The sequence below is a fragment of the Amia ocellicauda genome, unplaced genomic scaffold, assembly GCF_036373705.1.
Source record: "Amia ocellicauda isolate fAmiCal2 unplaced genomic scaffold, fAmiCal2.hap1 HAP1_SCAFFOLD_30, whole genome shotgun sequence".
NCBI lineage: Eukaryota > Metazoa > Chordata > Actinopteri > Amiiformes > Amiidae > Amia > Amia ocellicauda.
Window position 1 is genome coordinate 98,205 of NW_027102865.1, and position 137,556 is coordinate 235,760.

At 42.2% G+C, this 137,556-nt stretch overlaps 40 non-coding genes and 63 pseudogenes across 40 annotated transcripts; 101 read left to right on the top strand and 2 right to left on the bottom strand.

Annotated features, from left to right (window-relative positions):
- Positions 1–29,397: 29,397 nt before the first annotated feature.
- LOC136729253 (U5 spliceosomal RNA) lies at positions 29,398–29,512 on the bottom strand. The gene has a single exon (XR_010808867.1). It is a non-coding gene; the product is annotated as a U5 spliceosomal RNA (small nuclear RNA).
- Positions 29,513–59,749: 30,237 nt separating this feature from the next.
- On the top strand, positions 59,750–59,868 carry LOC136729497 (uncharacterized; annotated as a pseudogene).
- A 224-nt stretch (positions 59,869–60,092) lies between these two features.
- Positions 60,093–60,211, top strand: LOC136729339 (5S ribosomal RNA). Its single transcript, XR_010808945.1, has one exon. It is a non-coding gene; the product is annotated as a 5S ribosomal RNA (ribosomal RNA).
- A 218-nt stretch (positions 60,212–60,429) lies between these two features.
- On the top strand, positions 60,430–60,548 carry LOC136729131 (uncharacterized; annotated as a pseudogene).
- Positions 60,549–60,772: 224 nt separating this feature from the next.
- Positions 60,773–60,891, top strand: LOC136729312 (5S ribosomal RNA). The gene has a single exon (XR_010808921.1). It is a non-coding gene; the product is annotated as a 5S ribosomal RNA (ribosomal RNA).
- A 209-nt stretch (positions 60,892–61,100) lies between these two features.
- LOC136729533 (uncharacterized) lies at positions 61,101–61,219 on the top strand (annotated as a pseudogene).
- A 210-nt stretch (positions 61,220–61,429) lies between these two features.
- On the top strand, positions 61,430–61,548 carry LOC136729225 (uncharacterized; annotated as a pseudogene).
- Positions 61,549–61,771: 223 nt separating this feature from the next.
- LOC136729329 (5S ribosomal RNA) lies at positions 61,772–61,890 on the top strand. Its single transcript, XR_010808936.1, has one exon. It is a non-coding gene; the product is annotated as a 5S ribosomal RNA (ribosomal RNA).
- Positions 61,891–62,099: 209 nt separating this feature from the next.
- Positions 62,100–62,218, top strand: LOC136729557 (uncharacterized; annotated as a pseudogene).
- A 210-nt stretch (positions 62,219–62,428) lies between these two features.
- On the top strand, positions 62,429–62,547 carry LOC136729136 (uncharacterized; annotated as a pseudogene).
- Positions 62,548–62,770: 223 nt separating this feature from the next.
- On the top strand, positions 62,771–62,889 carry LOC136729350 (5S ribosomal RNA). The gene has a single exon (XR_010808955.1). It is a non-coding gene; the product is annotated as a 5S ribosomal RNA (ribosomal RNA).
- Positions 62,890–63,113: 224 nt separating this feature from the next.
- On the top strand, positions 63,114–63,232 carry LOC136728979 (5S ribosomal RNA). The gene has a single exon (XR_010808834.1). It is a non-coding gene; the product is annotated as a 5S ribosomal RNA (ribosomal RNA).
- A 209-nt stretch (positions 63,233–63,441) lies between these two features.
- Positions 63,442–63,561, top strand: LOC136728981 (uncharacterized; annotated as a pseudogene).
- A 210-nt stretch (positions 63,562–63,771) lies between these two features.
- On the top strand, positions 63,772–63,890 carry LOC136729018 (uncharacterized; annotated as a pseudogene).
- Positions 63,891–64,114: 224 nt separating this feature from the next.
- Positions 64,115–64,233, top strand: LOC136729351 (5S ribosomal RNA). The gene has a single exon (XR_010808956.1). It is a non-coding gene; the product is annotated as a 5S ribosomal RNA (ribosomal RNA).
- Positions 64,234–64,447: 214 nt separating this feature from the next.
- Positions 64,448–64,566, top strand: LOC136729031 (uncharacterized; annotated as a pseudogene).
- Positions 64,567–64,776: 210 nt separating this feature from the next.
- LOC136729444 (5S ribosomal RNA) lies at positions 64,777–64,895 on the top strand. Its single transcript, XR_010809028.1, has one exon. It is a non-coding gene; the product is annotated as a 5S ribosomal RNA (ribosomal RNA).
- A 219-nt stretch (positions 64,896–65,114) lies between these two features.
- Positions 65,115–65,233, top strand: LOC136728822 (uncharacterized; annotated as a pseudogene).
- A 555-nt stretch (positions 65,234–65,788) lies between these two features.
- LOC136729754 (uncharacterized) lies at positions 65,789–65,907 on the top strand (annotated as a pseudogene).
- Positions 65,908–66,125: 218 nt separating this feature from the next.
- LOC136729726 (uncharacterized) lies at positions 66,126–66,243 on the top strand (annotated as a pseudogene).
- Positions 66,244–66,797: 554 nt separating this feature from the next.
- Positions 66,798–66,916, top strand: LOC136729456 (5S ribosomal RNA). The gene has a single exon (XR_010809029.1). It is a non-coding gene; the product is annotated as a 5S ribosomal RNA (ribosomal RNA).
- Positions 66,917–67,126: 210 nt separating this feature from the next.
- On the top strand, positions 67,127–67,245 carry LOC136728882 (uncharacterized; annotated as a pseudogene).
- Positions 67,246–67,469: 224 nt separating this feature from the next.
- LOC136729594 (uncharacterized) lies at positions 67,470–67,588 on the top strand (annotated as a pseudogene).
- A 210-nt stretch (positions 67,589–67,798) lies between these two features.
- LOC136728908 (uncharacterized) lies at positions 67,799–67,917 on the top strand (annotated as a pseudogene).
- A 210-nt stretch (positions 67,918–68,127) lies between these two features.
- Positions 68,128–68,246, top strand: LOC136729539 (5S ribosomal RNA). The gene has a single exon (XR_010809037.1). It is a non-coding gene; the product is annotated as a 5S ribosomal RNA (ribosomal RNA).
- Positions 68,247–68,469: 223 nt separating this feature from the next.
- Positions 68,470–68,588, top strand: LOC136729740 (uncharacterized; annotated as a pseudogene).
- A 210-nt stretch (positions 68,589–68,798) lies between these two features.
- LOC136729659 (uncharacterized) lies at positions 68,799–68,917 on the top strand (annotated as a pseudogene).
- A 225-nt stretch (positions 68,918–69,142) lies between these two features.
- LOC136729468 (5S ribosomal RNA) lies at positions 69,143–69,261 on the top strand. Its single transcript, XR_010809030.1, has one exon. It is a non-coding gene; the product is annotated as a 5S ribosomal RNA (ribosomal RNA).
- Positions 69,262–69,477: 216 nt separating this feature from the next.
- Positions 69,478–69,596, top strand: LOC136729741 (uncharacterized; annotated as a pseudogene).
- Positions 69,597–69,806: 210 nt separating this feature from the next.
- Positions 69,807–69,925, top strand: LOC136729660 (uncharacterized; annotated as a pseudogene).
- Positions 69,926–70,150: 225 nt separating this feature from the next.
- Positions 70,151–70,269, top strand: LOC136729314 (5S ribosomal RNA). Its single transcript, XR_010808923.1, has one exon. It is a non-coding gene; the product is annotated as a 5S ribosomal RNA (ribosomal RNA).
- Positions 70,270–70,479: 210 nt separating this feature from the next.
- On the top strand, positions 70,480–70,598 carry LOC136728883 (uncharacterized; annotated as a pseudogene).
- A 209-nt stretch (positions 70,599–70,807) lies between these two features.
- On the top strand, positions 70,808–70,926 carry LOC136729550 (5S ribosomal RNA). The gene has a single exon (XR_010809038.1). It is a non-coding gene; the product is annotated as a 5S ribosomal RNA (ribosomal RNA).
- A 210-nt stretch (positions 70,927–71,136) lies between these two features.
- On the top strand, positions 71,137–71,255 carry LOC136728886 (uncharacterized; annotated as a pseudogene).
- A 209-nt stretch (positions 71,256–71,464) lies between these two features.
- On the top strand, positions 71,465–71,583 carry LOC136729561 (5S ribosomal RNA). Its single transcript, XR_010809039.1, has one exon. It is a non-coding gene; the product is annotated as a 5S ribosomal RNA (ribosomal RNA).
- Positions 71,584–71,794: 211 nt separating this feature from the next.
- On the top strand, positions 71,795–71,913 carry LOC136729742 (uncharacterized; annotated as a pseudogene).
- Positions 71,914–72,123: 210 nt separating this feature from the next.
- LOC136729661 (uncharacterized) lies at positions 72,124–72,242 on the top strand (annotated as a pseudogene).
- Positions 72,243–72,467: 225 nt separating this feature from the next.
- LOC136729316 (5S ribosomal RNA) lies at positions 72,468–72,586 on the top strand. Its single transcript, XR_010808924.1, has one exon. It is a non-coding gene; the product is annotated as a 5S ribosomal RNA (ribosomal RNA).
- Positions 72,587–72,796: 210 nt separating this feature from the next.
- On the top strand, positions 72,797–72,915 carry LOC136728909 (uncharacterized; annotated as a pseudogene).
- A 210-nt stretch (positions 72,916–73,125) lies between these two features.
- LOC136729432 (5S ribosomal RNA) lies at positions 73,126–73,244 on the top strand. Its single transcript, XR_010809027.1, has one exon. It is a non-coding gene; the product is annotated as a 5S ribosomal RNA (ribosomal RNA).
- A 226-nt stretch (positions 73,245–73,470) lies between these two features.
- Positions 73,471–73,589, top strand: LOC136729482 (5S ribosomal RNA). Its single transcript, XR_010809032.1, has one exon. It is a non-coding gene; the product is annotated as a 5S ribosomal RNA (ribosomal RNA).
- A 216-nt stretch (positions 73,590–73,805) lies between these two features.
- LOC136728897 (uncharacterized) lies at positions 73,806–73,924 on the top strand (annotated as a pseudogene).
- Positions 73,925–74,134: 210 nt separating this feature from the next.
- LOC136729662 (uncharacterized) lies at positions 74,135–74,253 on the top strand (annotated as a pseudogene).
- A 226-nt stretch (positions 74,254–74,479) lies between these two features.
- On the top strand, positions 74,480–74,598 carry LOC136729494 (5S ribosomal RNA). Its single transcript, XR_010809033.1, has one exon. It is a non-coding gene; the product is annotated as a 5S ribosomal RNA (ribosomal RNA).
- Positions 74,599–74,808: 210 nt separating this feature from the next.
- Positions 74,809–74,927, top strand: LOC136728887 (uncharacterized; annotated as a pseudogene).
- Positions 74,928–75,151: 224 nt separating this feature from the next.
- On the top strand, positions 75,152–75,270 carry LOC136729595 (uncharacterized; annotated as a pseudogene).
- A 210-nt stretch (positions 75,271–75,480) lies between these two features.
- Positions 75,481–75,599, top strand: LOC136729024 (uncharacterized; annotated as a pseudogene).
- A 210-nt stretch (positions 75,600–75,809) lies between these two features.
- LOC136729385 (5S ribosomal RNA) lies at positions 75,810–75,928 on the top strand. Its single transcript, XR_010808986.1, has one exon. It is a non-coding gene; the product is annotated as a 5S ribosomal RNA (ribosomal RNA).
- A 216-nt stretch (positions 75,929–76,144) lies between these two features.
- Positions 76,145–76,263, top strand: LOC136729309 (5S ribosomal RNA). Its single transcript, XR_010808918.1, has one exon. It is a non-coding gene; the product is annotated as a 5S ribosomal RNA (ribosomal RNA).
- Positions 76,264–76,484: 221 nt separating this feature from the next.
- On the top strand, positions 76,485–76,603 carry LOC136729362 (5S ribosomal RNA). The gene has a single exon (XR_010808966.1). It is a non-coding gene; the product is annotated as a 5S ribosomal RNA (ribosomal RNA).
- Positions 76,604–76,830: 227 nt separating this feature from the next.
- LOC136729327 (5S ribosomal RNA) lies at positions 76,831–76,949 on the top strand. The gene has a single exon (XR_010808934.1). It is a non-coding gene; the product is annotated as a 5S ribosomal RNA (ribosomal RNA).
- A 210-nt stretch (positions 76,950–77,159) lies between these two features.
- On the top strand, positions 77,160–77,278 carry LOC136728945 (uncharacterized; annotated as a pseudogene).
- Positions 77,279–77,487: 209 nt separating this feature from the next.
- LOC136728991 (5S ribosomal RNA) lies at positions 77,488–77,606 on the top strand. The gene has a single exon (XR_010808835.1). It is a non-coding gene; the product is annotated as a 5S ribosomal RNA (ribosomal RNA).
- A 218-nt stretch (positions 77,607–77,824) lies between these two features.
- On the top strand, positions 77,825–77,943 carry LOC136729593 (uncharacterized; annotated as a pseudogene).
- A 215-nt stretch (positions 77,944–78,158) lies between these two features.
- Positions 78,159–78,277, top strand: LOC136729505 (5S ribosomal RNA). The gene has a single exon (XR_010809034.1). It is a non-coding gene; the product is annotated as a 5S ribosomal RNA (ribosomal RNA).
- Positions 78,278–78,493: 216 nt separating this feature from the next.
- LOC136729142 (uncharacterized) lies at positions 78,494–78,612 on the top strand (annotated as a pseudogene).
- Positions 78,613–78,836: 224 nt separating this feature from the next.
- LOC136729751 (uncharacterized) lies at positions 78,837–78,955 on the top strand (annotated as a pseudogene).
- A 210-nt stretch (positions 78,956–79,165) lies between these two features.
- On the top strand, positions 79,166–79,284 carry LOC136728968 (uncharacterized; annotated as a pseudogene).
- A 210-nt stretch (positions 79,285–79,494) lies between these two features.
- Positions 79,495–79,613, top strand: LOC136729573 (5S ribosomal RNA). Its single transcript, XR_010809040.1, has one exon. It is a non-coding gene; the product is annotated as a 5S ribosomal RNA (ribosomal RNA).
- A 221-nt stretch (positions 79,614–79,834) lies between these two features.
- On the top strand, positions 79,835–79,953 carry LOC136728831 (5S ribosomal RNA). The gene has a single exon (XR_010808820.1). It is a non-coding gene; the product is annotated as a 5S ribosomal RNA (ribosomal RNA).
- A 221-nt stretch (positions 79,954–80,174) lies between these two features.
- LOC136729753 (uncharacterized) lies at positions 80,175–80,293 on the top strand (annotated as a pseudogene).
- A 215-nt stretch (positions 80,294–80,508) lies between these two features.
- On the top strand, positions 80,509–80,627 carry LOC136729401 (5S ribosomal RNA). Its single transcript, XR_010809001.1, has one exon. It is a non-coding gene; the product is annotated as a 5S ribosomal RNA (ribosomal RNA).
- Positions 80,628–80,837: 210 nt separating this feature from the next.
- Positions 80,838–80,956, top strand: LOC136729026 (uncharacterized; annotated as a pseudogene).
- Positions 80,957–81,183: 227 nt separating this feature from the next.
- LOC136729363 (5S ribosomal RNA) lies at positions 81,184–81,302 on the top strand. The gene has a single exon (XR_010808967.1). It is a non-coding gene; the product is annotated as a 5S ribosomal RNA (ribosomal RNA).
- A 225-nt stretch (positions 81,303–81,527) lies between these two features.
- On the top strand, positions 81,528–81,646 carry LOC136729596 (uncharacterized; annotated as a pseudogene).
- A 216-nt stretch (positions 81,647–81,862) lies between these two features.
- Positions 81,863–81,981, top strand: LOC136729321 (5S ribosomal RNA). Its single transcript, XR_010808929.1, has one exon. It is a non-coding gene; the product is annotated as a 5S ribosomal RNA (ribosomal RNA).
- Positions 81,982–82,191: 210 nt separating this feature from the next.
- LOC136729364 (5S ribosomal RNA) lies at positions 82,192–82,310 on the top strand. The gene has a single exon (XR_010808968.1). It is a non-coding gene; the product is annotated as a 5S ribosomal RNA (ribosomal RNA).
- A 225-nt stretch (positions 82,311–82,535) lies between these two features.
- On the top strand, positions 82,536–82,654 carry LOC136729598 (uncharacterized; annotated as a pseudogene).
- Positions 82,655–82,864: 210 nt separating this feature from the next.
- Positions 82,865–82,983, top strand: LOC136728910 (uncharacterized; annotated as a pseudogene).
- A 210-nt stretch (positions 82,984–83,193) lies between these two features.
- LOC136729310 (5S ribosomal RNA) lies at positions 83,194–83,312 on the top strand. The gene has a single exon (XR_010808919.1). It is a non-coding gene; the product is annotated as a 5S ribosomal RNA (ribosomal RNA).
- Positions 83,313–83,533: 221 nt separating this feature from the next.
- LOC136729058 (uncharacterized) lies at positions 83,534–83,652 on the top strand (annotated as a pseudogene).
- A 217-nt stretch (positions 83,653–83,869) lies between these two features.
- LOC136729333 (5S ribosomal RNA) lies at positions 83,870–83,988 on the top strand. The gene has a single exon (XR_010808940.1). It is a non-coding gene; the product is annotated as a 5S ribosomal RNA (ribosomal RNA).
- Positions 83,989–84,209: 221 nt separating this feature from the next.
- Positions 84,210–84,328, top strand: LOC136728867 (uncharacterized; annotated as a pseudogene).
- Positions 84,329–84,547: 219 nt separating this feature from the next.
- Positions 84,548–84,666, top strand: LOC136729134 (uncharacterized; annotated as a pseudogene).
- A 215-nt stretch (positions 84,667–84,881) lies between these two features.
- Positions 84,882–85,000, top strand: LOC136728806 (5S ribosomal RNA). Its single transcript, XR_010808818.1, has one exon. It is a non-coding gene; the product is annotated as a 5S ribosomal RNA (ribosomal RNA).
- Positions 85,001–85,216: 216 nt separating this feature from the next.
- LOC136729743 (uncharacterized) lies at positions 85,217–85,335 on the top strand (annotated as a pseudogene).
- Positions 85,336–85,873: 538 nt separating this feature from the next.
- Positions 85,874–85,992, top strand: LOC136728958 (uncharacterized; annotated as a pseudogene).
- A 209-nt stretch (positions 85,993–86,201) lies between these two features.
- LOC136728967 (uncharacterized) lies at positions 86,202–86,320 on the top strand (annotated as a pseudogene).
- A 214-nt stretch (positions 86,321–86,534) lies between these two features.
- On the top strand, positions 86,535–86,653 carry LOC136729414 (5S ribosomal RNA). Its single transcript, XR_010809013.1, has one exon. It is a non-coding gene; the product is annotated as a 5S ribosomal RNA (ribosomal RNA).
- A 215-nt stretch (positions 86,654–86,868) lies between these two features.
- On the top strand, positions 86,869–86,987 carry LOC136729234 (uncharacterized; annotated as a pseudogene).
- Positions 86,988–87,208: 221 nt separating this feature from the next.
- On the top strand, positions 87,209–87,327 carry LOC136729223 (uncharacterized; annotated as a pseudogene).
- A 219-nt stretch (positions 87,328–87,546) lies between these two features.
- On the top strand, positions 87,547–87,665 carry LOC136729085 (uncharacterized; annotated as a pseudogene).
- A 215-nt stretch (positions 87,666–87,880) lies between these two features.
- LOC136729402 (5S ribosomal RNA) lies at positions 87,881–87,999 on the top strand. The gene has a single exon (XR_010809002.1). It is a non-coding gene; the product is annotated as a 5S ribosomal RNA (ribosomal RNA).
- Positions 88,000–88,215: 216 nt separating this feature from the next.
- On the top strand, positions 88,216–88,334 carry LOC136729744 (uncharacterized; annotated as a pseudogene).
- Positions 88,335–88,544: 210 nt separating this feature from the next.
- On the top strand, positions 88,545–88,663 carry LOC136729663 (uncharacterized; annotated as a pseudogene).
- A 218-nt stretch (positions 88,664–88,881) lies between these two features.
- LOC136729471 (uncharacterized) lies at positions 88,882–89,000 on the top strand (annotated as a pseudogene).
- Positions 89,001–89,210: 210 nt separating this feature from the next.
- LOC136729317 (5S ribosomal RNA) lies at positions 89,211–89,329 on the top strand. Its single transcript, XR_010808925.1, has one exon. It is a non-coding gene; the product is annotated as a 5S ribosomal RNA (ribosomal RNA).
- A 216-nt stretch (positions 89,330–89,545) lies between these two features.
- Positions 89,546–89,664, top strand: LOC136728833 (uncharacterized; annotated as a pseudogene).
- A 210-nt stretch (positions 89,665–89,874) lies between these two features.
- Positions 89,875–89,993, top strand: LOC136729664 (uncharacterized; annotated as a pseudogene).
- A 219-nt stretch (positions 89,994–90,212) lies between these two features.
- LOC136729472 (uncharacterized) lies at positions 90,213–90,331 on the top strand (annotated as a pseudogene).
- Positions 90,332–90,541: 210 nt separating this feature from the next.
- On the top strand, positions 90,542–90,660 carry LOC136729299 (5S ribosomal RNA). Its single transcript, XR_010808909.1, has one exon. It is a non-coding gene; the product is annotated as a 5S ribosomal RNA (ribosomal RNA).
- Positions 90,661–90,876: 216 nt separating this feature from the next.
- On the top strand, positions 90,877–90,995 carry LOC136729065 (uncharacterized; annotated as a pseudogene).
- Positions 90,996–91,205: 210 nt separating this feature from the next.
- On the top strand, positions 91,206–91,324 carry LOC136728864 (uncharacterized; annotated as a pseudogene).
- A 215-nt stretch (positions 91,325–91,539) lies between these two features.
- Positions 91,540–91,658, top strand: LOC136729054 (uncharacterized; annotated as a pseudogene).
- A 216-nt stretch (positions 91,659–91,874) lies between these two features.
- Positions 91,875–91,993, top strand: LOC136729575 (uncharacterized; annotated as a pseudogene).
- Positions 91,994–92,208: 215 nt separating this feature from the next.
- LOC136729081 (uncharacterized) lies at positions 92,209–92,327 on the top strand (annotated as a pseudogene).
- A 216-nt stretch (positions 92,328–92,543) lies between these two features.
- LOC136729524 (uncharacterized) lies at positions 92,544–92,662 on the top strand (annotated as a pseudogene).
- Positions 92,663–92,877: 215 nt separating this feature from the next.
- LOC136729511 (uncharacterized) lies at positions 92,878–92,996 on the top strand (annotated as a pseudogene).
- Positions 92,997–93,211: 215 nt separating this feature from the next.
- LOC136729419 (5S ribosomal RNA) lies at positions 93,212–93,330 on the top strand. The gene has a single exon (XR_010809017.1). It is a non-coding gene; the product is annotated as a 5S ribosomal RNA (ribosomal RNA).
- A 209-nt stretch (positions 93,331–93,539) lies between these two features.
- LOC136729077 (uncharacterized) lies at positions 93,540–93,658 on the top strand (annotated as a pseudogene).
- Positions 93,659–93,879: 221 nt separating this feature from the next.
- Positions 93,880–93,998, top strand: LOC136729729 (uncharacterized; annotated as a pseudogene).
- Positions 93,999–100,513: 6,515 nt separating this feature from the next.
- On the top strand, positions 100,514–100,628 carry LOC136729283 (U5 spliceosomal RNA). The gene has a single exon (XR_010808894.1). It is a non-coding gene; the product is annotated as a U5 spliceosomal RNA (small nuclear RNA).
- Positions 100,629–134,578: 33,950 nt separating this feature from the next.
- Positions 134,579–134,693, bottom strand: LOC136729254 (U5 spliceosomal RNA). Its single transcript, XR_010808868.1, has one exon. It is a non-coding gene; the product is annotated as a U5 spliceosomal RNA (small nuclear RNA).
- Between the last annotated feature and the right edge of the window lie 2,863 nt (positions 134,694–137,556).

A 137,556-nucleotide genomic window follows, 5' to 3' on the forward strand; every position in this document is an offset into this window, starting at 1 on the left:
GCAGCACGAATACGTCATATGCAAGAACCCTGACGGTTGCTGTCTTTGACTTTCCAACATTATTAAAGAGCAATCTTCGTGGTGGTGGCAGCAAGAGAGATCCAACTTCGGAGACATTAAGATCCTCATTGATGTTATTGAGGATCATATACAGCTGCCTTCGGAAGGACACGACGTGTTTCAGTTGCGGGGCTTTGCAGCCCAGCGGGACCCTCTTAATGCCGGACATCAGCTGCCCGAGCCGGTGCGGATGAACGGAGGGACGTTAGACAGCGTTACCTTCCGGGCAGGAGCAGCGAGCGGCAACACCGGGGTGAAAGTGTCGTCTAACACTGTGCCATTAGCCACTAGCTGATTGAGCAGATCAGTGGTTTTTAAGAAGATAACAATGGCAGCAGACTTGATATTTTCACACCCTGCTACCTCCCCAACCGCTAACACACACTGCTCTAGGGGGCAGAACTGCACCGGAGCGATCTTGACTCCATGGCGTCGGGTCAGTTTTTCAAAAGACGCATTCAGGGGGTCCGACCCCCCGACCCGGGAAGAACTACCGGTACTCCCCCCTCCCCTCCCCTGTTCCCCCACAATAAGAAAAGCACTGAAAACAGAAGACAAAATAAACAAACTGAAAAAAGTAAAGCAACAAAAAAACGCAGCCAAAGGACAGAGCTCTCAGCAGCACTCCCGCTCACTGCAGACCCCTCCCACACACTCCCAGCTGAGAGAGAGAGAGAGAGAGAGAGAGAGAGAGAGAGAGAGAGAGAGAGAGAGTTAGTGTCTGTCTGTCTCTCTCTCTCTGTAGATGCATCATAGGGAACATATGTAACAATCTCTCTTTTTGTTTACCAAAAATGAGAATGAACGTATTTCAAGTGGGTGTTGCCTTGGTTGGAAACGTTTTAAGATTATTTATGAAGTGTAAAGTGGATTTGTCTCAGTTCTCCGTAGTTTTCAATGTATGTGCCATTCAGTAGCGTTCATGTTACAGATGTGCCCTATGCAGTGGTAGGGTCAATAAAATGTCAGTAAAACTTTATTTTAGCAATTATGGAGGGGAAGAACTGCAAATAGCGGGTCCCCACTAATTATCTAACTTACCAACAACGTTTAAAATTAGGTCTTGCGAAGCTGCCAAATAATGCTGTATAATCGTATGTGTCTTCATACACCGGCTGCTATAGTCTGATAGCTTTGATTATATATATATATTTTCTCGTGAACCACAAATGCTATTTGCTTGATTTTTACAGAGTATGTTATAAATACCATTCTTATGAAGCCTGACAAATTGTATGCTGTAATTATGAATATTTTCAAATCATTTGTTTGTTTTTCCTAACATGTTACAAATGTTCCCTATGTGAAAGATGCATTATATCTTAATAACGTCTAAACAATTAAAGATATACAGATTATTATTTTCGGTAAAGTTATAACACATTGCTATTAACTATGTGTGTCAGTAAAAGTTTAAAAAATCCTAATAATTTTTTATTGATCCTGCAAAATAGGTGTTTAGGGAACATTTGTAACATTAGGGTTACGATTTGCCATAGACGCGGAATGAGTTTGATTGTGATGTTAAATGGGGTTTAAAGACGCAGTCGCCTCGGTGCTGATTACTATTGCTGTGTTTCTCCACTTCTACTCCATGCTTGGGAACGCCCACATCCAGTGACGTCAAAACCGGTGGAAAAGCGGGCCGGTTCAAAAAAGATCAGCTGGATCCCAGGCCGAGCAGCAGCTCCGGCTCCAGCACCGGCACCATGTCGCTGGAAAAGCGCTAAGTGAGCTCACAGTGAGCTCAGTGTAATGTCTGCTCTGGTGAGCTCACAGTGTGACCTAGTCGTTAGTTCACGTCTTCACTGGGTAGTCCATGACAACTTAATTGACTCAATTCTTGGGCTTAATTGGTCAAAATGACCATTGGTTGAAGGTACTCAGGGACTGATGTGTAGAGAGACTTATTAAACCTGCAGGATTGTGGTTTTCCCAGAACAGAATTAACCAGTGTAGCGTTATGTTGGGTGTATTCTGATAAGAGCATTTTAGCTCTGAGCTGAAGCACTGATCTAAAGAAGACCTCTCCCCCCCAAATTGATCAGATTTCCTTAACGCATCAGCATGTGAACTGGTTTACATCAAAGTGACAGTCTTGGGAGGATGGCACCAAGAATGGGCCAAATAGCTTGGAATCCCTGCTGTGAGATGTCTGGGGAAGGGGGCCTGTAGGAAATAAAAACTCTTTGAAATGGACGAGAGCCGAAATCCCGACACAGAGCTACGAACCCGTGCCAACCGGCATTTCCAAAAGATGGCATGGATTGACATCAGTCATACATCAAGCCCCCCTCCAATAGGACACTGGGGGCTGAAGCCGAAATCCAATCTCACAAACTAAAGAACCAATCACCTATTGATCTGACAGGCGTATAAAGGGTAACGCACGGCATCTCTCTCTCTCTCTCACCTAAACCAGTAACTCGCTGCCACAGCTCAACTTGTATCTCTGTTGCCAGAACCGGAACCAGAAACCAACTAAGTCTTTACCAGCAACAGAAGGGTTAAACTGGGAGAAGGAGATTGAGCCGTACGAAGAATTCTTTTAAAGGACTTTATTAAATAAAGAACTTTACAGACTGCGCTGCCCGCCTGTGCCCAGCCATCCAGCTGGACAATTGACTAAGTCGACTGAATACGAAAGTCATTTAAATAGCTATTTGAGTCTTAAGAAACTTGACCCTTGGAACGAACAGGGCCCTGCTTTCCTCAAAGACTTTGTCTTCAAGTAACTACGGTGGAACCCTGCTTACAAAGAAGATTTTGTGCACAACCTTGGAGCCTTCAAACCAATGGAAAATCTGTTTGGAAAAGACTCTACATTCGCGAAACCCCAACTTCCAGGTGCATCGACTGAGTTGAAGTTCTTGGACAAAGCCGAACCGGACTGCCTTTGTTCCAAACCACACGGACCTCGTGCCGTGTGCTGTTATCTGAGCCCGAAGCCAGAGAGGCCTCTCTGCGACGAAGTTCACATAAGTTTAACAGTTTGGAGTTTGTGATTCATGACATTTGAGAAATCAATTAGAAATGTTAATCTGTGATTCATAACTCTAGAATGTGTAATATCATTTAGTTTTCTTAAATATAAATGTGTGTTGCATTCAACTGTTTTGTTGATAATTTTAGAAATAAAATCTGTCAACGCCGAGAAATATCTTCTCATTCCTGTTTAACTGTTTAGTCTGAAATTGACACAAGTTAATAGACACCAGATTATAGGTGGCCCTGCCTATCCTTAATCATTGAATAATAATCAGTTAAGGGAAATTGTGGTAACAAGTAATGATAGGATCTTTCTCTCCACCTAAACGTTAATGAGACTGATATATATATAACGAGAAGTTACCTGACATAAATACTAACCTGCATAGTTATTGAATGTCTGACTAACAATACTAATGAGAGACTCACCTTCGTCTTACTAACCGGTATTGTAGTCAATGTGTTTATAACCTTTTTTGTTTAATGATTTGTGTGTTATCATATGCGATCCCATGGTCTTTGATTTGGTCACGGAAGTGATTTGTCTTTGATTTGTTGATCTAGAGTTGAATTTTAATTAGTTTTTCCCTTTTGTATAATTAGTGTAGTGCTACATTTAGTCTTTGTTTTTGAATAAATTTGACAATTTATATCTTTGGAATTGGTGTCTGCGTCCAATTATTACAGAAATTGAGTTCTACAAGATTCCAGGATTCGTGATAAGGTGATACTATAAATTCACTTCTTTAATTGAATTTTATAAGTGTACCTTACGCTACACCTTTGACCACCACGTCTTCCTCCTCCCACTGCTTGACCTCTATTGTGACCTGGATCACCTGCCGGCTCCATGTTATCGCTGTGTTGTTGAGGTGGATAGCACTCATTTCACTCGATACTCGTACCACAATGTGAAATCAATCATCAATAACCAGTTGGCAGTATTGGAAAAGCAATTACAAGGGCCTGCATACATACAGTAATGTCAAATCTGATGTGGAAGAACAATTCCTTTATCCCTCTGTTCTCCACCAGGGTTGTGCTGTTCGCCTCGATTGGCAAGTTTGCAGTGTGAGGAGTGGATCCATGTCGTCGTTCCTAGGCACTTCACAGCTGTGTGGGTGGTCAGGAGCACCTGGTAGGGCCCTGTCCACCTGGGCTGTTGGGAGGACTTTCTCTTGTGTGCTTTGATATACACAGTCATCTTGCTGGAAGGGGTGGTAAACCTGCTGGGATGGTTCAGTCTGGGCGGCTTTCATCTGTGAATGGACAGCTTCGAAAGCACGTGTTAGTCCCATACAAAAAGACAACAGAGCATCATCCATCAAGTGGATGTCCATTTCCCTTACAGACAATGGAGGAGTGATGGAGAGTCTCATAAGTCATCCCATAATAATCTCACACAGAGAAAGACCTGTTTTTCTCAATTTGCTGACGATTTCATTGTCATTAGGACTATAGGAAGGGGATCTGGACGTTTGAGTCCTGTTTGTTTGCATATATTAGACAGCTTATTCTTTAATATCCCATTTTGTTTCTCCACTGCTCCAGCTGACTGAGCCTGATGGGGCAGTGAAAATGTTGTTTACCTCGCAGGGCTTTGCATAGTTCCTGCACTATTGTCCCAGTGAAGTGAGTGTTCCTATCACTGGAAATTTCCCTGGAATGCGAAATCTACATATAACATCCCTTAACTGTATTTTTGCTACTTTTACTACTTCAGCCTTCCTACGGGATAGGCTTCAACCCATTTAGAACACCTATATATTATTACAAGTATATATTCATATCCACAACATTTAAGCTTTTGAACACAATCTATTTGCATATTGCAGGATTATGAGCTTGACAAATGTGGCAAGTTCTACAATATTGCTAAGCTGTTACTATAAAACCTGGGGCAAACCAATTTAAAAGACTGATGCACACATCCCCCCTTTGCCCGTGTGGCCAACACCATGCGCCACATGGGCAAACCAGGGAAAGAGTGCCTGTGAGGCAACCAATGCATTAGCAAATGTTTGAGCTCTCTTATGGAAGGTGCAGTGGCCAGTTGCAATTTCCTGGAGCTTTTACAGTGCATCTCAAATTAAATTTCATCCAGCCCCAGGTCATAAAAGTCAAACCCTAGTTACGACATACATAACACATACATTTTGTTGCTTCAAAGAGAATACAAAAGTCAGCAAAACATTCTTTTTTACAAATTCAGTTTGTAAACTGTATTGTACATATATTTGTTGCGTTTTGATTTATAAACATTATACATTGTACAAATCTTAAGTGAAGGGCAATGGACTGATTCTGACTTCATGGCTGTCATTCTATTCATTTGAATAATGTGACATCTCCACTAAAAGTACATTATAAATTAAACTATCAATAGAAGAATATGTGCTACTGCGGACGTCATCTGAGCAGTTTCACAATATATTGTAGATTCCTATAATCTGGAAAACCTTTAATTATAGTATTTTAACTTATTTCTCCACTGAGTCAAGCATCACTTCAGCGTAGTGGACCTCAGCATTGGTCTGTTCAAGTTGCTGTGAGGCTGTCTTTAAAGCCGCGCCCTCGGCCTACTGTGTCTCAACAAGAACACCAGCATCTTCTCCATATGGGTCAGACATCGGTTCCTTCAGGACACGATTCATAATATGCATATCTGCCATGTGGAATAAATCAGTCTGAAGACACAATGTGTGGTTCACACAACATCAGAGATCGTCCTTATAAAAGGCATCTCTATCACATTAGTTGACATTCGCACAATCTATAAGGTTTCTAGTAAAGGGACAATTCAAAATAATAATAATCTTGATTCCAATTTATCTCATTTATCAAATTATTTCAGTACAGCACTCAGCTGTCGTCAGCAGCATCATATCTCCTGTGTTTATTGAATCAGCTTTACTTCCTAGTGTAGATACTCTTTTTGTGTGGAGTTGTCAAAGTTTCAAAACAATGTGCTTATCTTTGTCCTTTTATCTAACTTAAATACCTGAGAACATTACAATAATTATTACAGCAGCTCCTTCAACACCATAGTTAATAGTAGTTGGGTAAATGATGGCAGTTATTAATCTTTGTTTCTCAATTCATTTTTTACCAATAAACCATAATTTGAAATTATTTCCATACTCCTATTATTCCTATTTTCATTATTATTAGTTTTATGCGGTTGTCATCTAGTATGTGATGTATTCGTCTGTATCAACATCAATATTATTATCATTATTAATACAAGCAGTGTAAATTACCATTCATTACACTCTTGCTCTGTTTGTAATAAGTTATGAACCCTTACACGTACTTACAGTCTCTGCCTTGTCTCTGACTTCTCTCTCTCTCTCTCTCTCTCTCTCTCTCTCTCTCTCTCTCTCTCTCTCTCTCTCTCTCTCTCATCTCAGGCTGCTTGTCTGCTCAGGCGAACAGGGGGAGCAGAGGAGCACATACGGCCCTTGCCCCCTGCCCCCCTCTTCCTAATTGATAGGGTATTTCTGTTTGTGAAAGGACTATTTCCAAACAGTTTTATAACTTGCCATGACTATGTTTCATTAAATTAGTTATGTTACACCTTTAGTTATACCTGTAGTAACTTCATTATTTTCCCTCATATTCCAGTCAATCACCATCAGAGTCTCTCGTGGCAGTACATTTGTCTCACACAGAACAAACTCTCCTTTCTCAACCGCTTTCAATTTTGGATAACATCGCACTGCATCCCAACAGCTGTTCTTTCTCCTATTCCTAATTTCTTACAAGAAAATGCAAGTTATATTTGATCGATTTGTATTATTACTATTTATATACATTTCACTACATTATTGTAGTTAATGAATGTATTTAATCTTTGGAAAATAAGCCTTTTCATTGATCTCAATAATGATGTCCAGGTACTTCAGGAAAGCACATTTTCAAAAAATGTGTCCAGTCAATGATTTCCCCAACTAAGAACCTGCGTGGGCACTAAGACTGTCCTCCTGCGCGGCTCATGTCTTTATTGTGTCACTTCCTCCTATTGAAGTCCAATCTACACCAGTACAGGTTCAGAAGAACTGTTCCCGAATCCAGATTGAACTGATCAATAGTTAATTTCTTACCTACACATTGTATTTAGGGATCTATTTCTAGGGATTTAAAAACTCTTCATTGTGGAACTCATAGCTTCCAAATGAGCACATCGTTAATTTCCTGGAGTATCTGGTTATCTATTTATCAATATGTAAGAAACCTTCACCGAATGTTTGTGGTTGCCTCGGATTCCTATTTCTAAATTTGGCTCTAATTCCATTTCTAACATGTTACTTTTAACTTCTGTATTCGTAAGACCTATTTAAATAACTTAATTTTGTATTATTATTTCTGTTTGCAATAGCATTCTGTGTACAGTTAAATGCTGACTTTCTTGTAGGTCTGTTATTACAACATATTTAACTGGCGTTTTTTAGCTATCATTCTGTAACTATTTGTGACTTATGACTCTCTTAGTCATATTCTGGACTATACAGTACATGAAAAAGTCAAAATATGGACATTTACCTTGCGCAAACTGAAAACGTACAAACATACAAAGAGACACATATTAATTTATATCCATAGTAAATTCAGATACCATGGTTTTGGTTGGCATGTTATATTGACCTGCAGTGTCTCAAACTACCCTTATTTATTACTTATCTAGTAATTTTCCTTCAGTATCTTGAGGACTGTCATTTATACTGAAAAACATATATATATATTTTTAATTTGTCTTCGGGGCATTCAGATTGAATTATGCCTGTTGTCTTTTCTTTCTTTTCTCTAACAAATGTTTTAAGATAGCTAGCTTTGGTTTCTCATTTCTTAATGCTTTGTATTCCTATTTTGCAAAACCGTTTTTAGGTGCTCAAGTCTATCTGAATCAAAAGTCCCATCTTCTGGAAACCTTAATTTTCTGTCACCTATTGTCCAGTCAAACGCACCGCTTCACTCCATAGTTATCATACATGTACCTTACATGTGTACCTTTAAGTGGCGGGTCGCCCGTCTTACTAGAGCTGTTCCCACACAGTAACACGTTTTCCCATTTTCTATGTATCGTTTTGTACACAACAACCAAGGCGTGCAAGCCCGCAAAATAACAATAAACGACAGGGGAGAAAACATAGCAAAAAACAAGAAAACACAAATAATACTAAATCCTATATAGGAATAACAACAAACATGCTTTTCAATGTTTGCATTTATAGAACTTGTATATAACTTAATGACTTTTCTTCATTTACCATAAACACTATAAACTTCTATAAACTATAAACACGTTATTTTATATTATCACCGGCGTATCAGATATTGAACAATTAATTAGCGCTCCTTTTTTTTTTTTTTTCTAATAGTAGGTCAAACCTACGCTGCAGTTTACAAACACACTTAAGCCTGCGGGAACCCAGACAGGAAAACACAGTCCTGTTCCTTCACAAACAAGAAGACACAGTCAAGTCTATGGTAACCCTAAGAAACCATGCTCCTCGGTTATTGGTGTCAATGGATCTCATTATCCTGAAACTTTCATGATCGAAACATGGAATACTGTTTGTCAGTTTCCATAAAACTATGCATTAAGAGTAATGCAACAGTCACTTATCATTTTGAGCAGCTGTATCAATTGATAGTTAGATCTTTGTAATGAAATGAATAGACAGTGATCTCAGATGTAATGTGTGAATTGCATTTTGAAATGGTAATACTTTGATGTTAAGTTGTGTCATTTTAGTTCAATGAACAAATGATCTGAGGTTGATGTGTATTGTATCCAAGCAATTGTAAAAAAGTGTTAGAGTTTTGAAAAATGTGCATTTTGATCATCGGGTGTGAGTTTAGTGTCTAGAGTTTTGAAAAATGACATCAAGGTTCTGAAATGAGTGCCAAAGTGATTGTAAAAAAGTGTAATATCAGGGGACAGTGGCTATTAGTGATCTGGCCTTCCGTGGCCTCTGTATTAATGTAACAGGTCACATTGTATGTGTACACTGATACTTGATAGTATAATATAGTACAAGTAAAAAACATACATAGGTATCATAGAAGTATTTTGCAGAAATGATTATGGATAGTTATCAAAATGGAGAGGAAATGCTAAATCCAGTCTCCCCAGGCTGAGCTTCTATTGCTGCACCTGCTAAGTGGCTGCTGGCCCCACTATATGGATAGAGCCACACCAAGTACAAGAGTCTCCCCATTGCTATTTATATCTCCCTATCCAGTCTTCTATAGGTGTCAGGGTGGGGTGCCTATTCCCCTGCATGCTTTGAAACCTATAGCACCTGGGACGCACACTTGGGATCCGGTTCCTCTGCCCCTCACATACACATGAGGAATCCCAGGTGCTCAACACGTCATACTGTCTCTTTCATCTAATGTGTAAACTATGGACAAATACATGACTAAACGTGTTTAGTTGCTTTTCCCAGAATGCTTTGCACCACGATATGCAAATAACGAGGACTATGATTGGCTCCCTGACATTACCCACACTGCGACTGATGCTACCCATTTCACTACCCAACAAAGACCCATAATATGCATGTGTCTGTCTGTCTGTCTGTCTGTCAAAGTATGTGTGTGTGTGTGTCTGTGTGTGTCTGTGTCTGTCTGTCTGTGTGTGAAAGTGTGTGTGTGTCTGTCTGTCTGTCTGTCTGTCATGTAACTTGCACATCTGTGAGGGCACCACTAATGCCGAAAGAGATGTACACATATTGTTTATTTTCCATATATATGTATGTATGTATGTATGCATGTCCAATTGCTTTGACAATACAAATGAATTGAATTGAGAGGGAGAGAGAGAGAGAGAGAGAGAGACAGACAGACAGACAGAGAGACACACATACACACACACACACACACAGAGAGCCAGCCAGCCAGCCAGCTCAGTGATGACATGACGAGCCTCTCTCAGCTTACTGCTATGACAGCACAGAGCACGTACATTCCGTTTAACTAATCGTTAAACAAAAAAGGTTATAAACACATTGACTACAATACCGGTTAGTAAGACGAAGGTGAGTCTCTCGTTAGTATTATTAGTCAGACATTAAATAACTACGCAGGTTAGTATTTATGTCAGGTAACTTCTCGTTATATATATATCAGTCTCATTTACGTTTAGGTGCCGAGAAAGATCCTATTTGTTACCACAATTTCCCTTAACTGATTATTATTCAATGATTAAGGATAGGCAGGGCCACCAATAATCTAATGTCTATTAACTTGTGTCAATTTCAGACTAAACAGTTAAACAGGAATGAGAAGATATTTCTCGGCGTTGACAGATTTTATTTCTAAAATTATCAACAAAACAGTTTAATGCAACACACATTTATATTTAAGAAAACTAAATGATATTACACATTCTAGAGTTATGAATCACAGATTAACATTTCTAATTGATTTCTCAAATGTCATGAATCACAAACTCCAAACTGTTAAACTTATCTGAACTTCGTCGCAGAGAGGCCTCTCTGGCTTCGGGCTCAGATAACAGCACACGGCACGAGGTCTGTGTGGTTTGGAACAAAGGCAGTCTGGTTCGGCTTTGTCCAAGAACTTCCACTCAGTCGATGCACCTGGAAGTTGGGGTTTCGGGAATGTAGAGTCTTTTCCAAACAGATTTTCCACTGGTTTGAATGCTCCAAGACTGTGCACAAAATCTTCTTTGTAAGCAGGGTTCCACCGTAGTTACTTGAAGACGAAGTCTTTGAGGAAAGCAGGGCCCTGTTTGTTCCAAGGGTCAAGTTTCTTAAGACTCAAATAGCTATTTAAGTGACTGACACTTTCGTATTCAGTCGACTTAGTCAATTGTCCAGCTGTAAAACTCCACTGATCAGGTGGGTCTGTAAAGTTATTTATTTAATAAAGTCCTTTAAAAGAATTCTTCGTACGGCTCAATCTCCTTCTCCCAGTTTAACTCTTCTGTTGCCGGCAAAGACTTGGTTGGTTTCTGATTCCGGTTCTGGCAACAGAGCTACAGGTTGAGCTGTGGCAGCGAGTTTCTGGTTCAGGTGAGAGAAAGAGAGAGAGAAAGACTGTCCGCTGTTCCTTAAAGTCTGTCAGATCAGTAGGTGATTGGTCCCTGAGTTCTTGAGATTGGATTTCGGTTTCAGCCCCCAGTGTCCTATTGGAGGGGGGCTTGATTTATGACTGATGTCAATCCATGCCATCTTTTGGAAATGCCGGTTGGCCCGGGTTCGTAGCTCTATGTCGGGATTTCGGCTCTCATCCACTTCAAAGAGTTTTTATCACCTACAGGCCCCTTTCTCCAGACATCTCATAGCAGAATTCCAAACTATTTGGCCTCTTCTCGGTGCCATCCTCCCCAAAACTGTCACTTTGATGCAAACCAGTTCCAAGCTGATGAGCTAAGGAAATCTGATAACTTTGGGGGGGGAGAGGTCTTCTTTAGATCCGTGCTTCAGCTCAGAGCCCAAATGCTCTTATCCAAATACACCCAACATAACGCTACATATGTATGTATGTATGTATATATGTGTAGAAGGAAAATTAGAAATTATTTTCTTACACCTGTTTTTCTCTCTTGTATACTTAAGAAAGATACGGTCAAACTAGAAGGTCAGCCCAGAAGATAGTTTGATTTCTGTTTGTTATTTACGATGAGAACCTTGGAGACAATGTCAAACGGTTTGACCTATGTGCCTGTTCCCTAAAACCATGTGTTGACCTATGAACTCTGTTCTATAATGATATATGTTCTGCTTAGTTAGCCTTTAAGATAACATAGTAATGACTTTCTAGCATGTATGGATGTATGTATGTATGTATATATATATATATATATACACTCACCTAAAGGATTATTAGGAACACCTGTTCAATTTCTCATTAATGCAATTATCTAACCAACCAATCACATGGCAGTTGCTTCAATGCATTTAGGGGTGTGGTCCTGGTCAAGACAATCTCCTGAACTCCAAACTGAATGTCTGAATGGGAAAGAAAGGTGATTTAAGCAATTTTGAGCGTGGCATGGTTGTTGGTGCCAGACGGGCCGGTCTGAGTATTTCACAATCTGCTCAGTTACTGGGATTTTCACGCACAACCATTTCTAGGGTTTACAAAGAATGGTGTGAAAAGGGAAAAACATCCAGTATGCGGCAGTCCTGTGGGCGAAAATGCCTTGTTGATGCTAGAGGTCACAGGAGAATGGGCCGACTGATTCAAGCTGATAGAAGAGCAACTTTGATTGAAATAACCACTCGTTACAACCGAAGTATGCAGCAAAGCATTTGTGAAGCCACAACACGTACAACCTTGAGGCAGATGGGCTACAACAGCAGAAGACCCCACCGGGTACCACTCATCTCCACTACAAATAGGAAAAAGAGGCTACAATTTGCACAAGCTCACCAAAATTGGACAGTTGAAGACTGGAAAAATGTTGCCTGGTCTGATGAGTCTCGATTTCTGTTGAGACATTCAGATGGTAGAGTCAGAATTTGGCGTAAACAGAATGAGAACATGGATCCATCATGCCTTGTTACCACTGTGCAGGCTGGTGGTGGTGGTGTAATGGTGTGGGGGATGTTTTCTTGGCACACTTTAGGCCCCTTAGTGCTAATTGTCATCGTTTAAATGCCACGGCCTACCTGAGCATTGTTTCTGACCATGTCCATCCCTTTATGACCACCATGTACCCATCCTCTGATGGCTACTTCCAGCAGGATAATGCACCATGTCACAAAGGTCGAATAATTTCAAATTGGTTTCTTGAACATGACAATGAGTTCACTGTACTAAACTGGCCCCCACAGTCACCAGATCTCAACCCAATAGAGCATCTTTGGGATGTGGTGGAACGGGAGCTTCGTGCCCTGGATGTGCATCCCACAAATCTCCATCAACTGCAAGATGCTATCCTATCAATATGGGCCAACATTTCTAAAGAATGCTTTCAGCACCTTGTTGAATCAATGCCACGTAGAATTAAGGCAGTTCTGAAGGCGAAAGGGGGTCAAACACAGTATTAGTATGGTGTTCCTAATAATCCTTTAGGTGAGTGTATATATGTATGTATGTATGTATGTATGTCCAATTGCTTTGACAATACAAATGAATTGAATTGAGAGGAAGAGAGAGAGAGAGAGAGAGAGAGAGACAGACAGACAGACAGACAGCTCAGCGATGACATCACGAGCCTCTCTCAGCTGACTGCTATGACATCACAGAGCACGTACATTCCGTTGCTTGCCGTCTGTCAACCACTCAGTCACTGCTAGCCAGACTGGCTGGCTGGCTGGATGGGGGGGCTGCTTGCTGCTGCTGCGTACCTTAGCAAGCTTATTTGCTTGACCGGCCTTCCTACTCCTCTGCCCACATGCCCACCTATGCCCGATCTGCTGTTCACCTGGATCACAGCTCCGCCCCAACAAGGCAGATCTTCCCAAAAATGGTACAAACTGATCCACGTTCCCCTCCACGGAAAGCTTTAGCCCAAAATAAGGGACACATTCTGTAACAACATAATGGATGCCCACCCAACCTGTGACAAAACTTAGAAAAAAGAAAAACGGTCAGTCCTCCTGGGGGAGGGACACACAGCCACCCTGGCTGCCCAATATGTCAGCGCCTACCACAGCCTGAGGGACACAGTGACACACGAGCACCGGCTGTAAATATAATGTAAATACTCATTTGTAATGCATGTCATTGTATTTCAAAAAAGGAATCTGGAAATAGTAAACCAATTTTCTTTATTTGTATGTATTTAAGATCACATTTTATTACATTTTCTTTTTCTGTACTTGATAACATCTTATTGTGATTCAAAATTCTATTATTTATTTTCCGTATGTATGTATGTATGTATGTATGTATGTATGTATGTATGTATGTATGTGTGGAAGGAAAGTTAGAAATTCTTTTCTCACACCTGTTAATCTCTCTTGTATACTTAAGAAAGATAAGGTCAAGCTAGAAGGTCAGGCCAGAAGGTAGTTTGATTTCTGTTTGTTATTTACGATGAGAACCTTGGAGACTGTCATGGTCTCCCCTGCTTCTACCTTAGTTCACCACCAGAGGTCTCCCTCTCCCAAATACTAGTTTAGTGCTTCTCTTGTCCTTTGTCCAGTCAAACCAGTCTTTCCACATTCTTCCCTACCAGGTGCACCTGTTCTGTCCTCCTCTCCTATCATTGGTCAATCCTTCATTCACCTCGTTCAATCCCTCTCTCCTTCACAGTACACAGTACCCCTCTGTTTCCTAGATTCATCGCGAAGTCTTGCATTCTCTCCTGAATCAATTCTAAGCCTTGTTTCTTGATTGCCTTCCCGTGTATTTTTGACCTCTTGCTTCCTTCTCTCGTTTACCCCTTTCGGATCTCTCTACTAGCCTGTTCGCTTGATCGTTTGACCTGGACTGTCCCTGTTTATGCTCTCTCGTTTTGCCCTTATTGGATTATCTGCTTCAACTCTAAAGCCTGCACTTGGATCCTTTCCTTTTCCTAAAAAAACCTGTGATTCTTATATGTTCAAACCGAATATTGTAAGGGACATATATGCTGCAAAAAACACATATATAAATTGCATAATATTAATGTATTTTTAATCATATATGTCCTACATACAACTAAAGGCATATAGTTTTTGATGAAGTAAAAACATAGGAAAATAGTGCAAATTTAATATGAATGTCCAGCATATGAAGACATGTATAAAACACAGTGCAGTTTAGCAGTATAAGGCTGTACTTAACTCATGCTCTTGCCTTGTCCTAAGTGGAGCCCTATGCCTATAATCAAACATGGTCATATACTGTATAATCAACCTTAGATCAACTGCTCTTTCAAATCCTGTAGGAAAATGAACAGTCCGCATAAAGGTCAGTGATATTTTGACAGCAGATCCTCGAACCAGTTTCTGCACTGTACAATTTCCAAATTTGCCAACTGCATATAAGTGATATTGGTCATCACTGACACAGAGAAAGTGTGAAACCGTGAAAATACTGCCATCTTTCAATATCACAACCGAGTTGTTCCTTTTCTTTGTCTTTGTGTATGTTTGGCTTTGAATGACCTCTCCGTTGATAACTATTCTGTTGTAGTACCTGCCAATAGAGGTCCCAGGTACATCTAGCAATGCATGCAATGCATTCATATTATTTTCAGACACTGGCCTAATCTTTGGCACTCCAAGTGCAAGTCATATCTAGTATAATTCTTTACATGACGTTTACCAGAGGTCATTTCTGTGTAGAATGATTTAATTTCAGGTGAAACATCATTGGATGAGCAGGCCTTAGCTATGCGTGGCAATGCCCGAGACCATGCTACTCTTTTGCAAAGCTGCTGAGGCACTGCATTACTGCTTTTGACTTGCTTGAGCAAGTAGCCATTATAGCTCTCAAACATGAAAGCAGACTGGGCCCAGAGAGGACCCAAATTCTCAACACTCTTAGTCAAATGCAGAAGTGAATGCATATTGTAGGTCACCTGATCTTCGCCATACAAAGACTGAACTGATTTAACATAAAGCTCAAGAGCCTCATGAGCATGGTCAATATCCTCTTGGCTAATGTCTGAACCTAGCAAAATGCTCACACCCTCCACAAGTAGAGCCCAGTGGCAAAGATACCTGTTTGGAAGTATCCCCTCCAGGACTGGCAAACTGTAATATAAAAGCCAGTTCTGTCATTCGTGAGCTTTCCAAAACCTTAGCTCAACAATAGACCGTGGGATTCTGGAAAAAATGCTTAGAGGCTTGATTGCTAAAAGATTTACATCCACTGTTACAGTGTTCAAACCAACATACCATGGTTTACTATAGCTTTTGGAATCAAACCATAAAGTGGCTATTTGCCGGCAAACCCCCAGCAACACACAATGCATGTAATCAGGGACCATGCCATTGATCAGGTCAAAATCTGGCAAGTCCACAATTGGAGATGGCCCTTTTATGCCCAAAATGCTCTGTTCATTATTTTTGGCAATCTCACCTATTTGCACAGTTGTGTCATGATCTCTAAGGAACACCTGGATGAAGACAGTGCCCACACCCATACTCTCCATTAAACTGCTTGAAATTTTGCAGTAAAGGTCGTGCAACAGCATCACATATGGCACATAATGCATAGACCTTTGTCATTTTGATTGAGTGATCTACTGGATCCTGCCACTGAAGACCTGTTTGTCCAAGACTTTTGCATTCCTCCACAAAAGGTTTGAGGAAGCTAGTCATTTGTGGTTTTGATGACCCAAACCACAAGGCACATAGTATGACATTTGTATCTCTTTCCTCTGGGGGTAATTCATTAACAGAGCATAGTAAGGGCCATATGCTGTATTTAGATGACTGGAACACTGGCACTCCATCACAATTGAAAGACAGGGAAAAGAATGAATCACTAACTGATTTCAGATATTTGTACAACTTCCCATCTGAAAAATCTGTTATTCCATCTGTTTTGGTCATTGTAAATATTTGGAATAGGCTCATTCTCCAAAAGAGCTTGAAGTTGATTCCTCAAAGGTATACAAATAAAAAATTGACCCAGCTCTAAACTTTGTCTCACAGATGGTATTCTGATTTGTCTACATAATCTTTAAACTCCTTCTCTAGCATGTACTTGCTACTTGGGATGCTTGCAGCATCCCCACTACATAACCTTAACAGCTTCAGTAGGTCCTCCATTAAAGCCTCTGTTACATTGTGCTTCATGGAAAATGCGAGGATGTTCAGCCAACTGGCATCTGTGACATGGTCATTTGAGGGACCTGAAGACACCAGGTTTGATTGGTTGGTATTCTGTAACAAATGGGAAAGAATCCAAATTTGAGTGATCATAAGCAAAGTGTGTACCAAAAGAAACCTGTTTTACTCTAAATGTTGATATTCTTGTTCAACAATATGGCAAGCTGTTTTGACTGTTATTAATTCCCAGGATGTTCATCAAGATTAAAGCTAGTGTTCACAACCCACCCCACCGTCTACCTGTATGCTCCTTTCACTTTTACAGACACAATAATACATTACATTTTAGCATTGCTGTTGTGCTTAGATTTATATTGGTGTCTTGAGATGGAAGCCATCTCCATAGGCTACAGATGAATATATTATTATGACATAAAATTATTAGCCATGCATAATATTTTACTGACAGTACTAATGCCAGGCTGCTAATTTATAGAATGTCTGTAAACCTAAAATGGGCGACATATCCTGCTGAGGGACACTAACATTGAGACGCTATGGCGAGCAGTGAAAGCATTGCTCTCATTTCTTGGTTTCATGTCGAAAGGGTGTTTGTTGTGAATATTTAGATATGGTGACTTCGTTCATTGTTCAGTTCACGGGCAGCATTTAAAAACAACATGACCAGCTGTAGTGGGAAATCTACTCGCCTTCAGATATGTTTGTCAATGCATTTTACAACATTTTAAACACATTTTTAAAACCTTAAAACTTAACATAACTTAAACTAAACATTATTTGTACAATTATGTTCAACAATAAGTATAATGCCTATTTATGAATATATTATAGTTTATCATATTTAATACACACATTTCTAGGGCCTATAAATTATCAATATGACCAAAACTTTGCTGGAAAAACAAGTTTTGCCTTGTTTTCCACCTGGTCCGAGTACGACGAGGAATCATTCTTTCTTCTTGGCAACTGTTAAAGCAACACAATTTTCGTTTCGCCATTTTGCATAATAGAAAACACATCGCTACATGTAGGCAAGTGCATTAGGGCCATAAGACCATACAATATGCCGATTGGTTGATGTTTGAACTGCTGCGCGGGATCCAATAGAAATCCAGATCACTGACTCATTGAAGCAGCCAGACAGCGGTAACACGGGCCGTTGCTTTAAGTTTCAACAGAGGTTTCAGATCGATTAAACATGGATTTCTAACGTCACCCCGAAGGAAAGAATAATTGTATCTTGTTGTAATTATTACTCAGGGATTTGTGTTGATTCAGGTTGGTTCATTTAGTAATTTATAAGCAAAGTAGTTGGTTTGTTCAATAAGACAACAGTTGCAAGAGTTAAGGTTACCTTGCTAGGAGCTAACTGAGCCAGCAACAACTTTGATATTGCCCTTGCTTCGTGTATTTAGGTAACGTGAACTGGATTCATGTATTTGTTGGTTTATGTTGAATGGGTATTATACCGTTAACATTAGACTACATTTACTTTTTTTACTGTCAAGCGATTCAGTTTTGAATCTATTTCATTACACAAATCTACCTACGTTGGTCAGGGGCGGGTGGGTTAATTGAGTTAAAATATTTGAATCGCGTTAGTTTCTCACAACTAACGTTAATGAATCAGATTACCGCGTTAAATCGACAGCCCTCATTATCGATTGTACTAATCTTTCACAGATCTGCAGCTAACTTGCATGCAGCTGACATTTAGCTGGCCTAGCATTATGTCTGTGTCTGGCAAACTGGTCTTACAAAGCAAAAATGATGCCCATGACGCTACAATCAGACTCACAAGACACAAAACTGTGACCTTCCCATGTGAGATCTGATGAAACAGCCGTGATCTAAATTCACTAAAAGCCAAACTCTTCTAAAGCCCAAGGTGTGATGAGAAAGTTTGCAGTGGTCCAATGGGTCAGTGGGGAGGATGCTGGGATGTATAGCGAGGTGGAAACCGAAGCCATACGTAAATATGATGACACCAAGATGGATGACGATGGATACCCGCAAACTGACTGTTCAGCTGCTGTGGGATGGCAGAAAGGGAAAAAGCCAAAACATGGCTGGCCAGTGTACGCTGCCTCTATCAAGTTTGTGAGCAGTAAGTAGACCTATCTAATGCATTTCATTTGTTTTTACACTGTCGGGGCCAATAAATAATGTGAAGCTGTTATGATACACGGATATACGGATTCAGATGAAACTGATGTTGAGAATACACCGGTAAGACTGTTTGTATTCCACTGTCACCGAATGAATGTCATGCATATAATCACACACCATTTACTTAAGTACCAATTCACATAATAATACATTTGAACTTAAAAAACAAAGAAATCTGGTATTAAATCTAGGCTAAGTCCTACTGTTATTTAGAACAGTAAAACCAGCAGTGACAAAAAGTCTATGCAAGGGAAGTCAATCACCTTCATTTATATAGCGCTTTTAACAATATGAATTGTTTGAAAGCAGCTTTCCAGTGATAAGAAATGAAAGTGACAGAGATTGTTTTGGCTTTACAGCAGCTCTAGAATAAAGTTATTGTCCAGCTCAAGTTAGTTTTGATTGATTGACTTGCATGCGAAGATCATTAGTTATTAACGACAACGTTGTAACAGAAAACCCTTAACGCGCTCCGGCCGCCCATCCGCACAAAACAGAGCCTGGTGGCTCAACAACGCGCTCCCGGAAATAGGTTCCAAGGTGCGAGCGATTATCCGCTATCTGTGCGCAAACATACGCAACCTCTGCGCAAACACCGACAACAAAGTAACCTTCTTGTTTTTGCACCTGACTATGTCCAAAATATGCATGTCATTAAGAACTGTGGTAACACTTTATTTGAATAGTCCAGAATGATGCATTAGTTAAGCATAAGTACACTAGTAATTCTGATTAGTAAGGACATATTACCCATTATTTAACATGTATTAAACATTTGAAGGATCAACATTCTTTCATATTAACAACTTAGCAAACCATATTATTTGTGTGTAGTAATGTACCTCACCATCTATTATGTTAACTGGACTATGTTTAGTTATCTTCTACTCATTGATTAGCATATTCTGTCTTGATAATCTCTGAATTGTGTTCAGGGGACGGGGTTTATGTCAATTCTAGGGTTAGTGATGTCACTAACCCAGCCGTTTGTTGTAGTCCTTAAAAAACGATTTCTTTAACAGCAAATATCTCCCTTTGCTTTGAACTTTGAGCTTCGTAACTTTGCAGATGTTGTTTATGCTCAAACAGCAACATTACACACTAACTAAAGTTAGAAAAGTGAAATCATATTCAAGCACCCCGTTAAAGCTCTGATTTCAGAGAGAAGCGCAGAGAGCTGCTATTTGATTTGCGCTCATTTCATTCCTAAAGTTTACACACATTCATTTCACACGGACATTATTGCCTAGTGATTTCAGACATTTAAGTTTCGTGATATGATCCCCTGGCTCACCTGTTATCCATCAAACACAAGCTGTGACTGTCTCAGCCTTAGCCGCATATTATTCGGCAAAATTATTCGTTATTGGTTTTGAAGCCATTATCCGTGCCTTTCCGAATAAGGTATTGTGCTTCGGGACACCCCTAGTGTAAATCTTTACAACAGGGAGTCCAATTCTCTTTAGTACTGTGTTGTTGGCAGTTTAGCCATAATTATTGCCTTATTCTAGGCCAATAAACATAAATATCACTGAATTAGTGCAATAATTAATGTGAATATAACTTTCACTTTAGAACAGGCGGTCAAATTATCTTTCTTACAATATTTGAGCAATTTATAACTGTAAAACCAGCACTAATTAAACATAGTTACTAGCTTCATATTGTTCAGTTAATTTAATAGATACATTATGTATAAGGTACACTTATAAATTTCAATTAAAGAAGTGAATTTATAGTATTACCTTATCACGAATCCTGGAGTCTTGTAGAACTCAATTTCTGTAATAATTGGACGCAGACAGATATAAATTGTCAAATTTATTCAAAAACAAAGACTAAATGTAGCACTACACTAATTATACAAAAGGGAAAAACTAATTAAAATTCAACTCTAGATCAACAAATCAAAGACAAATCACTTCCGTGACCAAATCAAAGACCATGGGATCGCATATGATAACACACAAATCTTTAAACAAAAAAGGTTATAAACACATTGACTACAACACCGGTTAGTAAGACGAAGGTGAGTCTCTCATTAGTATTGTTAGTCAGACATTAAATAACTACGCAGGTTAGTATTTATGTCAGGTAACTTCTCGTTATATATATATATATATATATATATCAGTCTCATTAACGTTTAGGTACAGAGAAAGATCCTATCATTACTTGTTACCACAATTTCCCTTAACTGATTATTATTCAATGATTAAGGATAGGCAGGGCCACCAATAATCTAATGTCTATTCACTTGTGTCAATTTCAGACTAAACAGTTAAACAGGAATGAGAAGATATTTCTCAGCGTTGACAGATTTTATTTCTAAAATTATCAACAAAACAGTTGAATGCAACACACATTTATATTTAAGAAAACTAAATGATATTACACATTCTAGAGTTATGAATCACAGATTAACATTTCTAATTGATTTCTTAAATGTCATGAATCACAAACTCCAAACTGTTAAACTTATGTGAACTTCGTCGCAGAGAGGCCTCTCTGGCTTCGGGCTCAGATAACAGCACACGGCACGAGGTCCGTGTGGTTTGGAACAAAGGCAGTCCGGTTCGGCTTTGTCCAAGAACTTCCACTCAGTCGATGCACCTGGAAGTTGGGGTTTCGCGAATGTAGAGTCTTTTCCAAACAGATTTTCCATTGGTTTGAAGGCTCCAAGGTTGTGCACAAAATCTTCTTTGTAAGCAGGGTTCCACCGTAGTTACTTGAAGACAAAGTCTTTGAGGAAAGCAGGGCCCTGTTCGTTCCAAGGGTCAAGTTTCTTAAGACTCAAATAGCTATTTAAATGACTGACACTTTCGTATTCAGTCGACTTAGTCAATTGTCCAGCTGTAAAACTCCACTGATCAGGTGGGTCTGTAAAGTTATTTATTTAATAAAGTCCTTTAAAAGAATTCTTCGTACGGCTCAATCTCCTTCTCCCAGTTTAATTCTTCTGTTACCGGCAAAGACTTGGTTGGTTTCTGGTTCCGGTTCTGGCAACAGAGCTACAGGTTGCGAGTTTCTGGTTCAGGTGAGAGAGAGAGTAAGAGAGAGAGACCGTACGCTGTTCTTTATAGTCTGTCAGATCAATAGGTGATTGGTTCTTGATTTTTTTAGATTGGATTTCGGTTTCAGCCCCCAGTGTCCTATTGGAGGGGGGCTTGATTTATGACTGATGTCAATCCATGCCATCTTTTGGAAATGCCGGTTGGCCCGGGTTCGTAGCTCTATGTCGGGATTTCGGCTCTCGTCCACTTCAAAGAGTTTTTATTACCTACAGGCCCCTTTCTCCTATCTCATAGCAGGATTCCAAACTATTTGGCCTATTCTCGGTGCCATCCTCCCAAGACTGTCACTTTGATGTAAACCAGTTCACATGCTGATGAGTTAAGGAAATCTGATAAATTTGGGGGGGAGAGGTCTTCTTTAGATCAGTGCTTCAGCTCAGAGCTAAAATGCTCTTATCAGAATACACCCAACATAACGCTACACTGGTTAATTCTGTTCTGGGAAAACCACAATCCTGCAGGTTTAATAAGTCTCTCTACACATCAGTCCCTGAGTACCTTCAACCAATGGTCATTTTGACCAATTAAGCCCAAGAATTGAGTCAATTAAGTTGTCAAGGACTACCAAGTGAAGACGTGAACTCACGACTAGGTCACACTGTGAGCTCACCAGAGCAGACATTACACTGAGCTCACTGTGAGCTCACTTAGCGCTTTTCCAGCGACATGGTGCCGGTGCTGGAGCCGGAGCTGCTGCTCGGCCTGGGATCCAGCTGATCTTTTTTGAACCGGCCCGCTTTTCCACCGGTTTTGACGTCACTGGATGTGGGCGTTCCCAAGCATGGAGTAGAAGTGGAGAAACACAGCAATTGTAATCAGCACCGAGGCGACTGCGTCTTTAAACCCCATTTAACATCACAATCAAACTCATTCCGCGTCTATGGCAAATCGTAACCCTAATGTTACAAATGTTCCCTAAACACCTATTTTGCAGGATCAATAAAAAATTATTAGGATTTTTTAAACTTTTACTGACACACATAGTTAATAGCAATGTGTTATAACTTTACCGAAAATAATAATCTGTATATCTTTAATTGTTTAGACGTTATTAAGATATAATGCATCTTTCACATAGGGAACATTTGTAACATGTTAGGAAAAACAAACAAATGATTTGAAAATATTCATAATTACAGCATACAATTTGTCAGGCTTCATAACAATGGTATTTATAACATACTCTGTAAAAATCAAGCAAATAGCATTTGTGGTTCACGAGAAAATATGTATATATAATCAAAGCTATCAGACTATAGCAGCCGGTGTATGAAGACACATACGATTATACAGCATTATTTGGCAGCTTCGCAAGACCTAATTTTAAACGTTGTTGGTAAGTTAGATAATTAGTGGGGACCCGCTATTTGCAGTTCTTCCCCTCCATAATTGCTAAAATAAAGTTTTACTGACATTTTATTGACCCTACCACTACATAGGGCACATCTGTAACATGAACGCTACTGAATGGCACATACATTGAAAACTACGGAGAACTGAGACAAATCCACTTTACACTTCATAAATAATCTTAAAACGTTTCCAACCAAGGCAACACCCACTTGAAATACGTTCATTCTCATTTTTGGTAAACAAAAAGAGAGATTGTTACATATGTTCCCTATGATGCATCTACAGAGAGAGAGAGACAGACAGACACTAACACTCTCTCTCTCTCTCTCTCTCTCTCTCTCTCTCTCTCTCTCTCTCTCTCTCAGCTGGGAGTGTGTGGGAGGGGTCTGCAGTGAGCGGGAGTGCTGCTGAGAGCTCTGTCCTTTGGCTGCGTTTTTTTGTTGCTTTACTTTTTTCAGTTTGTTTATTTTGTCTTCTGTTTTCAGTGCTTTTCTTATTGTGGGGGAACAGGGGAGGGGAGGGGGGAGTACCGGTAGTTCTTCCCGGGTCGGGGGGTCGGACCCCCTGAATGCGTCTTTTGAAAAACTGACCCGACGCCATGGAGTCAAGATCGCTCCGGTGCAGTTCTGCCCCCTAGAGCAGTGTGTGTTAGCGGTTGGGGAGGTAGCAGGGTGTGAAAATATCAAGTCTGCTGCCATTGTTATCTTCTTAAAAACCACTGATCTGCTCAATCAGCTAGTGGCTAATGGCACAGTGTTAGACGACACTTTCACCCCGGTGTTGCCGCTCGCTGCTCCTGCCCGGAAGGTAACGCTGTCTAACGTCCCTCCGTTCATCCGCACCGGCTCGGGCAGCTGATGTCCGGCATTAAGAGGGTCCCGCTGGGCTGCAAAGCCCCGCAACTGAAACACGTCATGTCCTTCCGAAGGCAGCTGTATATGATCCTCAATAACATCAATGAGGATCTTAATGTCATTTTTAAATTTAAGATCGACAATACCGACTACGTCGTGTTCGCTACTTCGGAGTCCATGAAGTGTTTCAGGTGTGGGAGCGAGGGGCATGTCGTGAGGAACTGTCCCGAACAGGACAGGGAGCGGGAGGAGGAGCGGGGCGACGCGGGGAGGAATAGAGACACCGGCCCGCAGCCACAGATGCAGCGGGCAGACAGAGATCGAGCCCCGGCGGAGGAGACAGTCGCCGGTCGGACCGATGGTACCACTGATGCCGTGACGGGGGAAGAGCTGCCCGGAGGCGATGACGCACAGCTGGGGGACGGGGTCGAGGCAGCGGGGGATAGTGACGACCGAGACGCCGGGGGGAGATGGTGTTGAGGCGGTGCACGGGGCGCTGGTTAGTGACGAGGAACAACCTCAGCAGCCAGCAGACGGGCGGACAGACACACAGGGTGTAGCCGAGGAGGAGGCAGGGCCAGGCTCGGCGGTACAAGCCGAGGCGCCGGGTGGAAAAAACGCACTAAGAAGGTGCTGGGAGGGAGCACGGACGGTGTTGGTAAATAGTGGCAGTAAAAGAAGTGGTGGCATAGTAGTGAAGCTGGGGTAGCGAGCGGCTTGGTGGGGAAAGGTCCGGCTACACGCTGGAGCATCGCGGCAGCCACCGGGGACGCCTCGGGCTCGGAGTGACAGTGAGGGCGGCTTCACGGATTCCTCTCTCGCCTCCTCGTCCTCGGTGAGTCAGAGCTGCAGTGAAGGATATCAGGAGGTTTTTAGAGAAAACGAAGGGAAAGAGGTCTGTTGTAGTGGAGCAGTTTTTCCCAGATCGTGCACGCCTGCTGGCCTCTATTAAGTTTTTACAGAAACCCTGACCTATCAATTTGTACAACACTCACTGAAAACCATGGTTTGGGTCAATTCCTGTTTTTCAATTCCAATTCCTCCTACAAATCAATTCAAAATTGCAATTACTTTTTGCATTCACAGAATATTCTTTATTGGAATTGAATTGAAAAGGGAATTAAAAATTGAATTGGAATTGACCCCAACCCTGTTGAAAACAAAACAAAAAATACAGATCTGGTTCTTCAAATCTTCACTCTGGTTTCATTCTGTGTCGTAGTTCATTTATCTTGCTGTTAATTGCACCACCAATTACACTCTTTGGGTTACTGGGCAATTTTTTCAAGGTAGCCCCTAAAAAACATGTATCACATAGATTTAATGACTTGCACATAGATATATAAAAATCTTTTAATAAACATACCACATATCTTTGAGAAGGGTTCATTAGTTACATATTGCCACAGTAAATCAACATTTTTGTGTGTGGGTGTATTTAAACGTTTTGGTGTATGCTCTTAAACTTGTCTTACACTAGTTCATAGTAAAATCTGTACTTGGCGAAGCAGCTATGCAAAGGCAGTCTTTTCTCCATTAATACCTTGCTTAAGCATTACATTGATGTGGCACAACTGGACTGAAATGTGAAGTATTTGCTCAAAAGTCAAATTTAAATGAGACATGAAAGTTTATATTGTCAAGGATCCCATGGCACTATTCATTATTATTATGTATTAATATGTCTGAAGCATTAATCCAAGGTGATTTACAAGGTGTTGTTGAAAGAGTGACGTGGCTGAATTCTAAGTCAGGCTTCCCTCAATCAGGTCTAACAAATTTGTTATGACTCCACCTTTACTGCTGTGTAGTAATCTGCTGGTACAAAATGGCTGCACCCCAGAGGGTGGTGGGTGAAGTGAGTCTGTAGAGCACTTCGGGATCTTTCCAGCTGCTACATGTAAGGTATTATTATTTATTAATAAATTAACTCTAGTCTCTGAAACTAAAACAAAGGCCAAAGGAACATTTCAAATGCTAACCCTTTGTGTTCTATACAGTTAAAAAGGAGAGTTAGAAATTTTGTACAACAGCATTTACATACCATATATGGCTTCCACCTTTAAGCGATCCAGAGGTGTCTTTTTCTCCGAAGTTGGATCTCTCTTGCTGCCACCACCACGAAGATTGCTCTTTAATAATGTTGGAAAGTCAAAGACAGCAACCGTCAGGGTTCTTGCATATGACGTATTCGTGCTGCACCTCTCTGCAAGGATCCAGGACAGTTTGTCAATGTAAACTCCAGTGCCTGGGAATATTTCCACCTAAAAGACAATGGTAAATAAAAAACAAGTTTATCCCCAAACTATTCTTATATTATGTTAAGTGGAATACATTATCAGTAAGGCTGTGATTTTGTTACAGAAATGTGTTATTAAAGACCACAGTATGTCTCAATTCTAAGTTTATTAATTTACAGACATAATAAAGTCAGTGAATCTGTGACACCCATAATTCAATTACATTCTTATTATCAACTATAACTATGAATATAACTGATAATGTAGCATCATTAGATTGTTTACAACCAATATTTGTTTTCAATATATATATTTTTACCTTGTCTTTGTAATATTGTAGACCAAGAGTGTTATACCTGTTTTGGTGATTCTTTGTCAGATTCAGAACAATTTGCTGTGGGGCTGTCAGAACCACTTGATGGTGACACACTTTTGTCTTCATTGCTGATAAATGTGGCTTTTGTTACAATTTTTTTCAGATTGTCCAAAAGGTCTGGAATCTCTGGAGAAAAAAACCTTAGTATTAAATGATAATCATTTCTAATAATATATTTAATACAAAGTGAAAACAAAACCATCAATGCCTGCAATTATACTTGAGAGACTTGCTCTATGTTATTGGCAAACTGACCTTTTTGTGGGTCATTAACATTAGCTACGAAAAATATAAAAAAGATAAAATACAAGAATTACCAGGTCTAATGTAATGCATATAGTCATTAATGTAGGATTATGAAGTTATGTTGAAAAACTTTATTTAATAATCAGTATTATTAAACTATTAGACAGTGCACATTAAGAGTCTGTATTGTGGTTCTAGATTACTTCAGTATGATCAACTATAATACATTACTCTGGAATCTAAATTACTGAAGAATAACATTTATCAAGGTAAGGAATTATTTGCTATAAATAAAAAAACTTACCATCAACCATACGGTTTCGAAGACATTGGTTTTCATTTTTAAGTCTTTTTAAGTGTTTTCCTTTTCGAGCTGCTTAACTTTTTGCTGTAGCTCAACTTCACTGGACTCTTTAAATGTCTGTAGAATATGATGGGATCTAATTCTTGAAGCTCCATCGGTTTTCTTTCTTATTTTGTGCTGTATTCAGAGAGGAAAAGAGTTTAAAATGAATATATATATATATATATATAATATATGAAAATGATTAAAAAAAAAACAATCCTGCAATACATTTATTTAATATTTGCAGTAATTATCTCACCGGTAACTGTGGTTCATCAAGGTCACTATCATCTGAAATTTGAAGTTTTTTGTTTGGTTTAGGTACTCTCTTCATTTTAGGAGAGGGCATTTTTGTTAGGTCATTAAGTTTTCTTCTTAGTTTGCCTTCTTTTCCTAAAATAAAAATAAAATAAATAAAACCCTGCATTATGTCCACAGATATTTGGGGATTATATTTATTTGTCATAAAAATACTGTGCTTTGACCATACAAATTAAGATGAACAGCCAACACTGAATCAAAACTGAAGTTAAATTATATCTGGTTTAATTTATTTTGTGATTTGGGGGATTTTATTGTAAAGCACAACACACAATAAATCATTCTTACAAATGCCAGTCAAGTATGACGAGTTTTTAGCGCCCTCACCACCACCTACCATGTTATAAGAGTATGTTAGAAGTACAACACATTAATAACTTAAACATTCATTTCAAATATACTGTGATTGTATATATCAAATAGCATGTAAAGACTTTAATGTTTTTTTTTTAAATAAACATTGTTACCAGTCATAATGATCTGCGCTTCATGGACAGGCCATCCACCTTTTGGAGGTTTGTTCGTGTCTCTCCACTCTGCTCTGAAGTTTCGAGTCGTCTCTTCGTCATCATCAGCAATGCTGAATAAATCAAAATTGCGAAAGCAAGCAGTGGGAATCACGCTGTAAGAGTCTTTGTCGACCCCGCTTTCCCACTTCACCAACGCGTGCATCACCGCCATACTACCTTCACCTTCTCGTCCGTTTTTTCTGCGCCTTTTTCCCCCGACAAGTCACGGCACAAAAAACAGTCCCGCTCTGCATTCTGGTACTTGGCGTTCTTAATAACACCAACAGGGTGTAATCGCATAGACCACTCGAGTATAAAGTACTACATATCCCATCAGTTACAGTTTTTTTTCATCTTCTGAAACTGCAATTTAGCACTTTCAACTGTTTCTTAGTGATTCCTAGAATTACTAACCGGTATTGTAGTCAATGTGTTTATAACCTTTTTTGTTTAACGATTTGTGTGTTATCCTATGGGATCCCATGGTCTTTGATTTGGTCACGGAAGTGATTTGTCTTTGATTTGTTGATCTAGAGTTGAATTTTAATTAGTTTTTCCCTTTTGTATAATTAGTGTAGTGCTACATTTAGTCTTTGTTTTTAAATAAATTTGACAATTTATATCTTTGGAATTGGTGTCTGCGTCCAATTATTACAGAAATTGAGTTCTACAAGACTCCAGGATTCGTGATAAGGTGATACTATGAATTCACTTCTTTAATTGAAATGTATAAGTGTACCTTACGCTACATATATGTATGTATGTGTGTATGTATGTCCAATTGCTTTGACAATACAAATGAATTGAATTGAGAGAGAGAGAGAGAGAGAGAGAGACAGACAGACAGACTGACAAACAGAAAAACAGACAGACACAGACACACACACACACAGAGCCAGCCAGCCAGCCAGCTCAGCGATGACATCACGAGCCTCTCTCAGCTGACTGCTATGACATCACAGAGCACGTACATTCCGTTGCTTGCCGTCTGTCAACCACTCAGTCACTGCCAGCCAGACTGGCTGGCTGGCTGGATGGGGGGGCTGCTTGCTGCTGCTGCGTACCTTAGCAAGCTTATTTGCTTGACCGGCCTTCCTACTCCTCTGCCCACATGCCCACCTATGCCCGATCTGCTGTTCACCTGGATCACAGCTCCGCCCCAACAAGGCAGAGCCCCCCAAGAATGGTACAAACTCACCCACGATCCCCTCCACGGAAAGCTTTAGCAAAAGGCAAAAGCGTTATACGTAATGAAGAGGAACCCGAGTCCAAGACGCATCCGACCAGCCATACATATTTGTGTGTATTAAAGATCACATTTTCTTACATTTAGTTTTTCTGTACTTTATTACATCTTATTGTGATTTATAAAAGTATTGTTTCTTTTCCATATGTATGTATGTATGTGTGTGTGTGTGTGTGTGTGTGTGTCTGTCTCTGTGTGAAAGTTAGTGTGTGTGTCTGTACGTGTGTGTGCCTGTCTCTGTGTGATAGTGTGTGTGTGTGTGTGTGTGTGTGTGTGTATATGTCTCTCTGTGAAAGTGTGTGTGTGGGTGTGACAGTGTGTGTGAGTGTCTGTCTGTCTGTCTGTCATGTAACTCGCACATCTGTGAGGGCACCATTTTTGCAGAAGAGATGTACACATTTTGGAGCAACATATGCTGCCATCCAGACATCATCTTTTCCAGTGACGTCCCTGCATTTTCAAACAGATCACATTTTATTACATTTTGTTTATCTGTACTTTATTACATCTTATTGTGATTTATACTTGTAATGTTTCTTTTCCATATATATGTATGTACAGTGGGGGAAAAAAGTAATTGATCCCCTGCTGATTTTGTACGTTTGCCCACTGACAAAGAAATGATCAGTCTATAATTTTAATGGTAGGTGTATTTTAGCAGTGAGAGACAGAATAACAACAAGAAAATCCAGAAAAATGCATTTCAAAAAAGTTATAAAATTGATTTGCATGTTAATGAGGGAAATAAGTATTTGACCCATTTTCAATGCCCTGGCTTAGGGTTCTCACCCATGATTTGACGGTACATGGCCCCGTCCATCGTCCCTTTGATGCGGTGCAGTTGTCCTGTCCCCTTAGCAGAAAAACAGCCCCAAAGCATAATGTTTCCACCTCCATGTTTGATGGTGGGAATGGTGTTCTTGGGGTCATTCCTCCTCCTCCAAACACGGCGAGTTGAGTTGATGGCAAAGAGCTTGATTTTGGTCTCATCTGAGACCACTTTCACCCAGTTCTCCTCTGAATCATTCAGATGTTCATTGGCAAACTTCAGACGGGTCTGTACATGTGCTTTCTTGAGCAGGGGGACCTTGCGGGCGCTGCAGGATTTCAGTCCTTCACGGCATAGTGTGTTACCAATTGTTTTCTTGGTGACTATGGTCCCAGCTACCTTGAGATCATTAACAAGATCCTCCCATGTAGTTCTGGGCTGATTCCTCACCGTTCTCATGATCATTGAAACTCCACGAGGTGAGATCTTGCATGGAGCCCCAGACTGAGGGAGACTGACAGTTATTTTGTGTTTCTTCCATTTGCGAATAATCGCACCAACTGTTGTCACCTTCTCACCAAGCTGCTTGGTGATGGTCTTGTAGCCCATTCCAGTCTTGTGTAGGTCTACAATCTTGTCCCTGACATCCTTGGACAGCTCTTTGGCCATGGTGGAGAGTTTGGAATCTGATTGATTGATTGCTTCTGTGGACAAGTGTCTTTTATACAGGTAACGAGCTGAGATTAGGAGCACTCCCTTTAAGAGAGTGCTCCTAATCTCAGCTCGTTACCTGTATGAAAGACACCTGGGAGCCAGAAATCTTGCTGATTGATAGGGGATCAAATACTTATTTCCCTCATTAACATGCAAATCAATTTATAACTTTTTTGAAATGCGTTTTTCTGGATTTTCTTGTTGTTATTCTGTCTCTCACTGCTAAAATACACCTACCATTAAAATTATAGACTGATCATTTCTTTGTCAGTGGGCAAACGTACAAAATCAGCAGGGGATCAAATACTTTTTTCCCTCACTGTATGTATGTATGTATGTATGTATGTAAGTGTGTGTGTGTCTGTCTCTGTGTGAAAGTGTGTGTGTGTGTCTGTCTGTGAAAGTGATTGTGTGTGAAAGTGTGTGTGTCTGTCTGTCTGTCTGTGAAAGTGTGTGTGTGTGTGTGTGTGTGCGTGTGTCTGTCTGTGAAAGTGTGTGTTTGTGTGTGTATGGGTGTGACAGTGTGTATGAGTGTCTGTCATGTAACTCGCACATCTGTGAGGGCACCATTTTTGCAGAAAGAGATGTACACATTTTGGAGCAACATATGCTGCCATCCAGACATCATCTTTTCCAGGGACGTACCTGCATTTTTCAGCAGGATAACGCCAAACCACATTCTGCCCAGATTTCAAGCGCATGGTTGCATAGGCAGAGAGTGCGGGTGCTAGCATGGCCTGCCTGCAGTCCTGACCTGTCTCCGAATTGAGAATGTGTGGCGCACTATGAAGTGCAAATTAAGACAACGAAGGCCCTGTGCAGTTGCGCAGCTGAGGAAATGCATAATGGATGAATGGGGGAAAATCCCGCTTGCTAAACTTAACCAAGTGGTGTCTTCAGTGCCCAAGTGCTTAATAAGTGTTATTAAAAGAAAAGGTGATGTTACATAGTGGTAAACAGTCGACTGTCCCAACTTTCTTGGTTTCTTTTCACTGCTAATGAGATGCTGTAGAGTGAGTTAGTTATATTGCTTTCAGGAGCTCTAATCGTATTGATGAATTCATGCAGCATTTGTAATTGAATTTCAAAAAGAAATCCTTGCTGTCTGGCCTGTGTGTATGAGATGTACTCTGTCAATCTTTGGCTAACAACTGAAACATTGGTAGAACAGAAATGGCAACATAAAAAAGAAAAGTACATTTTAAAAGAGCACATTAAATAGGATGAATATACAGTTTTTTACAATCACTTTGTCACTAATTTCAGAACCTTGATGTCATTTTTCAAAACTCTAGACACAAAACTCAAAACGGTCATCACTTGTAACACAGGCTGTCCAATGTTCTAAACATTGCATTGTGCATTCATATCTTTATAGAAACCTAGCACTTGCAGACTTGTTGGTTCAAATAACTCATTTATCATGAAATACCATAGTAACATAGTAACACAGAAGATACCGATAGTTTCACTGTGTAGTTGTTCGTACAATCATTAAATATTGTAGTACAAAATATGTGATACATGTTTCATTATGGTACTACACATAAATACATCACTGTAAAAGGACTAGTAGAGAGAATACTACAGACACAGTGGAATCATTGAACAAAATCTGAAATGTATTGATGCAATACAATCAAATCACACCATAGGTTTCTTTGAATCCATGCAAAAATAATTAGCTACAAAAAAGAACAAAACTACAGTAAAATGTCAACTGCAGTGTTCCTCACCTGGCTTAGTGTAAAAAGCAAAACAAAGGATTGATTACTGTACTTCTAAATTTCCATCAGCCCTGTGTTCAGGTTCAGGTTCTCACAACCATTTTTCACAAGAGGCATCTTGAAACTGAACATACCTGAACATACTCAGTCATCAGCTGCTTCACTCTGTCTGCATTTCTTTCAAAAGGCACACTATACTCTGTGCTACACATTGGTATGCAGTATACAGTCATTTGACAATTGAGAGTAGCCTAATGTTTAGTGCATGCTGAAGACTTGCCGCTTCTCAGTACGGACATTTCTGATGATTGAGGCCACAGTTGATCCTGAGTTGATTCTGAGGTTTGATTGAATCATTGTAGCTGCCTCAGTCATGGTCATGCCATGATTTACAACATGCTCTACAACTATTTCTCGGATTTCACTGGACACTATTTGCTGTTGCTGCCGCTGTCTGGTCCGTGGCCTTGTCCTCTACCACGTTCCCCCAACACCTCTCAAATGAGGCCCATGGCTGCCTCTCTGGTGAGGCCTAAGCCCTCCTCTATGACGAGGCCCACGACCACCTCTCAGAAGGGGTGCATGTCCCCTTCCATTCCTTTGACCACCACGTCTTCCTCCTCCCACTGCTTGACCTCTATTGTGACCTGGATGACCTGCCGGCTCCATGTTATCACTGTGTTGCTCGGGTGGATAGCACTCATTTCACTCGATACTCGTACCACAATGTGAAATCAATCATCAATAACCAGTTGGCAGTATTGGAATAGCAATTACAAGGGCCTGCATACGTACAGTAATGTCAAATCTGATGTGGAAGAACAATCATCTTCAACCAGGTTGGAGCGTTAGTTGCAATGCCTTTAATACACGCAGCGTGGAGAGGAACAGTGACTCAAGAAGATCCCAAAGTCGCTCTGCCTTCATTTTAACAGTCAGAGCTTTTATACACAAAAATCAAAGAGCTGGTTATAATCAGAAAGTCATTACTATGTTATCTTAAAAGTTAGCTAAGCAGAATTTATATCATTATAGGACAGAGTTCATAGATCAACACATGGATTAGGGAGCAGGCACTTCAATCATACTGTTTGACATTGTCTCCAAGATTCTCATCGTAAATAACAAGCAGAAATCAAACTACCTTCTGGCCTGACCTTCTAGCTTGACCTTATCTTTCTTAAGTATACAAGAGAGAAAAACAGGTATTAGAGAAAGAATTTCTAACTTTCCTTCCACACTGAAAACATGGTGTGGAAAAGTGCTACATGATGATGAATGATGATGAAATATTACATCCATAGATAATGTAGTTCAACTGGTTCATGCTCCTCGGTTATTGGTGTCAATGGATCTCATTATCCTGAAACTTTCATGATCGAAACATGGAATACTGTTCGTCAGTTTCCATAAAACTATGAATTAAGAGTAATGCAACAGTCACTTATCATTTTGAGCAGCTGTATCAATTGATAGTTAGATCTTTGTAATGAAATGAATAGACAGTGATCTCAGATGTAATGTGTGAATTGCATTTTGAAATGGTAATACTTTGACGTTAAGTTGTATCATTTTAGTTCAATGAACAAATGATCTGAGGTTGATGTGTATTGTATCCAAGCAATTGAAAAATGTGCATTTTGATCATCGGGTGTGAGTTTAGTGTCTAGAGTTTTGAAAAATGACATCAAGGTTCTGAAATGAGTGCCAAAGTGATTGTAAAAAAGTGTAATATCAGGGGACAGTGGCTATTACTGATCTGGCCTTCCGTGGCCTCTGTATTAATGTAACAGGTCACATTGTATGTGTACACTGATACTTGATAGTATAATATAGTACAAGTAAAAAACATACATAGGTATCATAGAAGTATTTTGCAGAAATGATTAAGGATACTTATCAAAATGGAGAGGAAATGCTAAATCCAGTCTCCCCAGGCTGAGCTTCTATTGCTACACCTGCTAAGTGGCTGCTGGCCCCACTATATGGATAGAGCCACACCAAGTACAAGAGTCTCCCCATTGCTATTTATATCTCCCTATCCAGTCTTCTATACGTGTCAGGTATACAAGTGTGTGTGTGTGTGTGTGTGTCTGTCTGTCTGTCTGTCTGTCTGTGAAAGTGTGTGTGTGTGTGTGTGTGTGTGTGAAAGTGTGTGTGAGTGTCTGTCTGTCTGTCTGTCATGTAACTTGCACATCTGTTAGGGCACCATTAATGCAGAGATGTACACATATTGTTTATTTTCCATATATATGTATGTATGTATGTATGTATGCATGTCCAATTGCTTTGACAATACAAATGCACTGAATTGAGACAGAGAGAGAGAGAGAGAGAGAGAGAGAGAGGTGCTAAGGCACATTTGTAACATAAATTAGGGAACATTTGAAACATGCTTAGGGAACATTCATAAGAACATAAGAATATAAGAAAGTTTACAAACGAGAGGAGGCCATTCGACCCATCATGCTCGTTTGGTGTCCATTAATATCTAAGTGATCCATGGATCCTATCCAGTCTATTTTTAAATGTTCTCAAACTTTCAGCTTCTACCACTTTCCATCTTGAATGCCTTGAAGCCCAATTTCCATTTGTTGTCCCCTGGTGCGTGTGTCCCTGCTGATCTGGAAAAGCTCCTCTGGTTTGAGGAACCTTTCATGATTTTGAAGACTTGGATCAAGTCCCCACGTAATCTCCTCTGTTCCAGGGTGAAAAGGTTCAGTTCCCTCAGTCTCTCCGAGTAGGACTTTCCCTTCAGACCTGGAATAAGTCTGGTTGCTCTCCTCTGAACTGTCTCTAAAGCAGCAATATCCTTCTTGAAGTGTGGTGCCCAGAACTGTACACAGTATTCCAGATGAGGTCTAGCGCATTGTACAGTCTTAACATTACTTAAATTCTACACTTTTGACGATATACCCTAGCATTCTGTATGCCTTTTGTATTGCTTCCCCACATTGTTTGGATGGAGAAAGTGAATCCACATAGATTCCTAGGTCTTTCTCATGCATTACTTCATCTAGATCTGTACCTCCCATAGTGTAATTATAGTGGACATTTTTGTTTTACTGCATGTATTACCTTGCACTTGTCCACATTGAATTTCATTTGCCAGGTGTCAGCCCACAACTGAATTTATCTAAGTTCCTCTGAATAGCATGTGCTGCCAAGATTGTATGTGCTAAGCCACCTATTTTAGTATCATCTGCAAATTTGACAAGGTTGCTAAGTATCCCAGAGTCCAGATCATTAATATAGATTAGAAAAAGCAAAGGCCCTAGTACTGATCCCTGTGGAACTCCACTAACAACCTCACTCCAGTTAGAAGTGACTCCTCTAATCTGTTTCCTATACATCAACCAGTTCATAATCCATCTACTTACATGACCCTGAATGCCTACAGCTTCCAATTTGAGGATCAGTCTTTGGTGTGGAACCTTATCAAAAGCTTTTTGGAAATCTAAGTATATCATATCATATGCTTTCACGTGATCTACAGCTGCAGTTGCATGTTCAAAAAAATGTATTAAGTTAGTAAGACATGATCTGCCTCGTCTAAACCCATGTTGACTATCTCCAAGAATATGGTTTTCATTGAGATGCTCCTCTATTTTCTGTCTAATCATTTTTTCCAACATTTTACAGGTGATGCAGGTGAGACTGATTGGTCTGTAATTTCCTGGCTCAGTTTTGTCCCCTTTCTTGTGGATTGGTATGAAATTTGCTGTCTTCCAGTCAGTGGGAACATCCCCTGTTCTAAGTGTCATTTGAAATAATCGAGTTAACGGCCTATACATAATTTCCCTCATTTCTTTAAGTACTGTTGGAAATATCCCATCTGGCCCAGGTGATTTGTTTGATTTTAATTCTGCTAGTCCCTTTAGTACCTCCTCCTCATTTATCCTGATCTCTCTTAGGGTTTGACTGGATTGATTGTCAACCTGTGGCATGTCATCTGTTTTTTCTTTTGTAAAAACCTCTGTGAAATACTCATTTAGAATATTTGCCACATCTTGTTCGTTTTCCAAGATACCTCCATTTTTGCCCTTTATCTGTTTCACCTCCTCCTTAATTGACCGCTTGCTGTTGTAATTTTGAAAAAAGCTCATTGCATTGGTTGTAGCTCCAAGAGCTATGTTTCTTTCTATTTCCCTCTTTGCTTTCCTGATCCCTTTCTTAAGATCTCTTTGCAGCTCAACATATTCTATGTATTTTGTTTCATCACCATCCCTTTTGTATGTGCTATACAACATTTTCTTCCTCTTTATATTTTTTTGCATGCCTCTGGTTTGTATGTATGTATGTATGTATGTATGTATGTATGTGTGGAAGGAAAGTTAGAAATTCTTTTCTCACAACTGTTTTTCTCTCTTGTATACTTAAGAAAGATAAGGTCAAGCTAGAAGGTCAGGAGGCCATAAGGTAGTTTGATTTCTCTTTGTTATTTACAATGAGAACCTTGGAGACAATGTCAAACAGAATGACCTACGTGCCTGTTCACTAATACCATGTATAGACCTATGAACTCTGTTCGATAATGATATATGTTCTGCTTAGTTAGCCTTTAAGATAACATAGTAATGACTTTCTAGCATGTATGTATGCATGTATATATATATATATATATATATATATATATATGTATGAATGTATGTATGTCCAATTGCTTTTGACAATACAAATGAATTGAGAGGGAGAGAGAGAGAGAGAGAGACAGACAGACAGACTGACAAACAGAAAAACAGACACACACACAAACACACACACACACAGAGCCAGCCAGCCCGCCAGCCAGCCAGCCAGCCAGCCAGCTCAGCGATGACATCACGAGCCTCTCTCAGCTGACTGCTATGACATCACAGAGCACGTACATTCCGTTGCTTGCCGTCTGTCAACCACTCAGTCACTGCCAGCCAGACTGGCTGGCTGGCTGGATGTGGGGGCTGCTTGCTGCTGCTGCGTACCTTAGCAAGCTTATTTGCTTGACCGGCCTTCCTACTCCTCTGCCCACATGCCCACCTATGCCTCTACTCCAAGATACTTATACAATAGAAAAACTATGGTAATAATAATATAGCCCAAGACAAAAAATATTAATCTTTCTAGACTGTATTAAAGTTCAGCACTTCGGAAAAATAGAATTATTTTGTATTTCAATAAAACAAAAATTATTACTGGTATCCACACACCCAACCAATGTAAATGTCACGGACGGTGTTAATTAGCTCCTTAATCACCATTACTTATTATATTTATATTTCACTTCACTTTATGCAATATGGCTTGTGTATTTTGTTTGGTTCTATATTGCCATTATTTTGTGTGTTGATTATCTTTCACTTTATTGTTTAATTTGTTATTCACTTAGTATTATTTTGATTGTTTGCACGCGTGCCTTATTATTTTTGTTTCTTCTTTCTTTCACAACTCACCTGGGTCCACCTGCACTCTTCACACGCGTCCCCACTTAATCACCCTGCCCTGGGAGAGGAGAGGATTATCTGCTGTAGTCCACTTTCCAATGTGGGAGGTCTCTGCGGCTCATATCTCATTCAATTATTTATTCATTTATCCTACATCAAGTTTATTTATTTTCCCACGTTTCATTCAATCACCATCAGAAGCTCTCTGTGCTAAAAGTGGCAGCACATTTGTCTCACACACATCAAACTCACCTTTTCCTGCTTCCCAAGCCTTATCAACTTACTCAGACCCTCGTCAACTTACTCAAACCCTCTTCAACTTTGGTTAACATTGCTCTGCATTCTAACAGCTATTCTTTCTCCTATTCTTAATTTCTTACAAGAAATGTATTCAGGTTTTTTTATCAATATGTTTTATTTATATTTATACAGATGTCACTCCATTATTCGTTTATTGAAGTCATATATGTACCTAACAAAATATTAGCCAATAGGCCATTGATCTCAATAATGATTCCCATAATCCTAGGACACCTTCTCTTTTACTCTTCCTTTCCATTCTTACTTTTCTCCTGTAAAGCATTTTATATTACTTGAGCTTACTTATTCTATAGTTGTAATCTTATACTTCTGCGGTATCTTACCCTTTTCCTACATCACTCATCTTAAAACCATGGTCTACTTTCATTTCAGGTATTATATGCTAGGCACCAATAACCAAACATTTTCTGAAAGACTGTAACATGTCACCAGACTGTTTACATTCTCCTGCTTTCACAGGCTGTCAGGGCTGCACCAGGCTCTCTTCTAGCCTTTCGTTTCCTTGAATTTGACTTTTGACAGAGCTTGTCCATAACATGATGTTTAACAAACAAATTCTGGTTCTTCTTGTGGAGACACCATGACTATTTATGTATTACTATTATTATCCATCTGTTTATTCAATGTATATTTTGGATTACTTTTCTTATAATAGTCTTTCTTTCTGATTTCTGATGCTTGAGGCACTCTGTATAGAGCCAAAGATCCTCATGAATATGATAAATCTGTTGTTACATTTTTAAATATAATTCTAAAATGATTGCCAAAACATAGACATTTACCTTATATCACCTTCAAACTATACATATTCATAAACACACAAAGCACATACACATTGATATCTAAAGATAATTCAGATATCCGATCTGTGGCATGTTTTATTGACCCTGCAGTGTCTCAAACAGCCCTTATAACTTATTATTTAAGCTTATGATTATTTAGAATAAAATGTCAAATAATCCCACTCGATTATTTCATTATTTCACTATCTCAGTTTTCTTGATCCATTGTGAAAAAGTTCTGTTATTTCCTCCTCATCTGTAGAGGCTACATTAGCCCACTCCCCGGTCTGATATTCTCGTAGTAACTGTATCCAAATGTTGGGCGGACATTTAGCCTTCACGATGATGTGTACATCGTGCGGGTGAAGGAGGTGAATAACCATCTTTTCATCTAGAATATCCCAAAAAGTTGTGTTACCCTGGTTTGGTTTTAATTTTTGGAGGGACACCCATATCATTTCTTTTTCTCCTGGGGAGAAGGGGACATGGGTTTAGTCGTATAGACTATTGATTGACCTTCCTCTTTACTCTGTCTAGTTTTGACTTGCATGGGTGCAGCTGGGACCGTTTTCAGAGCGGTCAGATCTGGATACAATGTATTATTATAACCAAAATCAGTGATTGATTTATATTCCGGATTATATGGGGGAGGAGCGCTAGCAAAACCTCCTTTTTCATATTCCCATGCTTTGCGATCTAAATCATCCCAATCGGGCCTGTCGTCCTCGGAGTGATCTGTGTCGCGACGCGCTGCTAACACGGCAGCACATCGCGCACCTACACCTTCACCTTTTCTGACCACTTTTCTTGCCCTTCTAATTTGCCTTGTAGTTCTATTAATTCTATCGTATTTTTCACAACTTCTTCTCTCAATTCACATTACTGTTTATGATGATCTTCCATTTCTGTTATTTTCTTTTCTTGATTCTCACCAACCTGACACAATATCACAATTCCTTTCTCTGTCTTATCTGGTTGTTGTTGCTTCCACCAGTCCCGGTGCTCCTTCGGAGACCAGTCTTTCTCCCAACTTCCTTCCAACATTTTCTTCTCTACATTCTGTTTTTTTATTTCTCAAAAAACCAATAATGCTGGTGTCACTCACTGTGACGATTTATCTGAAATATTACATTATTATATATTATTTTATGTATATATATTATAATAAAAACAAACACTCCAGTAAGGTACGGACACCCGTACATGACACTGGCTAAGGTAAGGGAACCCATAAACAACCATAAGCACCCCCGGACCTAGGACAGACTGTAACTTGCTAACTTGCTAACTTGCTAACTGTTTTGTTTGCTTCACATCGTTTGCTGCTAGTTGCATGCCAAACGAGTTCGTTCTGTCCAAAATATAAGCTTTTTTCTTCTAATAAACTCAATAAAAATACAGTGCACTAGCAACTATTTCCCTTTCAAAAGTTGTAGTCCCGTTTCAGTTAAAACAAAATGTGTTCTTCAAACAAAGAAAATACTTGTGTTTCTTTTCCCTCTTTACCTGCTCTTATCACAAAGCTTCTCAACACAATCTCAGGTGCAGGTGCACTCTGCGCTATCCTTTGCCCGAGCTTTGTCCAGGAAAACTCACTGTAGCCATCTTAGTTCAACACGGGCTCTCCTTACCTGCGAGTCACACGGGTCCAGTTCACTTTGCAAGTGAACAGTCTCTTCTCAGAAACAATAAGGAAACTTGGAAAGAAACACAATCCCAGGTCGGTGTTAAAAAAAAGTTCTTTGTTTTCATATTAAAAGAAAACATTTGTATTTTCTCTGCACACTTCACAGCTCCAATTAGCACACTCAACTAATCCCTGCCCCCCTCAGAACCGTCACTAATGAAAGGTACTCACAGTCATTTTAAATATGACATCCTGTAGTGTTTCATTTCAAAATATGATCTTATTATCACTTGAACCAAATAAATCCTTTGACCCACTAATACCAAATTACAGTTATGGGGGCCACAGATGTGATTTGAAAATACGATCTTCCATGTCTTTCTGTTGTGTTTTGACCTGGGGATCTGTAATTGTCCAAGTGGCTACTGCACATGTACTTATTTAATATTAAATGTGTTATTTAATTAGGCTTGGTTCTGGTGAGCATGTACAAGACGTCAGCTTTTTAAATAACTGTGTGTATTGGATCATACACATTTTAGAAATACTCTCTCAAACTTCCCGCATTGGTACCTCACCAGGGAGGTAGAAAACAGCAATAGCATTGAAAAAGTGTGATTGTAGTTCTGCTCTTCTGCAATATATTTCTACAATATCTTTAACATCTTCTTTAACATTGTTTTAAAGGCTGGGACCAATATGGTGGAATATCTCCAACACACGGACATTGAGAGACTCGACCCCTTTGTGCTGCTGCTCAGAGACCAACTCTCAGTTGTCTCTGAGTAGGCTATGGATCAACTTCCTTTCCTAATATGAAGGAGACCATGGATACAAAACCTATGAAAAACAGGTGATTATTGTTATTCTTCTCATTATAAACTACTTAATACATCTCTCCCATAAAGTACAACAGGATAGTGGTGACGTCATTCAGGATTGGATTGCCATTGGTCAAAAGCCCTCTGAGAGAAATTGTGTGGCGACACTCCACACTCTTAGAAGAAATTGTTCTGCACAGAACCATAAAGGGTTCCTCGAGTAATCGCTCTGGTGGATCCCTTTATGGTTCTATGTAGAACCCCTTCAAAGGGGTTACATGAAGAACCCCCAAACATAGCGTTCTACACAGAACCATTCGTTTTAAAATGTTATATATAGAACCCATTCAAAAGGGGGACACGTGCTATACCTGAATTTGTTTTCCAAATACAATCTTTAAAAAATGTATGAGTTCATATATACAAACACACATACACAACGTAGAAATCGCACTACTAGTGAAGTAACTTCATTTACATTATATGCCACAACTCCTCAATTTGGAACGCAAAAACAAGACATCTGATGTAAAAGTGTAAACTAATTACGAACAGCACTTTTGATTTTTATCTTCAATTCAGGGGCTACTTATTCGAACAGTAAACTGTATTCTCTCTTCAGAGTGACTGGAATGTTTTTGCCTACATTCAACTTAAATATGAAAGTTTCCAAAAACGGCATAGTTTTCTTTAAGGCTATTCAATGCCAAACACAAAATTCTCTCTGCTTTCAGTGCTTGTCCTTCAGCACAATTACACAGGTTCATGATGTTCTCATTTCAATACATTGTTTTCTTATTTAAACTATTTGACTTTGAGCTTACATTGAGAATAAAATCACTTTTGCAAGTAAAACCTGGCCAAGAAAGGAAGCAGCACTACAATAAAACAATACACAGAATACAAAGCAGTTCCTTCAAAAGTGAAAGTGATAAAGAGTGATGTCTGTCAGTAAATTACGTTGAGATACATATTGGTTATTTTGAATTAGGAGTCCAACTTCAATAACTTCTATTAACAAGCCAAAATACAGATCAGAATTACGGGTAATTGAAAATAATATGTAGCGCCTAGGTAAGCTTGGATGTGTTCAGAGAAACACTAAAAACGGACCTTCCTCACACCCGTCTTGTTGAGGTGGACGTGGTCATACAGGTGATGTGGCTGGATGTCTCAGTGGTGTGCCAGGTGGACGTTGGGGAGGAGGGCACATCTTCGGGATACTTCTGCGTTGATGGCCTGGATGATGTGCAGGGGCACGTCTGTGCGGGGCAGCAGTGTGGAGATGGTGATTTTGGCAGTTTGGAATTCCTCTGTGGCTTTCTTTGCCACCTGTCTCAGGGCTGAGGCCACATCGCCCCTGCGGGCACTCAGGTCGTTAGTGCCAGTGTGGATGAGGATGTATTTGACCTGGCACAGCCTCCTCTTGGAGAGCAGCTCCAGGGCTCTCTGTGCTGTCGGGCACCAAAGCTTTTTCACTTTTCGCCCAGGGAAGAGGCGCCTCTCATCCAGGAACTTCCCATTGGAGTCGCTCAGAATGACCACCTCTGTGTTGACCTGCCACTCCGGGTTTTGCGTCGGGAGTGGTGGGGGCAGCGGGTGTGTTTTAGGGGAGTGGCGTTTCAGGGGTTTGTGTATTAGTGGCAGGTCTGGTGATAGTGGGGGTGTCAGGAGTGGTGGGGAGTGTGGGTGGATCAGTGGGTGCGTCAGTGGGTGCGTCAGGGGTTGTAGGTGTTGTGGGGTCAGTGCAGTGCAGTCTCTGTGCTCCTCTCTTAGCTTCTCCAGCTGGCTCTGCAGGCTCCTCAGCTGGCTGTGCTGGGGTGTCCTGGTCAGCTCCTCCCTCGCTCTGTGCAGCTCCGTCCTCAGGGTTTGGCTCTGCTCCTCCTGGTCTCTTACTGCTGCTCTCAGCTTATGGATCTCAGCCTTGTGGTGCATCTTTAGTCCCTGAACTCCGCAAACTTCAGCTCCAGCACTGATAGGCATTCCTTTAGTGTTTTAATGTTGCTGGAGAGTTTTGGGGAGACAGGGGGGCAGTCTGTGGGAGATGGGGCACTGTCTGGCTCCGTGTGGCTGGGGGCAGACTGCAGGGTGGCCGGCTCTGGCTCGTGTTTCTCTACCTCAGTCTGCTGCTTTGAGGTGTGGAAGCCGAGAGATAATTGGTCCAGGCTGCTCTCGCTGTCCTGCACCATGATGGTCCCGTTGTGGTATACATTAAAAGTGAGCATCACACTGTCTGTGTCTTTCTCTACCAGCACTGAGATCTGCCTGCCTCTGCTAATGCCCCTCTTGTTGTTATTGGGGTATGTCTGGCACAGGGTTTTGTGAAAGGCGGTGTAGAACAGTAGATTGTTCTTGACCCTGTTTTCTCCTTTACCGGTGTAGTCTAGGATGAGGGTCTCAGGAGATGCTCTCATCACAGCTTGTTTGTAGTCCTTCTTAGCCTGTGCAGAGCGAATGTCTTCAGGGTATCGGATTTCAAAAGGCAGCTCTGCAGTCAGACTGCTGTTCGATAGATTTGTATCAGTCTCAGTGGCAGTTGGGCTCTCTCCTACTGTCACTCTATTCAAATTGGAGCTCTGCATTTTCATTGGCTGAGTCAACTACTGAGAATGCTTATTTATTTTATTAATACATATTTTTTTGTTTAATTATTTGTCTCTATAGGTGAAAGGTCTTACCTCCAATTCTTGTCTTCAGCTTTTCTTTTCTGACTTTTCTTCCTGAACTGTCTCTCTGCTTTCTTCTTTTTGTGTTTCTCTTAAAATTATTATTTTTTGAATACTTTTTCTTCTGAATTTCTATTCCATGTCTTCTGTGTATGTTTATAGTGCTATATATTCATTTGTAAATGACAAATTAAATCCGCTTATGTATAAAAACAAATGTTTTTTAGGAGCTCATATTCCTCTCTCTCTCTCTCTCTCTCTCTCTTTCTCTCTCTCCCTCTCAATTCAATTCATTTGTATTGTCAAAGCAATTGGACATACATACATATACATACATACATACATACATACATACATCTACACGGAAAATAAATAATAGAATTATGAATCACAATAAGATGTAATGAAGTACAGAAAATGAAAATGTAAAAAAATGTGATCTTTAATACATACAAATAAAGAAAATAGGTTTACTATTTCCAGATTCCTTTTTTGAAATACAATGACATGCATAACAAACAAGTATTTACATTATATTTACAGCCGGTGCTCGTGTGTCACTGTGTTCCTCAGGCTGTGGTAGGCGCTGACATATTGGGCAGCCAGGGTGGCTGTGTGTCCCTCCCCCAGGAGGACTGGCGTTTTTCTTTTTTCTCAGTTTTGTCACAGGTTGGGTGGGCATCCATTATGTTGTTACAGAATTTGTCCCTTATTTTGGGCTAAAGCTTTCCGTGGAGGGGAACGTGGATCAGTTTGTACCATTTTTGGGAGAATCTGCCTTGTTGGGGCGGAGCTGTGACCAGGTGAACAGCAGATCGGGCATAGGTGGGCATGTGGGCAGAGGAGTTGGAAGGCCGGTCAAGCAAATAAGCTTGCTAAGGTACGCAGCAGCAGCAAGCATCCCCCACATCCAGCCAGCCAGCCAGTCTGGCTGGCGGTGACTGAGTGGTTGTCAGACGGCAAGCAACGGAATGTACGTGCTCTGTGATGTCATAGCAGTCAGCTGAGAGAGGCTCGTGATGTCATCGCTGAGCTGGCTGGCTGGCTGGCTCTGTGTGTGTGTGTGTATGTCTGTGTGTGTGTGTGTGTGTCTGTTTGTCTGTTTTTCAGTCTGTCTGTCTCTCTCTCTCTCTCTCTCTCTCTCTCTCTCTCTCTCTCTCTCTCTCCCTCTCAATTCAATTCATTTGTATTGTCAAAGCAATTGGACATACATACATTCATACATATATATATATATATATATATATATATATATACATACATACATGCATACATGCTAGAAAGTCATTACTATGTTATCTTAAAGGCTAACTAAGCAGAACATATATCATTATAGAACAGAGTCCATAGGTCTACACATGGTTTTAGGGAACAGGCACGTAGGTCATACCGTTTGACATTGTTTCCAAGGTTCTCATCGTAAATAACAAACAGAAATCAAACTAGCTTCTGGCCTGACCTTCTAGCTTGACTCTATCTTTCCGCCTTATATACTTGGTGAATAATTGAGGAAGTAGCACCAAGTGACCACATTAGGCTGCCTGAGGGTTTCTGGGGAGTGTAGTTGTCTAGGGTCGGTTTTCTTCCCTAGAGTGCAGACCTTGCAGCAGACCTGGCCTGACATGTCTGCCATGTATGACCCTGCCCCTTGGTTTGTCCCACATCCTCCCCCCCAGCTGCGACCCCATAGGTCGAGCGACAGCCGCAAAAAAGCATGCACCCGGGACAGCCCATCAACATTCCCCATGGCCTTCCCTGGCCTGTGCTGCAGGGTGAAATGAAAATGTTGGAGACTCAAAAACCACCTCATCACACGGGCATTCCTGTCTTTCGAACGATGCATCCAAGTGAGGGGGGCATGGTCAGTGATCAGGGTGAAGTGCCTGCCCAACAAATAGTATCGAAGACTGTCCAAAGCCCACTTCACTGCCAAACATTCTTCTTCAACTACCAAATAATTTATTTCATTGGATTCCAACTTTCTGCTAAGGAACAACACCGGGTGTTCGTGATCACCCATTCTTTGGGACAAAACCACTCCGATCCCCACCTCAGAGGCGTCCGTCTGGACTATAAATTCTTTCTGAAAGTCAGGTACCATTAAAACGGGGTTGCGGCAGAGCGCCTCCTGTAGGCTCCGGAAAGCCCGGTTTGCTGTATCACCCCATCTAACCATATTGGGTTCTGTAGCCTTAGTCATATCAGTCAGAGGGGCCGCTAAGGTAGCATAGTTGGGAATAAACCTCCGGTAATACCCAGTTAACCCTAAAAATGCCCTAACCTGCTTTTTATTGACAGGCCTAGGCCAAGAGTTTATGGCTTCAACCTTGGATATTTGGGGTTTCACCATACCCCTCCCTACTGTATAGCCCAAGTATTTGGCCTCTTCCAACCCCAAATTGCATTTGGTTGGATTAGCCATCAGGCCTGCTGCATGTATTGAATCCAATACCGCTTGGAGCTGAGACAAATGTGATTCCCAATCTGGACTGTGAATGACCACATCATCTAAATATGCTGCCGCATACGTCCTGTGTGGTCTAAGTATGTGGTCCATCAACCTTTGAAAGGTGGCAGGAGCACCATGCAGGCCAAAGGGCATCACTGTGTAGTGAAACAGACCATCTGGGGTTGCAAAGGCTGTTTTTTCTTTGGCACCCGGGGTCAAGGGAATCTGCCAGTAGCCCTTGGCTAAGTCAATAGTTGAAATATAGCGAGCATTCCCAATATTCTCTAACAATTCATCTACTCGGGGCATTGGGTATGCATCAAACTTTGAAATTTCATTAACCTTTCTAAAATCATTACAGAATCTCCAGGAGCCATCAGGTTTGGAAACCATGACTATAGGGCTGGACCACTCACTGTGGGATTCTTCAATAACCCCTGCCTCCAGCATTTCCTTAACCTCATTTCTAATAGTGTTCCTGCGAGCTTCTGGTACCCTGTAAGGCCTCATATTTACCTTCTTTCCTGGGAGAGACACAATGTTGTGAGAGACTAAATGGGTACGCCCCGGTATGCCTGAGAAAACTTCCCTATTACGTATTATCAAGTCGTTCACCTCCTTCAACTGGTCAGGTGACAAGGCAGCTGCAATATTCACCTTCGGTGTCCCTAGTGGCTGAGGGGGGTAAGTCAACATCAACACTTCCCTGTCCTTCCAGGCTTTTATTAAGTTGACATGATATATTTGTTCTGGGGGTCGGCGGCCGGGTTGCTGAACCTTATAGTTCACTTCCCGTATTCGCTCTATAATCTCATAAGGTCCCATCCACGTAGCCAGAAATTTACATTCTACAGTGGGAACCAACACCAACACCCTATCACCAGGCTGGAACACCCTCAGTGTAGCCTGACGATTATAGGCGAATTGTTGGTGTTCCTGTGCCTGCCTTAGGTGCTCTCTCACAATGGGAGTGACTGTGGCTATTCTCTCTTGCATAGCATTGATGTGCTCGACTACACTCCGGAAAGGAGTGGACTCGTGTTCCCACGTTTCACGGGCTATGTCTAATATCCCCCTGGGGTGCCTCCCATATAACAGTTCAAAAGGCGAAAAGCCCAGGGAAGCCTGTGGGACTTCCCTAATGGCAGACATCAAGTAGGGCAGCATGAATTCCCAATTTTTCCCATCCTTATCGATTACCTTTCTTAGCATGGACTTCAGGGTCCTATTAAATCTCTCAACCAACCCATCTGTTTGTGGGTGGTAGACTGATGTTCTCAACTGCTTAACCTGCAACAATTTACACAGATCGGTCATAACCTTAGACATAAAGGGTGTGCCCTGATCTGTTAATATCTCCCTCGGTATCCCCACCCTACTACACATCAACATTAGCTCTTTTGCAATACCTTTTGAAGCCATGGTCCGCAGTGGAATGGCTTCTGGGTACCTGGTGGCATAATCCAAAATAACCAGTATATACTGATGCCCTCTGGCTGATTTCGGGAGAGGTCCCACCACATCCATAGCTATCCTAGCAAAGGGGGTCTCTATGATGGGCAAAGGGACCAGTGGGCTTCTGAAGGCTGGTTTAGGAGCATGTAGTTGACATTCAGGACATGAGCTACAATGTTCTGTCACGTCTGCATGTACGCCTGGCCAGTAAAACCTCCTCAGGAGTCTATCCTTGGTTTTGTCCATCCCCAGATGTCCCCCCAGGATATGCCCATGTGCCAGATTGAGAACTGTTCGTCTGAATGGGGTGGGAACTAGCAATTGCTCCACAATGTCCACCCCTATCTTATTTACACGGTACAATAGGTCATTTTTTACCATAAAATAAGGATAAGCTGTTGGCGGGTCTGCAGTAGTCATAGGGGTCCCATTTACTACCTTCACATTTTCTTTAGCATAGTGTAGAGTGAGATCTCGCACCTGTGCGCTGCCAAAATCAGTGGGGAGTCCCTCTAACACTGACACTTCTACATTGTCAGCTTCAGGGGTCTCTATGAATGGATTCTCACCCACCCTGCTAGTGCTGGGTTCCTCACCCTCCATAGGGTCATCTACGTCACTACATTCCACCCCTATGTTTTCAGTTTAATTTTCCCCAACCAAAACCTTCACTGTCGACTCAACTGGAACCAGGTCTACTTTTAGCTCTAGTTGTGGGATCGAGGCAACTTCTGGCTTACAGTTTTCAGTGTGCATTTCCAATTTACTATGTTTTCTATCTAGTTTTCCAAAATTAGGAAAATATCGTCCCAGTATCACATCATATGGCATGTTGGGTACCACACCGACTTCGTAATCTAGTTTCCCGGCCTCTGTCTGTATGTTTACAAGGGCTGTGGGATAGGGGCGTGTGTCACCATGTGTGCATGTGATACTGAGCTCCTGATGTCTATCCAGCTTGTTGGTCGCTACTAATTTTTCTGTGACCAGTGTAACCATACTGCCAGAGTCGAGTAGAGCAGCCACTTCTTTCTCATCGACTATCACTGTACACATGTGTTTTGGATTAGGTACTCCGCCTATGAAAACATCCGTCCCAACAGGGCAGGCATAAAATACCGGTTTCTCTTTCCCCATATCACACACATTACATTGCATTGGTTCCTCTCTACCTGGGCAGTGGGCCGCAATATGTCCTACTTTGTCACAATTGTAGCAGACAATTGGTTGTGATGGTGACCCCCTATAACCCTTAGTCTCGGCTTTAGGCCCCACCTTTGCCCCCCCCAGTCTTGCTCTTTTCTTCCAACCCAGCGCGTCATGTTTCCCAGAGAACTTTGGAACCATCTTACCCGGTCCGCTGGTTCGTCATGGCCTGGGGAACGAGTTTTTAACCTCCGGTACATGCTCTGCTGCTCCGGCTGTATAGAACCGCTCTACAATGGCCACCAAGGTGTCAGCGGACAGCACCTCATTCTGGCCAACCCAGCGTCGAACGTCCTTGGGCAAACAGCGTTGGTAGTTGTCAAGGACTATGGCCTCCACCACCTCGGCTGATGAATGGACCTCTGGCTGTAGCCATTTCCTGGCCAGATGGATCAGATCAAACATCTGCGTTCAGATTGGTTGTCCTGGTTGGTAGGCCCACTGCTGAAACCGATGTGCCCTCACTGCGGTGGTCACGCCCAATCGGGTCATTATCTCCGCTTTCAATTTATCATAGTCCTGGGCGTCCTTCAGCTCCAGATCAAAGTACGCTTTCTGTGCATCCCCTGCCAGATAAGGTGCCACAAGCCCTGCCCAGGAATCTTTTGGCCATCCCTCTCTCCGCTGTCCTCTCAAAGGTCATAAGGAAGGCCTCAACATCGTCCTGTTTTGTCATTTTCTGCAGAAAGTGATTGGTGCGGGGAGTGGAATGGGTTGCAGCCCCCTGTGGCCCAATCCTGGTTGCAAGTGCTTCATCACTCTCTTTCAGCTCTTTAGTCACCTTTTCCTGCTCTTCTCTAAACATTTTATTTGTATCATGCTGGACCTGCAGTGCTTCCTGATGCATCCGCATAGCATCCTGGTGAGCCACCTGCTGCACCCTGGTCGCTTCCTGTTGGGCTATTACAGCCTGTAGTTTTTTTTTTTTGGATAAAAAAATTCACTCAGCCAGTCTGGGTTTCATGAGGTGCTGCCCGCATTCTACACCAAATGTGACAAAACGCCTTGGCTGTACACATGTGCGGGTCTTCTCTGTGATCTTCTTAGGAGTAAAAACCAGTCATGACCCAGGGAGGAGGTTGCAAATACAGGGCTGTGCCTGTATGTTTACTTCAAACAAAACAAATCTGAAAACAAAACCTAACTCACACTGGAGTTGTAACTAATCTTACATAATCATTCTATTTTAAACAAAGTCTGGAATAAATACGTCTTGGCTTTCTCCTTATGAGCTACCTCTGTTTTCCAGATAACTCACCCTATTGTCTCTCACTTCTCTCTCTCTCAGGCCCGCCTTATATACCTGGTGAATAATTGAGGAAGTAACACCAAGTGACCACATTAGGTGCTAGAATGGCTGCCTGAGGGTTTCTGGGGAGTGTAGTTGCCTAGGGTCGGTATTCTACCCTAGAGTACACACCTTGCAGCAGACCTGGCCTGACATATCTGCCATGTATGACCCTGCCCCTTGGTTTGTCACAATACATACATACATACATATACACGGAAAATAAATAATAGAATTATGAATCACAATAAGATGTAATGAAGTACAGAAAAAGAAAATGTAATAAAATGTGATCTTTAATACATACAAATAAAGAAAATAGGTATACCATTTCCAGATTCCTTTTTTGAAATACAATGACATGCATTACAAACGAGTATTTACATTATATTTACAGCCGGTGCTCGTGTGTCACTGTGTCCCTCAGGCTGTGGTTGGCGCTGACATATTGGGCAGAATGTGTCCCTTATTTTGGGCTAAAGCTTTCTGTGGAGGGGAACGTGGATCAGTTTGTACCATTTTTGGGAGGATCTGCCTTGTTGGGGCGGAGCTGTGATCCAGGTGAACTGCAGATCGGGCATAGGTGGGCATGTGGGCAGAGGAGTAGGAAGGCCGGTCAAGCAAATAAGCTTGCTAAGGTACACAGCAGCAGCAAGCAGCCCCCCCATCCAGCCAGCCAGCCAGTCTGGCTGGCAGTGACTGAGTGGTTGACAGACGGCAAGCAACGGAATGTTCATGCTCTGTGATGTCATAGCAGTCAGCTGAGAGAGGCTTGTGATGTCATCGCTGAGCTGGCTGGCTGGCTGTGTGTGTGTCTGTGTGTGTGTGTGTGTGTGTGTGTGTGTGTGTGTGTCTGTTTGTGTTTGTCAGTCTGTCTGTCTCTCTCTCTCTCTCTCTCTCTCTCTCCCTCTCAATTCAATTCATTGTCAAAGCAATTGGACATACATACATACATACATACATACTAGAAAATCATTACTATGTTATCTTAAAGGCTAACTAAGCAGAACATATTTCATTATAGAACAGAGTTCATAGATCTACACATGGTTTTAAGGAACAGGCACGTAGGTCATACCGTTTGACATTGTCTCCAAGGTTCTCATCGTAAATAACAAACAGAAATCAAACTACCTTATGGCCTCCTGACCTTCTAGCTTGACCTTATCTTTCTTAAGTATACAAGAGAGAAAAACAGGTTTGAGAAAATCATTTCTAACTTTCCTTCCATACAATAATACATACATACATACATACGGAAAATAAATAATAGAATTATGAATCTCAATATAATGTAATGAAGTACAGAAAAAGAAAATGTAATAAAATGTGATCTTTAATACATTCAAATAAAGAAAATAGGTTTACTATTTCCAGATTCCTTTTTGAAATACAATGACATGCATTACAAACGAGGCTTAGGTGGGCATTTGGGCATAGGAGTAGGAAGGCCGGTCAGGCAAATTAGCTTGCTAAGATACGCAGCAGCAGCAAGCAGCCCCCCCATCCAGCCAGCCAGCCAGTCTGGCTGGCAGTGACTGAGTGGTTGACAGACGGCAAGCAATGGAATGTACGTGCTCTGTGATGTCATAGCAGTCAGCTGAGAGAGGCTCGTGATGTCATGGCTGAGCTGGCTGGCTGTCTGGCTGGCTGGCTCTGTGTGTGTGTGTGTGTGTGTGTGTGTGTGTGTGTGTGCGTGTGTCTGTCTGTCTGTCAATTCATTTCAATTCAATTCAAAGGTTCTTTATTGGCATGATCTATCACAATATTGCCAAAGCAGATACAAATGTTCTATCAATCAAGACAAAACATTGCAATACAAGATTCAGTGGAACAAATATAGTACACATTGAAATAAAATTAAGTAGGATATAAACCATATTTGTTGTTTGTATCAAAATTTGTGTCATGACATCAGAAAAATCACTGTTTTTATTTTGTTTTGCAAATGGAGTGCCACAGGCTGGTGTCTACACACTGTCTCGCAGGCTGTGGCAGGTGGATACATATTGCGCTGCTAAGAAGGCAGTGCGCTCCTCCTCTCCCAGCAGGACGGGGAGTTTGCAGCAATCGGGGATCATGCTGAACTCAGGGATATGCATTTTTAATATTTTAAAGTATGTCTCCCTGATTTTTGTGTATTTAGGGCAGGACAGCAGGAAATGCGCCTGTGTTTCGACCTCCCCTAGGTCACACTGGCTGCACAGCCGCTCTTCTCTGGCAACCCAGAATTTTCTGTAGCGGCCTTTTTCAATGGCGAGGCTGTGGTCACTGAGCCTGTATTTAGTTAGATTTTGTCTCTCTTTTATATTTTGGATTTTTAAGTATTCAGCCAATGTAATGTTTCTATTCAGGGCCCGGTAGCATTCCAATTTGTTTTGTAATTCTAATTCGTGTCTCTAATCTTTTGTGTATTTGCTTTTCAGGTACATGTCAATTTTCCCAATTGTTGTTGTTTTGGTCATTGTGTGTTCGGGCTCTGTGAGCCTCAGAGCCGTGGGGGCGTTTCTGTGTACGTGTAAGATGTTTTTATTAAATTCTAGGTGGAATATTTCCATGGGGCTTTTGTCCCAATTGTTGTTATTGAGGTTCATGAGGGGACCCCACACTTCGCTCCCATATAGCAGGATTGGTTGGATGATGGAGTTTAATATTTTAATCCAAATAGTTATTGGTATTGTTGTTTTCCCAAATTGTGTCTTTATGGCATAAAATGCCCGGCGTGCCTTGTCTTTTAATGCGTTTATAGCCAGGCTGAAGCTCCCTGACGCACTGATGGTCAGGCCAAGGTAGTTGTATCTGGTGCAGTGCTCTAATCCAGTGCTGCCCAGAGTGAAGCGGTACCTGTTTCCCTGAGATGGGGCTTTTTTCTGGAAAACCATAACTCTGGTCTTGTCCAGATTGACTGCCAGGGCCCATTTCTGACAGTACTGCTCTAGCAGCGCCAGGTTCTGCTGAAGCCCCTGCTCTGTGGGCGACAGCAGCACCAGGTCGTCTGCATAGAGCAGGAACTTGATCTCTGTGTCATGGAGAGTTAGGCTGCGGGCGTCAGACTGCTCCAACACTGTGGCCAACTCGATGATGTAGATGTTGAACAGTGTTGGACTCAGACTGCAGCCCTGTCTCACTCCCCGCCCCTGAGTGAAGAACTCTGTTCTTGAGTTGCCAATTTGAACTCCGCATTTGTTTTCAGAATACATTGATTTAATGATGTCATAAACTTTACCCCCTACACCACTCTGTAGAAGTTTATAAAATAATCCCTTGTGCCAGATTGAGTCAAATGCCTTTCTAAAGTCTACAAAACAGGCAAATATTTTTCCTTTATTGTTTTGGGTATATTTATTTATGAGGGTGTGTAGAGTGTAAATATGATCGGTTGTGCGGTGTTTTGGTAGGAAGCCAATCTGACTCTTATTCAGGACACTGTGCTTGGTAAGGAAGGCCAGTATCTGGGCGTTGATGATACTGCAGAACACCTTCCCCAGGTTACTGCTCACACAGCTGCCCCAGTAGTTATTGGGGTCTAATTTGTCTCCACTTTTAAAAATCGGGGTGATCAATCCTTGATTCCCGACCTCAGGGAAACACCCGGCTCTCAGCACCAGGTTAAAGAGTTTGAGCAGAGCCTCCTGCAGCTGCGGGCTGCTGTGCTTCAGCATCTCAGGGCTGATGCTGTCGGGGCCGCTGGCTTTCCTGGGTTTGAGGATTTTGAGTTGATGTTTTAGTTCCTGTATTGTAAATGGGTTATCTAAGGGATTTTGGTTATTCTTAATGATTTCTTCCAATTTATTTAGGTTTTTTAATATTTTAACCTGTTCTGGCTTTGGATTGTTTTCAACATTTTGGTAAAGTTTTTCAAAGTGTGTTTTCCAGATTTCTCCATTTTGAATTGGTATTTCATTTTTTGTTTTTGGGGTATTTATTCTGCCCATATAGTGGTCTTTTTTCTTACTGAGGAGTTGCTTGTAGTGCCGCAGGGCCTGGCAGTAGCTGAGGCGAGCCTCCTGGTTGTCGGGCTCTCTGTGTTTAGTGTTGGAGAGATGTCTCAGGTGTTTCCTAGAAGTTTCACACTCCTGGTCACACCACTGTTCTTTTTTTCTTTTAGACGATTTCATATTTTGGTTTTTAATTGTTTTAATGTTTGATTTTAAAGCCAGTCTCTCAAATATTTCATTCAGTGTTTTGGTGGCTGAGTTTATTCCGTTTTGGTTTATTTGATAGTGTGAGGATTGATATCTGTCTAACATGTTTTCAATCTCATCACTATTCAGGGCTCTTGTGTAGTTCTCTGTGCTGGGCTCTGACCATCTCTAACTGGGTGGCAGGGAGACCAGTTTTGTGGGAAGTTTGGCTCTGACTTGTGGCTGCGCTGATCTTTTTAGGTAAAGTGTTATTTGGCTGTGGTCTGATAGTGGAGATTGTTGTCTGACTATAAACGCATTGTTGGCTTGTGGGTCCAGGTCAGTTATGGCGTAGTCCACCACACTGCTGCCCAGAGCCGAGCAGTATGTGAATCTCCCCAGAGAGTACCCCCTGGTCCTGCCATTGATGATATATAGACCCAGGCTTTTACATAGGCGCACTACCTGCTTCCTGCTCTTGTTTACCACGCTGTCGTGGCTGTGTCAGTGTGGAGGTGTGTGTGTGGCACAGCGGGGAGTCTCCGAACAGGTGTGTGTTCCCCTCTGTATTGATGTAGTCCATCTCTCTGCCAGTCCTGGCATTGAGATCGCCACACAGCAGTACAGAGCCCAGGGTCTGGAAGTGGCAGATTTCGTTTTGAAGCTCATGAAAGCCTTCCTCATTATAGTAGGGGGAGTCTGCGGGTGGCATATAAATTGCACATAGGTATATATCTGTGTTATTTTGTAGGGTGTCTTTTCTGATTTTCATCCACAGGTGTGTGTCTCCTCTCTGTACTGGGCATAGGGCTGCTCGGAGCTCCTCCCTGTACCACACGATAATCCCCCACGAGGCCCTGCCACACCTGACTTTGGGTTTTATATAGGAGGGCACAATCAGCTCCCTATATCCATTGTATCCATCCAGTGTATAGACATATCTGCACAGCACCAAGTCTCTACAAGAATGAAAACATCTGAACTATTTACAGTGTTGATCAGTTCAGGGCCTGTGCTCTTCATTCCAAAAGTTGAGGAGCGTAAACCCTGCATATTCCAACTGCTTATTTTAAAGGACATGTTAATATATTTTATTATACTTGTCTCTTCTACATAAGAAAGTTTAATTTGTGGTCTACAACTGATATTATATTACTATTAATAATTATATATGGATATACATAATAATCACTCAAAGATTTTATGTTTGCATCAAAATATCAGAATAATTAAATCACATTTTTTCTTACTCTCCATCTCCACAACCATATATATGTGTGTTGAGGCTCAGTTAACTCAGCAGTGTGGAACAGATGACACTGAGGAGTTGCCTTATCTGGGCCAGCTGGGCAGCATCGGGCCTCCAGGCTCTGGAAGCCGCTGCTGCGTGGCTGTGTGGCTGTGCTGGTCCCCGGCTGTCCGCTCTGCTGTGCTGGACGGGCCCTCTGGGAATGGGGGGGTGGGGAATGGGGCCGCGGGGTCTCAGGGGCTGGGGCTGGGGTGGAGCCGGTGGCTGGGGATGTGGCCGGGGGCTGGGGGGTTTGCTCCTGGTCTCGAGGTGGGGGTGTGTGGGGTTTCGGCCCAGGGTTGTGTCCTTGAGGACCTTTGAGATGATCCTCACACCCGTCTTGTTGAGGTGGACGTGGTCATACAGGTGATGTGGCTGGATGTCTCAGTGGTGTGCCAGGTGGACGTTGGGGAGGAGGGCACATCTTCGGGACACTTCTGCGTTGATGGCCTGGATGATGTGCAGGGGCACGTCTGTGCGGGGCAGCAGTGTGGAGATGGAAATTTTGGCAGTTGGGAATTCCTCTGTGGCTTTCGTTGCTACCTGTCTCAGGGCTGAGGCCACATCGCCCCTGCGGGCACTCAGGTCGTTAGTGCCGGTGTGGATGAGGATGTGTTTGACTTGGCAAAGCCTCCTCTTGGAGAGCAGCTCCAGGGCTCTCTGTGCTGTGGAGCACCAAAGCTTTTTCACTTTTCGCCCAGGGAAGAGGCGCCTCTCAACCAGGAACTTCCCATTGGATTCGCTCAGAATGACCACCTCTGCATTGACCTGCCACTCCGGGTTTGCGTCGGGAGTGGTGGGGGCAGCGGGTGTGTTTTGGGGGAGTGGCGTTTCAGGGGGTTGTGTATTAGTGGCAGGTCTGGTGATAGTGGGTGTGTCAGGAGTGGTGGGGAGTGTGGGTGGATCAGTGGGTGCGTCAGGGGTTGGAGGTGTTGTGGGGTCAGTGCAGTGCAGTCTCTGTGCTCCAGTGATGTGTAGCTCCTCTCTTAGCTCCTCCAGCTGGCTCTGCAGGCTCCTCAGCTAGCTGTGCTGGGGTGTCCAGGTCAGCTCCTCCCTCGCTCTGCGCAGCTCCGTCCTCAGGGTTTGGCTCTGCTCCTCCAGGTCTCTCACTGCTGCTCTCAGCTCATGGATCTCAGCCTTGTGCTGCATCTTTAGTCTGTGCATCTCATCCCGGAGCTGATCACACAAGGAGGTCTGGGCCAGGGTGCTCAAGGTCTGCTCCCTGAACTCCGCAAACTCCAGCTCCAGCACTGATAGGCATTCCTTTAGTGTTTTAATGTTGCTGGAGAGTTTTGGGGAGACAGGGGGGCAGTCTGTGGGAGATGGGGCACTGTCTGGCTCCGTGTGGCTGGGGGCAGACTGCAGGGTGGCCGGCTCTGGCTCTTGTTTCTCTACCTCAGTCTGCTGCTTTGAGGTGTGGAAGCCGAGAGCTAATTGGTCCAGGCTGCTCTCGCTGCCCTGCACCATGATGGTCCCGTTGTGGTATACATTAAAAGTGAGCATCACACTGTCTGTGTCTTTCTCTACCAGCACTGAGATCTGCCTGCCTCTGCTAATGCCCCTCTTGTTGTTATTGGGGTATGTCTGGCACAGGGTTTTGTGAAAGGCGGTGTAGAACAGTAGATTGTTCTTGACCCTGTTTTCTCCTTTACCGGTGTAGTCTAGGATGAGGGTCTCAGGAGATGCTCTCATCACAGCTTGTTTGTAGTCCTTCTTAGCCTGTGCAGAGCGAATGTCTTCAGGGTATCGGATTTCAAAAGGCAGCTCTGCAGTCAGACTGCTGTTCGATAGATTTCTATCAGTCTCAGTGGCAGTTGGGCTCTCTCCTACTGTCACTCTATTCAAATCGGAGCTCTGCATTTTCATTGGCTGAGTCAACTACTGAGAATGCTTATTTATTTTATTAATACATATTTTTTTGTTTAATTATTTGTCTCTTACCTCCAATTCTTGTCTTCAGCTTTTCTTTTCTGACTTTTCTTCCTGAACTGTCTCTCTGCTTTCTTCTTTTTGTGTTTCTCTTAAAATTATTATTTTTTGAATACTTTTTCTTCTGAATTTCTATTCCATGTCTTCTGTGTATGTTTATAGTGCTATATATTCATTTGTAAATCACAAATTAAATCCGCTTATGTATAAAAACAAATGTTTTTTAGGAGCTCATATTCCTCTCTCTCTCTCTCTCTCTCTCTCTCTCTCTCTCTCTCTCTCTCAATTCATTTCATTTGTATTGTCAAAGCAATTGGACATACATACACATACATACATATACACTCACCTAAAGGATTATTAGGAACACCTGTTCAATTTCTCATTAATGCAATTATCTAATCAACCAATCACATGGCAGTTGCTTCAATGCATTTAGGGGTGTGGTCCTGGTCAAGACAATCTCCTGAACTCCAAACTGAATGTCTGAATGGGAATGAAAGGTGATTTAAGCAATTTTGAGCGTGGCATGGTTGTTGGTGCCAGACGGGCCGGTCTGAGTATTTCACAATCTGCTCAGTTACTGGGATTTTCACGCACAACCATTTCTAGGGTTTACAAAGAATGGTGTGAAAAGGGAAAAACATCCAGTATGCGGCAGTCCTGTGGGCGAAAATGCCTTGTTGATGCAAGAGGTCAGAGGAGAATGGGCCGACTGATTCAAGCTGATAGAAGAGCAACTTTGACTGAAATAACCACTAGTTACAAACGAGGTATGCAGCAAAGCATTTGTGAAGCCACAACACGTACAACCTTGAGGCGGATGGGCTACAACAGCAGAAGACCCCACCGGGTACCACTCATCTCAACTACAAATAGGAAAAAGAGGTGAGACATTCAGATGGTAGAGTCAGAATTTGGCGTAAACAGAATGAGAACATGGATCCATCATGTCTTGTTACCACTGTGCAGGCTGGTGGTGGTGGTGTAATGGTGTGGGGGATGTCTTCTTGGCACACTTTAGGCCCCTTAGTACCAATTGGGCATCGTTTAAATGCTACGGCCTACCTGAGCATTGTTTCTGACCATGTCCATCCCTTTTTGACCACCATGTACCCATCCTCTGATGGCTACTTCCAGCAGGATAATGCACCATGTCACAAAGGTCGAATCATTTCAAATTGGTTTCTTGAACATGACAATGAGTTCACTGTACTAAACTGGCCCCCACAGTCACCAGATCTCAACCCAATGGAGCATCTTTGGGATGTGGTGGAACGGGAGCTTCGTGCCCTGGATGTGCATCCCACAAATCTCCATCAACTGCAAGATGCTATCCTATCAATATGGGCCAACATTTCTAAAGAATGCTTTCAGCACCTTGTTGAAGCAATGCCACGTAGAATTAAAGCAGTTCTGAAGGCGAAAGGGGGTCAAACACAGTATTAGTATGGTGTTCCTAATAATCCTTTAGGTGAGTTCATCGTAGCTCTTAATACTCTCTTTCTGTCTGGAGGAGATATAATTGAAGTATTGTACACGTACCCGGCTACTTTCAACACCCATTGCTGCACTGATATTTTTCCCTCCATTTTTCTTTATCCATTTTTTTTTTGCTGGAAGTTCCGTCAATACCCGTCAGCCTTTAAGAGACATCATGCAGCCAGGCCTCTTGGCTTGCGGCCACACCGTCCTGAACGCGCCCAATCTCATCAGATCTCGGAAGCTAAACGGGGCAGGTCCTGGTCAGTACTTGGATGGGTGACCTCCTGGAAATACCAGGTGCTGCTAGCTTTTTCGTCTCCTGGGTAACTTTATCGTAGCTCTTAATACTCTCTTTCAGTCTGCAGGAGATATAATTGAAGAATTGTACACGTACCCGGCTACTGTCAACACCCTTTGCTGCACTGATATTTTTCCATCCATTTTTTTTTTTTCTTTTTTTTTTTTTTTTTTTTGCTGGAAGTTCCGTCAATACCCGCCAACCTTTAAGAGACATCATGCAGCCAGGCCTTTCGGCTTGTGGCCACACCGTCCTGAACGCGCCCGATCTCGTCAGATCTCGGAAGCTAAACGGGGCAGGGCCTGGTCAGTACTTGGATGGGAGACCTTCTAGAAATACCGGGTGCTGCAAGCTTTTTACGTCTCCTGGGTTACTTCATCGTAGCTCTTAATACTCTCTTTCTGTCTCCAGGAGATATAATTGAAGAATTGTACACGTACCCGGCTACTTTCAACACCCTTTCCTGCACTGATATTTTTACCTCCATTTTTCTATTTTTTTTTTTTTTTTTTGCTGGAAATTCCGTCAATACCCGCCAGCCTTTAAGAGACATCATGCAGCCAGGCATCTCGGCTTGCGGCCACACCATCCTGAACGCGCCCGATCTCGTCAGATCTCGGAAGCTAAACGGGGCAGGACCTGGTCAGTACATGACAGTGATACCTCCTGGAAATACCTAGTGCTGCAAGCTTTTACGTCTCCTGGGTAACTTTATCGTAGCTCTTAATACTCTCTCTCTGTCTGGAGGAGATATAATTGAAGTATTGTACACGTATCCAGCTACTGTCAACACCCTTTGCTGCACTGATATTTTTCCATCCATTTTTCTTTTTTCATTTTTTCTTTTTTTTTTTTGCTGGAAGTTCCGTCAATACCCGCCAACCTTTAAGAGACATCATGCAGCCAGGCCTTTCGGTTTGTGGCCACACCGTCCTGAATGCGCCCGATCTCGTCAGATCTCGGAAGCTAAACGGGGCAGGGCCTGGTCAGTACTTGGATGGGAGACCTCCTAGAAATACCAGGTGCTGCAAGCTTTTTACGTCTCCTGGGTAACTTCATCGTAGCTCTTAATACTCTCTTTCTGTCTCCAGGAGATATAATTGAAGAATTGTACACGTACCCGCCTACTTTCAACACCCTTTGCTGCACTGGTATATTTCCCTCTATTTTTCTTTTTTTTTTTGCTGGCAGTTCCGTCAATACCCGCCAGCCTTTAAGAGACATCATGCAGCCAGGCATCTCGGCTTGCGGCCACACCATCCTGAACGCGCCCGATCTTCTCAGATCTCGGAAGCTAAATGGGGCAGGGCCTGGTCAGTACTTGGATGGGAGACCTCCTAGAAATACCAGGTGCTGCAAGCTTTTTACGTCTCCTGGGTAACTTCATCGTAGCTCTTAATACTCTCTTTCTGTCTCCAGGAGATATAATTGAAGAATTGTACACGTACCCGGCTACTTTCAACACCCTTTGCTGCACTGGTATATTTCCCTCTATTTTTCTTTTTTTTTTTTGCTGGCAGTTCCGTCAATACCCGCCAGCTTTTAAGAGACATCATGCAGCCAGGCATCTCGGCTTGCGGCCACACCATCCTGAACGCGTCCGATCTCGTCAGATCTCGTAAGCTAAACGGGGCAGGACCTGGTCAGTACATGATAGTGAGACCTCCTGGAAATACCTAGTGCTGCAAGCTTTTACGTCTCCTGGGAAACTTTATCGTAGCTCTTAATACTCTCTCTCTGTCTGGAGGAGATATAATTGAAGTATTGTACACGTATCCAGCTACTGTCAACACCCTTTGCTGCACTGATATTTTTCCATCCATTTTTCTTTTTTCTTTTTTTCTTTTTTTTTTTGCTGGAAGTTCCGTCAATACCCGCCAACCTTTAAGAGACATCATGCAGCCAGGCCTTTCGGCTTGTGGCCACACCGTCCTTAATGCGCCCGATCTCGTCAGATCTCGGAAGCTAAACGGGGCAGGGCCTGGTCAGTACTTGGATGGGAGACCTCCTAGAAATACCAGGTGCTGCAAGCTTTTTACGTCTCCTGGGTAACTTCATCGTAGCTCTTAATACTCTCTTTCTGTCTCCAGGAGATATAATTGAAGAATTGTACACGTACCCGGCTACTTTCAACACCCTTTGCTGCACTGGTATATTTCCCTCTATTTTTCTTTTTTTTTTTGCTGGCAGTTCCGTCAATACCCGCCAGCCTTTAAGAGACATCATGCAGCCAGGCATCTCGGCTTGCGGCCACACCATCCTGAACGCGCCCGATCTTGTCAGATCTCGGAAGCTAAACGGGGCAGTGCCTGGTCAGTACTTGGATGGGAGACCTCCTAGAAATACCAGGTGCTGCAAGCTTTTTACGTCTCCTGGGTAACTTCATCGTAGCTCTTAATACTCTCTTTCTGTCTCCAGGAGATATAATTGAAGAATTGTACACGTACCCGGCTACTTTCAACACCCTTTGCTGCACTGGTATATTTCCCTCTATTTTTCTTTTTTTTTTTTGCTGGCAGTTCCGTCAATACCCGCCAGCCTTTAAGAGACATCATGCAGCCAGGCATCTCGGATTGCGGCCACACCATCCTGAACGCGCCCGATCTCGTCAGATCTCGGAAGCTAAACGGGGCAGGACCTGGTCAGTACATGAAAGTGAGACCTCCTGGAAGTACCTAGTGCTGCAAGCTTTTACGTCTCCTGGGTAACTTTATCGTAGCTCTTAATACTCTCTCTCTGTCTGGAGGAGATATAATTAAAGTATTGTACACGTATCCAGCTACTGTCAACACCCTTTGCTGCACTGATATTTTTCCATCCATTTTTCTTTTTTTTTTTTTTTTTTTTTTTTTTGCTGGAAGTTCCGTCAATACCCGCCAACCTTTAAGAGACATCATGCAGCCAGGCCTCTTGGCTTGCGGCCACACCGTCCTGAACGTGCCCGATCTCGTAAGATCTCGGAAGCTAAACGGGGCAGGACCTGGTCAGTACTTGGATGGGAGACCTCCTGGAAATACCTGGTGCTGCAAGCTTTTACGTCTCCTGGGTAACTTTATCGTAGCTTTTAATTCTCTCTCTCTGTCTGGAGGAGATATAATTGAAGTATTGTACACGTATCCAGCTACTGTCAACACCCTTTGCTGCACTGATATTTTTCCATCCATTTTTCTTTTTTCTTTTTTTCTTTTTTTTTTTTGCTGGAAGTTCCGTCAATACCCGCCAACCTTTAAGAGACATCATGCAGCCAGGCCTTTCGGCTTGTGGCCACACCGTCCTGAATGCGCCCGATCTCGTCAGATCTCGGAAGCTAAACGGGGCAGGGCCTGGTCAGTACTTGGATGGGAGACCTCCTAGAAATACCAGGTGCTGCAAGCTTTTTACGTCTCCTGGGTAACTTCATCGTAGCTCTTAATACTCTCTTTCTGTCTCCAGGAGATATAATTGAAGAATTGTACACGTACCCGGCTACTTTCAACACCCTTTGCTGCACTGGTATATTTCCCTCTATTTTTCTTTTTTTTTTTGCTGGCAGTTCCGTCAATACCCGCCAGCCTTTAAGAGACATCATGCAGCCAGGCATCTCGGCTTGCGGCGACACCATCCTGAACGCGCCCGATCTTGTCAGATCTCGGGAAGCTAAACGGGGCAGGGCCTGGTCAGTACTTGGATGTGAGACCTCCTAGAAATACCAGGTGCTGCAAGCTTTTTACGTCTCCTGGGTAACTTCATCGTAGCTCTTAATACTCTCTTTCTGTCTCCAGGAGATATAATTGAAGAATTGTACACGTACCTGGCTACTTTCAACACCCTTTGCTGCACTGGTATATTTCCCTCTATTTTTCTTTTTTTTTTTTGCTGGCAGTTCCGTCAATACCCGCCAGCCTTTAAGAGACATCATGCAGCCAGGCATCTCGGCTTGCGGCCACACCATCCTGAACGCGCCCGATCTCGTCAGATCTCGGAAGCTAAACGGGGCAGGACCTGGTCAGTACATGAAAGTGAGACCTCCTGGAAATACCTAGTGCTGCAAGCTTTTACGTCTCCTGGGTAACTTTATCGTAGCTCTTAATAATCTCTCTCTGTCTGGAGGAGATATAATTGAAGTATTGTACACGTATCCAGCTACTGTCAACACCCTTTGCTGCACTGATATTTTTCCATCCATTTTTCTTTTTTCTTTTTTTTTTTTTTTTTTTTGCTGGAAGTTCCGTCAATACCCGCCAACCTTTAAGAGACATCATGCAGCCAGGCCTCTTGGCTTGCGGCCACACCGTCCTGAACGTGCCCGATCTCGTAAGATCTCGGAAGCTAAACGGGGCAGGACCTGGTCAGTACTTGGATGGGAGACCTCCTGGAAATACCTGGTGCTGCAAGCTTTTACGTCTCCTGGGTAACTTTATCATAGCTCTTAATTCTCTCTTTCTGTCTGGAGGAGATATAATTGAAGAATTGTACACGTACCCAGCTACTGTCAATACCCTTTGCTGCACTGATATTTTTCCATCCATTTTTCTTTTTTTTTTTTTTTTTGCTGGAAGTTCCGTCAATACCCGCCAACCTTTAAGAGACATCATGCAGCCAGACATCTCGGCTTGCGGCCACACCGTCCTGAACGCGCCCGATCTTGTCAGATCTCGGAAGCTAAACGGGGCAGGACCTGGTCAGTACTTAAATGTTAGACCTCCTGGAAATACCAGGTGCTGCCAGCTTTTTACGTCTCCTGGGGAACTTCATCGTAGCTCTTAATACTCTCTTTCTGTCTGGAGAAGATATAATTGAAGAATTGTACACGTACCCGGCTACTTTCAACACCCTTTGCTGCACTGGTATTTTTCCCTCTATTTTTCTTTTTTTTTTTTGCTGGCAGTTCCGTCAATACCCGCCAGCCTTTAAGAGACATCATGCAGCCAGGCATCTCAGCTTGCGGCCACACCGTCCTGAATGCGCCCGATCTCGTCAGATCTCGGAAGCTAAACGGGGCAGGGCCTGGTCAGTACTTGGATGGGAGACCTCCTAGAAATACCAGGTGCTGCAAGCTTTTTACGTCTCCTGGGTAACTTCATCGTAGCTCTTAATAATCTCTTTCTGTCTCCAGGAGATATAATTGAAGAATTGTACACGTACCCGGCTACTTTCAACACCCTTTCCTGCACTGATATTTTTCCCTCCATTTTTCTATTTTTTTTTTTTTTTTTTTGCTGGAAATTCCGTCAATACCCGCCAGCCTTTAAGAGACGTCATGCAGCCAGACATCTCGCCTTGCGGCCACACCGTCCTGAACGCGCCCGATCTCGTCAGATCTCGGAAGCTAAACGGGGCAGGACCTGTTCAGTACTTGAATGTGAGACCTCCTGGAAATACCTGGTGCTGCAAGCTTTTACGTCTCCTGGGTAACTTTATCGTAGCTCTTAATACTCTCTATCTGTCTGGAGGAGATATAATTGAAGAATTGTACACGTACCCGGCTACCTTCAACACGCTTTGCTGCACTGATATTTTTCCCTCCATTTTTCTTTTTTCTTTTATTTCTTGCTGGAAGTTCCATCAATACCCTCCAGCCTTTAAGAGACATCATGCAGCCAAGCCTCTTGGCTTGAGGCCACACCGTCCTGAAGATGCAAAATCTCGTCAGATCTCGGAAGAAAAACTGGGCAGGGTCTGGTCAGTAATTGGATGGGTGACCTCCTGGAAATACCAGGTGCTGAAAGCTTTTTACATCTCCTGGGTAACTTCAGCATAGCTCTTAATACTCTCATTCAGTCTGGAGGAGATATAATTGAAGAATTGTACATGTACCCGGCTACTTTCAACACCCTGTTCTGCACTGATATTTTTCCCTCCATTTTTCTATTTATTTATTTTTTATTTTTTGCTGGAAGTTCCGTCAATACCCGCCAGCCTTTAAGAGACATCATGCAGCCCGGCCTCTTGGCTTTCGGCCACACCGTCCTGAACATGCCCGATCTCGTCAGATCTCGGAAGCTAAACGGGGCAGGGCCTCGTCAGTACTTGGATGGGAGACCTCCTGGAAATACCTGGTGCTGCAAGCTTTTTACGTCTCCTGGGAAACTTCATCGTAGCTCTTAATACTCTCTATCTGTCTGGAGGAGATATAATTGAAGTATTGTACACGTACCCGGCTACTTTCAACAGCCTTTGCTGTACTGATATTTTTCCCTCCATTTTCCATTTTTTTTTTTTTTTTTTTGCTGGAAGTTCCGTCAATACCCACCAGCCTTTAAGAGACATCATGCAGCCAGGCCTCTTGGCTTGCGGCCACACCGTCCTGAACGCGCCCCATCTCATCAGATTTCGGAAGCTAACGGGGCAGGGCCTGGTCAGTACTTGGATGGGTGACCTCCTGGAAATACCAGGTGCTGCAAGCTTTTTACGTCTCCTGGGTAACTTCATCATAGCTCTTAATACTCTCTTTCAGTCTGTAGGAGATATTATTGAAGAATTGTACACGTACCCGGCTACTTTCAAAACCCTTTGCTGCACTGATATTTTTCCCTCCATTTTTCTTTTTTCTTTTTTTTTTTGCTGTAAGTTCTGTCAATACCCGCCAGCCTTAAAGAGACATCATGCAGCCGTGCCTCTTGGCTTTCGGCCACACCGTCCTGAATGCGCATGATATCGTCAGATCTCGGAAGCTAAACGGGGCAGGACCTGGTCAGTACTTGAATGTGAGACCTCCTGGAAATACCAGGTGCTGCAAACTTTTACGTCTCCTGGGTAACTTTATCGTAGCTCTTAATACTCTCTTTCAGTCTGCAGGAGATATAATTGAAGAATTGTACACGTACCCGGCTACTTTCAACACCCTTTCCTGCACTGATATTTTTCCCTCCATTTTTCTATTTTTTTTTTTTTTTTTTTTGCTGGAAGTTCCGTCAATACCCGCCAACCTTTAAGAGACATCATGTAGCCAGGCTTCTTGGCTTGCGGCCACACCGTCCTGAATGCGCCCGATCTCGTCAGATCTCGGAAGCTAAACGGGGCAGGGCCTGGTCAGTACTTGGATGGGAGACCTCCTAGAAATACCAGGTGCTGCAAGCTTTTTACGTCTCCTGGGTAACTTCATCGTAGCTCTTAATACTCTCTTTCTGTCTCCAGGAGATATAATTGAAGAATTGTACACGTACCCGGCTACTTTCAACACCCTTTGCTGCACTGGTATATTTCCCTCTATTTTTCTTTTTTTTTTTTGCTGGCAGTTCTGTCAATACCCGCCAGCCTTTAAGAGACATCATGCAGCCAGGCATCTCGGCTTGCGGCCACACCATCCTGAACGCGCCCGATCTCGTCAGATCTCGGAAGCTAAACGGGGCAGGACCTGGTCAGTACATGAATGTGAGACCTCCTGGAAATACCTAGTGCTGCAAGCTTTTACGTCTCCTGGGTAACTTTATCGTAGCTCTTAATACTCTCTCTCTGTCTGGAGGAGATATAATTGAAGTATTGTACACGTACCCGGCTACTGTCAACACCCTTTGCTGCACTGATATTTTTCCATCCATTTTTCTTTTTTCTTTTTTTCTTTTATTTTTTTGCTGGAAGTTCCGTCAATACCCGCCAACCTTTAAGAGACATCATGCAGCCAGGGCTTTCGGCTTGTGGACACACCGTCCTGAATGCGCCCGATCTCGTCAGATCTCGGAAGCTAAACGGTGCAGGGCCTGGTCAGTACTTGGATGGGAGACCTCCTAGAAATACCAGGTGCTGCAAGCTTTTTACGTCTCCTGGGTAACTTCATCGTAGCTCTTAATACTCTCTTTCTGTCTCCAGGAGATATAATTGAAGAATTGTACACGTACCCGGCTACTTTCAACACCCTTTGCTGCACTGGTATATTTCCCTCTATTTTTCTTTTTTTTTTTTGCTGGCAGTTCCGTCAATACCCGCCAGCCTTTAAGAGACATCATGCAGCCAGACATCTCGGCTTGCGGCCACACCGTCCTGAACGCGCCCGATCTTGTCAGATCTCGGAAGCTAAACGGGGCAGGACCTGGTCAGTACTTAAATGTGAGACCTCCTGGAAATACCAGGTGCTGCCAGCTTTTTACGTCTCCTGGGGAACTTCATCGTAGCTCTTAATACTCTCTTTCTGTCTGGAGAAGATATAATTGAAGAATTGTACACGTACCCGGCTACTTTCAACACCCTTTGCTGCACTGGTATTTTTCCCTCTATTTTTCTTTTTTTTTTTTGCTGGCAGTTCCGTCAATACCCGCCAGCCTTTAAGAGACATCATGCAGCCAGGCATCTTGGCTTGCGGCCACACCATCCTGAACGCGCCCGATCTCGTCAGATCTCGGAAGCTAAACGGGGCAGGGCCTGGTCAGTACTTGGATGGGAGACCTCCTAGAAATACCAGGTGCTGCAAGCTTTTTACGTCTCCTGGGTAACTTCATCGTAGCTCTTAATACTCTCTATCTGTCCGGAGGAGATATAATTTAAGTATTGTACACGTACCCAGCTACTGTCAACACCCTTTGCTGCACTGATATTTTTCCATCCATTTTTTTTTTTTTTTTTTTTTTTTTTTTTTTGCTTGAAGTTCTGTCAATACCCGCCAGCCTTTAAGAGACATCATGCAGCCAGGCCTCTTGGCTTGTAGTCACACCGTCCTGAACGCGCCCGATCATATCAGATTTCGGAAGCTAAACGGGGCAGGGCCTGGTCAGTACTTGGATGTGTGACCTCCTGGAAATACCAGGTGCTGCAAGCTTTTTACTTCTCCTGGGTAACTTCATCGTAGCTCTTAATACTCTCTTTCTTTCTCCAGGAGATATAATTGAAGAATTGTACACGTACCCGGCTACTTTCAACACCCTGTGCTGCACTGGTATATTTCCCTCTATTTTTCTTTTTTTTTTTTGCTGGCAGTTCCGTCAATACCCGCCAGCCTTTAAGAGACATCATGCAGCCAGGCATCTCGGCTTGCGGCCACACCATCCTGAACGCGCCCGATCTCGTCAGATCTCGGAAGCTAAACGGGGCAGGACCTGGTCAGTACATGAATGTGAGACCTCCTGGAAATACCTGGTGCTGCAAGCTTTTACGTCTCCTGGGTAACTTTATCGTAGCTCTTAATACTCTCTATCTGTCTGGAGGAGATATAATTGAAGTATTGTACACGTACCCGGCTACTTTCAAAACCCATTACTGGACTGATATTTTTCCCTCCATTTTTCTTTTTCTTTTTTTTTTTTTTTTTTTTTTGCTGGAAGTTCCGTCAATACCCGCCAGCCATTAAGAGACATCATGTAGCCAGACTTCTCGGCTTGCGGCCACACCGTCCTGAATGCGCCCGATCTCGTCAGATCTCGGAAGCTAAACGGGGCAGGGCCTGGTCAGTACTTGGATGGGAGACCTCCTAGAAATACCAGGTGCTGCAAGCTTTTTACGTCTCCTGGGTAACTTCATCGTAGCTCTTAATACTCTCTTTCTGTCTGGAGGAGATATAATTGAAGAATTGTACACGTACTAGGCTACTTTCAACAGCCTTTGCTGCACTGATATTTTTCCCTCCATTTTTCTTTTTATTTTATTTTTTTGCTGGAAGTTCCGTCAATATCCGCCAGCCTTTAAGAGACATCATGCAGCCATGCCTCTTGGCTTGTAGTCACACCGTCCTGAACGCGCCCGATCATATCAGATTTCGGAAGCTAAACGGGGCAGGGCCTGGTCAGTACTTGGATGTGTGACCTCCTGGAAATACCAGGTGCTGCAAGCTTTTTACGTCTCCTGGGTAACTTCATCGTAGCTCTTAATACTCTCTTTCTTTCTCCAGGAGATATAATTGAAGAATTGTACACGTACCCGGCTACTTTCAACACCCTGTGATGCACTGGTATATTTCCCTCTATTTTTCTTTTTTTTTTTTGGTGGCAGTTCCGTCAATACCCGCCAGCCTTTAAGAGACATCATGCAGCCAGGCATCTCGGCTTGCGGCCACACCATCCTGAACGCGCCCGATCTCGTCAGATCTCGGAAGCTAAACGGGGCAGGACCTGGTCAGTACATGAATGTGAGACCTCCTGGAAATACCTGGTGCTGCAAGCTTTTACTTCTCCTGGGTAACTTTATCGTAGCTCTTAATACTCTCTATCTGTCTGGAGGAGATATAATTGAAGTATTGTACACGTACCCGGCTACTTTCAAAACCCATTACTGCACTGATATTTTTCCCTCCATTTTTCTTTTTCTTTTTTTTTTTTTTTTTTTTTTGCTGGAAGTTCCGTCAATACCCGCCAGCCATTAAGAGACATCATGTAGCCAGGCCTCTCGGCTTGCGGCCACACCGTCCTGAATGCGCCCGATCTCGTCAGATCTCGGAAGCTAAACGGGGCAGGGCCTGGTCAGTACTTGGATGGGAGACCTCCTAGAAATACCAGGTGCTGCAAACTTTTTACGTCTCCTGGGTAACTTCATCGTAGCTCTTAATACTCTCTTTCTGTCTCCAGGAGATATAATTGAAGAATTGTACACGTACCCGGCTACTTTCAACACCCTTTGCTGCACTGGTATATTTCCCTCTATTTTTCTTTTTTTTTTTTGCTGGAAATTCCGACAATACCCGCTAGCCTTTAAGAGACATCATGCAGCCAGACATCTCGGCTTGCGGCCACACCATCCTGAACGCGCCCGATCTCGTCAGATCTCGGAAGCTAAACGGGGCAGGACCTGGTCAGTACATGAATGTGAGACCTCCTGGAAATACCTAGTGCTGCAAGCTTTTACGTCTCCTGGGTAACTTTATCGTAGCTCTTAATACTCTCTTTCTGTCTGGAGAAGATATAATTGAAGAATTGTACACGTACCCGGCTACTTTCAACACCCTTTGCTGCACTGGTATTTTTCCCTCTATTTTTCTTTTTTTTTTTTGCTGGCAGTTCCGTCAATACCCGCCAGCCTTTAAGAGACATCATGCAGCCAGGCATATTGGCTTGCGGCCACACCATCCTGAACGCGCCCGATCTCGTCAGATCTCGGAAGCTAAACGGGGCAGGGCCTGGTCAGTACTTGGATGGGAGACCTCCTAGAAATACCAGGTGCTGCAAGCTTTTTACGTCTCCTGGGTAACTTTATCGTAGCTCTTAATACTCTCTTTCTGTCTCCAGGAGATATAATTGAAGAATTGTACACGTACCCGGCTACTTTCAACACCCTTTGCTGCACTGGTATATTTCCCTCTATTTTTCTTTTTTTTTTTTGCTGGAAATTCCGACAATACCCGCTAGCCTTTAAGAGACATCATGCAGCCAGACATCTCGGCTTGCGGCCACACCATCCTGAACGCGCCCGATCTCGTCAGATCTCGGAAGCTAAACGGGGCAGGACCTGGTCAGTACATGAATGTGAGACCTCCTGGAAATACCTAGTGCTGCAAGCTTTTACGTCTCCTGGGTAACTTTATCGTAGCTCTTAATACTCTCTTTCTGTCTGGAGAAGATATAATTGAAGAATTGTACACGTACCCGGCTACTTTCAACACCCTTTGCTGCACTGGTATTTTTCCCTCTATTTTTCTTTTTTTTTTTTGCTGGCAGTTCCGTCAATACCCGCCAGCCTTTAAGAGACATCATGCAGCCAGGCATCTTGGCTTGCGGCCACACCATCCTGAACGCGCCCGATCTCGTCAGATCTCGGAAGCTAAACGGGGCAGGGCCTGGTCAGTACTTGGATGGGAGACCTCCTAGAAATACCAGGTGCTGCAAGCTTTTTACGTCTCCTGGGTAACTTCATCGTAGCTCTTAATACTCTCTATCTGTCCGGAGGAGATATAATTTAAGTATTGTACACGTACCCAGCTACTGTCAACACCCTTTGCTGCACTGATATTTTTCCATCCATTTTTTTTTTTTTTTTTTTGCTTGAAGTTCTGTCAATACCCGCCAGCCTTTAAGAGACATCATGCAGCCAGGCCTCTTGGCTTGTAGTCACACCGTCCTGAACGCGCCCGATCATATCAGATTTCGGAAGCTAAACGGGGCAGGGCCTGGTCAGTACTTGGATGTGTGACCTCCTGGAAATACCAGGTGCTGCAAGCTTTTTACTTCTCCTGGGTAACTTCATCGTAGCTCTTAATACTCTCTTTCTTTCTCCAGGAGATATAATTGAAGAATTGTACACGTACCCGGCTACTTTCAACACCCTGTGCTGCACTGGTATATTTCCCTCTATTTTTCTTTTTTTTTTTTGGTGGCAGTTCCGTCAATACCCGCCAGCCTTTAAGAGACATCATGCAGCCAGGCATCTCGGCTTGCGGCCACACCATCCTGAACGCGCCCGATCTCGTCAGATCTCGGAAGCTAAACGGGGCAGGACCTGGTCAGTACATGAATGTGAGACCTCCTGGAAATACCTGGTGCTGCAAGCTTTTACGTCTCCTGGGTAACTTTATCGTAGCTCTTAATACTCTCTATCTGTCTGGAGGAGATATAATTGAAGTATTGTACACGTACCCGGCTACTTTCAAAACCCATTACTGGACTGATATTTTTCCCTCCATTTTTCTTTTTCTTTTTTTTTTTTTTTTTTTTTTGCTGGAAGTTCCGTCAATACCCGCCAGCCATTAAGAGACATCATGTAGCCAGGCTTCTCGGCTTGCGGCCACACCGTCCTGAATGCGCCCGATCTCGTCAGATCTCGGAAGCTAAACGGGGCAGGGCCTGGTCAGTACTTGGATGGGAGACCTCCTAGAAATACCAGGTGCTGCAAACTTTTTACGTCTCCTGGGTAACTTCATCGTAGCTCTTAATACTCTCTTTCTGTCTCCAGGAGATATAATTGAAGAATTGTACACGTACCCGGCTACTTTCAACACCCTTTGCTGCACTGGTATATTTCCCTCTATTTTTCTTTTTTTTTTTTGCTGGAAATTCCGACAATACCCGCTAGCCTTTAAGAGACATCATGCAGCCAGACATCTCGGCTTGCGGCCACACCGTCCTGAACGCGCCCGATCTTGTCAGATCTCGGAAGCTAAACGGGGCAGGACCTGGTCAGTACTTAAATGTGAGACCTCCTGGAAATACCAGGTGCTGCCAGCTTTTTACGTCTCCTGGGGAACTTCATCGTAGCTCTTAATACTCTCTTTCTGTCTGGAGAAGATATAATTGAAGAATTGTACACGTTCCCGGCTACTTTCAACACCCTGTGCTGCACTGGTATATTTCCCTCTATTTTTCTTTTTTTTTTTTGCTGGCAGTTCCGTCAATACCCGCCAGCCTTTAAGAGACATCATGCAGCCAGGCATCTTGGCTTGCGGCCACACCATCCTGAACGCGCCCGATCTCGTCAGATCTCGGAAGCTAAACGGGGCAGGACCTGGTCAGTACTTGGATGGGAGACCTCCTGGAAATACCTGGTGCTGCAAGCTTTTACGTCTCCTGGGTAACTTTATCGTAGCTCTTAATACTCTCTATCTGTCTGGGGGAGATATAATTGAAGTATTGTACACGTACCCGGCTACTTTCAAAACCCATTACTGGACTGATATTTTTCCCTCCATTTTTCTTTTTCTTTTTTTTTTTTTTTTTTTTTTTGCTGGAAGTTCCGTCAATACCCGCCAGCCATTAAGAGACATCATGTAGCCAGGCTTCTCGGCTTGCGGCCACACCGTCCTGAATGCGCCCGATCTCGTCAGATCTCGGAAGCTAAACGGGGCAGGGCCTGGTCAGTACTTGGATGGGAGACCTCCTAGAAATACCAGGTGCTGCAAGCTTTTTACGTCTCCTGGGTAACTTCATCGTAGCTCTTAATACTCTCTTTCTGTCTGGAGGAGATATAATTGAAGAATTGTACACGTACTAGGCTACTTTCAACAGCCTTTGCTGCACTGATATTTTTCCCTCCATTTTTCTTTTTATTTTATTTTTTTGCTGGAAGTTCCGTCAATATCCGCCAGCCTTTAAGAGACATCATGCAGCCAGGCCTCTTGGCTTGTAGTCACACTGTCCTGAACGCGCCCGATCATATCAGATTTCGGAAGCTAAACGGGGCAGGGCCTGGTCAGTACTTGGATGTGTGACCTCCTGGAAATACCAGGTGCTGCAAGCTTTTTACGTCTCCTGGGTAACTTCATCGTAGCTCTTAATACTCTATTTCTTTCTCCAGGAGATATAATTGAAGAATTGTACATGTACCCGACTACTTTCAACACCCTGTGCTGCACTGGTATATTTCCCTCTATTTTTCTTTTTTTTTTTTGCTGGCAGTTCCGTCAATACCCGCCAGCCTTTAAGAGACATCATGCAGCCAGGCATCTCGGCTTGCGGCCACACCATCCTGAACGCGCCCGATCTCGTCAGATCTCGGAAGCTAAACGGGGCAGGACCTGGTCAGTACATGAATGTGAGACCTCCTGGAAATACCTGGTGCTGCAAGCTTTTACTTCTCCTGGGTAACTTTATCGTAGCTCTTAATACTCTCTATCTGTCTGGAGGAGATATAATTGAAGTATTGTACACGTACCCGGCTACTTTCAAAACCCATTACTGCACTTATATTTTTCCCTCCATTTTTCTTTTTCTTTTTTTTTTTTTTTTTTTTTTTGCTGGAAGTTCCGTCAATACCCGCCAGCCATTAAGAGACATCATGTAGCCAGGCCTCTCGGCTTGCGGCCACACCGTCCTGAATGCGCCCGATCTCGTCAGATCTCGGAAGCTAAACGGGGCAGGGCCTGGTCAGTACTTGGATGGGAGACCTCCTAGAAATACCAGGTGCTGCAAGCTTTTTACGTCTCCTGGGTAACTTCATCGTAGCTCTTAATACTCTCTTTCTGTCTCCAGGAGATATAATTGAAGAATTGTACACGTACCCGGCTACTTTCAACACCCTTTGCTGCACTGGTATATTTCCCTCTATTTTTCTTTTTTTTTTTTGCTGGCAGTTCTGTCAATACCCGCCAGCCTTTAAGAGACATCATGCAGCCAGGCATCTCGGCTTGCGGCCACACCATCCTGAACGCGCCCGATCTCGTCAGATCTCGGAAGCTAAACGGGGCAGGACCTGGTCAGTACATGAATGTGAGACCTCCTGGAAATACCTAGTGCTGCAAGCTTTTACGTCTCCTGGGTAACTTTATTGTAGCTCTTAATACTCTCTCTCTGTCTGGAGGAGATATAATTGAAGTATTGTACACGTACCCGGCTACTGTCAACACCCTTTGCTGCACTGATATTTTTCCATCCATTTTTCTTTTTTCTTTTTTTCTTTTATTTTTTTGCTGGAAGTTCCGTCAATACCCGCCAACCTTTAAGAGACATCATGCAGCCAGGGCTTTCGGCTTGTGGACACACCGTCCTGAATGCGCCCGATCTCGTCAGATCTCGGAAGCTAAACGGTGCAGGGCCTGGTCAGTACTTGGATGGGAGACCTCCTAGAAATACCAGGTGCTGCAAGCTTTTTACGTCTCCTGGGTAACTTCTTCGTAGCTCTTAATACTCTCTTTCTGTCTCCAGGAGATATAATTGAAGAATTGTACACGTACCCGGCTACTTTCAACACCCTTTGCTGCACTGGTATATTTCCCTCTATTTTTCTTTTTTTTTTTTGCTGGCAGTTCCGTCAATACCCGCCAGCCTTTAAGAGACATCATGCAGCCAGACATCTCGGCTTGCGGCCACACCGTCCTGAACGCGCCCGATCTTGTCAGTTCTCGGAAGCTAAACGGGGCAGGACCTGGTCAGTACTTAAATGTGTGACCTCCTGGAAATACCAGGTGCTGCCAGCTTTTTACGTCTCCTGGGGAACTTCATCGTAGCTCTTAATACTCTCTTTCTGTCTGGAGAAGATATAATTGAAGAATTGTACACGTACCCGGCTACTTTCAACACCCTTTGCTGCACTGGTATTTTTCCCTCTATTTTTCTTTTTTTTTTTTGCTGGCAGTTCCGGCAATACCCGCCAGCCTTTAAGAGACATCATGCAGCCAGGCATCTTGGCTTGCGGCCACACCATCCTGAACGCGCCCGATCTCGTCAGATCTCGGAAGCTAAACGGGGCAGGGCCTGGTCAGTACTTGGATGGGAGACCTCCTAGAATTACCAGGTGCTGCAAGCTTTTTACGTCTCCTGGGTAACTTCATCGTAGCTCTTAATACTCTCTATCTGTCCGGAGGAGATATAATTTAAGTATTGTACACGTACCCAGCTACTGTCAACACCCCTTGCTGCACTGATATTTTTCCCTCCATTTTTCTTTTTATTTTATTTTTTTGCTGGAAATTCCGTCAATACCCGCCAACCTTTAAGAGACATAATGCAGCCAGGCCTCTCGGCTTGCGGCCACACCGTCCTGAATGCGCCCGATCTCGTCAGATCTCGGAAGCTAAACGGGGCAGGGCCTGGTCAGTACTTGGATGGGAGACCTCCTAGAAATACCAGGTGCTGCAAGCCTTTTACGTCTCCTGGGTAACTTCATCGTAGCTCTTAATACTCTCTATCTGTCCAGAGGAGATATAATTTAAGTATTGTACACGTACCCAGCTACTGTCAACACCCTTTGCTGCACTGATATTTTTTCATCCATTTTTTTTTTTTAATTTTTTTTTTTTTTTGCTTGAAGTTCTGTCAATACCCGCCAGCCTTTAAGAGACATCATGCAGCCAGGGCTTTCGGCTTGCGGCCACACCGTCCTGAACGCGCCCGATCTCGTCAGATCTCGGAAGCTAAACGGTGCAGGGCCTGGTCAGTACTTGGATGGGAGACCTCCTAGAAATACCAGGTGCTGCAAGCTTTTTACGTCTCCTGGGTAACTTTATCGTAGCTCTTAATACTCTCTATCTGTCTGGAGGAGATATAATTGAAGTATTGTACACGTACCCGGCTACTTTCAAAACCCATTACTGCACTGATATTTTTCCCTCCATTTTTCTTTTTCTTTTTTTTTTTTTTTTTTTTTTTGCTGGAAGTTCCGTCAATACCCGCCAGCCATTAAGAGACATCATGTAGCCAGGCCTCTCGGCTTGCGGCCACACCGTCCTGAACGCGCCCGATCTCGTCAGATCTCGGAAGCTAAACGGGGCAGGGCCTGGTCAGTACTTGGATGGGAGACCTCCTAGAAATACCAGGTGCTGCCAGCTTTTTACGTCTCCTGGGGAACTTCATCGTAGCTCTTAATACTCTCTTTCTGTCTGGAGAAGATATAATTGAAGAATTGTACACGTACCCGGCTACTTTCAACACCCTTTGCTGCACTGGTATTTTTCCCTCTATTTTTCTTTTTTTTTTTTGCTGGCAGTTCCGTCAATACCCGCCAGCCTTTAAGAGACATCATGCAGCCAGGCACCTCGGCTTGCGGCCACACCATCCTGAACGCGCCCGATCTCGTCAGATCTCGGAAGCTAAACGGGGCAGGACCTGGTCAGTACATGAATGTGAGACCTCCTGGAAATACCTCGTGCTGCAAGCTTTTACGTCTCCTGGGTAACTTTATCGTAGCTCTTAATACTCTCTATCTGTCTGGAGGAGATTTAATTGAAGTATTGTACACGTACCCAGCTACTGTCAACACCCTTTGCTGCACTGATATTTTTCCATCCATTTTTTTTTTTTTTTTTTGCTGGAAGTTCCGTCAATACCCGCCAACCTTTAAGAGACATCATGCAGCCAGGCCTTTCGGCTTGTGGCCACACCGTCCTGAATGCGCCCGATCTCGTCAGATCTCGGAAGCTAAACGGGGCAGGGCCTGGTCAGTACTTGGATGGGAGACCTCCTAGAAATACCAGGTGCTGCAAGCTTTTTACGTCTCCTGGGTAACTTCATCGTAGCTCTTAATACTCTCTTTCTGTCTCCAGGAGATATAATTGAAGAATTGTACACGTACCCGGCTACTTTCAACACCCTTTCCTGCACTGATATTTTTCCTCCATTTTTCTATTTTTTTTTTTTTTTTTTTGCTGGAAATTCCGTCAATACCCGCCAGCCTTTAAGAGACGTCATGCAGCCAGACATCTCGGCTTGCGGCCACACCGTCCTGAACGCGCCCGATCTCGTCAGATCTCGGAAGCTAAACGGGGCAGGACCTGTTCAGTACTTGAATGTGAGACCTCCTGGAAATACCTGGTGCTGCAAGCTTTTACGTCTCCTGGGTAACTTTATCGTAGCTCTTAATACTCTCTATCTGTCTGGAGGAGATATAATTGAAGTATTGTACACGTACCCAGCTACTGTCAACACCATTTGCTGCACTGATATTTTTCCATCCATTTTTCTTTTTTTTTTTTTTTTTTGCTGGAAGTTCCGTCAATACCCGCCAACCTTTAAGAGACATCATGTAGCCAGGCCTCTTGGCTTGCGGCCACACCGTCCTGAATGCGCCCGATCTCGTCAGATCTCGGAAGCTAAACGGGGCAGGGCCTGGTCAGTACTTGGATGGGAGACCTCCTAGAAATACCAGGTGCTGCAAGCTTTTTACGTCTCCTGGGTAACTTCATCGTAGCTCTTAATACTCTCTTTCTGTCTCCAGGAGATATAATTGAAGAATTGTACACGTACCCGGCTACTTTCAACACCCTTTGCTGCACTGGTATATTTCCCTCTATTTTTCTTTTTTTTTTTTTTTTTTGCTGGCAGTTCTGTCAATACCCGCCAGCCTTTAAGAGACATCATGCAGCCAGGCATCTCGGCTTGCGGCCACACCATCCTGAACGCGCCCGATCTCGTCAGATCTCGGATGCTAAACGGGGCAGGACCTGGTCAGTACATGATAGTGAGACCTCCTGGAAATACCTAGTGCTGCAAGCTTTTACGTCTCCTGGGTAACTTTATCGTAGCTCTTAATACTCTCTCTCTGTCTGGAGGAGATATAATTGAAGTATTGTACACGTACCCGGCTACTGTCAACACCCTTTGCTGCACTGATATTTTTCCATCCATTTTTCTTTTTTCTTTTTTTCTTTTATTTTTTTGCTGGAAGTTCCGTCAATACCCGCCAACCTTTAAGAGACATCATGCAGCCAGGGCTTTCGGCTTGTGGACACACCGTCCTGAATGCGCCCGATCTCGTCAGATCTCGGAAGCTAAACGGTGCAGGGCCTGGTCAGTACTTGGATGGGAGACCTCCTAGAAATACCAGGTGCTGCAAACTTTTTACGTCTCCTGGGTAACTTCATCGTAGCTCTTAATACTCTCTTTCTGTCTCCAGGAGATATAATTGAAGAATTGTACACGTACCCGGCTACTTTCAACACCCTTTGCTGCACTGGTATATTTCCCTCTATTTTTCTTTTTTTTTTTTGCTGGCAGTTCCGTCAATACCCGCCAGCCTTTAAGAGACATCATGCAGCCAGACATCTCGGTTTGCGGCCACACCGTCCTGAACGCGCCCGATCTTGTCAGATCTCGGAAGCTAAACGGGGCAGGACCTGGTCAGTACTTAAATGTGAGACCTCCTGGAAATACCAGGTGCTGCCAGCTTTTTACGTCTCCTGGGGAACTTCATCGTAGCTCTTAATACTCTCTTTCTGTCTGGAGAAGATATAATTGAAGAATTGTACACGTACCCGGCTACTTTCAACACCCTTTGCTGCACTGGTATTTTTCCCTCTATTTTTCTTTTTTTTTTTTGCTGGCAGTTCCGTCAATACCCGCCAGCCTTTAAGAGACATCATGCAGCCAGGCATCTTGGCTTGCGGCCACACCATCCTGAACGCGCCCGATCTCGTCAGATCTCGGAAGCTAAACGGGGCAGGGCCTGGTCAGTACTTGGATGGGAGACCTCCTAGAAATACCAGGTGCTGCAAGCTTTTTACGTCTCCTGGGTAACTTCATCGTAGCTCTTAATACTCTCTATCTGTCCGGAGGAGATATAATTTTAGTATTGTACACGTACCCAGCTACTGTCAACACCCTTTGCTGCACTGATATTTTTCCATCCATTTTTTTTTTTTTTTTTTTTTTTTTTTTTGCTTGAAGTTCTGTCAATACCCGCCAACCTTTAAGAGACATAATGCAGCCAGGCCTCTCGGCTTGTGGCCACACCGTCCTGAATGCGCCCGATCTCGTCAGATCTCGGAAGCTAAACGGGGCAGGGCCTGGTCAGTACTTGGATGGGAGACCTCCTAGAAATACCAGGTGCTGCAAGCCTTTTACGTCTCCTGGGTAACTTCATCGTAGCTCTTAATACTCTCTATCTGTCCAGAGGAGATATAATTTAAGTATTGTACACGTACCCAGCTACTGTCAACACCCTTTGCTGCACTGATATTTTTTCATCCATTTTTTTTTTTTAATTTTTTTTTTTTTTTGCTTGAAGTTCTGTCAATACCCGCCAACCTTTAAGAGACATCATGCAGCCAGGCATCTCGGCTTGCGGCCACACCATCCTGAACGTGCCCGATCTCGTCAGATCTCGGAAGCTAAACGGGGCAGGACCTGGTCAGTACATGAATGTGAGACCTCCTGGAAATACCTGGTGCTGCAAGCTTTTACGTCTCCTGGGTAACTTTATCGTAGCTCTTAATACTCTCTATCTGTCTGGAGGAGATATAATTGAAGTATTGTACACGTACCCAGCTACTGTCAACATCCTTTGCTGCACTGATATTTTTCCATCCATTTTTCTTTTTTTTTTTTTTTTCTGCTGGAAGTTCCGTCAATACCCGCCAACCTTTAAGAGACATAATGCAGCCAGGCCTCTCGGCTTGCGGCCACACCGTCCTGAATGCGCCCGATCTCGTCAGATCTCGGAAGCTAAACGGGGCAGGGCCTGGTCAGTACTTGGATGCGAGACCTCCTAGAAATACCAGGTGCTGCAAGCCTTTTACGTCTCCTGGGTAACTTCATCGTAGCTCTTAATACTCTCTTTCTGTCTCCAGGAGATATAATTGAAGAATTGTACACGTACTAGGCTACTTTCAACACCCTTTGCTGCACTGGTATATTTCCCTCTATTTTTCTTTTTTTTTTTTCCTGGCAGTTCCGTCAATACCCGCCAGCCTTTAAGAGACATCATGCAGCCAGGCGTCTCGGCTTGCGGCCACACCATCCTTAACTCGCCCGATCTCGTCAGATCTCGGAAGCTAAACGGGGCAGGACCTGGTCGGTACATGAATGTGAGACCTCCTGGAAATACCTGGTGCTGCAAGCTTTTACGTCTCCTGGGTAACTTTATCGTAGCTCTTAATACTCTCTATTTGTCTGGAGGAGATATAATTGAAGTATTGTACACGTACCCAGCTACTGTCAACATCCTTTGCTGCACTGATATTTTTCCATCCATTTTTCTTTTTTTTTTTTTTTTTTTTTTTTTTTTTTGCTGGCAGTTCCGTCAATACCCGCCAGCCTTTAAGAGACATCATGCAGCCAGGGCTTTCGGCTTGCGGCCACACCGTCCTGAACGCGCCCGATCTCGTCAGATCTCGGAAGCTAAACGGTGCAGGGCCTGGTCAGTACTTGGATGGGAGACCTCCTAGAAATACCAGGTGCTGCAAGCTTTTTACGTCTCCTGGGTAACTTCATCGTAACTCTTAATACTCTCTATCTGTCTGGAGGAGATATAATTGAAGTATTGTACACGTACCCAGCTACTGTCAACACCATTTGCTGCACTGATATTTTTCCATCCATTTTTCTTTTTTCTTTTTTTCTTTTATTTTTTTGCTGGAAGTTCCGTCAATACCCGCCAACCTTTAAGAGACATCATGCAGCCAGGGCTTTCGGCTTGTGGACACACCGTCCTGAATGCGCCCGATCTCGTCAGATCTCGGAAGCTAAACGGTGCAGGGCCTGGTCAGTACTTGGATGGGAGACCTCCTAGAAATACCAGGTGCTGCAAGCTTTTTACGTCTCCTGGGTAACTTTATCGTAGCTCTTAATACTCTCTATCTGTCTGGAGGAGATATAATTGAAGTATTGTACACGTACCCAGCTACTGTCAACATCCTTTGCTGCACTGATATTTTTCCATCCATTTTTCTTTTTTTTTTTTTTTTCTGCTGGAAGTTCCGTCAATACCCGCCAACCTTTAAGAGACATAATGCAGCCAGGCCTCTCGGCTTGCGGCCACACCGTCCTGAATGCGCCCGATCTCGTCAGATCTCGGAAGCTAAACGGGGCAGGGCCTGGTCAGTACTTGGATGGGAGACCTCCTAGAAATACCAGGTGCTGCAAGCCTTTTACGTCTCCTGGGTAACTTCATCGTAGCTCTTAATACTCTCTTTCTGTCTCCAGGAGATATAATTGAAGAATTGTACACGTACTAGGCTACTTTCAACACCCTTTGCTGCACTGGTATATTTCCCTCTATTTTTCTTTTTTTTTTTTCCTGGCAGTTCCGTCAATACCCGCCAGCCTTTAAGAGACATCATGCAGCCAGGGCTTTCGGCTTGCGGCCACACCGTCCTGAACGCGCCCGATCTCGTCAGATCTCGGAAGCTAAACGGTGCAGGGCCTGGTCAGTACTTGGATGGGAGACCTCCTAGAAATACCAGGTGCTGCAAGCTTTTTACGTCTCCTGGGTAACTTCATCGTAACTCTTAATACTCTCTATCTGTCTGGAGGAGATATAATTGAAGTATTGTACACGTACCCAGCTACTGTCAACACCATTTGCTGCACTGATATTTTTCCATCCATTTTTCTTTTTTCTTTTTTTCTTTTATTTTTTTGCTGGAAGTTCCGTCAATACCCGCCAACCTTTAAGAGACATCATGCAGCCAGGGCTTTCGGCTTGTGGACACACCGTCCTGAATGCGCCCGATCTCGTCAGATCTCGGAAGCTAAACGGTGCAGGGCCTGGTCAGTACTTGGATGGGAGACCTCCTAGAAATACCAGGTGCTGCAAGCTTTTTACGTCTCCTGGGTAACTTCATCGTAGCTCTTAATACTCTCTTTCTGTCTCCAGGAGATATAATTGAAGAATTGTACACGTACCCGGCTACTTTCAACACCCTTTGCTGCACTGGTATATTTCCCTCTATTTTTCTTTTTTTTTTTTGCTGGCAGTTCCGTCAATACCCGCCAGCCTTTAAGAGACATCATGCAGCCAGACATCTCGGCTTGCGGCCACACCGTCCTGAACGCGCCCGATCTTGTCAGATCTCGGAAGCTAAACGGGGCAGGACCTGGTCAGTACTTAAATGTGAGACCTCCTGGAAATACCAGGTGCTGCCAGCTTTTTACGTCTCCTGGGGAACTTCATCGTAGCTCTTAATACTCTCTTTCTGTCTGGAGAAGATATAATTGAAGAATTGTACACGTACCCGGCTACTTTCAACACCCTTTGCTGCACTGGTATTTTTCCCTCTATTTTTCTTTTTTTTTTTTGCTGGCAGTTCCGTCAATACCCGCCAGCCTTTAAGAGACATCATGCAGCCAGGCATCTTGGCTTGCGGCCACACCATCCTGAACGCGCCCGATCTCGTCAGATCTCGGAAGCTAAACGGGGCAGGGCCTGGTCAGTACTTGGATGGTAGACCTCCTAGAAATACCAGGTGCTGCAAGCTTTTTACGTCTCCTGGGTAACTTCATCGTAGCTCTTAATACTCTCTATCTGTCCGGAGGAGATATAATTTAAGTATTGTACACGTACCCAGCTACTGTCAACACCCTTTGCTGCACTGATATTTTTCCATCCATTTTTTTTTTTTTTTTTTTTTTTTTTTTTGCTTGAAGTTCTGTCAATACCCGCCAACCTTTAAGAGACATCATGCAGCCAGGCGTCTCGGCTTGCGGCCACACCATCCTGAACTCGCCCGATCTCGTCAGATCTTGGAAGCTAAACGGGGCAGGACCTGGTCGGTACATGAATGTGAGACCTCCTGGAAATACCTGGTGCTGCAAGCTTTTACGTCTCCTGGGTAACTTTATCGTAGCTCTTAATACTCTCTATCTGTCTGGATGGAGATATAATTGAAGTATTGTACACGTACCCAGCTACTGTCAACACCCTTTGCTGCACTGATATTTTTCCATCCATTTTTCTTTTTTTTTTTTTTTTTCTGCTGGAAGTTCCGTCAATACCCGCCAACCTTTAAGAGACATAATGCAGCCAGGCCTCTGGGCTTGCGGCCACACCGTCCTGAATGCGCCCGATCTCGTCAGATCTCGGAAGCTAAACGGGGCAGGGCCTGGTCAGTACTTGGATGGGAGACCTCCTAGAAATACCAGGTGCTGCAAGCCTTTTACGTCTCCTGGGTAACTTCATCGTAGCTCTTAATACTCTCTATCTGTCCAGAGGAGATATAATTTAAGTATTGTACACGTACCCAGCTACTGTCAACACCCTTTGCTGCACTGATATTTTTCCATCCATTTTTTTTTTTTTATTATTTTTTTTTTTTGCTTGAAGTTCTGTCAATACCCGCCAACCTTTAAGAGACATCATGCAGCCAGGCATCTCGGCTTGCGGCCACACCATCCTGAACGTGCCCGATCTCGTCAGATCTCGGAAGCTAAACGGGGCAGGACCTGGTCAGTACATGACTGTGAGACCTCCTGGAAATACCTGGTGCTGCAAGCTTTTACGTCTCCTGGGTAACTTTATCGTAGCTCTTAATACTCTCTATCTGTCTGGAGGAGATATAATTGAAGTATTGTACACGTACCCAGCTACTGTCAACATCCTTTGCTGCACTGATATTTTTCCCTCCATTTTTCTATTTTTTTTTTATTTTTTTTTGCTGGAAGTTCCGTCAATACCCGCCAACCTTTAAGAGACATCATGCAGCCAGGCCTTTCGGCTTGCGGCCACACCATCCTTAACTCGCCCGATCTCGTCAGATCTTGGAAGCTAAACGGGGAAGGACCTGGTCGGTACATGAATGTGAGACCTCCTGGAAATACCTGGTGCTGCAAGCTTTTACGTCTCCTGGGTAACTTTATCGTAGCTCTTAATACTCTCTATCTGTCTGGAGGAGATATATTTGAAGTATTGTACACGTACCCAGCTACTGTCAACACCCTTTGCTGCACTGATATTTTTCCATCCATTTTTCTTTTTTTTTTTTTTTTTTGCTGGAAGTTCCGTCAATACCCGCCAACCTTTAAGAGACATCATGCAGCCAGGCCTCTCGGCTTGCGGCCACACCGTCCTGATTGCGCCCGATCTCGTCAGATCTCGGAAGCTAAACGGGGCAGGGCCTGGTCAGTACTTGGATGGGAGACCTCCTAGAAATACCAGGTGCTGCAAGCCTTTTACGTCTCCTGGGTAACTTCATCGTAGCTCTTAATACTCTCTTTCTGTCTCCAGGAGATATAATTGAAGAATTGTACACGTACTAGGCTACTTTCAACACCCTTTGCTGCACTGATATTTTTCCCTCCATTTTTCTTTTTATTTTATTTTTTTGCTGGAAGTTCCGTCAATATCCGCCAGCCTTTAAGAGACATCATGCAGCCAGGCCTCTTGGCTTGTAGTCACACCGTCCTGAACGCGCCCGATCATATCAGATTTCGGAAGCTAAACGGGGCAGGGCCTGGTCAGTACTTGGATGTGTGACCTCCTGGAAATACCAGGTGCTGCAAGCTTTTTACTTCTCCTGGGTAACTTCATCGTAGCTCTTAATACTCTCTTTCTGTCTCCAGGAGATATAATTGAAGAATTGTACACGTACTAGGCTACTTTCAACACCCTTTGCTGCACTGGTATATTTCCCTCAATTTTTTTTTTTTTTTTTGCTGGACGTTCCGTCAATACCCGCCAGCCTTTAAGAGACATCATGCAACCAGGCCTCTCGGTTTGCGGACACACAGTCCTGAACCCGCCCGATCTCGGAAGATCTCGGAAACTAAATGGGGCAGGGCCTGGTCAGTACTTGGATGGGAGACCTTCTGGAAATACCAGGTGCTGCCAGCTTTTTACGTCTCCTGGGGAACTTCATCGTAGCTCTTAATACTCTCTTTCTGTCTGGAGAATATATAATTGAAGAATTGTACACGTACCCGGCTACTTTCAACACCCTTTGCTGCACTGGTATTTTTCCCTCTATTTTTCTTTTTTTTTTTGGCTGGCAGTTCCGTCAATACCCGCCAGCCTTTAAGAGACATCATGCAGCCAGGCATCTCGGCTTGCAGCCACACCATCCTGAACGCGCCCGATCTCGTCAGATCTCGGAAGCTAAACGGGGCAGGACCTGGTCAGTACATGAATGTGAGACCTCCTGGAAATACCTCGTGCTGCAAGCTTTTACGTCTCCTGGGTAACTTTATCGTAGCTCTTAATACTCTCTATCTGTCTGGAGGAGATTTAATTGAAGTATTGTACACGTACCCAGCTACTGTCAACACCCTTTGCTGCACTGACATTTTTCCATCCATTTTTTTTTTTTTTTTTTGCTGGAAGTTCCGTCAATACCCGCCAACCTTTAAGAGACATCATGCAGCCAGGACTTTCGGCTTGCGGCCACACCATCCTGAACTCTCCCGATCTCGTCAGATCTTGGAAGCTAAACGGGGCAGGACCTGGTCAGTACATGAATGTGAGACCTCCTGGAAATACCTGGTGCTGCAAGCTTTCACGTCTCCTGGGTAACTTTATCGTAGCTCTTAATACTCTCTATCTGTCTGGAGGAGATATAATTGAAGTATTGTACACGTACCCAGCTACTGTCAACACCCTTTGCTGCACTGATATTTTTCCATCCATTTTTCTTTTTTTTTTTTTTTTTGCTGGAAGTTCCGTCAATACCCGCCAGCCTTTAAGAGACATCATGCAGCCAGACATCTCGGCTTGCGGCCACACCGTCCTGAACGCACCCGATCTCGTCAGATCTCGGAAGCTAAACGGGGCAGGACCTGGTCAGTACTTGAATGTGAGACCTCCTGGAAATACCTGGTGCTGCAAGCTTTTACGTCTCCTGGGTAACTTTATCGTAGCTCTTAATACTCTCTATCTGTCTGGAGGAGATATAATTGAAGAATTGTACACGTACCCAGCTACTGTCAACACCATTTGCTGCACTGATATTTTTCCCTCCATTTTTCTTTTTTCTTTTGTTTTTTGCTGGAAGTTCCATCAATACCCTCCAGCCTTTAAGACACATCATGCAGCCAGGCCTCTTGGCTTGAGGCCACACCGTCCTGAAGACGCAAGATCTCGTCAGATCTCGGAAGAGAAACTAGGCAGGGCCTGGTCAGTAATTGGATGGGTGACCTCCTGGAAATACCAGGTGCTGAAAGCTTTTTACATCTCCTGGGTAACTTCAGAGTAGCTCTTAATACTCTCATTCAGTCTGGAGGAGATATAATTGAAGAATTGTACATGTACCCGGCTACTTTCAACACCCTGTCCTGCACTGATATTTTTCCCTCCATTTTTCTATTTATTTATTTTTTATTTTTTGCTGGAAGTTCCGTCAATACCCGCTAGCCTTTAAGAGACATCATGCAGCCCGGCCTCTCGGCTTTTGGCCACACCGTCCTGAATGCGCATGATATCGTCAGATCTCGGAAGCTAAACGGGGCAGGACCTGGTCAGTACTTGAATGTGAGACCTCCTGGAAATACCAGGTGCTGCAAGCTTTTACGTCTCCTGGGTAACTTTATCGTAGCTCTTAATACTCTCTTTCAGTCTGCAGGAGATATAATTGAAGAATTGTACACGTACCCGGCTACTTTCAACACCCTTTCCTGCACTGATATTTTTCCCTCCATTTTTCTATTTTTTTTTTATTTTTTTTTGCTGGAAGTTCCGTCAATACCCGCCAACCTTTAAGAGACATCATGCAGCCAGGCCTTTCGGCTTGCGGCCACACCATCCTGAACTCGCCCGATCTCGTCAGATCTTGGAAGCTAAACGGGGAAGGACCTGGTCGGTACATGAATGTGAGACCTCCTGGAAATACCTGGTGCTGCAAGCTTTTACGTCTCCTGGGTAACTTTATCGTAGCTCTTAATACTCTCTATCTGTCTGGAGGAGATATATTTGAAGTATTGTACACGTACCCAGCTACTGTCAACACCCTTTGCTGCACTGATATTTTTCCATCCATTTTTCTTTTTTTTTTTTTTTTTTGCTGGAAGTTCCGTCAATACCCGCCAGCCATTAAGAGACATCATGTAGCCAGGCCTCTCGGCTTGCGGCCACACCGTCCTGAATGCGCCCGATCTCGTCAGATCTCGGAAGCTAAACGGGGCAGGGCCTGGTCAGTACTTGGATGCGAGACCTCCTAGAAATACCAGGTGCTGCAAGCCTTTTACGTCTCCTGGGTAACTTCATCGTAGCTCTTAATACTCTCTTTCTGTCTCCAGTAGATATAATTGAAGAATTGTACACGTACTATGCTACTTTCAACAGCCTTTGCTGCACTGATATTTTTCCCTCCATTTTTCTTTTTATTTTATTTTTTTGCTGGAAGTTCCGTCAATATCCGCCAGCCTTTAAGAGACATCATGCAGCCAGGCCTCTTGGCTTGTAGTCACACCGTCCTGAACGCGCCCGATCATATCAGATTTCGGAAGCTAAACGGGGCAGGGCCTGGTCAGTACTTGGATGTGTGACCTCCTGGAAATACCAGGTGCTGCAAGCTTTTTACGTCTCCTGGGTAACTTCATCGTAGCTCTTAATACTCTCTTTCTTTCTCCAGGAGATATAATTGAAGAATTGTACACGTACCCGGCTACTTTCAACACCCTGTGCTGCACTGGTATATTTCCCTCTATTTTTCTTTTTTTTTTTTGCTGGCAGTTCCGTCAATACCCGCCAGCCTTTAAGAGACATCATGCAGCCAGGCATCTCGGCTTGCGGCCACACCATCCTGAACGCGCCCGATCTCGTCAGATCTCGGAAGCTAAACGGGGCAGGACCTGGTCAGTACATGAATGTGAGACCTCCTGGAAATACCTGGTGCTGCAAGCTTTTACTTCTCCTGGGTAACTTTATCGTAGCTCTTAATACTCTCTATCTGTCTGGAGGAGATATAATTGAAGTATTGTACACGTATCCGGCTACTTTCAAAACCCATTACTGCACTGATATTTTTCCCTCCATTTTTCTTTTTCTTTTTTTTTTTTTTTGCTGGAAGTTCCGTCAATACCCGCCAGCCATTAAGAGACATCATGTAGCCAGGCCTCTCGGCTTGCGGCCACACCGTCCTGAATGCGCCCGATCTCGTCAGATCTCGGAAGCTAAACGGTGCAGGGCCTGGTCAGTACTTGGATGGGAGACCTCCTAGAAATACCAGGTGCTGCAAACTTTTTACGTCTCCTGGGTAACTTCATCGTAGCTCTTAATACTCTCTTTCTGTCTCCAGGAGATATAATTGAAGAATTGTACACGTACCCGGCTACTTTCAACACCCTTTGCTGCACTGGTATATTTCCCTCTATTTTTCTTTTTTTTTTTTGCTGGCAGTTCCGTCAATACCCGCCAGCCTTTAAGAGACATCATGCAGCCAGGCATCTCGGCTTGCGGCCACACCATCCTGAACGCGCCCGATCTCGTCAGATCTCGGAAGCTAAACGGGGCAGGGCCTGGTCAGTACTTGGATGGGAGACCTCCGAAAAATACCAGGTGCTGCAAGCCTTTTACGTCTCCTGGGTAACTTCATCGTAGCTCTTAATACTCTCTTTCTGTCTGGAGGAGATATAATTGAAGAATTGTACACGTACTAGGCTACTTTCAACACCCTTTGCTGCACTGATATTTTTCCCTCCATTTTTCTTTTTATTGTTTTTTTTTGCTGGAAGTTCCATCAATATCCGCCAGCCTTTAAGAGACATCATGCAGCCAGGCCTCTTGGCTTGTAGTCACACCGTCCAGAACGCGCCCGATCATATCAGATTTCGGAAGCTAAACGGGGCAGGGCCTGCTCAGTACTTGGATGGGAGACCTCCTGGAAATACCAGGTGCTGCAAGCTTTTTACGTCTCCTGGGTAACTTCATCGTAGCTCTTAATACTCTCTTTCTGTCTCCAGGAGATATAATTGAAGAATTGTACACGTACCTGGCTATTTTCAACACCCTTTGCTGCAATGGTATATTTCCCTCTATTTTTCTTTTTTTTTTTTGCTGGCAGTTCCGTCAATACCCGCCAGCCTTTAAGAGACATCATGCAGCCAGGCATCTCGGCTTGCGGCCACACCATCCTGAACGCGCCCGATCTCGTCAGATCTCGGAAGCTAAACGGGGCAGGACCTGGTCAGTACATGAATGTGAGACCTCCTGGAAATACCTGGTGCTGCAAGCTTTTACTTCTCCTGGGTAACTTTATCGTAGCTCTTAATACTCTCTATCTGTCTGGAGGAGATATAATTGAAGTATTGTACACGTACCCGGCTACTTTCAAAACCCATTACTGCACTGATATTTTTCCCTCCATTTTTCTTTTTTTTTTTTTTTTTTTTTTGCTGGAAGTTCCGTCAATACCCGCCAGCCATTAAGAGACATCATGTAGCCAGGCCTCTCGGCTTGCGGCCACACCGTCCTGAATGCGCCCGATCTCGTCAGATCTCGGAAGCTAAACGGTGCAGGGCCTGGTCAGTACTTGGATGGGAGACCTCCTAGAAATACCAGGTGCTGCAAACTTTTTACGTCTCCTGGGTAACTTCATCGTAGCTCTTAATACTCTCTTTCTGTCTCCAGGAGATATAATTGAAGAATTGTACACGTACCCGGCTACTTTCAACACCCTTTGCTGCACTGGTATATTTCCCTCTATTTTTCTTTTTTTTTTTTGCTGGCAGTTCCGTCAATACCCGCCAGCCTTTAAGAGACATCATGCAGCCAGGCATCTCGGCTTGCGGCCACACCATCCTGAACGCGCCCGATCTCGTCAGATCTCGGAAGCTAAACGGGGCAGGGCCTGGTCAGTACTTGGATGGGAGACCTCCGAGAAATACCAGGTGCTGCAAGCCTTTTACGTCTCCTGGGTAACTTCATCGTAGCTCTTAATACTCTCTTTCTGTCTGGAGGAGATATAATTGAAGAATTGTACACGTACTAGGCTACTTTCAACACCCTTTGCTGCACTGATATTTTTCCCTCCATTTTTCTTTTTATTGTTTTTTTTTGCTGGAAGTTCCATCAATATCCGCCAGCCTTTAAGAGACATCATGCAGCCAGGCCTCTTGGCTTGTAGTCACACCGTCCAGAACGCGCCCGATCATATCAGATTTCGGAAGCTAAACGGGGCAGGGCCTGCTCAGTACTTGGATGGGAGAGCTCCTGGAAATACCAGGTGCTGCAAGCTTTTTACGTCTCCTGGGTAACTTCATCGTAGCTCTTAATACTCTCTTTCTGTCTCCAGGAGATATAATTGAAGAATTGTACACGTACCTGGCTACTTTCAACACCCTTTGCTGCAATGGTATATTTCCCTCTATTTTTCTTTTTTTTTTTTGCTGGCAGTTCCGTCAATACCCGCCAGCCTTTAAGAGACATCATGCAGCCAGGCATCTCAGCTTGCGGCCACACCATCCTGAACGCACCCGATCTCGTCAGATCTCGGAAGCTAAACGGGGCAGGACCTGGTCAGTACATGAATGTGAGACCTCCTGGAAATACCTCGTGCTGCAAGCTTTTACGTCTCCTGGGTAACTTTATCTTAGCTCTTAATACACTCTTTCTGTCTGGAGGAGATATAATTGAAGTATTGTACACGTACTCTGCTACTTTTAACACCCTTTGCTGCACTGATATTTTTCCCTCCATTTTTCTTTTTCTTTTTTCTTTTTTCTGGAAGTTCCGTCAATATCCGCCAGCCTTTAAGAGACATCATGCAGCAAGGCCTCTTGGCTTGCGGCCACACCGTCCTGAACGCGCCCCATCTCGTCAGCTCTCGGAAGCTAAACTGGGCAGGGCCTGGTCAGTACTTCGATGGGTGACCTCCTGGAAATACAAGGTGCTGCAAGATTTTTACGTCTCCTGGGAAACTTCATCGTAGCTCTTTATACTCTCTTTCTGTCTGGAGGAGATATAATTGAAGAATTGTACACCTACCCGGCTACTTTCAAAACCCTTTGCTGCACTGATTTGTTTCTCTCCATTTTTCTTTTTTCTTATTTTTTTTGCTGGAAGTTCCATCAATACCCGCCAGCCTTTAAGAGACATCATGCAGCCAGGCCTCTTTGTTTGCGGCCACACCGTCCTGAACGTGCCCGATTTCGTCAGATCTCGGAAGCTGAACGGGGCAGGGCCTGATCAGTACTTGGATGGGAGACCTCCTGGAAATACCAGGTGCTGCAAGCTTCTTACGTCTCCTGGGTAACTTCATCATAGCTCTTAATACTCTCTTTCTGTCTGGAGGAGATATAATTGAAGAATTGTACACGTACCCGGCTACTTTCAACTCCCTTTGCTGCACTGAAATTTTTCACTCCATTTTTCTTATTTCTTTTTTTTTTGCTGGCAGTTCCGTCAATACCCGCCAGCCTTTAAGAGACTTCATGCAGCCAGGCCTCTTGGTTTGCGGCCACACCGTCCTGAACGCGCCCAATCTCATCAGATCTCGGAAGCTAAACGGGGCAGTGTCTATTCTGTACTTGGATGGGAGACCTCCTGGAAATACCAGGTGCTGCAAGCTTCTTACGTCTCCTGGGTAACTTCATCATAGCTCTTAATACTCTCTTTCTGTCTGGAGGAGATATAATTGAAGAATTGTACACGTACCCGGCTACTTTCAACTCCCTTTGCTGCACTGATATTTTTCCCTCCATTTTTCTTTTTTCTTCTTTATTTTGCTGGAAGTTCTGTCAATATCCTCCAGCCTTTAAGAGACATCATGCAGCCAGGCATCTCGGCTTGTGGCCACACCATCCTGAATGCGCACGATCTCGTCAGATCTCGGAAGCTAAACGGGGCAGGGCCTGGTCAGTACTTAGATGGGAGACCTCCTGGAGATACCAGGTGCTGCAAGCTTTTTACATCACTTGGGTAACTTCATCGTAGCTCTTCATACTCGCTTTCTGTCTGGAGGAGATATAATTGAAGTATTGTACACGTACCCAGCTACATTTAACACCCTTTGCTGCACTGATATTTTTCCCTCCATTTTTCTTATTTCTTTTTTTTTTGCTGGAACTTCCGTCAATACCCGCCAGCCTTTAAGAGACTTCATACATCCAGGCCTCTAGGTTTGCGGCCACACCGTCCTGAATGCGCCCGATCTCATCAGATCTCGGAAGCTAAACGGGGCAAGACTTGGTCAGTACTTGGATGGGAGACCTTCTGGAAATACCTGGTGCTGCAAGCTTTTTAGTCTCCTGAGTAACTTCATTGTAGCTCTTAATACTCTCTTTCTGTCAGGAGAAGATACAATTGAAGAAATGTACACGTACCCGGCAACTTTCAACACCCTTTGCTGCACTGATATTTTTCCCTCCATTTTTCATTTTTCTTTTTTTTTTTGCTGGAAGGTCCGTCAAAACCCGCCCGCCTTTAAGAGACATCATGCTGCCAGGCGTCTCGGCTTGCGGCCACGCCGTCCTGAACGCGACCGATCTCATCAGATCTCGGAAGCTATACAGGGCAGGGCCTGGTCAGTACTTGGATGGGTGACCTCCTGGAAATACCAGGTGCTGCAAGCTTTATACGTCTCCTGGGTAACATCATCGTAGATCTTAATACTCTCTTTCTGTCTGGAGGAGATATAATTGAAGAAATGTACACGTACCCGGCTACTTTCAACACCCTTTGCTGAACTGATATTTTTCCCTCCATTTTTCTTTTTTTATTTGCTGGAAGTTCCGTCAACACCCGTCAGCCTTTAAGAGACATCATGCAGCCAGGCCTCTCGGCTTGCGGCTACACCGTCCTGGACGCACCCCGTCTCGTCAGATCTCGGAAGCTAAACGGGGCATGGCCTGGTCAGTACTTGGATGGGAGATCTCCTAGAAATACCAGGTGCTGCAAGTTTTTTACGTCTCCTGGGTAACTTCATCGTAGCTCTTAATAATCTCTTTCTGTCTGGAGGAGATATAATTGAAGAATTGTACACGTTCCCGGCTACTTTCAACACCCTTTCCTGCACTGTTATTTTTCCCTCCATTTTTTTATTTTTTTATTTTTTATTTTTTGCTGGAAATTCCGTCAATACCCGCCAGCCTTTAAGAGACATCATGCAGCCAGGCATCTCGGCTTGCGGCCACACCGTCCTGAACGTGCCCGGTCTCGTCAGACCTTGGAAACTAAACGGGCCAGGGCCTGGTTAGTACTTGGATGGGTGACCTCCAGGAAATACCAGGTGATGCAAGCTTTTTACGTCTCCTGGGTATCTTCATCGTAGCTCTTAATACTCTTTATCTGTCTGGAGGAGATATAATTGAAGTATTGTACACTTTGTCTTAGGGACAGTCTGGCTAGCAGTGACTGAGTGGTTGACAGACGACAAGCAACGGAATGTACGTGCTCTGTGATGTCATAGCAGTCAGCTGAGAGAGGCTCGTGATGTCATCGCTGAGCTGTCTGTCTGTCTGTCTGTCTCTCTCTCTCTCTTTCTCTCTCTCTCTCTCTCTCTCTCTTCCTCTCAATTCAATTCATTTGTATTGTCAAAGCAATTGGACATACATACATATATATATATATATATATATATATATATATATATATATACATACATACATACATCCATACATGCTAGAAAGTCATTACTATGTTATCTTAAAGGCTAACTAAGCAGAACATATATCATTATAGAACAGAGTTCATAGGTCAACACATGGTTTTAGGGAACAGGCACGTAGGTCATACCGTTTGACAATGTCTCCAAGGTTCTCATCGTAAATAACAAACAGAAATCAAACTATCTTCTGGGCTGACCTTCTAGCTTGACCGTATCTTTCTTAAGTATACAAGAGAGAAAAACAGGTGTAAGAAAATAATTTCTAATTTTCCTTCTACACATATATACATACATACATACATATGTAGCGTTATGTTGGGTGTATTTGGATAAGAGCATTTGGGCTCTGAGCTGAAGCACTGATCTAAAGAAGACCTCTCCCCCCCCAAAGTTATCAGATTTCCTTAGCTCATCAGCTTGGAACTGGTTTGCATCAAAGTGACAGTTTTGGGGAGGATGGCACCGAGAAGAGGCCAAATAGTTTGGAATTCTGCTATGAGATGTCTGGAGAAAGGGGCCTGTAGGTGATAAAAACTCTTTGAAGTGGATGAGAGCCGAAATCCCGACATAGAGCTACGAACCCAGGCCAACCGGCATTTCCAAAAGATGGCATGGATTGACATCAGTCATAAATAAAGCCTCCCTCCAATAGGACACTGGGGGCTGAAACCGAAATCCAATCTCAAGAACTCAGGGACCAATCACCTACTGATCTGACAGACTATAAGGAACAGCGGACAGTCTTTCTCTCTCTCTCTCTCTCACCTGAACCAGAAACTCGCTGCCACAGCTCAACCTGTAGCTCTGTTGCCAGAACCGGAATCAGAAACCAACCAAGTCTTTGCCGGCAACAGAAGAGTTAAACTATGAGAAGGAGATTGAGCGAAGAATTATTTTAAAGGACTTTATTAAATAAATAACTTCACAGACCCACCTGATCAGTGGAGTTTTACAGCTGGACAATTGACTAAGTCGACTGAATACGAAAGTGTCAGTCACTTAAATAGCTATTTGAGTCTTAAGAAACTTGACCCTTGGAACAAACAGGGCCCTGCTTTCCTCAAAGACTTCGTCTTCAAGTAACTACGGTGGAACCATGCTTACAAAGAAGATTTTGTGCACAACCTTGGAGCCTTCAAACCAATGGTAAATCTGTTTGGAAACGACTCTACATTCCCGAAACCCCAACTTCCAGGTGCATCGACTGAGTGGAAGTTCTTGGACAAAGCCGAACCGGACTGCCTTTGTTCCAAACCACACGGACCTCGTGCCGTGTGCTGTTATCTGAGCCCGAAGCCAGAGAGGCCTCTCTGCGACGAAGTTCACATAAGTTTAACAGTTTGGAGTTTGTGATTCATGACATTTGAGAAATCAATTAGAAATGTTAATCTGTGATTCATAACTCTAGAATGTGTAATATCATTTAGTTTTCTTAAATATAAATGTGAGTTGCATTAAACTGTTTTGTTGATAATTTTAGAAATAAAATCTGTCAACGCCGAGAAATATCTTCTCATTCCTGTTTAACTGTTTAGTCTGAAATTGACACAAGTTAATAGACATTAGATTATTGGTGGCCCTGCCTATCCTTAATCATTGAATAATAATCAGTTAAGGGAAATTGTGGTAACAAATAGGATCTTTCTCGGCACCTAAACGTAAATGAGACTGATATATATATAACGAGAAGTTACCTGACATAAATACTAACCTGCGTAGTTATTTAATGTCTGACTAATAATACTAACGAGAGACTCACCTTCGTCTTACTAACCGGTGTTGTAGTCAATGTGTTTATAACCTTTTTTGTTTAACGATTTGTTAAACGGAATGTACGTGCTCTGTGATGTCATAGCAGTAAGCTGAGAGAGGCTCGTCATGTCATCGCTGAGCTGGCTGGCTGGCTTTCTGTGTGTGTGTGTGTGTGTGTGTGTGTGTCTCTCTGTCTGTCTGTCTGTCTGTCTCTCTCTCTCTCTCTCTTACTCTCTCTCTCTCCCTCTCAATTCAATTCATTTGTATTGTCAAAGCAATTGGACATGCATACATACATACATACATATATATGGAAAATAAACAATATGTGTACATCTCTTTCTGCATTAGTGGTGCCCTCACAGATGTGCAAGTTACATGACAGACAGACAGACAGACACACACACACTTTCACACACAGACAGACAGACACAGACACACACAGAAACACACACACATACTTTGACAGACAGACAGACAGACACACGCATATTATGGGTCTTTGTTGGGTAGTGAAATGGGTAGCATCAGTCGCAGTGTGGGTAATGTCAGGGAGCCAATCATAGTCCCCGTTATTTGCATATCGTGGCGCAAAGCATTCTGGGAAAAGCAACTAAACACGTTTAGTCATGTATTTGTCCATAGTTTACACATGAGATGAAAGAGACAGTATGACGTATTGAGCACCTAGGATTCCTCATGTGTATGTGAGGGGCAGAGGAACCGGATCCCAAGTGTGCGTCCCAGGTGCTATAGGTTTCAAAGCATGCAGGGGAATAGGCACCCCACCCTGACACCTATAGAAGACTGGATAGGGAGATATAAATAGCAATGGGGAGACTCTTGTACTTGGTGTGGCTCTATCCATATAGTGGGGCCAGCAGCCACTTAGCAGGTGCAGCAATAGAAGCTCAGCCTGGGGAGACTGGATTTAGCATTTCCTCTCCATTTTGATAACTATCCATAATCATTTCTGCAAAATACTTCTATGATACCTATGTATGTTTTTTACTTGTACTATATTATACTATCAAGTATCAGTGTACACATACAATGTGACCTGTTACATTAATACAGAGGCCACGGAAGGCCAGATCACTAATAGCCACTGTCCCCTGATATTACACTTTTTTACAATCACTTTGGCACTCATTTCAGAACCTTGATGTCATTTTTCAAAACTCTAGACACTAAACTCACACCCGATGATCAAAATGCACATTTTTCAAAACTCTAACACTTTTTTACAATTGCTTGGATACAATACACATCAACCTCAGATCATTTGTTCATTGAACTAAAATGACACAACTTAACATCAAAGTATTACCATTTCAAAATGCAATTCACACATTACATCTGAGATCACTGTCTATTCATTTCATTACAAAGATCTAACTATCAATTGATACAGCTGCTCAAAATGATAAGTGACTGTTGCATTACTCTTAATGCATAATTTTATGGAAACTGACAAACAATATTCCATGTTTCGATCATGAAAGTTTCAGGATAATGAGATCCATTGACATCAATAAACGAGGAGCATGAACCAGTTGGACTACATTATCTATGGATGTAATATTTCATCATCATTCATCATCATGTAGCACTTTTCCACACCATGTTTGCAGTGTGGAAGGAAAGTTAGAAATTCTTTCTCTAATACCTGTTTTTCTCTCTTGTATACTTAAGAAAGATAAGGTCAAGCTAGAAGGTCAGGCCAGAAGGTAGTTTGATTTCTGTTTGTTATTTACGATGAGAATCTTGGAGACAATGTCAAACAGTATGATTGAAGTGCCTGCTCCCTAATCCATGTGTTGATCTATGAACTCTGTCCTATAATGATATAAATTCTGCTTAGCTAACTTTTAAGATAACATAGTAATGACTTTCTGATTATAACCAGCTCTTTGATTTTTGTGTATAAAAGCTCTGACTGTTAAAATGAAGGCAGAGCGACTTTGGGATCTACTTGAGTCACTGTTCCTCTCCACGCTGCGTGTATTAAAGGCATTGCAACTAACGCTCCAACCTGGTTGAAGATGATTGTTCTTCCACATCAGATTTGACATTACTGTATGTATGCAGGCCCTTGTAATTGCTTTTCCAATACTGCCAACTGGTTATTGATGATTGATTTCACATTGTGGTACGAGTATCGAGTGAAATGAGTGCTATCCACCCCAGCAACACAGTGATAACATGGAGCCGGCAGGTCATCCAGGTCACAATAGAGGTCAAGCAGTGGGAGGAGGAAGACGTGGTGGTCAAAGGAATGGAAGGGGACATGCACCCCTTCTGAGAGGTGGTCGTGGGCCTCGTCATAGAGGAGGGCTTAGGCCTCACCAGAGAGGCAGCCATGGGCCTCATTTGAGAGGTGTTGGGGGAACGTGGTAGAGGACAAGGCCACGGACCAGACAGCGGCAGCAACAGCAAATAGTGTCCAGTGAAATCCGAGAAATAGTTGTAGAGCATGTTGTAAATCATGGCATGACCATGACTGAGGCAGCTACAATGATTCAATCAAACCTCAGAATCAACTCAGGATCAACTGTGGCCTCAATCATCAGAAATTTCCGTACTGAGAAGCGGCAAGTCTTCAGCATGCACTAAACATTAGGCTACTCTCAATTGTCAAATGACTGTATACTGCATACCAATGTGTAGCACAGAGTATAGTGTGCCTTTTGAAAGAAATGCAGACAGAGTGAAGCAGCTGATGACTGAGTATGTTCAGGTATGTTCAGTTTCAAGATGCCTCTTGTGAAAAATGGTTGTGAGAACCTGAACCTGAACACAGGGCTGATGGAAATTCAGAAGTACAGTAATCAATCCTTTGTTTTACACTAAGCCAGGTGAGGAACACTGCAGTTGACATTTTACTGTAGTTTTGTTCTTTTTTGTAGCTAATTATTGTTGCATGGATTCAAAGAAACCTATGGTGTGATTTGATTGTATTGCATCAATACATTTCAGATTTTGTTCAATGATTCCACTGTGTCTGTAGTATTCTCTCTACTAGTCCTTTTACAGTGATGTATTTATGTGTAGTACCATAATGAAACATGTATCACATATTTTGTACTACAATATTTAATGATTGTACGAACAACTACACAGTGAAACTATCGGTATCTTCTGTGTGGGTGATCTAAATAAATGTTACTATGGTATTTCATGATAAATGAATTATTTGAACCAACAAGTCTGCAAGTGCAAGGTTTCTTTAAAGATATGAATGCACAATGCAATGTTTTGAACATTGGACAGCCTGTGTTACAAGTGATGACCGTTTTGAGTTTTGTGTCTAGAGTTTTGAAAAATGACATCAAGGTTCTGAAATTAGTGACAAAGTGATTGTAAAAAACTGTATATTCATCCTATTTAATGTGCTCTTTTAAAATGTACTTTTCTTTTTTATGTTGCCATTTCTGTTCTACCAATGTTTCAGTTGTTAGCCAAAGATTGACAGAGTACATCTCATACACACAGGCCAGACAGCAAGGATTTCTTTTTGAAATTCAATTACAAATGCTGCATGAACTCATCAATACGATTAGAGCTCCTGAAAGCAATATAACTAACTCACTCTACAGCATCTCATTAGCAGTGAAAAGAAACCAAGAAAGTTGGGACAGTCGACTGTTTACCACTATGTAACATCACCTTTTCTTTTAATAACACTTATTAAGCACTTGGGCACTGAAGACACCACTTGGTTAAGTTTAGCAAGTGGGATTTCCCCCCATTCATCCATTATGCATTTCCTCAGCTGCGCAACTGCACAGGGCCTTCGTTGTCTTAATTTGCACTTCATAGTGCGCCACACATTCTCAATTCGGAGACAGGTCAGGACTGCAGGCAGGCCATGCTAGCACCCGCACTCTCTGCCTACGCAACCATGCGCTTGTAATCTGGGCAGAATGTGGTTTGGCGTTATCCTGCTGAAAAATGCAGGGATGTCCCTGGAAAAGACGATGTCTGGATGGCAGCATATGTTGCTCCAAAATGTGTACATCTCTTTCTGCAAAAATGGTGCCCTCACAGATGTGCGAGTTACATGACAGACAGACACTCATACACACTGTCACACCCACACACACACACACACTTTCACAGACAGACACACGCACACACACTCACTTTCACACAGAGACAGACACACAAACACAGAGACAGACACACACACACTCACTTTCACACAGAGACACACAAACACATACACTTTCACACAGACACACACACACATACATACATACATACATACATATATAAGGAAAAGAAACAATACATTTAAAAATCACAAAAAGATGTAATAAAGTACAGAAAATCTAAATGTAATAAAATGTGATCTTTAATACACACAAATATGTATGGCTGGTCGGATGCGTCTTGGACTCGGGTTCCTCTTCATTACGTATAATGCTTTTGCCTTTTGCTATAGCTTTCCGTGGAGGGGATCGTGGGTGAGTTTGTACCATTCTTGGGGGGCTCTGCCTTGTTGGGGCGGAGCTGTGATCCAGGTGAACAGCAGATCGGACATAGGTGGGCATGTGGGCGGAGGAGGAAGGCCGGTCAAGCAAATAAGCTTGCTAAGGTACGCAGCAGCAGCAAGCAGCCCCACCATCCAGTCAGCCAGCCAGTCTGGCTGGCAGTGACTGAGTGGTTGACAGACGGCAAGCAACGGAATGTACGTGCTCTGTGATGTCATAGGAGTCACCTGAGAGAGATGTTTGTGATGTCATCGCTGAGCTGGCTGGCTCTGTGTGTCTTGCTGGCTGTGTGTGTGTGTGTGATAGAGAGAGAGACTTTTTGACTTTTATCAGACTTCATTGCCTGTTTGCAACACGCAATAATTCATACAAAAGAAAATAAATAAATAAAAAATAGTGTTCCCCTTTGTTTGTCTCCCCCCAACAAGCATTAACTCCGCCACTGATCTGTACACTTTTAAAGAAAGCAACCCAATACACACAACAAAACAACCATCAAATACTAAACCCTATAAATGAATTACATAATAAAAACCAACTCCCCGTCATACAATTCACAAAGGGCATCATTAATACACCAGACCTGTTAAAAACTCTCCAAATCATTCATCAGCCTGTAATAGTTAAACTCTAGTCTGACTCTGCACTTGACCAGCATGGCAAACACTCTCACTGCATCCTCACTGCCCTCCCCACACACTCTGTTCTTCCTAGTCTTATAGACGGCCATTTTAGCCTGGCCCAGCAAGAAGTTTACCAGCTGGTCCACATGTTTGGTCTTTCTGGTGTATCGCGCCCCTAAAATAAAAACCTTTGTGTTAAAAATCAGGTTAAGATCAGTAAAAAGACGAGTTAAAAGACTAAAAATGGGTGACAACCGAGAGCAAGTGCTGAAACAGTGAAACACGGTCTCTCTCTGAGCACAGAATGGGCAGGCGTCGGACACAGCAGGGTTAAGAACAGTAATAAAAGAATTGACAGCAATAATGGTGTGTAACACCCTCCACTGCAGATTGCCAGCTCTCTTATTGAGGGGGGCTTGTACAGGCTTCTCCAGGCGGGCGCAGTGTCTTCCCCCAGCCCCAGCCTGTAAAGTAATTTTAGGAATCACAAAGAAACAGTTGAAAGTGCTAAATAAGTATTTTGATGCACCATATTAATTTAGGAAATTTACATGTTGTTTTTCATCAGCTTCTGTATCTGATGGCTCCACATCACTGGCTGGATTGACAGCAACGACACTCTAAAAAAAGAAGTGTTAAGTTTGAGCATTCAGGACTTGTTTTGAAGATCCTGAATATCACTGGTCCACAATTTATCTGTGAAACTATGGGTTAATCTCCATATACAAAATACTTTTCACACACACTTTAAATTTACAACTAAATTTACATGTTGATGTCTTTCGTCAGCTTCTGTATTTGATGGCTCAATATAACTGGTTGCATTAACAGCAACGGCACACTACAAGAAAATAACATTATATTTAAACATTCAGGACTGGTTTAGCATCACCTCGAATATCCCTAGCCCTTGAGGTCGATTGTTATTGTGGTCTTCAAGACCAGTGCTTCTCAACCTTAGTCCTGGAGGAGGCCCACTGTCTGCTGATTTTCATTACAACAACATTGTAGGTTATATCAGTGACTGTGGTCCTAAAGTACCCCTATGCCTGCTGTTTTTTTTCCAGTTGAGCTCTTAATTACCTAATTGGCTTAACTGAAGCCATTTAACCCTTTTCCCAGGTCTTTGGTTGTTGATGAGTTACAAAGAGCTGGATTGTGGCCCGCCATGACTGGAAGTGAAGAACACTCACTCTAGGCCTTTAACTTAATGTTCATATGTAGGGGCCTATCCATCTGATTTGTTTTTGCACATTTATTAACAGAAAAATTGATGGTATGTGAAATCATCTGAGCTGAAAAACATAATGTTCCACCAATAATAAAATAAATGTATTAATTAAAATTATAGAGATAATAGAATGTTCACAGATTATTAGTTCAGAAAATAAAATATTTTTTTATATCTTAAATAGAATTAACACTCAAATCAGTTGTAGGGTAAACAAGGTCTATTTTTTGGATTGATTTTATAATTATACATGTATGGCTGCATGAAGCTTACCTGAGAATCTGATATTTTAGTAACTTTGTTGCTTCTTGTTGGGTAGTCCACGTTTGCCGCCGTTCTTTTTCTGTAAATGTAAATCAAAAGGCAATAATTACATACTGTAATTAAAATACAAAAAGTATAAACATTGTATTATTATTTTTGTATCCTGTTTCTCCATCTCGATGCTGTTCTTTTTGGAATTGCATATCTAGGTTTACTTAAATACTGTTTATAAGATTGTAAACTCATCATCCAAATTTCTTCATTTGCCAAACTTTATGTAGTGCGCTTGCAGTTTCAGAAGAAGAAAAAAAACTGTAACAGATGGGATATGTAGTACTTTATACTCGAGTGGTCTATGCGATTACACCCTGTTGGTGTTATTAAGAACGCCAAGTACCAGAATGCAGAGCGGGACTGTTTTTTGTGCCGTGACTTGTCGGGGGAAAAACGGACGAGAAGGTGAAGGTAGTATGGCGGTGATGCACGCGTTGGTGAAGTGGGAAAGCGGGGTCGACAAAGACTCTTACAGCGTGATTCCCACTGCTTGCTTTCGCAATTTTGATTTATTCAGCATTGCTGATGATGACGAAGAGACGACTCGAAACTTCAGAGCAGAGTGGAGAGACACGAACAAACCTCCAAAAGGTGGATGGCCTGTCCATGAAGCGCAGATCATTATGACTGGTAACAATGTTTATTTAAAAAAAAAAAAACATTAAAGTCTTTACATGCTATTTGATATATACAATCACAGTATATTTGAAATGAATGTTTAAGTTATTAATGTGTTGTACGTCTAACATACTCTTATAACATGGTAGGTGGTGGTGAGGGCGCTAAAAACTCGTCATACTTGACTGGCATTTGTAAGAACGATTTATTGTGTGTTGTGCTTTACAATAAAATCCCCCAAATCACAAAATAAATTAAACCAGATATAATTTAACTTCAGTTTTGATTCAGTGTTGGCTGTTCATCTTAATTTGTATGGTCAAAGCACAGTATTTTTATGACAAATAAATATAATCCCCAAATATCTGTGGACATAATGCAGGGTTTTATTTATTTTATTTTTATTTTAGGAAAAGAAGGCGAACTAAGAAGAAAACTTAATGACCTAACAAAAATGCCCTCTCCTAAAATGAAGAGAGTACCTAAACCAAACAAAAAACTTCAAATTTCAGATGATAGTGACCTTGATGAACCACAGTTACCGGTGAGATAATTACTGCAAATATTAAATAAATGTATTGCAGGATTGTTTTTTTTTAATCATATTCATATATATATATATATTTTCATTTTAAACTCTTTTCCTCTCTGAATACAGCACAAAATAAGAAAGAAAACCGATGGAGCTTCAAGAATTAGATCCCGTCATATTCTACAGACATTTAAAGAGTCCAGTGAAGTTGAGCTACAGCAAAACGTTAAGCAGCTCGAAAAGGAAAACACAAGACTTAAAAATGAAAACCAATGTCTTCGAAACCGTATGGTTGATGGTAAGTTTTTTTATTTATAGCAAATAATTCCTTACCTTGATAAATGTTATTCTTCAGTAATTTAGATTCCAGAGTAATGTATTATAGTTGATCATACTGAAGTAATCTAGAACCACAATACAGACTCTTAATGTGCACTGTCTAATAGTTTAATAATACTGATTATTAAATAAAGTTTTTCAACATAACTTCATAATCCTACATTAATGACTATATGCATTACATTAGACCTGGAAATTCTTGTATTTTATCTTTTTTATTTTTTTCGTAGCTAATGTTAATGACCCACAAAAAGGTCAGTTTGCCAATAACATAGAGCAAGTCTCTCAAGTATAATTGCAGGCATTGATGGTTTTGTTTTCACTTTGCATTAAATATATTACTAGAAATGATTATCATTTAATACTAAGGTTTTTTTCTCCAGAGATTCCAGACCTTTTGGACAATCTGAAAAAAATTGTAACAAAAGCCACATTTATCAGCAATAAAGACAAAAGTGTGTCACCATCAAGTGGTTCTGACAGCCCCACAGCAAATTGTTCTGAATCTGACAAAGAATCACCAAAACAGGTATAACACTCTTGGTCTACAATATTACAAAGACAAGGTAAAAATATATATATTGAAAACAAATATTGGTTGTAAACAATCTAATGATGCTACATTATCAGTTATATTCATAGTTATAGTTGATAATAAGAATGTAATTGAATTATGGGTGTCACAGATTCACTGACTTTATTATGTCTGTAAATTAATAAACTTAGAATTGAGACATACTGTGGTCTTTAATAACACATTTCTGTAACAAAATCACAGCCTTACTGATAATGTATTCCACTTAACATAATATAAGAATAGTTTGGGGATAAACTTGTTTTTTATTTACCATTGTCTTTTAGGTGGAAAAGTTCCCAGGCACTGGAGTTTACATTGACAAACTGTCCTGGATCCTTGCAGAGAGGTGCAGCACGAATACGTCATATGCAAGAACCCTGACGGTTGCTGTCTTTGACTTTCCAACATTATTAAAGAGCAATCTTCGTGGTGGTGGCAGCAAGAGAGATCCAACTTCGGAGACATTAAGATCCTCATTGATGTTATTGAGGATCATATACAGCTGCCTTCGGAAGGACACGACGTGTTTCAGTTGCGGGGCTTTGCAGCCCAGCGGGACCCTCTTAATGCCGGACATCAGCTGCCCGAGCCGGTGCGGATGAACGGAGGGACGTTAGACAGCGTTACCTTCCGGGCAGGAGCAGCGAGCGGCAACACCGGGGTGAAAGTGTCGTCTAACACTGTGCCATTAGCCACTAGCTGATTGACCAGATCAGTGGTTTTTAAGAAGATAACAATGGCAGCAGACTTGATATTTTCACACCCTGCTACCTCCCCAACCGCTAACACACACTGCTCTAGGGGGCAGAACTGCACCGGAGCGATCTTGACTCCATGGCGTCGGGTCAGTTTTTCAAAAGACGCATTCAGGGGGTCCGACCCCCCGACCCGGGAAGAACTACCGGTACTCCCCCCTCCCCTCCCCTGTTCCCCCACAATAAGAAAAGCACTGAAAACAGAAGACAAAATAAACAAACTGAAAAAAGTAAAGCAACAAAAAAACGCAGCCAAAGGACAGAGCTCTCAGCAGCACTCCCGCTCACTGCAGACCCCTCCCACACACTCCCAGCTGAGAGAGAGAGAGAGAGAGAGAGAGAGAGTTAGTGTCTGTCTGTCTCTCTCTCTCTGTAGATGCATCACAGGGAACATATGTAACAATCTCTCTTTTTGTTTACCAAAAATGAGAATGAACGTATTTCAAGTGGGTGTTGCCTTGGTTGGAAACGTTTTAAGATTATTTATGAAGTGTAAAGTGGATTTGTCTCAGTTCTCCGTAGTTTTCAATGTATGTGCCATTCAGTAGCGTTCATGTTACAGATGTGCCCTATGCAGTGGTAGGGTCAATAAAATGTCAGTAAAACTTTATTTTAGCAATTATGGAGGGGAAGAACTGCAAATAGCGGGTCCCCACTAATTATCTAACTTACCAACAACGTTTAAAATTAGGTCTTGCGAAGCTGCCAAATAATGCTGTATAATCGTATGTGTCTTCATACACCGGCTGCTATAGTCTGATAGCTTTGATTATATATATATATTTTCTCGTGAACCACAAATGCTATTTGCTTGATTTTTACAGAGTATGTTATAAATACCATTCTTATGAAGCCTGACAAATTGTATGCTGTAATTATGAATATTTTCAAATCATTTGTTTGTTTTTCCTAACATGTTACAAATGTTCCCTATGTGAAAGATGCATTATATCTTAATAACGTCTAAACAATTAAAGATATACAGATTATTATTTTTGGTAAAGTTATAATACATTGCTATTAACTATGTGTGTCAGTAAAAGTTTAAAAAATCCTAATAATTTTTTATTGATCCTGCAAAATAGGTGTTTAGGGAACATTTGTAACATTAGGGTTACGATTTGCCATAGACGCGGAATGAGTTTGATTGTGATGTTAAATGGGGTTTAAAGACGCAGTCGCCTCGGTGCTGATTACTATTGCTGTGTTTCTCCACTTCTACTCCATGCTTGGGAACGCCCACATCCAGTGACGTCAAAACCGGTGGAAAAGCGGGCCGGTTCAAAAAAGATCAGCTGGATCCCAGGCCGAGCAGCAGCTCCGGCTCCAGCACCGGCACCATGTCGCTGGAAAAGCGCTAAGTGAGCTCACAGTGAGCTCAGTGTAATGTCTGCTCTGGTGAGCTCACAGTGTGACCTAGTCGTGAGTTCACGTCTTCACTGGGTAGTCCTTGACAACTTAATTGACTTAATTCTTGGGCTTAATTGGTCAAAATGACCATTGGTTGAAGGTACTCAGGGACTGATGTGTAGAGAGACTTATTAAACCTGCAGGATTGTGGTTTTCCCAGAACAGAATTAACCAGTGTAGCGTTATGTTGGGTGTATTCTGATAAGAGCATTTTAGCTCTGAGCTGAAGCACTGATCTAAAGAAGACCTCTCCCCCCCAAATTTATCAGATTTCCTTAACTCATCAGCATGTGAACTGGTTTACATCAAAGTGACAGTCTTGGGAGGATGGCACCAAGAATGGGCCAAATAGCTTGGAATCCCTGCTGTGAGATGTCTGGGGAAGGGGGCCTGTAGGAAATAAAAACTCTTTGAAATGGACGAGAGCCGAAATCCCGACACAGAGCTACGAACCCGTGCCAACCGGCATTTCCAAAAGATGGCATGGATTGACATCAGTCATACATCAAGCCCCCCTCCAATAGGACACTGGGGGCTGAAGCCGAAATCCAATCTCACAAACTAAAGAACCAATCACCTATTGATCTGACAGGCGTATAAAGGGTAACGCACGGCATCTCTCTCTCTCTCTCACCTAAACCAGTAACTCGCTGCCACAGCTCAACTTGTATCTCTGTTGCCAGAACCGGAACCAGAAACCAACTAAGTCTTTACCAGCAACAGAAGGGTTAAACTGGGAGAAGGAGATTGAGCCGTACGAAGAATTCTTTTAAAGGACTTTATTAAATAAAGAACTTTACAGACTGCGCTGCCCGCCTGTGCCCAGCCATCCAGCTGGACAATTGACTAAGTCGACTGAATACGAAAGTCATTTAAATAGCTATTTGAGTCTTAAGAAACTTGACCCTTGGAACGAACAGGGCCCTGCTTTCCTCAAAGACTTTGTCTTCAAGTAACTACGGTGGAACCCTGCTTACAAAGAAGATTTTGTGCACAACCTTGGAGCCTTCAAACCAATGGAAAATCTGTTTGGAAAAGACTCTACATTCGCGAAACCCCAACTTCCAGGTGCATCGACTGAGTGGAAGTTCTTGGACAAAGCCGAACCGGACTGCCTTTGTTCCAAACCACACGGACCTCGTGCCGTGTGCTGTTATCTGAGCCCGAAGCCAGAGAGGCCTCTCTGCGACGAAGTTCACATAAGTTTAACAGTTTGGAGTTTGTGATTCATGACATTTGAGAAATCAATTAGAAATGTTAATCTGTGATTCATAACTCTAGAATGTGTAATATCATTTAGTTTTCTTAAATATAAATGTGTGTTGCATTCAACTGTTTTGTTGATAATTTTAGAAATAAAATCTGTCAACGCCGAGAAATATCTTCTCATTCCTGTTTAACTGTTTAGTCTGAAATTGACACAAGTTAATAGACACCAGATTATAGGTGGCCCTGCCTATCCTTAATCATTGAATAATAATCAGTTAAGGGAAATTGTGGTAACAAGTAATGATAGGATCTTTCTCTCCACCTAAACGTTAATGAGACTGATATATATATAACGAGAAGTTACCTGACATAAATACTAACCTGCATAGTTATTGAATGTCTGACTAACAATACTAATGAGAGACTCACCTTCGTCTTACTAACCGGTATTGTAGTCAATGTGTTTATAACCTTTTTTGTTTAATGATTTGTGTGTTATCATATGCGATCCCATGGTCTTTGATTTGGTCACGGAAGTGATTTGTCTTTGATTTGTTGATCTAGAGTTGAATTTTAATTAGTTTTTCCCTTTTGTATAATTAGTGTAGTGCTACATTTAGTCTTTGTTTTTGAATAAATTTGACAATTTATATCTTTGGAATTGGTGTCTGCGTCCAATTATTACAGAAATTGAGTTCTACAAGATTCCAGGATTCGTGATAAGGTGATACTATAAATTCACTTCTTTAATTGAATTTTATAAGTGTACCTTACGCTACACCTTTGACCACCACGTCTTCCTCCTCCCACTGCTTGACCTCTATTGTGACCTGGATCACCTGCCGGCTCCATGTTATCGCTGTGTTGTTGAGGTGGATAGCACTCATTTCACTCGATACTCGTACCACAATGTGAAATCAATCATCAATAACCAGTTGGCAGTATTGGAAAAGCAATTACAAGGGCCTGCATACATACAGTAATGTCAAATCTGATGTGGAAGAACAATTCCTTTATCCCTCTGTTCTCCACCAGGGTTGTGCTGTTCGCCTCGATTGGCAAGTTTGCAGTGTGAGGAGTGGATCCATGTCGTCGTTCCTAGGCACTTCACAGCTGTGTGGGTGGTCAGGAGCACCTGGTAGGGCCCTGTCCACCTGGGCTGTTGGGAGGACTTTCTCTTGTGTGCTTTGATATACACAGTCACCTTGCTGGAAGGGGTGGTAAACCTGCTGGGATGGTTCAGTCTGGGCGGCTTTCATCTGTGAATGGACAGCTTCGAAAGCACGTGTTAGTCCCATACAAAAAGACAACAGAGCATCATCCATCAAGTGGATGTCCATTTCCCTTACAGACAATGGAGGAGTGATGGAGAGTCTCATAAGTCATCCCATAATAATCTCACACAGAGAAAGACCTGTTTTTCTCAATTTGCTGACGATTTCATTGTCATTAGGACTATAGGAAGGGGATCTGGACGTTTGAGTCCTGTTTGTTTGCATATATTAGACAGCTTATTCTTTAATATCCCATTTTGTTTCTCCACTGCTCCAGCTGACTGAGCCTGATGGGGCAGTGAAAATGTTGTTTACCTCGCAGGGCTTTGCATAGTTCCTGCACTATTGTCCCAGTGAAGTGAGTGTTCCTATCACTGGAAATTTCCCTGGAATGCGAAATCTACATATAACATCCCTTAACTGTATTTTTGCTACTTTTACTACTTCAGCCTTCCTACGGGATAGGCTTCAACCCATTTAGAACACCTATATATTATTACAAGTATATATTCATATCCACAACATTTAAGCTTTTGAACACAATCTATTTGCATATTGCAGGATTATGAGCTTGACAAATGTGGCAAGTTCTACAATATTGCTAAGCTGTTACTATAAAACCTGGGGCAAACCAATTTAAAAGACTGATGCACACATCCCCCCTTTGCCCGTGTGGCCAACACCATGCGCCACATGGGCAAACCAGGGAAAGAGTGCCTGTGAGGCAACCAATGCATTAGCAAATGTTTGAGCTCTCTTATGGAAGGTGCAGTGGCCAGTTGCAATTTCCTGGAGCTTTTACAGTGCATCTCAAATTAAATTTCATCCAGCCCCAGGTCATAAAAGTCAAACCCTAGTTACGACATACATAACACATACATTTTGTTGCTTCAAAGAGAATACAAAAGTCAGCAAAACATTCTTTTTTACAAATTCAGTTTGTAAACTGTATTGTACATATATTTGTTGCGTTTTGATTTATAAACATTATACATTGTACAAATCTTAAGTGAAGGGCAATGGACTGATTCTGACTTCATGGCTGTCATTCTATTCATTTGAATAATGTGACATCTCCACTAAAAGTACATTATAAATTAAACTATCAATAGAAGAATATGTGCTACTGCGGACGTCATCTGAGCAGTTTCACAATATATTGTAGATTCCTATAATCTGGAAAACCTTTAATTATAGTATTTTAACTTATTTCTCCACTGAGTCAAGCATCACTTCAGCGTAGTGGACCTCAGCATTGGTCTGTTCAAGTTGCTGTGAGGCTGTCTTTAAAGCCGCGCCCTCGGCCTACTGTGTCTCAACAAGAACACCAGCATCTTCTCCATATGGGTCAGACATCGGTTCCTTCAGGACACGATTCATAATATGCATATCTGCCATGTGGAATAAATCAGTCTGAAGACACAATGTGTGGTTCACACAACATCAGAGATCGTCCTTATAAAAGGCATCTCTATCACATTAGTTGACATTCGCACAATCTATAAGGTTTCTAGTAAAGGGACAATTCAAAATAATAATAATCTTGATTCCAATTTATCTCATTTATCAAATTATTTCAGTACAGCACTCAGCTGTCGTCAGCAGCATCATATCTCCTGTGTTTATTGAATCAGCTTTACTTCCTAGTGTAGATACTCTTTTTGTGTGGAGTTGTCAAAGTTTCAAAACAATGTGCTTATCTTTGTCCTTTTATCTAACTTAAATACCTGAGAACATTACAATAACTATTACAGCAGCTCCTTCAACACCATAGTTAATAGTAGTTGGGTAAATGATGGCAGTTATTAATCTTTGTTTCTCAATTCATTTTTTACCAATAAACCATAATTTGAAATTATTTCCATACTCCTATTATTCCTATTTTCATTATTATTAGTTTTATGCGGTTGTCATCTAGTATGTGATGTATTCGTCTGTATCAACATCAATATTATTATCATTATTAATACAAGCAGTGTAAATTACCATTCATTACACTCTTGCTCTGTTTGTAATAAGTTATGAACCCTTACACGTACTTACAGTCTCTGCCTTGTCTCTGACTTCTCTCTCTCTCTCTCTCTCTCTCTCTCTCTCTCTCTCTCTCTCTCTCTCTCTCTCTCTCTCTCTCTCTCTCTCTCTCTCTCTCTCTCTCTCATCTCAGGCTGCTTGTCTGCTCAGGCGAACAGGGGGAGCAGAGGAGCACATACGGCCCTTGCCCCCTGCCCCCCTCTTCCTAATTGATAGGGTATTTCTGTTTGTGAAAGGACTATTTCCAAACAGTTTTATAACTTGCCATGACTATGTTTCATTAAATTAGTTATGTTACACCTTTAGTTATACCTGTAGTAACTTCATTATTTTCCCTCATATTCCAGTCAATCACCATCAGAGTCTCTCGTGGCAGTACATTTGTCTCACACAGAACAAACTCTCCTTTCTCAACCGCTTTCAATTTTGGATAACATCGCACTGCATCCCAACAGCTGTTCTTTCTCCTATTCCTAATTTCTTACAAGAAAATGCAAGTTATATTTGATCGATTTGTATTATTACTATTTATATACATTTCACTACATTATTGTAGTTAATGAATGTATTTAATCTTTGGAAAATAAGCCTTTTCATTGATCTCAATAATGATGTCCAGGTACTTCAGGAAAGCACATTTTCAAAAAATGTGTCCAGTCAATGATTTCCCCAACTAAGAACCTGCGTGGGCACTAAGACTGTCCTCCTGCGCGGCTCATGTCTTTATTGTGTCACTTCCTCCTATTGAAGTCCAATCTACACCAGTACAGGTTCAGAAGAACTGTTCCCGAATCCAGATTGAACTGATCAATAGTTAATTTCTTACCTACACATTGTATTTAGGGATCTATTTCTAGGGATTTAAAAACTCTTCATTGTGGAACTCATAGCTTCCAAATGAGCACATCGTTAATTTCCTGGAGTATCTGGTTATCTATTTATCAATATGTAAGAAACCTTCACCGAATGTTTGTGGTTGCCTCGGATTCCTATTTCTAAATTTGGCTCTAATTCCATTTCTAACATGTTACTTTTAACTTCTGTATTCGTAAGACCTATTTAAATAACTTAATTTTGTATTATTATTTCTGTTTGCAATAGCATTCTGTGTACAGTTAAATGCTGACTTTCTTGTAGGTCTGTTATTACAACATATTTAACTGGCGTTTTTTAGCTATCATTCTGTAACTATTTGTGACTTATGACTCTCTTAGTCATATTCTGGACTATACAGTACATGAAAAAGTCAAAATATGGACATTTACCTTGCGCAAACTGAAAACGTACAAACATACAAAGAGACACATATTAATTTATATCCATAGTAAATTCAGATACCATGGTTTTGGTTGGCATGTTATATTGACCTGCAGTGTCTCAAACTACCCTTATTTATTACTTATCTAGTAATTTTCCTTCAGTATCTTGAGGACTGTCATTTATACTGAAAAACATATATATATATATATTTAATTTGTCTTCGGGGCATTCAGATTGAATTATGCCTGTTGTCTTTTCTTTCTTTTCTCTAACAAATGTTTTAAGATAGCTAGCTTTGGTTTCTCATTTCTTAATGCTTTGTATTCCTATTTTGCAAAACCGTTTTTAGGTGCTCAAGTCTATCTGAATCAAAAGTCCCATCTTCTGGAAACCTTAATTTTCTGTCACCTATTGTCCAGTCAAACGCACCGCTTCACTCCATAGTTATCATACATGTACCTTACATGTGTACCTTTAAGTGGCGGGTCGCCCGTCTTACTAGAGCTGTTCCCACACAGTAACACGTTTTCCCATTTTCTATGTATCGTTTTGTACACAACAACCAAGGCGTGCAAGCCCGCAAAATAACAATAAACGACAGGGGAGAAAACATAGCAAAAAACAAGAAAACACAAATAATACTAAATCCTATATAGGAATAACAACAAACATGCTTTTCAATGTTTGCATTTATAGAACTTGTATATAACTTAATGACTTTTCTTCATTTACCATAAACACTATAAACTTCTATAAACTATAAACATGTTATTTTATATTATCACCGGCGTATCAGATATTGAACAATTAATTAGCGCTCCTTTTTTTTTTTTTTTCTAATAGTAGGTCAAACCTACGCTGCAGTTTACAAACACACTTAAGCCTGCGGGAACCCAGACAGGAAAACACAGTCCTGTTCCTTCACAAACAAGAAGACACAGTCAAGTCTATGGTAACCCTAAGAAACCATGCTCCTCGGTTATTGGTGTCAATGGATCTCATTATCCTGAAACTTTCATGATCGAAACATGGAATACTGTTTGTCAGTTTCCATAAAACTATGCATTAAGAGTAATGCAACAGTCACTTATCATTTTGAGCAGCTGTATCAATTGATAGTTAGATCTTTGTAATGAAATGAATAGACAGTGATCTCAGATGTAATGTGTGAATTGCATTTTGAAATGGTAATACTTTGATGTTAAGTTGTGTCATTTTAGTTCAATGAACAAATGATCTGAGGTTGATGTGTATTGTATCCAAGCAATTGTAAAAAAGTGTTAGAGTTTTGAAAAATGTGCATTTTGATCATCGGGTGTGAGTTTAGTGTCTAGAGTTTTGAAAAATGACATCAAGGTTCTGAAATGAGTGCCAAAGTGATTGTAAAAAAGTGTAATATCAGGGGACAGTGGCTATTAGTGATCTGGCCTTCCGTGGCCTCTGTATTAATGTAACAGGTCACATTGTATGTGTACACTGATACTTGATAGTATAATATAGTACAAGTAAAAAACATACATAGGTATCATAGAAGTATTTTGCAGAAATGATTATGGATAGTTATCAAAATGGAGAGGAAATGCTAAATCCAGTCTCCCCAGGCTGAGCTTCTATTGCTGCACCTGCTAAGTGGCTGCTGGCCCCACTATATGGATAGAGCCACACCAAGTACAAGAGTCTCCCCATTGCTATTTATATCTCCCTATCCAGTCTTCTATAGGTGTCAGGGTGGGGTGCCTATTCCCCTGCATGCTTTGAAACCTATAGCACCTGGGACGCACACTTGGGATCCGGTTCCTCTGCCCCTCACATACACATGAGGAATCCCAGGTGCTCAACACGTCATACTGTCTCTTTCATCTCATGTGTAAACTATGGACAAATACATGACTAAACGTGTTTAGTTGCTTTTCCCAGAATGCTTTGCGCCACGATATGCAAATAACGGGGACTATGATTGGCTCCCTGACATTACCCACACTGCGACTGATGCTATCCATTTCACTACCCAACAAAGACCCATAATATGCGTGTGTCTGTCTGTCTGTCTGTCAAAGTATGTGTGTGTGTTTCTGTGTGTGTCTGTCTGTTTGTGTGTGAAAGTGTGTGTGTGTCTGTCTGTCTGTCTGTCATGTAACTTGCACATCTGTGAGGGCACCACTAATGCCGAAAGAGATGTACACATATTGTTTATTTTCCATATATATGTATGTATGTATGTATGCATGTCCAATTGCTTTGACAATACAAATGAATTGAATTGAGAGGGAGAGAGAGAGAGAGAGAGAGAGACAGACAGACAGACAGAGAGACACACATACACACACACACACACACAGAGAGCCAGCCAGCCAGCCAGCTCAGTGATGACATGACGAGCCTCTCTCAGCTTACTGCTATGACAGCACAGAGCACGTACATTCCGTTTAACTAATCGTTAAACAAAAAAGGTTATAATTACATTGACTACAATACCGGTTAGTAAGACGAAGGTGAGTCTCTCGTTAGTATTATTAGTCAGACATTAAATAACTACGCAGGTTAGTATTTATGTCAGGTAACTTCTCGTTATATATATATCAGTCTCATTTACGTTTAGGTGCCGAGAAAGATCCTATTTGTTACCACAATTTCCCTTAACTGATTATTATTCAATGATTAAGGATAGGCAGGGCCACCAATAATCTAATGTCTATTAACTTGTGTCAATTTCAGACTAAACAGTTAAACAGGAATGAGAAGATATTTCTCGGCGTTGACAGATTTTATTTCTAAAATTATCAACAAAACAGTTTAATGCAACACACATTTATATTTAAGAAAACTAAATGATATTACACATTCTAGAGTTATGAATCACAGATTAACATTTCTAATTGATTTCTCAAATGTCATGAATCACAAACTCCAAACTGTTAAACTTATCTGAACTTCGTCGCAGAGAGGCCTCTCTGGCTTCGGGCTCAGATAACAGCACACGGCACGAGGTCTGTGTGGTTTGGAACAAAGGCAGTCTGGTTCGGCTTTGTCCAAGAACTTCCACTCAGTCGATGCACCTGGAAGTTGGGGTTTCGGGAATGTAGAGTCTTTTCCAGACAGATTTTCCACTGGTTTGAATGCTCCAAGACTGTGCACAAAATCTTCTTTGTAAGCAGGGTTCCACCGTAGTTACTTGAAGACGAAGTCTTTGAGGAAAGCAGGGCCCTGTTTGTTCCAAGGGTCAAGTTTCTTAAGACTCAAATAGCTATTTAAGTGACTGACACTATCGTATTCAGTCGACTTAGTCAATTGTCCAGCTGTAAAACTCCACTGATCAGGTGGGTCTGTAAAGTTATTTATTTAATAAAGTCCTTTAAAAGAATTCTTCGTACGGCTCAATCTCCTTCTCCCAGTTTAACTCTTCTGTTGCCGGCAAAGACTTGGTTGGTTTCTGATTCCGGTTCTGGCAACAGAGCTACAGGTTGAGCTGTGGCAGCGAGTTTCTGGTTCAGGTGAGAGAAAGAGAGAGAGAAAGACTGTCCGCTGTTCCTTAAAGTCTGTCAGATCAGTAGGTGATTGGTCCCTGAGTTCTTGAGATTGGATTTCGGTTTCAGCCCCCAGTGTCCTATTGGAGGGGGGCTTGATTTATGACTGATGTCAATCCATGCCATCTTTTGGAAATGCCGGTTGGCCCGGGTTCGTAGCTCTATGTCGGGATTTCGGCTCTCATCCACTTCAAAGAGTTTTTATCACCTACAGGCCCCTTTCTCCAGACATCTCATAGCAGAATTCCAAACTATTTGGCCTCTTCTCGGTGCCATCCTCCCCAAAACTGTCACTTTGATGCAAACCAGTTCCAAGCTGATGAGCTAAGGAAATCTGATAACTTTGGGGGGGGAGAGGTCTTCTTTAGATCCGTGCTTCAGCTCAGAGCCCAAATGCTCTTATCCAAATACACCCAACATAACGCTACATATGTATGTATGTATGTATATATGTGTAGAAGGAAAATTAGAAATTATTTTCTTACACCTGTTTTTCTCTCTTGTATACTTAAGAAAGATACGGTCAAACTAGAAGGTCAGCCCAGAAGATAGTTTGATTTCTGTTTGTTATTTACGATGAGAACCTTGGAGACAATGTCAAACGGTTTGACCTATGTGCCTGTTCCCTAAAACCATGTGTTGACCTATGAACTCTGTTCTATAATGATATATGTTCTGCTTAGTTAGCCTTTAAGATAACATAGTAATGACTTTCTAGCATGTATGGATGTATGTATGTATGTATATATATATATATATATACACTCACCTAAAGGATTATTAGGAACACCTGTTCAATTTCTCATTAATGCAATTATCTAACCAACCAATCACATGGCAGTTGCTTCAATGCATTTAGGGGTGTGGTCCTGGTCAAGACAATCTCCTGAACTCCAAACTGAATGTCTGAATGGGAAAGAAAGGTGATTTAAGCAATTTTGAGCGTGGCATGGTTGTTGGTGCCAGACGGGCCGGTCTGAGTATTTCACAATCTGCTCAGTAACTGGGATTTTCACGCACAACCATTTCTAGGGTTTACAAAGAATGGTGTGAAAAGGGAAAAACATCCAGTATGCAGCAGTCCTGTGGGCGAAAATGCCTTGTTGATGCTAGAGGACAGAGGAGAATGGGCCGACTGATTCAAGCTGATAGAAGAGCAACTTTGACTGAAATAACCACTCGTTACAACCGAGGTATGCAGCAAAGCATTTGTGAAGCCACAACACGTACAACCTTGAGGCGGACGGGCTACAACAGCAGAAGACCCCACCGGGTACCACTCATCTCCACTACAAATAGGAAAAAGAGGCTACAATTTGCACAAGCTCACCAAAATTGGACAGTTGAAGACTGGAAAAATGTTGCCTGGTCTGATGAGTCTCGATTTCTGTTGAGACATTCAGATGGTAGAGTCAGAATTTGGCGTAAACAGAATGAGAACATGGATCCATCATGCCTTGTTACCACTGTGCAGGCTGGTGGTGGTGGTGTAATGGTGTGGGGGATGTTTTCTTGGCACACTTTAGGCCCCTTAGTGCTAATTGTCATCGTTTAAATGCCACGGCCTACCTGAGCATTGTTTCTGACCATGTCCATCCCTTTATGACCACCATGTACCCATCCTCTGATGGCTACTTCCAGCAGGATAATGCACCATGTCACAAAGGTCGAATAATTTCAAATTGGTTTCTTGAACATGACAATGAGTTCACTGTACTAAACTGGCCCCCACAGTCACCAGATCTCAACCCAATAGAGCATCTTTGGGATGTGGTGGAACGGGAGCTTCGTGCCCTGGATGTGCATCCCACAAATCTCCATCAACTGCAAGATGCTATCCTATCAATATGGGCCAACATTTCTAAAGAATGCTTTCAGCACCTTGTTGAATCAATGCCACGTAGAATTAAGGCAGTTCTGAAGGCGAAAGGGGGTCAAACACAGTATTAGTATGGTGTTCCTAATAATCCTTTAGGTGAGTGTATATATGTATGTATGTATGTATGTATGTCCAATTGCTTTGACAATACAAATGAATTGAATAGAGAGGAAGAGAGAGAGAGAGAGAGAGAGAGAGACAGACAGACAGACAGACAGCTCAGCGATGACATCACGAGCCTCTCTCAGCTGACTGCTATGACATCACAGAGCACGTACATTCCGTTGCTTGCCGTCTGTCAACCACTCAGTCACTGCTAGCCAGACTGGCTGGCTGGCTGGATGGGGGGGCTGCTTGCTGCTGCTGCGTACCTTAGCAAGCTTATTTGCTTGACCGGCCTTCCTACTCCTCTGCCCACATGCCCACCTATGCCCGATCTGCTGTTCACCTGGATCACAGCTCCGCCCCAACAAGGCAGATCTTCCCAAAAATGGTACAAACTGATCCACGTTCCCCTCCACGGAAAGCTTTAGCCCAAAATAAGGGACACATTCTGTAACAACATAATGGATGCCCACCCAACCTGTGACAAAACTTAGAAAAAAGAAAAACGGTCAGTCCTCCTGGGGGAGGGACACACAGCCACCCTGGCTTCCCAATATGTCAGCGCCTACCACAGCCTGAGGGACACAGTGACACACGAGCACCGGCTGTAAATATAATGTAAATACTCATTTGTAATGCATGTCATTGTATTTCAAAAAAGGAATCTGGAAATAGTAAACCAATTTTCTTTATTTGTATGTATTTAAGATCACATTTTATTACATTTTCTTTTTCTGTACTTGATAACATCTTATTGTGATTCAAAATTCTATTATTTATTTTCCGTATGTATGTATGTATGTATGTATGTATGTATGTATGTATGTATGTATGTGTGGAAGGAAAGTTAGAAATTCTTTTCTCACACCTGTTAATCTCTCTTGTATACTTAAGAAAGATAAGGTCAAGCTAGAAGGTCAGGCCAGAAGGTAGTTTGATTTCTGTTTGTTATTTACGATGAGAACCTTGGAGACTGTCACGGTCTCCCCTGCTTCTACCTTAGTTCACCAGCAGAGGTCTCCCTCTCCCAAATACTAGTTTAGTGCTTCTCTTGTCCTTTGTCCAGTCAAACCAGTCTTTCCACATTCTTCCCTACCAGGTGCACCTGTTCTGTCCTCCTCTCCTATCATTGGTCAATCCTTCATTCACCTCGTTCAATCCCTCTCTCCTTCACAGTACACAGTACCCCTCTGTTTCCTAGATTCATCGCGAAGTCTTGCATTCTCTCCTGAATCAATTCTAAGCCTTGTTTCTTGATTGCCTTCCCGTGTATTTTTGACCTCTTGCTTCCTTCTCTCGTTTACCCCTTTCGGATCTCTCTACTAGCCTGTTCGCTTGATCGTTTGACCTGGACTGTCCCTGTTTATGCTCTCTCGTTTTGCCCTTATTGGATTATCTGCTTCAACTCTAAAGCCTGCACTTGGATCCTTTCCTTTTCCTAAAAAAACCTGTGATTCTTATATGTTCAAACCGAATATTGTAAGGGACATATATGCTGCAAAAAACACATATATAAATTGCATAATATTAATGTATTTTTAATCATATATGTCCTACATACAACTAAAGGCATATAGTTTTTGATGAAGTAAAAACATAGGAAAATAGTGCAAATTTAATATGAATGTCCAGCATATGAAGACATGTATAGAACACAGTGCAGTTTAGCAGTATAAGGCTGTACTTAACTCATGCTCTTGCCTTGTCCTAAGTGGAGCCCTATGCCTATAATCAAACATGGTCATATACTGTATAATCAACCTTAGATCAACTGCTCTTTCAAATCCTGTAGGAAAATGAACAGTCCGCATAAAGGTCAGTGATATTTTGACAGCAGATCCTCGAACCAGTTTCTGCACTGTACAATTTCCAAATTTGCCAACTGCATATAAGTGATATTGGTCATCACTGACACAGAGAAAGTGTGAAACCGTGAAAATACTGCCATCTTTCAATATCACAACCGAGTTGTTCCTTTTCTTTGTCTTTGTGTATGTTTGGCTTTGAATGACCTCTCCGTTGATAACTATTCTGTTGTAGTACCTGCCAATAGAGGTCCCAGGTACATCTAGCAATGCATGCAATGCATTCATATTATTTTCAGACACTGGCCTAATCTTTGGCACTCCAAGTGCAAGTCATATCTAGTATAATTCTTTACATGACGTTTACCAGAGGTCATTTCTGTGTAGAATGATTTAATTTCAGGTGAAACATCATTGGATGAGCAGGCCTTAGCTATGCGTGGCAATGCCCGAGACCATGCTACTCTTTTGCAAAGCTGCTGAGGCACTGCATTACTGCTTTTGACTTGCTTGAGCAAGTAGCCATTATAGCTCTCAAACATGAAAGCAGACTGGGCCCAGAGAGGACCCAAATTCTCAACACTCTTAGTCAAATGCAGAAGTGAATGCATATTGTAGGTCACCTGATCTTCGCCATACAAAGACTGAACTGATTTAACATAAAGCTCAAGAGCCTCATGAGCATGGTCAATATCCTCTTGGCTAATGTCTGAACCTAGCAAAATGCTCACACCCTCCACAAGTAGAGCCCAGTGGCAAAGATACCTGTTTGGAAGTATCCCCTCCAGGACTGGCAAACTGTAATATAAAAGCCAGTTCTGTCATTCGTGAGCTTTCCAAAACCTTAGCTCAACAATAGACCGTGGGATTCTGGAAAAAATGCTTAGAGGCTTGATTGCTAAAAGATTTACATCCACTGTTACAGTGTTCAAACCAACATACCATGGTTTACTATAGCTTTTGGAATCAAACCATAAAGTGGCTATTTGCCGGCAAACCCCCAGCAACACACAATGCATGTAATCAGGGACCATGCCATTGATCAGGTCAAAATCTGGCAAGTCCACAATTGGAGATGGCCCTTTTATGCCCAAAATGCTCTGTTCATTATTTTTGGCAATCTCACCTATTTGCACAGTTGTGTCATGATCTCTAAGGAACACCTGGATGAAGACAGTGCCCACACCCATACTCTCCATTAAACTGCTTGAAATTTTGCAGTAAAGGTCGTGCAACAGCATCACATATGGCACATAATGCATAGACCTTTGTCGTTTTGATTGAGTGATCTACTGGATCCTGCCACTGAAGACCTGTTTGTCCAAGACTTTTGCATTCCTCCACAAAAGGTTTGAGGAAGCTAGTCATTTGTGGTTTTGATGACCCAAACCACAAGGCACATAGTATGACATTTGTATCTCTTTCCTCTGGGGGTAATTCATTAACAGAGCATAGTAAGGGCCATATGCTGTATTTAGATGACTGGAACACTGGCACTCCATCACAATTGAAAGACAGGGAAAAGAATGAATCACTAACTGATTTCAGATATTTGTACAACTTCCCATCTGAAAAATCTGTTATTCCATCTGTTTTGGTCATTGTAAATATTTGGAATAGGCTCATTCTCCAAAAGAGCTTGAAGTTGATTCCTCAAAGGTATACAAATAAAAAATTGACCCAGCTCTAAACTTTGTCTCACAGATGGTATTCTGATTTGTCTACATAATCTTTAAACTCCTTCTCTAGCATGTACTTGCTACTTGGGATGCTTGCAGCATCCCCACTACATAACCTTAACAGCTTCAGTAGGTCCTCCATTAAAGCCTCTGTTACATTGTGCTTCATGGAAAATGCGAGGATGTTCAGCCAACTGGCATCTGTGACATGGTCATTTGAGGGACCTGAAGACACCAGGTTTGATTGGTTGGTATTCTGTAACAAATGGGAAAGAATCCAAATTTGAGTGATCATAAGCAAAGTGTGTACCAAAAGAAACCTGTTTTACTCTAAATGTTGATATTCTTGTTCAACAATATGGCAAGCTGTTTTGACTGTTATTAATTCCCAGGATGTTCATCAAGATTAAAGCTAGTGTTCACAACCCACCCCACCGTCTACCTGTATGCTCCTTTCACTTTTACAGACACAATAATACATTACATTTTAGCATTGCTGTTGTGCTTAGATTTATATTGGTGTCTTGAGATGGAAGCCATCTCCATAGGCTACAGATGAATATATTATTATGACATAAAATTATTAGCCATGCATAATATTTTACTGACAGTACTAATGCCAGGCTGCTAATTTATAGAATGCCTGTAAACCTAAAATGGGCGACATATCCTGCTGAGGGACACTAACATTGAGACGCTATGGCAAGCAGTGAAAGCATTGCTCTCATTTCTTGGTTTCATGTCGAAAGGGTGTTTGTTGTGAATATTTAGATATGGTGACTTCGTTCATTGTTCAGTTCACGGGCAGCATTTAAAAACAACATGACCAGCTGTAGTGGGAAATCTACTCGCCTTCAGATATGTTTGTCAATGCATTTTACAACATTTTAAACACATTTTTAAAACCTTAAAACTTAACATAACTTAAACTAAACATTATTTGTACAATTATGTTCAACAATAAGTATAATGCCTATTTATGAATATATTATAGTTTATCATATTTAATACACACATTTCTAGGGCCTATAAATTATCAATATGACCAAAACTTTGCTGGAAAAACAAGTTTTGCCTTGTTTTCCACCTGGTCCGAGTACGACGAGGAATCATTCTTTCTTCTTGGCAACTGTTAAAGCAACACAATTTTCGTTTCGCCATTTTGCATAATAGAAAACATCGCTACATGTAGGCAAGTGCATTAGGGCCATAAGACCATACAATATGCCGATTGGTTGATGTTTGAACTGCTGCGCGGGATCCAATAGAAATCCAGATCACTGACTCATTGAAGCAGCCAGACAGCGGTAACACGGGCCGTTGCTTTAAGTTTCAACAGAGGTTTCAGATCGATTAAACATGGATTTCTAACGTCACCCCGAAGGAAAGAATAATTGTATCTTGTTGTAATTATTACTCAGGGATTTGTGTTGATTCAGGTTGGTTCATTTAGTAATTTATAAGCAAAGTAGTTGGTTTGTTCAATAAGACAACAGTTGCAAGAGTTAAGGTTACCTTGCTAGGAGCTAACTGAGCCAGCAACAACTTTGATATTGCCCTTGCTTCGTGTATTTAGGTAACGTGAACTGGATTCATGTATTTGTTGGTTTATGTTGAATGGGTATTATACCGTTAACATTAGACTACATTTACTTTTTTTACTGTCAAGCGATTCAGTTTTGAATCTATTTCATTACACAAATCTACCTACGTTGGTCAGGGGCGGGTGGGTTAATTGAGTTAAAATATTTGAATCGCGTTAGTTTCTCACAACTAACGTTAATGAATCAGATTACCGCGTTAAATCGACAGCCCTCATTATCGATTGTACTAATCTTTCACAGATCTGCAGCTAACTTGCATGCAGCTGACATTTAGCTGGCCTAGCATTATGTCTGTGTCTGGCAAACTGGTCTTACAAAGCAAAAATGATGCCCATGACGCTACAATCAGACTCACAAGACACAAAACTGTGACCTTCCCATGTGAGATCTGATGAAACAGCCGTGATCTAAATTCACTAAAAGCCAAACTCTTCTAAAGCCCAAGGTGTGATGAGAAAGTTTGCAGTGGTCCAATGGGTCAGTGGGGAGGATGCTGGGATGTATAGCGAGGTGGAAACCGAAGCCATACGTAAATATGATGACACCAAGATGGATGACGATGGATACCCGCAAACTGACTGTTCAGCTGCTGTGGGATGGCAGAAAGGGAAAAAGCCAAAACATGGCTGGCCAGTGTACGCTGCCTCTATCAAGTTTGTGAGCAGTAAGTAGACCTATCTAATGCATTTAATTTGTTTTTACACTGTCGGGGCCAATAAATAATGTGAAGCTGTTATGATACACGGATATACGGATTCAGATGAAACTGATGTTGAGAATACACCGGTAAGACTGTTTGTATTCCACTGTCACCGAATGAATGTCATGCATATAATCACACACCATTTACTTAAGTACCAATTCACATAATAATACATTTGAACTTAAAAAACAAAGAAATCTGGTATTAAATCTAGGCTAAGTCCTACTGTTATTTAGAACAGTAAAACCAGCAGTGACAAAAAGTCTATGCAAGGGAAGTCAATCACCTTCATTTATATAGCGCTTTTAACAATATGAATTGTTTGAAAGCAGCTTTCCAGTGATAAGAAATGAAAGTGACAGAGATTGTTTTGGCTTTACAGCAGCTCTAGAATAAAGTTATTGTCCAGCTCAAGTTAGTTTTGATTGATTGACTTGCATGCGAAGATCATTAGTTATTAACGACAACGTTGTAACAGAAAACCCTTAACGCGCTCCGGCCGCCCATCCGCACAAAACAGAGCCTGGTGGCTCAACAACGCGCTCCCGGAAATAGGTTCCAAGGTGCGAGCGATTATCCGCTATCTGTGCGCAAACATACGCAACCTCTGCGCAAACACCGACAACAAAGTAACCTTCTTGTTTTTGCACCTGACTATGTCCAAAATATGCATGTCATTAAGAACTGTGGTAACACTTTATTTGAATAGTCCAGAATGATGCATTAGTTAAGCATAAGTACACTAGTAATTCTGATTAGTAAGGACATATTACCCATTATTTAACATGTATTAAACATTTGAAGGATCAACATTCTTTCATATTAACAACTTAGCAAACCATATTATTTGTGTGTAGTAATGTACCTCACCATCTATTATGTTAACTGGACTATGTTTAGTTATCTTCTACTCATTGATTAGCATATTCTGTCTTGATAATCTCTGAATTGTGTTCAGGGGACGGGGTTTATGTCAATTCTAGGGTTAGTGATGTCACTAACCCAGCCGTTTGTTGTAGTCCTTAAAAAACGATTTCTTTAACAGCAAATATCTCCCTTTGCTTTGAACTTTGAGCTTCGTAACTTTGCAGATGTTGTTTATGCTCAAACAGCAACATTACACACTAACTAAAGTTAGAAAAGTGAAATCATATTCAAGCACCCCGTTAAAGCTCTGATTTCAGAGAGAAGCGCAGAGAGCTGCTATTTGATTTGCGCTCATTTCATTCCTAAAGTTTACACACATTCATTTCACACGGACATTATTGCCTAGTGATTTCAGACATTTAAGTTTCGTGATATGATCCCCTGGCTCACCTGTTATCCATCAAACACAAGCTGTGACTGTCTCAGCCTTAGCCGCATATTATTCGGCAAAATTATTCGTTATTGGTTTTGAAGCCATTATCCGTGCCTTTCCGAATAAGGTATTGTGCTTCGGGACACCCCTAGTGTAAATCTTTACAACAGGGAGTCCAATTCTCTTTAGTACTGTGTTGTTGGCAGTTTAGCCATAATTATTGCCTTATTCTAGGCCAATAAACATAAATATCACTGAATTAGTGCAATAATTAATGTGAATATAACTTTCACTTTAGAACAGGCGGTCAAATTGTCTTTCTTACAATATTTGAGCAATTTATAACTGTAAAACCAGCACTAATTAAACATAGTTACTAGCTTCATATTGTTCAGTTAATTTAATAGATACATTATGTATAAGGTACACTTATAAATTTCAATTAAAGAAGTGAATTTATAGTATTACCTTATCACGAATCCTGGAGTCTTGTAGAACTCAATTTCTGTAATAATTGGACGCAGACAGATATAAATTGTCAAATTTATTCAAAAACAAAGACTAAATGTAGCACTACACTAATTATACAAAAGGGAAAAACTAATTAAAATTCAACTCTAGATCAACAAATCAAAGACAAATCACTTCCGTGACCAAATCAAAGACCATGGGATCGCATATGATAACACACAAATCTTTAAACAAAAAAGGTTATAAACACATTGACTACAACACCGGTTAGTAAGACGAAGGTGAGTCTCTCATTAGTATTGTTAGTCAGACATTAAATAACTACGCAGGTTAGTATTTATGTCAGGTAACTTCTCGTTATATATATATATATATATCAGTCTCATTAACGTTTAGGTGGAGAGAAAGATCCTATCATTACTTGTTACCACAATTTCCCTTAACTGATTATTATTCAATGATTAAGGATAGGCAGGGCCACCAATAATCTAATGTCTATTCACTTGTGTCAATTTCAGACTAAACAGTTAAACAGGAATGAGAAGATATTTCTCGGCGTTGACAGATTTTATTTCTAAAATTATCAACAAAACAGTTGAATGCAACACACATTTATATTTAAGAAAACTAAATGATATTACACATTCTAGAGTTATGAATCACAGATTAACATTTCTAATTGATTTCTTAAATGTCATGAATCACAAACTCCAAACTGTTAAACTTATGTGAACTTCGTCGCAGAGAGGCCTCTCTGGCTTCGGGCTCAGATAACAGCACACGGCACGAGGTCCGTGTGGTTTGGAACAAAGGCAGTCCGGTTCGGCTTTGTCCAAGAACTTCCACTCAGTCGATGCACCTGGAAGTTGGGGTTTCGCGAATGTAGAGTCTTTTCCAAACAGATTTTCCATTGGTTTGAAGGCTCCAAGGTTGTGCACAAAATCTTCTTTGTAAGCAGGGTTCCACCGTAGTTACTTGAAGACAAAGTCTTTGAGGAAAGCAGGGCCCTGTTCGTTCCAAGGGTCAAGTTTCTTAAGACTCAAATAGCTATTTAAATGACTGACACTTTCGTATTCAGTCGACTTAGTCAATTGTCCAGCTGTAAAACTCCACTGATCAGGTGGGTCTGTAAAGTTATTTATTTAATAAAGTCCTTTAAAAGAATTCTTCGTACGGCTCAATCTCCTTCTCCCAGTTTAATTCTTCTGTTACCGGCAAAGACTTGGTTGGTTTCTGGTTCCGGTTCTGGCAACAGAGCTACAGGTTGCGAGTTTCTGGTTCAGGTGAGAGAGAGAGTAAGAGAGAGAGACCGTACGCTGTTCTTTATAGTCTGTCAGATCAATAGGTGATTGGTTCTTGATTTTTTTAGATTGGATTTCGGTTTCAGCCCCCAGTGTCCTATTGGAGGGGGGCTTGATTTATGACTGATGTCAATCCATGCCATCTTTTGGAAATGCCGGTTGGCCCGGGTTCGTAGCTCTATGTCGGGATTTCGGCTCTCGTCCACTTCAAAGAGTTTTTATTACCTACAGGCCCCTTTCTCCTATCTCATAGCAGGATTCCAAACTATTTGGCCTATTCTCGGTGCCATCCTCCCAAGACTGTCACTTTGATGTAAACCAGTTCACATGCTGATGAGTTAAGGAAATCTGATAAATTTGGGGGGGAGAGGTCTTCTTTAGATCAGTGCTTCAGCTCAGAGCTAAAATGCTCTTATCAGAATACACCCAACATAACGCTACACTGGTTAATTCTGTTCTGGGAAAACCACAATCCTGCAGGTTTAATAAGTCTCTCTACACATCAGTCCCTGAGTACCTTCAACCAATGGTCATTTTGACCAATTAAGCCCAAGAATTGAGTCAATTAAGTTGTCAAGGACTACCCAGTGAAGACGTGAACTCACGACTAGGTCACACTGTGAGCTCACCAGAGCAGACATTACACTGAGCTCACTGTGAGCTCACTTAGCGCTTTTCCAGCGACATGGTGCCGGTGCTGGAGCCGGAGCTGCTGCTCGGCCTGGGATCCAGCTGATCTTTTTTGAACCGGCCCGCTTTTCCACCGGTTTTGACGTCACTGGATGTGGGCGTTCCCAAGCATGGAGTAGAAGTGGAGAAACACAGCAATTGTAATCAGCACCGAGGCGACTGCGTCTTTAAACCCCATTTAACATCACAATCAAACTCATTCCGCGTCTATGGCAAATCGTAACCCTAATGTTACAAATGTTCCCTAAACACTTATTTTGCAGGATCAATAAAAAATTATTAGGATTTTTTAAACTTTTACTGACACACATAGTTAATAGCAATGTGTTATAACTTTACCGAAAATAATAATCTGTATATCTTTAATTGTTTAGACGTTATTAAGATATAATGCATCTTTCACATAGGGAACATTTGTAACATGTTAGGAAAAACAAACAAATGATTTGAAAATATTCATAATTACAGCATACAATTTGTCAGGCTTCATAACAATGGTATTTATAACATACTCTGTAAAAATCAAGCAAATAGCATTTGTGGTTCACGAGAAAATATGTATATATAATCAAAGCTATCAGACTATAGCAGCCGGTGTATGAAGACACATACGATTATACAGCATTATTTGGCAGCTTCGCAAGACCTAATTTTAAACGTTGTTGGTAAGTTAGATAATTAGTGGGGACCCGCTATTTGCAGTTCTTCCCCTCCATAATTGCTAAAATAAAGTTTTACTGACATTTTATTGACCCTACCACTGCATAGGGCACATCTGTAACATGAACGCTACTGAATGGCACATACATTGAAAACTACGGAGAACTGAGACAAATCCACTTTACACTTCATAAATAATCTTAAAACGTTTCCAACCAAGGCAACACCCACTTGAAATACGTTCATTCTCATTTTTGGTAAACAAAAAGAGAGATTGTTACATATGTTCCCTATGATGCATCTACAGAGAGAGAGAGAGAGAGACAGACAGACACTAACTCTCTCTCTCTCTCTCTCTCTCTCTCTCTCTCTCAGCTGGGAGTGTGTGGGAGGGGTCTGCAGTGAGCGGGAGTGCTGCTGAGAGCTCTGTCCTTTGGCTGCGTTTTTTTGTTGCTTTACTTTTTTCAGTTTGTTTATTTTGTCTTCTGTTTTCAGTGCTTTTCTTATTGTGGGGGAACAGGGGAGGGGAGGGGGGAGTACCGGTAGTTCTTCCCGGGTCGGGGGGTCGGACCCCCTGAATGCGTCTTTTGAAAAACTGACCCGACGCCATGGAGTCAAGATCGCTCCGGTGCAGTTCTGCCCCCTAGAGCAGTGTGTGTTAGCGGTTGGGGAGGTAGCAGGGTGTGAAAATATCAAGTCTGCTGCCATTGTTATCTTCTTAAAAACCACTGATCTGCTCAATCAGCTAGTGGCTAATGGCACAGTGTTAGACGACACTTTCACCCCGGTGTTGCCGCTCGCTGCTCCTGCCCGGAAGGTAACGCTGTCTAACGTCCCTCCGTTCATCCGCACCGGCTCGGGCAGCTGATGTCCGGCATTAAGAGGGTCCCGCTGGGCTGCAAAGCCCCGCAACTGAAACACGTCGTGTCCTTCCGAAGGCAGCTGTATATGATCCTCAATAACATCAATGAGGATCTTAATGTCATTTTTAAATTTAAGATCGACAATACCGACTACGTCGTGTTCGCTACTTCGGAGTCCATGAAGTGTTTCAGGTGTGGGAGCGAGGGGCATGTCGTGAGGAACTGTCCCGAACAGGACAGGGAGCGGGAGGAGGAGCGGGGCGACGCGGGGAGGAATAGAGACACCGGCCCGCAGCCACAGATGCAGCGGGCAGACAGAGATCGAGCCCCGGCGGAGGAGACAGTCGCCGGTCGGACCGATGGTACCACTGATGCCGTGACGGGGGAAGAGCTGCCCGGAGGCGATGACGCACAGCTGGGGGACGGGGTCGAGGCAGCGGGGGATAGTGACGACCGAGACGCCGGGGGGAGATGGTGTTGAGGCGGTGCACGGGGCGCTGGTTAGTGACGAGGAACAACCTCAGCAGCCAGCAGACGGGCGGACAGACACACAGGGTGTAGCCGAGGAGGAGGCAGGGCCAGGCTCGGCGGTACAAGCCGAGGCACCGGGTGGAAAAAACGCACTAAGAAGGTGCTGGGAGGGAGCACGGACGGTGTTGGTAAATAGTGGCAGTAAAAGAAGTGGTGGCACAGTAGTGAAGCTGGGGTAGCGAGCGGCTTGGTGGGGAAAGGTCCGGCTACACGCTGGAGCATCGCGGCAGCCACCGGGGACGCCTCGGGCTCGGAGTGACAGTGAGGGCGGCTTCACGGATTCCTCTCTCGCCTCCTCGTCCTCGGTGAGTCAGAGCTGCAGTGAAGGATATCAGGAGGTTTTTAGAGAAAACGAAGGGAAAGAGGTCTGTTGTAGTGGAGCAGTTTTTCCCAGATCGTGCACGCCTGCTGGCCTCTATTAAGTTTTTACAGAAACCCTGACCTATCAATTTGTACAACACTCACTGAAAACCATGGTTGGGGTCAATTCCTGTTTTTCAATTCCAATTCCTCCTACAAATCAATTCAAAATTGCAATTACTTTTTGCATTCACAGAATATTCTTTATTGGAATTGAATTGAAAAGGGAATTAAAAATTTAATTGGAATTGACCCCAACCCTGTTGAAAACAAAACAAAAAATACAGATCTGGTTCTTCAAATCTTCACTCTGGTTTCATTCTGTGTCGTAGTTCATTTATCTTGCTGTTAATTGCACCACCAATTACACTCTTTGGGTTACTGGGCAATTTTTTCAAGGTAGCCCCTAAAAAACATGTATCACATAGATTTAATGACTTGCACATAGATATATAAAAATCTTTTAATAAACATACCACATATCTTTGAGAAGGGTTCATTAGTTACATATTGCCACAGTAAATCAACATTTTTGTGTGTGGGTGTATTTAAACGTTTTGGTGTATGCTCTTAAACTTGTCTTACACTAGTTCATAGTAAAATCTGTACTTGGCGAAGCAGCTATGCAAAGGCAGTCTTTTCTCCATTAATACCTTGCTTAAGCATTACATTGATGTGGCACAACTGGACTGAAATGTGAAGTATTAGCTCAAAAGTCAAATTTAAATGAGACATGAAAGTTTATATTGTCAAGGATCCCATGGCACTATTCATTATTATTATGTATTAATATGTCTGAAGCATTAATCCAAGGTGATTTACAAGGTGTTGTTGAAAGAGTGACGTGGCTGAATTCTAAGTCAGGCTTCCCTCAATCAGGTCTAACAAATTTGTTATGACTCCACCTTTACTGCTGTGTAGTAATCTGCTGGTACAAAATGGCTGCACCCCAGAGGGTGGTGGGTGAAGTGAGTCTGTAGAGCACTTTGGGATCTTTCCAGCTGCTACATGTAAGGTATTATTATTTATTAATAAATTAACTCTAGTCTCTGAAACTAAAACAAAGGCCAAAGGAACATTTCAAATGCTAACCCTTTGTGTTCTATACAGTTAAAAAGGAGAGTTAGAAATTTTGTACAACAGCATTTACATACCATATATGGCTTCCACCTTTAAGCGATCCAGAGGTGTCTTTTTCTCCGAAGTTGGATCTCTCTTGCTGCCACCACCACGAAGATTGCTCTTTAATAATGTTGGAAAGTCAAAGACAGCAACCGTCAGGGTTCTTGCATATGACGTATTCGTGCTGCACCTCTCTGCAAGGATCCAGGACAGTTTGTCAATGTAAACTCCAGTGCCTGGGAATATTTCCACCTAAAAGACAATGGTAAATAAAAAACAAGTTTATCCCCAAACTATTCTTATATTATGTTAAGTGGAATACATTATCAGTAAGGCTGTGATTTTGTTACAGAAATGTGTTATTAAAGACCACAGTATGTCTCAATTCTAAGTTTATTAATTTACAGACATAATAAAGTCAGTGAATCTGTGACACCCATAATTCAATTACATTCTTATTATCAACTATAACTATGAATATAACTGATAATGTAGCATCATTAGATTGTTTACAACCAATATTTGTTTTCAATATATATATTTTTACCTTGTCTTTGTAATATTGTAGACCAAGAGTGTTATACCTGTTTTGGTGATTCTTTGTCAGATTCAGAACAATTTGCTGTGGGGCTGTCAGAACCACTTGATGGTGACACACTTTTGTCTTCATTGCTGATAAATGTGGCTTTTGTTACAATTTTTTTCAGATTGTCCAAAAGGTCTGGAATCTCTGGAGAAAAAAACCTTAGTATTAAATGATAATCATTTCTAATAATATATTTAATACAAAGTGAAAACAAAACCATCAATGCCTGCAATTATACTTGAGAGACTTGCTCTATGTTATTGGCAAACTGACCTTTTTGTGGGTCATTAACATTAGCTACGAAAAATATAAAAAAGATAAAATACAAGAATTACCAGGTCTAATGTAATGCATATAGTCATTAATGTAGGATTATGAAGTTATGTTGAAAAACTTTATTTAATAATCAGTATTATTAAACTATTAGACAGTGCACATTAAGAGTCTGTATTGTGGTTCTAGATTACTTCAGTATGATCAACTATAATACATTACTCTGGAATCTAAATTACTGAAGAATAACATTTATCAAGGTAAGGAATTATTTGCTATAAATAAAAAAACTTACCATCAACCATACGGTTTCGAAGACATTGGTTTTCATTTTTAAGTCTTTTTAAGTGTTTTCCTTTTCGAGCTGCTTAACTTTTTGCTGTAGCTCAACTTCACTGGACTCTTTAAATGTCTGTAGAATATGACGGGATCTAATTCTTGAAGCTCCATCGGTTTTCTTTCTTATTTTGTGCTGTATTCAGAGAGGAAAAGAGTTTAAAATGAATATATATATATATATATATATATATATATATATATGAAAATGATTAAAAAAAAAACAATCCTGCAATACATTTATTTAATATTTGCAGTAATTATCTCACCGGTAACTGTGGTTCATCAAGGTCACTATCATCTGAAATTTGAAGTTTTTTGTTTGGTTTAGGTACTCTCTTCATTTTAGGAGAGGGCATTTTTGTTAGGTCATTAAGTTTTCTTCTTAGTTTGCCTTCTTTTCCTAAAATAAAAATAAAATAAATAAAACCCTGCATTATGTCCACAGATATTTGGGGATTATATTTATTTGTCATAAAAATACTGTGCTTTGACCATACAAATTAAGATGAACAGCCAACACTGAATCAAAACTGAAGTTAAATTATATCTGGTTTAATTTATTTTGTGATTTGGGGGATTTTATTGTAAAGCACAACACACAATAAATCGTTCTTACAAATGCCAGTCAAGTATGACGAGTTTTTAGCGCCCTCACCACCACCTACCATGTTATAAGAGTATGTTAGAAGTACAACACATTAATAACTTAAACATTCATTTCAAATATACTGTGATTGTATATATCAAATAGCATGTAAAGACTTTAATGTTTTTTTTTTAAATAAACATTGTTACCAGTCATAATGATCTGCGCTTCATGGACAGGCCATCCACCTTTTGGAGGTTTGTTCGTGTCTCTCCACTCTGCTCTGAAGTTTCGAGTCGTCTCTTCGTCATCATCAGCAATGCTGAATAAATCAAAATTGCGAAAGCAAGCAGTGGGAATCACGCTGTAAGAGTCTTTGTCGACCCCGCTTTCCCACTTCACCAACGCGTGCATCACCGCCATACTACCTTCACCTTCTCGTCCGTTTTTTCTGCGCCTTTTTCCCCCGACAAGTCACGGCACAAAAAACAGTCCCGCTCTGCATTCTGGTACTTGGCGTTCTTAATAACACCAACAGGGTGTAATCGCATAGACCACTCGAGTATAAAGTACTACATATCCCATCAGTTACAGTTTTTTTTCATCTTCTGAAACTGCAATTTAGCACTTTCAACTGTTTCTTAGTGATTCCTAGAATTACTAACCGGTATTGTAGTCAATGTGTTTATAACCTTTTTTGTTTAACGATTTGTGTGTTATCCTATGGGATCCCATGGTCTTTGATTTGGTCACGGAAGTGATTTGTCTTTGATTTGTTGATCTAGAGTTGAATTTTAATTAGTTTTTCCCTTTTGTATAATTAGTGTAGTGCTACATTTAGTCTTTGTTTTTAAATAAATTTGACAATTTATATCTTTGGAATTGGTGTCTGCGTCCAATTATTACAGAAATTGAGTTCTACAAGACTCCAGGATTCGTGATAAGGTGATACTATGAATTCACTTCTTTAATTGAAATGTATAAGTGTACCTTACGCTACATATATGTATGTATGTATGTATGTATGTCCAATTGCTTTGACAATACAAATGAATTGAATTGAGAGAGAGAGAGAGAGAGAGAGAGAGACAGACAGACAGACTGACAAACAGAAAAACAGACAGACACAGACACACACACACACAGAGCCAGCCAGCCAGCCAGCTCAGCGATGACATCACGAGCCTCTCTCAGCTGACTGCTATGACATCACAGAGCACGTACATTCCGTTGCTTGCCGTCTGTCAACCACTCAGTCACTGCCAGCCAGACTGGCTGGCTGGCTGGATGGGGGGGCTGCTTGCTGCTGCTGTGTACCTTAGCAAGCTTATTTGCTTGACCGGCCTTCCTACTCCTCTGCCCACATGCCCACCTATGCCCGATCTGCTGTTCACCTGGATCACAGCTCCGCCCCAACAAGGCAGAGCCCCCCAAGAATGGTACAAACTCACCCACGATCCCCTCCACGGAAAGCTTTAGCAAAAGGCAAAAGCGTTATACGTAATGAAGAGGAACCCGAGTCCAAGACGCATCCGACCAGCCATACATATTTGTGTGTATTAAAGATCACATTTTCTTACATTTAGTTTTTCTGTACTTTATTACATCTTATTGTGATTTATAAAAGTATTGTTTCTTTTCCATATGTATGTATGTATGTGTGTGTGTGTGTGTGTGTGTGTCTGTCTCTGTGTGATAGTGTGTGTGTGTGTGTGTCTGTACGTGTGTATATGTCTCTCTGTGAAAGTGTGTGTGTGGGTGTGACAGTGTGTGTGAGTGTCTGTCTGTCTGTCTGTCATGTAACTCGCACATCTGTGAGGGCACCATTTTTGCAGAAGAGATGTACACATTTTGGAGCAACATATGCTGCCATCCAGACATCATCTTTTCCAGTGACGTCCCTGCATTTTCAAACAGATCACATTTTATTACACTTTGTTTATCTGTACTTTATTACATCTTATTGTGATTTATACTTGTAATGTTTCTTTTCCATATATATGTATGTACAGTGGGGGAAAAAAGTAATTGATCCCCTGCTGATTTTGTACGTTTGCCCACTGACAAAGAAATGATCAGTCTATAATTTTAATGGTAGGTGTATTTTAGCAGTGAGAGACAGAATAACAACAAGAAAATCCAGAAAAATGCATTTCAAAAAAGTTATAAAATTGATTTGCATGTTAATGAGGGAAATAAGTATTTGACCCATTTTCAATGCCCTGGCTTAGGGTTCTCACCCATGATTTGACGGTACATGGCCCCGTCCATCGTCCCTTTGATGCGGTGCAGTTGTCCTGTCCCCTTAGCAGAAAAACAGCCCCAAAGCATAATGTTTCCACCTCCATGTTTGATGGTGGGAATGGTGTTCTTGGGGTCATTCCTCCTCCTCCAAACACGGCGAGTTGAGTTGATGGCAAAGAGCTTGATTTTGGTCTCATCTGAGACCACTTTCACCCAGTTCTCCTCTGAATCATTCAGATGTTCATTGGCAAACTTCAGACGGGTCTGTACATGTGCTTTCTTGAGCAGGGGGACCTTGCGGGCGCTGCAGGATTTCAGTCCTTCACGGCATAGTGTGTTACCAATTGTTTTCTTGGTGACTATGGTCCCAGCTACCTTGAGATCATTAACAAGATCCTCCCATGTAGTTCTGGGCTGATTCCTCACCGTTCTCATGATCATTGAAACTCCACGAGGTGAGATCTTGCATGGAGCCCCAGACTGAGGGAGACTGACAGTTATTTTGTGTTTCTTCCATTTGCGAATAATCGCACCAACTGTTGTCACCTTCTCACCAAGCTGCTTGGTGATGGTCTTGTAGCCCATTCCAGTCTTGTGTAGGTCTACAATCTTGTCCCTGACATCCTTGGACAGCTCTTTGGCCATGGTGGAGAGTTTGGAATCTGATTGATTGATTGCTTCTGTGGACAAGTGTCTTTTATACAGGTAACGAGCTGAGATTAGGAGCACTCCCTTTAAGAGAGTGCTCCTAATCTCAGCTCGTTACCTGTATGAAAGACACCTGGGAGCCAGAAATCTTGCTGATTGATAGGGGATCAAATACTTATTTCCCTCATTAACATGCAAATCAATTTATAACTTTTTTGAAATGCGTTTTTCTGGATTTTCTTGTTGTTATTCTGTCTCTCACTGCTAAAATACACCTACCATTAAAATTATAGACTGATCATTTCTTTGTCAGTGGGCAAACGTACAAAATCAGCAGGGGATCAAATACTTTTTTCCCTCACTGTATGTATGTATGTATGTATGTATGTAAGTGTGTGTGTGTCTGTCTCTGTGTGAAAGTGTGTGTGTGTGTCTGTCTGTGAAAGTGATTGTGTGTGAAAGTGTGTGTGTCTGTCTGTCTGTCTGTGAAAGTGTGTGTGTGTGTGTGTGTGTGTGCGTGTGTCTGTCTGTGAAAGTGTGTGTTTGTGTGTGTATGGGTGTGACAGTGTGTATGAGTGTCTGTCATGTAACTCGCACATCTGTGAGGGCACCATTTTTGCAGAAAGAGATGTACACATTTTGGAGCAACATATGCTGCCATCCAGACATCATCTTTTCCAGGGACGTACCTGCATTTTTCAGCAGGATAACGCCAAACCACATTCTGCCCAGATTTCAAGCGCATGGTTGCATAGGCAGAGAGTGCGGGTGCTAGCATGGCCTGCCTGCAGTCCTGACCTGTCTCCGAATTGAGAATGTGTGGCGCACTATGAAGTGCAAATTAAGACAACGAAGGCCCTGTGCAGTTGCGCAGCTGAGGAAATGCATAATGGATGAATGGGGGAAAATCCCGCTTGCTAAACTTAACCAAGTGGTGTCTTCAGTGCCCAAGTGCTTAATAAGTGTTATTAAAAGAAAAGGTGATGTTACATAGTGGTAAACAGTCGACTGTCCCAACTTTCTTGGTTTCTTTTCACTGCTAATGAGATGCTGTAGAGTGAGTTAGTTATATTGCTTTCAGGAGCTCTAATCGTATTGATGAGTTCATGCAGCATTTGTAATTGAATTTCAAAAAGAAATCTTTGCTGTCTGGCCTGTGTGTATGAGATGTACTCTGTCAATCTTTGGCTAACAACTGAAACATTGGTAGAACAGAAATGGCAACATAAAAAAGAAAAGTACATTTTAAAAGAGCACATTAAATAGGATGAATATACAGTTTTTTACAATCACTTTGTCACTAATTTCAGAACCTTGATGTCATTTTTCAAAACTCTAGACACAAAACTCAAAACGGTCATCACTTGTAACACAGGCTGTCCAATGTTCAAAACATTGCATTGTGCATTCATATCTTTATAGAAACCTAGCACTTGCAGACTTGTTGGTTCAAATAACTCATTTATCATGAAATACCATAGTAACATAGTAACA